Source organism: Pithys albifrons, chromosome 29, assembly GCF_047495875.1.
Source record: "Pithys albifrons albifrons isolate INPA30051 chromosome 29, PitAlb_v1, whole genome shotgun sequence".
NCBI classification, from domain to species: Eukaryota; Metazoa; Chordata; class Aves; order Passeriformes; family Thamnophilidae; genus Pithys; species Pithys albifrons.
This window is the reverse complement of record NC_092486.1, coordinates 2,010,278-2,141,716: the sequence shown is the minus strand read 5'-3', so window position 1 is coordinate 2,141,716 and position 131,439 is coordinate 2,010,278. Positions and strand designations below refer to the sequence as shown.

At 52.6% G+C, this 131,439-nt stretch overlaps 1 protein-coding gene across 2 annotated transcripts; it reads left to right on the top strand.

Moving 5' to 3' along the window:
• The first annotated feature begins 33,166 nt into the window (after positions 1-33,166).
• DPYSL2 (dihydropyrimidinase like 2) lies at positions 33,167-122,251 on the top strand. Of its 2 annotated transcripts, none has more exons than XM_071579030.1 (14): positions 33,167-33,768; positions 55,187-55,275; positions 56,428-56,612; positions 85,029-85,193; positions 86,010-86,071; positions 89,914-89,994; positions 91,991-92,059; positions 97,497-97,617; positions 103,622-103,778; positions 104,985-105,126; positions 105,307-105,477; positions 111,092-111,271; positions 117,774-117,939; positions 119,394-122,251. In XM_071579030.1, the coding sequence occupies exons 1-14, from the start codon at positions 33,418-33,420 to the stop codon at positions 119,483-119,485; spliced, it is 2,031 nt and encodes a 676-aa protein (XP_071435131.1). In that variant the 5' UTR covers positions 33,167-33,417; the 3' UTR covers positions 119,486-122,251. The 2 variants fall into 2 exon arrangements, with proteins under 2 accessions (XP_071435131.1, XP_071435132.1); XM_071579031.1 differs by lacking the exon at positions 33,167-33,768 and adding an exon at positions 50,677-51,079.
• Positions 122,252-131,439: the final 9,188 nt, after the last annotated feature.

Here is a 131,439-nt window from a genome sequence, read left to right as displayed (position 1 = left end):
CCCTCTCCAAGCCCGGTGTCCCCTCTCCATGCCCCGTGTCCCTTCCCCGTGCCCGGTGTCCCCTCTCCATGCCCTGTGTCCCCTCTCCATGCCCGGTGTCCCCTCTCCATGCCCCGTGTCCCTTCCCCGTGCCCGGTGTCCCCTCTCCAAGCCCGGTGTCCCCTCTCCATGCCCCGTTTCCCTTCCCCGTGCCCTGTGTCCCCTCTCCATGCCCGGTGTCCCCTCTCCATGCCCTGTGTCCCCTCTCCATGCCCAGTGTCCCCTCTCCATGCCCGGTGTCCCCTCTCCATGCCCTGTGTCCCTTCCCCGTGCCCGGTGTCCCCTCTCCATGCCCTGTGTCCCCTCTCCATGCCCTGTGTCCCTTCCCCATGCCCGGTGTCCCCTCTCCATGCCCGGTGTCCCCTCTCCATGCCCCGTGTCCCCTCTCCATGCCCGGTGTCCCCTCTCCATGCCCCGTGTCCCCTCCCCATGCCCGGTGTCCCCTCTCCTTTCCCAGTGTCCCCTCTCCATGCCCGGTGTCCCCTCTCCATGCCCGGTGTCCCCTCTCCATGCCCCGTGTCCCCTCCCCATGCCCGGTGTGCCCTCTCCAAGCCCGGTGTCCCCTCTCCATGCCCGGTGTCCCTTCCCCGTGCCCGGTGTCCCCTCTCCATGCCCGGTGTCCCCTCTCCATGCCTAGTGTCCCCTCTCCTTGCCCGGTGTCCTTTCTCCATGCCCGGTGTCCCTTCCCCGTGCCCGGTGCCCCCTCTCCATGCCCGGTGCCCCCTCTCCATGCCCTGTGTCCCTTCCCCATGCCCCGTGTCCCCTCTCCATGCCCTGTGTCCCTTCCCCATGCCCGGTGTCCCTTCCCCGTGCCCGGTGTCCCCTCTCCATGCCCCGTGTCCCCTCTCCATGCCCTGTGTCCCCTCTCCATGCCCCGTGTCCCCTCTCCGTGCCCGGTGTCCCTCCTCCATCCACAAAGATGTGACATTAGTGAGAGGGGTTTGGATTTCAGGTTCCCTGCCCTGAGTTTGGAGTTTCTGAGGAGCTGCTGGAAATCCTCACGCTGGGGGAGACACGAGGAAGTGGCACCGAAATCACCACCAGCGTTTGGGATTAAACGGTGGGAGAAGAGTGAAGAGCAGGACAAAGGCCCGGCAGGAGGGATTGTCCTCCCAGGCTGTGTCTGTTGGAAAGCTCTGCCTGGATTGATGCTGCAAACCTGGGGAGTCCTTTTTGCCCCAAAGCCCTTGTGTGTTGTTCTTGCTGTGCACACCTAGTTAAGCATCTAATTTGCATGTATAATTGACATGCCCACTGCAAGCCAAGCCACACAGGCTGTGCAGCTTCACCCTTTTCTTGCCAGTTTATTTTCCTGTCTGCCCCTTCTGGTGAATTGGACCTTTTTATTTTTATTTTTTTTTAAGAAATGTGGTTTACTTTGAATTCCTTCTCCAAGTGTTAAGGACTTTATTTTTAAATTGGGCTCGAAATAGGAATTGTGGATTTGTTTTCCAGGATGAGCATTTAAAGCAGCAGCTGCCACTGACTTAATAGTGGCTGTAGGAAAGTCTTTGAGACTCAGATCTCTGTAAAAGGGAAATATTAATCAGTCAGAGGGAGGTGTTAATGATGCCAGTTCAAAGCTCAGGATTTCTGTAATACTTTTGTTTAATGATCTCAAATACCAAAGATACATTTTCCAGCCTCTCACCAGTGTGGATAATTTTGGTGTCAGGCAGTTGGGTGCTGATTGTGCCCTCTGACCTGTGCAGCTTTGATTAGGTTGGAATTATATTCTTTTAAAGTCTCTCTTGGCTTACAAGACCTGATTTAATGACCCATGAAGCAATTACTGACTTTATATTCCCACACAAGAACAAATTTGTGTGGAGCCCCCTGATTTGTGATGGGCTGGTTTTGTGGGCTCAGTGAAATAACAAGCCTGATGCTCTTTAATCTTAAATTACTGAACTGGATGTGTCAGCAATGCTGAGTCAGTGGGTATGTTTTTATCTCTGTTTTTTTGGTAGATAAAATGTAATTTGATTAATTGATATCCAGCACAACACTGTGTTTGTCCAGTGGGATGAGGCAACAGGAATCCTGTGGAAACCACGAGGGTCAGGATGAGAAAATTCATGATGTGGAGCCTCCCTGGGCCTGTGTTCAGGTCTGGGGGTAGCAGTTTATTGGTGTGAACCAAACTGGCACCGTGTCAGATCCTGCCATGCAGAACTGTGGAATTCTGGAGCCCTTGGACACCTTCTGGGTGATTCCAGGTGGGATGAGTGATGCTGTGACACTGGGATCCTTCCTCTCCCAGAGCACTCAGAGCCTGGTGCACAATCTGTTCCCTCCTGCTTTTATCAGCAAGGAAATGTGGCTGTTCTCCAGGTGTGATCCAGTGCCTTCCCAGTCCTGTCCTGGTGTGATCCAGTGCCCTCCCAGTCCTGTCCTGGTGTGATCCAGTGCCCTCCCAGCCCTGTCCTGGTGTGATCCAGTGCCCTCCCAGCCCTGTCCTGGTGTGATCCAGTGCCCTCCCATCCCTGTCCTGGTGTGATCCAGTGCCCTCCCAGCCCTGTCCAGGTGTGATCCAGTGCCCTCCCAGTCCTGTCCTGGTGTGATCCAGTGCCCTCCCATCCCTGTCCTGGTGTGATCCAGTGCCCTCCCAGCCCTGTCCTGGTGTGATCCAGTGCCCTCCCAGTCCTGTCCTGGTGTGATCCAGTGCCCTCCCAGCCCTGTCCAGGGACACTCCAGTGCCCTCCCAGCCCTGTCCTGGTGTGATCCAGTGCCCTCCCAGCCCTGTCCTGGTGTGATCCAGTGCCCTCCCAGTCCTGTCCAGGTGTGATCCAGTGCCCTCCCAGCCCTGTCCTGGTGTGAACCAGTGCCCTCCCAGCCCTGTCCTTGTGTGATCCAGTGCCCTCCCAGCCCTGTCCAGGGACACTCCCAGTGCCCTCCCAGCCCTGTCCAGGGACACTCCAGTGCCCTCCCAGCCCTGTCCTTGTGTGATCCAGTGCCCTCCCAGCCCTGTCCTGGTGTGATCCAGTGCCCTCCCAGCCCTGTCCAGGGACACTCCAGTGCCCTCCCAGTCCTGTCCAGGGGCACTCCAGTGCCCTCCCAGCCCTGTCCTTGTGTGATCCAGTGCCCTCCCACCCCTGTCCTGGTGTGATCCAGTGCCCTCCGAGTCCTGTCCTGGTGTGATCCAGTGCCCTCCCAGTCCTGTCCTGGTGTGATCCAGTGCCCTCCCAGCCCTGTCCTGGTGTGATCCAGTGCCCTCCCAGCCCTGTCCAGGTGTGATCCAGTGCCCTCCCAGTCCTGTCCAGGTGTGATCCAGTGCCCTCCCAGCCCTGTCCTGGTGTGAACCAGTGCCCTCCCAGCCCTGTCCTTGTGTGATCCAGTGCCCTCCCAGCCCTGTCCTGGTGTGATCCAGTGCCCTCCCAGCCCTGTCCAGGGACACTCCAGTGCCCTCCCAGTCCTGTCCAGGGGCACTCCAGTGCCCTCCCAGCCCTGTCCTTGTGTGATCCAGTGCCCTCCCACCCCTGTCCTGGTGTGATCCAGTGCCCTCCGAGTCCTGTCCTGGTGTGATCCAGTGCCCTCCCAGCCCTGTCCTTGTGTGATCCAGTGCCCTCCCAGTCCTGTCCAGGGGCACTCCAGTGCCCTCCCAGTCCTGTCCTGGTGTGATCCAGTGCCCTCCCAGTCCTGTCCAGGGACACTCCAGTGCCCTCCCAGTCCTGTCCTGGTGTGATCCAGTGCCCTCCCAGCCCTGTCCTGGTGTGATCCAGTGCTCTCCCAGCCCTGTCCAGGTGTGATCCAGTGCCTTCCCAGCCCTGTCCAGGGACATTCCAGTGCCCTCCCATCCCTGTCCTGGTGTGATCCAGTGCCCTCCCAGCCCTGTCCAGGGACACTCCAGTGCCCTCCCAGTCCTGTCCTGGTGTGATCCAGTGCCCTCCCAGTCCTGTCCTGGTGTGATCCAGTGCCCTCCCATCCCTGTCCTGGTGTGATCCAGTGCCCTCCCAGCCCTGTCCAGGTGTGATCCAGTGCCCTCCCAGTCCTGTCCTGGTGTGATCCAGTGCCCTCCCATCCCTGTCCTGGTGTGATCCAGTGCCCTCCCAGTCCTGTCCTGGTGTGATCCAGTGCCCTCCCAGCCCTGTCCAGGGACACTCCAGTGCCCTCCCAGCCCTGTCCTTGTGTGATCCAGTGCCCTCCCAGCCCTGTCCAGGGACACTCCAGTGCCCGCCCAGCCCTGTCCAGGGACACTCCAGTGCCCTCCCAGCCCTGTCCAGGGACACTCCAGTGCCCTCCCAGCCCTGTCCAGGGACACTCCAGTGCCCGCCCAGCCCTGTCCAGGGACATTCCAGTGCCCTCCCAGCCCTGTCCATGCAGTGCCCTTCCAGCCCTGTCCAGGGACACTCCAGTGCCCTCCCAGCCCTGTCCATGCAGTGCCCTCCCAGCCCTGTCCAGGGACATTCCAGTGCCCTCCCAGCCCTGTCCATGCAGTGCCCTCCCAGCCCTGTCCAGGGGCACTCCAGTGCCCTCCCATTCCCTGTCCAGGGACACTCCAGTGCCCTCCCAGCCCTGTCCATGCAGTGCCCTCCCAGCCCTGTCCAGGGGCACTCCCAGTGCCCTCCCAGCCCTGTCCAGGGACACTCCAGTGCCCTCCCAGCCCTGTCCAGGCAGTGCCCTCCCAGCCCTGTCCAGGGGCACTCCCAGTGCCCTCCCAGCCCTGTCCAGGGACACTCCAGTGCCCTCCCAGCCCTGTCCAGGCAGTGCCTTCCCAGCCCTGTCATGGAGAGCAATAAAAACCTCCCTGGTGAGCCTGGAATTGTTTCCTCCCTGCAGTGAGCCAGGAATGTGATGGTGACCTCCAGAGCTTGGGCAGAGCCATCAGAATATTGAATGGATGGAATAATTAAAACCTGCTGAAGGCTTTTCTCCAACACACCACTGAATATCTCCATATTTTGACTTCAGGGCAAATGGGCCTTGATTAATGTCCATGTGCCCTGTGCTGGCACCTTGGAACTCCCATTATATTCCATTCTATTCAACCAGCAGCTGCTTTTCCCTTTTCCTGAAGTGAGTTTCTGGGTGGGTGTTGGCCAAGCTGCTCAGAGCTGGCCAAAGGAGTTTGATTTCCATCCTCCCTGCCTGGCTTTGCCACAGCCTGGCACACCAGGGAGAGCTGCCCGTGCAGAGAAGCTGAACTCTCCCCTGTGCTGGGTCCAAACCTGCTCTCTGGAGGCTGTGACATCGTTGTGCTGGCAGAGGTGACCCTGTGACAGTGTCTGGAGATGGTCCCTGCAAGGGTCCTGCAGGAGCAGTGGGTGCTTTGCACTGTCCTTGCATCTGTCAGACAGGATTGGTCCAAAGTACGAGGAGGAGATGCTGAAGCTGCTGCTCCATTTCCTCCTAGGAGGGTCCCCTCTCCATGCCCAATGTCCCCTCAGAGAGAGAGCAGGGACAGCCACAATGATGTGAAATGAGTCAGGAGGGATTGGATTTCAGGTTCCCTGCCCTGAGTTTGGAGTTTCTGAGGAGCTGCTGGAAATCCTTGCCCTGGGGGAGACACGAGGAAGTGGCACTGAAATCACCACCAGCATTTGGGATTAAAAAGTGGGAGAAGTGTGAAAAGAAGGAAAAAAAGGCCCAGCAGAAGGGATTGTCCTCCCAGACTGTGTCTCTTGGAAGGCTCTGCCCCCAGATCCCACCCCAGTGATCCCAGTCTGTGCTGCTCCTGTCCTGCCCTGGGAGCTGCTCCTTCAGCAGAGGCATTTCTGTGGAATGTCTGCATGAAACACAAGCAGCTCCACCTCAGCAGCTGCTGATAAATGACCTGGCTCAGGTTCCTCATGCACAGACCTTCTTTTGTGGGCCCTGAGTGCTGCCCAGGCCTTGGCCAGCTCTCTGGCCCTCTGGGGATGGCAACTTGAGCTCTTCCCTGGCACGATTGGGGGCTGCCATGGCCGTGTCTTTTGGCACAGATCCTGATCCAGAGCCAGGCTGAGTCCCTGCAGTGTCCTCTGCAGGCTTTGGGCTGAGGGACAGAGCTGTGGGGGCTCAGCTGAAGGCTCTTCCTTCTGTCCCTTGCCAATGATCCACATTCCCAGCCTGGAGCAGGATTTGGAGCTCTGAGGCTGCACTGAGTCCAGCTCTGCCTCCAGATGCTCTGGGCTGTGCTGCAATGAAGACCCGAAGGTGCCCAGCCCTGCAGTTTGTTCTGAGCCAGCCCCAAAACTGTGCTGGGGGTGCAGGAGATGCAGGAGATGCTGTGGGGCTGCAGGGGATGCACTGGGGGTGCAGGAGATGCTCTGGGGGTTCAGGAGATGTGCTGGGGAGGCAGGAGATGCTCTGGGGGTGCAGGGGATGCTGTGGACATGCAGGGGATGCTCTGGGGATGCAGGGGATGCAGAAGATGCTGTGGGGCTGCAGGGGCTGCTCTGGGGATGCAGGTGATGCTGTGGGGACGCAGGAGATGTGCTGGGGATGCAGGAGATGCTGTGGGGCTGCAGGGGATGCTCTGGGGATGCAGGTGATGCTGTGGGGGTGCAGGGGAACCTCTGGGGCTGCAGGGGATGCTCTGGGGCTGCAGGGGATGCTCTGGGGCTGCAGGGGATGCTCTGGGGATGCTGGGGATGTGCTGGGGCTGCAGGGGATGCTCTGGGGATGCAGGTGATGCTGTGGGGCTGCAGGGGATGTGCTGGGGCTGCAGGGGATGCTCTGGGGATGCAGGGGATGCTGTGGGGCTGCAGGGGATGCTCTGGGGATGCAGGGGATGTGCTGGGGATGCAGGGGATGTGCTGGGGATGCAGGGGATGCTCTGGGGGTTCAGAAGGTGCTGTGGGGATGCAGGGGATGCTGTGGGGATGCAGGGGATGCTCTGGGGGTTCAGAAGGTGCTGTGGGGATGCAGGAGATGATGCTCTGGGGGGTGCAGGAGCTGCAGGAGATGCTCTGGGGATACAGGAGATGCTCTGGGAGGAGAGGGATGGAGATTCCTTGCCCCAAAGCACCCGTTTGCCTTTTGTTCCTGAAGCCTCCACTCTCTGGCAGCTGCTCACAGGGGTTTGTCCCCACCCCACGTGTATCCTGACAGAGAATTAACCAAGAGCTGCTGCAACCCTTCCTGACAAAGCAGCAACTTCCCTGGAAAACCACATTTTCTCTCCTCCCAGCTTGATTTTTAAAACATAAATCCATCAGGGGACACTGATTTTTTTGTCCTATGACCTTTGCATGTGCTGGTCCTGTGTGACATCAGAAGGACCCCCAACCTCTGGCTCGTGGCCAGAGCACATTGTCAATTTAAAAAGTGGGTTTTTATTAAAAAATCACCTGTAAGTTGGGTAAAATTGGCACTATTTTCTCACAGCTGCAGAGACACTTTGCTGTTCCTGTTTGGAAGGAAGTTTGCAATTCTGGTGGTTTTTTTTTTTAATCTCCTGAGGGAGGGATACTTTGAAATAAAGGAAAATTTCCCTCAGAGCACAGATTATGGTGGGCTTCACTTTGAGGGGAAATCCCAGGAGATCTGGCTCGAGATGAAGGGGAATAAAAGGAGTAAAATCTGTCTCTCTTTGAATGGTCCTAAGAGGAAGGTGTGATGCACATTTGCAGCATTAGGCACACACAGGGAAATAAGGAGCAGGATTATCCCAAGATGCTCCTGTAAAGCAGCTGCCCAGCCTGGTGTTGTGCTCATCAAGCCCCACTGAGTCTCTCTGTGTGTGTTTTCTCCTCTCCAAACACAGCAGGGTGGGACAACACAGATTTTCACAAGGCAGTTTGTGCATAAGTTGAATATAGAGCTTTTAACAGCTGTCTCTGTGCTGAGCTGGAGTCTCTCCCAGATGGATAATTTTGGATTAATCTCTGGAGAAAGAAATGGCCAGCCCAGGTGGAGGTGGAAGGGAAGGTCCCTCTCCATCTCCATCTTCAGGCACTGGGAGGCTCCAGGTAGGTCATCCCAAAGCTTCTCTTCTCCTGGCTGAACAACCCCAGATCTCCAGCCTTTCCTTCCACCAGAGCTGCTCCAGCCTTCTAATAAGAGGATGAGTAAATAAAGATAAAAGAAATACCTTCTTCCTTTCCCTGGTTCCCATCTCATGTTTCCTTACCATGGAACTTCTCCCTGTTCCCATGTGCCAGGAAATTGGGAAAAAAAGCAATACCTTCTTCCTTTCCCTGGTTCCCATCTCTTGTTTCCTTGCCATGGGACTTCTCCCTGTGCCAGGAGATGGCTGCACATCTTGCTGGGGGTGGGCACAGTCACAGTCCAGGCCTCTGTGAGGTGTCTCAAGTTGGGAATCTCAATTGCTGAGCCCTCTTGGCATCCTTGCTGTAAACACTGGAGGGTTTTCCTGGCAGGGTGGGGGTGTTGGTTTAAAAGTAAACCTGCAAGAGAAACAAACCCAAAACAGAAGAGATTCTAAGTCAGAGTTACAATTTAATACCAATATTGCAATCAATGCAGTGGCACAAAGAGCAATTGGGTTTAACCCCCAAGCCCAGCAGTCTAACCCAGCCCCCTGGGGCACAAACACAGGGGGGTTTGGTGGCCCCTGTGCTGAGCCCCACGTGGTTCCCCCGAGGCCAAAGGCAAAGGAGGGGACAAAGCTGTTGGTGCAGATGATGGCAGAGTCTGGGGGAGAGTGGGGGGCTCCTCCTGTGCAGGGTCTGCTCCTGCTCTGGATGCCAGGAGTGGTGCCAGAGGTGCCCAAAGGCCAAGATTGTCTCCCCTCAGGTTTGGGTGGGAGCCCCCAGTGCCTCCCCCAGGGCAGGGAGTTCCACCCTGGGGAATCTGACTCTGGCACTCAGGGGGGATTTTGGACTCGTTGCTGGCCCCTGAGCAGAGCTGAGCCCTCAGGTGGGTGTGGAGGTGCCAAGGAGTCCCTGCAGGGCAGTTCTCCCAGCTCCTCTGCCAGGCTTCTTTCCCAGCCAGCTCCCAGCCTGAGGGCTCAGCTGTGCCCTGGGCAGCTGCTGCCAATGGGCCCTTGGGAACAGTTGCTGGGCAATGGCCCAGAGGGTTTGGAATGCCCAGCTTTGGTCACCCCCACACTGGGACAAACTGGGCCCACCTGCTCAACTGGGACATCATCCTGGTGCCTCCTCTGGGCTTGCTCCAATCCCTGCTGCTCCCCTTGGCCATGGAGAGGCCTCCAAACTCTTCCCTCAGCTCTCAAGAAAAGTTTCCAAGCACCTTTGAGTCCTGCCCACAGAGCTGTCCCCGGGCAGGGTGTGGCAGCCCCTGGGCAGCACCCCCAGGGCAGGGGCAGCAGTTCAGCTGTGCTGCCCTCCAGGCTGTGGGATGGGATGTCCTGGCACTTCCAAAGGGTTCTGTGTGTCCAGGAGGGTGTCCTGCAGCCCTGAGGAAAATCACATTGCATGTGCTCATTGTGCATGTCCCTGATTGCCCTTGTTAATGAGTTTTTAGTGCACTGAACCCTACTTAATACATTGCTTAATAAAATGAGAGTAATTAATCAATTGTCCAAGAGGGCTCAGCTCATGATTGTTCTTGCACACTTATCACACTGGGCATGGTCCTTCCCCACCCTCCTCAGCACCACAAACCAGCCCTTCCTGGTGGCATCCCAGGCACAAGGAGGGTCCTCTCTGCTCCAGGGGAGCTGGAGTTGGGTGGCACTCTGTGGCTGCTGCCCCTGCTCTGTCCCTGCTGTGTGGACAAACACTGGACCATGTGCCAGCTGTCCCTTGCCAGCTGCTCCTGAGCAGGGACCACAGACATGCCAGCTGGGCAGAGCAGCTTCCATGGAATGGTTTGGGTTGGAAGGGACCTTAAATCACTTCATTCCACCCCCTACCATGGACAGGGACACCTCCCACCAGCCCAGGTTGCTCCAGCCTGGCCTTGGGCACTGCCAGGGCTGGGGCAACCACAGCCTGGGCCAGTATCTCCCCACCATTCCACATGTCCACTCTGACTGGGGGCAAATCCTCACCCAGCTGAGCTCTGCTGAGCTGCCTGTGCTGCCAGGTCCATGGTCACACTTCCTTTGTACTCCAGGTGTGAAGTGCCAGCCCCTGCTCTGGGGGTGACAGTGCCCACTGTTGGGCTGAGTCTGCTCCAAACCCATCACCTAAAACTGTAATTTCCTTCAATCCCTGAAACTGCCACTTCTGACAGAGCTCCAGGGCCTTCTGCTGGTCCCACCTGGCTCTTTCCTTGGACTCTCCTGCTGCTGGGCTGTCCTGGGCAGATGCCAAGTCTCTCCTCCTACTGAAGCCCAACGAAGCTTCCAACCTTCTCACGTGTTCCCTCTTGAACTCAAGAGCTGCTCCTCCTCTCCTGTGGCATCACAGCAGTGAAACACTTGAAGTCATCCTGAAAAGGAACTCCTGTAAATGGCCACACTTTGCTATTTCCTCCCCAGAGCTCAGGAGAAAAGTATCTTCTTTTATCTTAGAACTAACAAAAAGAGCTGGTGCTCCTGCAGGAGTCCAGCTGTGAGGAAAAAAGAATTTCCTCCACCTCAGTGACAGATGTTGTTTCACTTCTAGTGGGAGAAAAAAGGAGAAATCCTGAACAACTCTGTGAATTCACCCAAGGCCTCTGCACTCCTTGGAAGGTGTTGCCAAAACTCTGCTGAGCTCCCCAGTGAACAGCTTTGCCTGGGATCCTTCTGGATGCCAAAAATATGTAGGATTCTTTCTTTTAGGAGAAGATAAAACAGTCCCTGCGTGGCCATTTAACCTCAAAACTCCAGAGGCAGGAGGGGACTAAGCCTTGGACAGAGTAAAGGAATAGAAGGGACTTAAATATTTAGAGTTGCACTGAAAAAACCTCACCCTGATTTAGGCAAAGCTCATCCCAGACTATTCCAGTTCCTCCAGCCATGCCTGGATACCTCTGAATACATCAGGGGCAGGCCCTGCCAGAACAGTCCCTGCAGACTGTGAGTCCCTGGGCTGTGCCCTCCTTGCCCTGCCCACCCTCACAGGCAGGGCAGGACCCTGGGCAGGAGGTGGGCACTGAATTCCACAAACCAAACTGTCCTTCAGCCCTGAATAAACACAAATAAACCCAAGAGGAGCCCAACCCCAGCCACGAGTCTGCTGGAGGGGAGAGGAGCTGAGCAAACTGCTGCAAACAGCCCCACATTCCAGACAGGGTGGAGCCCAGTGCCACTTTGGAAATACCAGGTCTGACAGCCCTGCAGGGCACAGGCTCCTGCCAGGCTGTTGTTTGGCTTGTGAGTTCTGCTCCAGCAAACTCAGGCAGCTGATCCTGGCACCAAGAGCTGGGAGCAGCCCAGAGCTCCACAGCCCTGGGAGCATCCTGAGGGCAGAGGGACAGCACAGAAACCCATGGCCAGGTGCCCTCTGTCCCAGCTGAGCAGGTGGGCCCAGTTTGTCCCAGTGTGGGGGTGCCCAAAGCTGGGCATTCCAAACCCTCTGGGCCATTGTCCAGCAACTGTTCCCAAGGGCCCATTGGCAGCAGCTGCCCAGGGCACAGCTGAGCCCTCAGGCTGGGAGCTGGCTGGGAAAGAAGCCTGGCAGAGGAGCTGGGAGAACTGCCCTGCAGGGACTCCTTGGCACCTCCACACCCACCTGAGGGCTCAGCTCTGCTCAGGGGCCAGCAACGAGTCCAAAATCCCCCCTGAGTGCCAGAGTCAGATCCCCCAGGGTGGAACTCCCTGCCCTGGGGGAGGCACTGGGGGCTCCCACCCCAACCTGAGGGGAGACAATCTTGCCCTTTGGGCACCTCTGGCACCACTCCTGGCATCCAGAGCAGGAGCAGACCCTGCACAGGAGGAGCCCCCCACTCTCCCCCAGACTCTGCCATCATCTGCACCAACAGCTTTGTCCCCTCCTTTGCCTTTGGCCTCGGGGGAACCACGTGGGGCTCAGCACAGGGGCCACCAAACCCCCCTGTGTTTGTGCCCCAGGGGGCTGGGTTAGACTGCTGGGCTTGGGGGTTAAACCCAATTGCTCTTTGTGCCATTGCATTGATTGCAATATTGGTATTAAATTGTAACTCTGACTTAGAATCTCTCTTTGGTGGGTTTGTTTCTCCTGCAGGTTTTTCCTTTAAACCAGCGCAGATGATCAAAGAGATGGAGCAGCTCCTACAAGGGAAGGTTGAAAGTGTTGGGATTGTTGAGCCTGGAGAAGAGAAGCTTCAGGGTTACCCAATTGCACCTTCCAGTGCCTGAAGGAGCCAACAGGAAAGATGGAAAGAGGTTGTTTCTAAAGTCCTGGAGTGACAGGAAAAAGGGGTGTGGCTTCAGACTCAGAGAGAATTTGGATGGGATGTTGGGAAGGACTCATTTCTTGGGAGGGTGGGCACGCCCTGGCACAGGGGAATGGCTTCAAACTGCCAGAGGGCAGGGATAGGTGGGATATTGGGAAGGAATTCCTCCCTGGGAGGGTGGGGAGGGGCTGGGATGGAATTCCCAGAGAAGCTGCGGCTGCCCCATCCCTGGGAGTGCCCAAGGCCAGGCTGGAGTGACCTGGGACAGTGGGAGGTGTCCCTGGGACAGTGGGAGGTGTCCCTGGGACAGTGGGAGGTGTCCCTGCCCAGGGCAGGGGTGGCACTGGATGGGCTTTAAGGTCCCTTCCAACCCAAACCATTCCCTGATTCCATGTGCTGGTTTAGATGGGATATTGGGAAGGGATTCTTGGCTGTGAGGGTGGAGAGGAGCTGGGATGGAATTCCCAGACAAACTGTGGCTGCTCCATCCCTGGGAGTGCCCAAGGCCAGGCTGGAGCGACCTGGGACAGTGGGAGGTGTCCCTGCCCAGGGCAGGGGGTGGCACTGGATGAGCTTTAAGGTCCCTCCCAACCCAAACCATTCCATGATTTAGCAAATAGAAACAATTCCATAGTCCAGGCTTGGAATGAAGTGTTGCCAAACTGAGTTGGGGTTGGAGGTTCTGGCAGGGTCTGTGCAATGGGAGGCACCAGAGTGAGAGAAGACCCCAAAAAAGCCACCCCAAGCCACATCCTCCCAACTCCAGTGCACGGCAGAGCCCTGGCTGATGCACCACAGCCCAGACTGGGACCTGCACCCCAAGTCCTCTTGGCTGTGTGTCAGCAGTTGGGTTGTCAGTCTGTGGTCAGCCTGGAATATTTGGGACAACTGGGACCACTTCTGTTCCCTGCCAAGGAACCTGCAGGTGATTTCCACCTGCAGGGTGGCACAGGGGGCTGTGCCCCTCGTGGGCATCAGTGCCCTGCCTTGGACACCCTTGGACAATGCAGTGGTGGGAGGAAATTCTGCTGTGAGGGTGATGGAACAAGGGGAGAAAATGGTGCCTGGTTTTGGCCTCTCATCAAGGTGTGTGAACTACAGAATGGAGCATTTCCCCACCATTTCCCCACCATTTTCCCAGTACTTTCCCTGCATTTCCCCAGCACTTCCCCAGCATTTCCCCACCATTTCCCCACCATTTCCCCACCATTTCCCCACCATTTCCCCTGCATTTCCCCTGCATTTCCCCACCATTTCCCCACCATTTCCCCACCATTTCCCCTGCATTTCCCCACCATTTCCCCTGCATTTCCCCTGCATTTCCCCACCATTTCCCCTGCATTTCCCCAGCATTTTCCCAGCATTTCCCCACCATTTCCCCAGCATTTCCCCACCATTTCCCCTGCATTTCCCCAGCATTTTCCCAGCATTTCCCCACCATTTCCCCACCATTTCCCCACCATTTCCCCACCATTTCCCAGCATTTCCCACCATTTCTCCACCATTTCCCCACCATTTCCCCACCATTTCCCCACCATTCCCCCACCATTTCCCCTGCATTTCCCCACCATTTCCCCACCATTTCCCACCATTTCCCCACCATTTCCCCAGCATTTCCCCAGCATTTCCCCAGCATTTCCCCACCATTTCCCCACCATTTCCCCACCATTTCCCCACCATTTCCCCACCATTTTCCCAGCATTTTCCCAGTGAGTGTGGGAACTGCTGCCAGCTTGGAGCAGGGCCTTGGTGGGGTAAGGAGAGGCAGGAAAGATGGACACAGCAATTAAGATGAAGGCAAAATCCACTGAGAAATTGGCTGTTTTCCCTTTCCTTAGGCCTGACAAAAGGTTTCATTTATATTCCTTCCCTGCATTAAACCTCAGCATGGCCAAGTGCCTGGAAATCCATCTCTGGGTGCTGCAAGTCACGTTTATTTTAATGTGTTTTCTTTTGGGAGGTTCCCAGTGAGTTTTGCTGTTGGTTCTGCTCTGTCAGGTCCCTGCAATGTGGTGTTTGCAAGAAACCTGACTGGAAGTGCAATTAAAATTCCTGGTGCTTTTTCTTTTTTTCCTTTCTGACACTCCTGTGTGAGGAGGGGATTGTTTCTGTCTGGAAGATCCAATTAAGCCTCAAGACTTAGAGATGGCCTTTGCAATTCAATATAGGTGGAGCAGGAGAGCTGCCTGATATCTCATTTATTTCACATTCTTCAAGGATTTGCACTTGATGTGACAATTAGAAACAGCATAAACATAGATAGGAATGATTTTTTTTTTTAAGAGTCACATTGGTTCCAACTGCTGAGAATGTTTCATGCACTTTCCAAAATTGGGATTAACCAAATCTCACTTGTTCTCTGCACAGAATAGTGCTGAGACCTTTCTCAGGGTGTACTGACTTTTCAGTGGGCTCTGATTCAATTCTCCCAGACAGTGCTGAAAAAATTAAATCAGATGTTATTTTTAACTGTGTAATAGTGGATGCAGAAAATAGCTAATTTTTAGGAGCTGGAGGATGGTTAAACAGTAAGTTGTTTTCATTGGATTTGGCTTCATTGTCTTCAGATTTATGCACTGACACATCAAAGTTTTCCTCGGTGTGTCTGTTTATCCAGGGCTGAATCTCTGTGTGTAAATGTTGGTCTGTATCTGTTGGGGAGTGTTCAGAAACCTTAACTGAGCTGCTGTGCCAAACACCCCCAGCCCCTGCCTGGCACCTGGGTGGCCTTCAAATCTGACAAGGTTTGTGGAGTGGGTTGGAAATCCTGCAGTTGGTTCCCTCTCTGTAAAATGTGCCCAGCAGGATTTCATAGAATCACAGAATGATAGAATGGATTGGGTTGGAAAAGACTTCTGAGATAATCAAGTCCAACCCTTGATCCAACCCTACTGTGATCACCAGCCCAGGGCACCAAGTGCCCTGGGCTGGTGATCACAGTAGGGTTGGATCAAGACATGGTGGATTCTCACAGTAGGGTTGGATCAAGACATGGTGGATTCTCATTCAGTGCCACATCCACAGAATCACAGAATGGATTGGGTTGGAAAAGCCCTCCAAGATCATCAAGTCCAACCCTTGGTCCAACTCCAGTCCCTTTACCAGATCATGGCACTCAGTGCCACGGCCAAGCTCAGTTTCAAACCCTTCAGGGATGGGGAATCCACCCCCTCTCTGGGCAGCCCATTCCAATCCCTGAGCACTCTCTCTGCAAAGAATTTCTTTCTGCTCTCCAACTTCAATTTCCCCTGGCAGAGCTTGAGCCCATCGTGCCCCCTTGTCCTATTGCTGAGTGTCTGGGAGAAGAGACCAACCCCCAGCTGGCCACAACTTCCCTTCAGGGAGTTCCAGACAGTGCTGAGGTCACCTCTGAGCCTCCTCTTCTCCAGGCTGAACACCCCCAGCTCCCTCAGCCTCTCCCCACAGCACTTGTGCTCCAGTCCCTTCTCCAGCCTCGTTGCTCTTCTCACTTGGGTTGGAAGAGACCTCCGAGATCATCAAGTCCAACTCTTGATCCAACCCCACTGTGATCGCTCTGGCACTCTGTGCCCTGGGCTGGTGATCCCAGTGGGGTTGGATCAAGACATGGTGGATTCTCACTCAGTGCCACATCCACAGAATCACAGAATGGATTGGGTTGGAAAAGCCCTCTGAGATCATCAAGTCCAACCCTTGGTCCAACTCCAGTCCCTTTACCAGATCATGGCACTCAGTGCCACGGCCAAGCTCAGTTTCAAACCCTCCAGGGATGGGGAATCCACCCCCTCTCTGGGCAGCCCATTCCAATCCCTGAGCACTCTCTCTGGAAAATTTATTAATTTCTTTTTATGTTTCATTCTGCAGGACTTTCTGATTGTCTTCAGTTTTCTACCTTGGAAACCAAACTAAACAACTAAAAGAATTTGAGCTACTGACAAGTGGCAGAGACTGGCATGGATAAACATTGAACTTAAGCTGTCAGAAATATCAGCACACTAAATCTGCATTTTACTACAGTCACAAGGACTTCTAAAATCCATAAAAATGAAAAAATAAAAAAATCAAAACTCCTTCCTGCATCAGCAGCTCTGGGCACACACAGCACCAGTGATGTCCCAGTGTCAGTTCTGTCAGCTCTGGGCACAAACAGCACCAGTGATGCCCCAGTGCCAGTTCTGTCAGCTCTGGGCACACACAGACCAGTGATGCCCCAGTGCCAGTTGTGTCACCTTTGGGCACTCACAGCACCAGTGATGCCACAGTGCCAGTTGTGTCACCTTTGGGCACAAACACACCAGTGATGCCCCAGTGCCAGTTCTGTCACCTGTGGGCACACCCAGCACCAGTGATGCCCCAGTGCCAGTTGTGTCAGCTCTGGGCACACCCAGCACCAGTGATGCCCCAGTGCCAGTTGTGTCAGCTCTGGGCACACTCAGCACCAGTGATGCCCCAGTGCCAGTTGTGTCACTTTTGGGCACACCCAGACCAGTGATGCCCCAGTGCCAGTTGTGTCAGCTCTGGGCACACACTGACCAGTGATGCCCCAGTGCCAGTTGTGTCACTTTTGGGCACACACAGCACCAGTGATGCCCCAGTGCCAGTTGTGTCAGCTCTGGGCACACACAGCACCAGTGATGCCCCAGTGCCAGTTGTGTCACCTTTGGGCCCAAACGCACCAGTGATGCCCCAGTGCCAGTTCTGTCACCTGTGGGCACACCCAGCACCACTGATGCCCCAGTGCCAGTTGTGTCAGCTCTGGGCACACCCAGCACCACTGATGCCCCAGTGCCAGTTGTGTCAGCTCTGGGCACACCCAGCACCACTGATGCCCCAGTGCCAGTTGTGTCAGCTCTGGGCACACCCAGCACCACTGATGCCCCAGTGCCAGTTGTGTCACCTTTGGGCACACCCAGCACCAGTGATGCCCCAGTGCCAGTTGTGTCACCTTTGGGCACACCCAGCCCCAGTGATGCCCCAGTGCCAGTTGTGTCACCTTTGGGCACACCCAGCACCAGTGATGCCCCAGTGCCAGTTGTGTCAGCTCTGGGCACACACAGACCAGTGATGCCCCAGTGCCAGTTGTGTCAGCTCTGGGCACACCCAGCCCCAGCGATGCCCCAGTGCCAGCTGTGTCAGCTCTGGGCACACCCAGCACCACTGATGCCCCAGTGCCAGTTGTGTCACTTTTGGGCACACCCAGCACCACTGATGCCCCAGAGCCAATGACTGCCAGCAGAGCTGGTTCCAACTCCAGCTCCATGGGACTTAGGCTGAGCTTACTTTGCTCCAAAACCTGCTTTGTGGCTTAACTAACGCAGCACGTGCCCTGTATGGGCCATTGACTTGAGTTGGACTCGATGATCCTTGTGGGTCCTTCCAACCCAGAATAGTTTGGGGTTCTGGGGTTCTGCTGCTGGTTTTGGTGTTCCTCCCCAAGCTTCACATCAAACTCCACAAATGATGCACACCCAGGACATTTCCCTGTTTTAAAATTCATTTAAAATCCTTCCAAGTCCAGCTGCCTGGGAGCAGAAATCTGGGAGCAGCAGGAAAAGCAGGAGCAATGCAAGGCAAAGGCAGGTTTGGGCAGAGCTTGGTGAGGGGTAACCAAGGCAACGAGGCCTCTCCTGCAGTCAGGGCTTGCTGCATCCCCCAGTCTGTGCAGGGAACTGGGGAAGACCAGGGGAGAGGGAGGAGGCAGACAAAGGGATCAGGCAGAGGGAATCCTCCCAAGGTGGCAGCAGGACCACATGGCCATGGATGGGAGACCAAGAAAGGAAAACAGAGGTTGCAAGGACAATTTCCTGGTGAAAGTGGCCCCAGCCTGCTCTGCTGTGAAGCTCTGGCAGAACTCAGACTGAAACTGTTGTAATAAGAGGGAGGCAAATGCAGCCCCAAAGCCTTCAGTGAATGGGGAAATTCCTCTGGGTCTGATTTAATGGCTCGATTTGACATGGGGATAAACGGGAGGGGGACACAGGGAGGGTCTGAAGCCACTTTTGTGCTCCCATCAGCTGGGAAGAGCCCCAGGGTTCACAGGTATTGTGGCTGCTTTCATTACACACCCTGGGAGGCCCTGCAGCTCGTGGGGTCTTTGTTTTCACTTAATATTCCTCTAACAGCCCTTCTGAAGTGATTTTAGGCCTTTTGGGAAGTGTCTGTGGTGCAGGGAGAGGGTCTTGGTTGGGTGCAGCCCCTCAGACCTTGGCTGGGGGCTGGTTGGTGTGCCAGGCAGTGCTCCTGGCTCAGCATTCCCCAGGGCTGTTCCAGGGTTGGGTCTGCACAGTTGGATCTGCCCAGGTGTCCCAGTTCAGCAGATGGGCCCAGTTTGTCCCAGTGTGGGGGTGACCAAAGCTGGGCATTCCAAACCCTCTGGGCCATTGCCCAGCAACTGTTCCCAAGGGCCCATTGGCAGCAGCTGCCCAGGGCACAGCTGAGCCCTCAGGCTGGGAGCTGGCTGGGAAAGAAACCTGGCAGAGGAGCTGGGAGAACTGCCCTGCAGGGACTCCTTGGCACCTCCACACCCACCTGAGGGCTCAGCTCTGCTCAGGGGCCAGCAACGAGTCCAAAATCCCCCCGGACTGCCAGAGTCAGATCTGGTGGTTGTCAGGCACAGACAGCCCTGGAGGATGTCAGGCAGAGCCCTGGTGGGTGTCAGGCACCCCCCTGTTGGGTGTCAGGCACAGCAGAGCCATGGTGGGTGCCAGGCACAGCCCTGGTGGGTGTCAGGCACAGCCCTGGGGTGTGTCAGGCACAGACAGCCCTGGTGGGTGTCAGGCACAGACAGCCCTGGTGGGTGCCAGGCACAGCCCTGGTGGGTGTCAGGCACAGCAGAGCCCTGGTGGGTGTCAGGCAGAGCCCTGGTGGGTGTCAGGCACCCCCCTGGTGGGTGTCAGGCACAGCAGAGTCATGGTGGGTGCCAGGCACAGCCCTGGTGGGTGTCAGGCACAGCCTGGTGGGTGTCAGGCACAGCAGAGCCATGGTGGGTGCCAGGCACAGCCCTGGGGGTGTCAGGCACAGCCCTGGGGTGTGTCAGGCACAGACAGCCCTGGTGGGTGTCAGGCACAGCCCTGGTGGGTGCCCTGCTGTGTGCCCGGGCTCTGCTGCCCTCTCAAGTGCAGCCTTCCCTTCTGCTGCCATTGCTATAGTAACTTTGTGCCTCCTGACTCTGCTGTGAATGGCAGTGGCAGAGGCTCTGCGGCTCCAGCTGATGTCCTGCTGCTCCAAACATCCTCCTTTCCCTGTTAACCCCTGAGTGAACGGGGCTTTTTAGCCTGGGCTTCCTTTGTGAGCCTGAGCTGCCTCCCTTTTGTCTCTGAGCTCTCAGCAACGAGCCATTTGTGCCCTGCACACACAGAGGGGACCCTGAGAGCTCCTCCTGCTGTGCCCAGTGCTGGCCCCTCAGTTTGGGAAGGACATTGAGGGGCTGCAGCAATTCCAGAGAAGAGCAACGAGGCTGGAGAAGGGCCTGGAGCCCCAGCCCTGTGGGGAGAGGCTGAGGGAGCTGGGGATGATCAGCCTGGAGAAGAGGAGGCTCAGGAGGGACCTCAGAACTCCCCACAACTCCCTGACAGGAGGTTGGACCCAGGGGGGGTTGGGCTCTTCTCCCACACAACCAGCAATGGCACAAGAGGGCACGGCCTTAAGCTGTGCCAGGGCAGGTTTGGGCTGGATATCAGGACTGAGACACTGCTGAGACATCTCAGTGTTGCTGGATTTTAATGTTAGGCTGAGAAGAACCTTCAAGCAGAAACACCCTGGGCAGGTTTTTGTGCTGCTCAGGTCCTTCCTTTTGCTGGCCCAGTTTGCCACCCTCAGCAGGGCACAGTGCCCAGCAGGAGAGCTCCGAGGAGCCTTCACTGGGCACTCCCCCATGGCCCAAAAATCATTTGTCATCTCTGCAAATCTGCTCTCATTACATTTCAAACAGCCAGGGCAGACAAAGGCAGCATTCTTGGCCTTGCTGTGCACAGGGGAAATGAGGCAGAGAAATTCAAATTCCCCCCAAAGCAAAGCTCAGCAGCAGCAGCAGCCTCTGGCATGGGGAGACTGGTCCAGGCTCCTGTTGGTGGGCACTGAGATCCTCTGTCTGAGCATCCTCCTGTCTGAGCATCCTGCCTGAGCATCCTCCTGCTTGACCATCCTCCTGCCTGAGCATTCTGCTGCCTGATCATCCTCCTCCCTGATCATCCTCCTGCCTGATCATCTTCCTTCCTGATCATCCTCCTGCCTCACCATCCTCCTGCCTCACCATCCTCCTGCCTCACCATCCTCCTGCCTGAGCATTCTGCTGCCTGAGCATCCTCCTCCTTGGCCATCCTCCTGCCTGATCATCCTCCTTCCTGATCATCCTCCTGCCTCACCATCCTCCTGCCTGAGCATCCTCCAGCCTCACCATCCTCCTCCCTCACCATCCTCCTCCCTCACCATCCTCCTGCCTGAGCATTCTGCTGCCTGAGCATCCTCCTCCTTGGCCATCCTCCTGCCTGATCATCCTCCTTCCTGATCATCCTCCTGCCTCACCATCCTCCTGCCTGAGCATCCTCCAGCCTCACCATCCTCCTCCCTCACCATCCTCCTCCCTCACCATCCTCCTGCCTCACCATCCTCCAGCCTCACCATCCTCCTCCCTCACCATCCTCCTCCCTCACCATCCTCCTCCCTCACCATCCTCCTCCCTCACCATCCTCCTGCCTCACCATCCTCCTGCCTCACCATCCTCCTGCCTCACCATCCTCCTCCCTCACTATCCTCCTGCCTGAGCATTCTGCTGCCTGAGCATCCTCCTCCTTGGCCATCCTCCTGCCTGATCATCCTCCTGCCTGATCATCCTCCTTCCTGATCATCCTCCTGCCTCACCATCCTCCTGCCTGAGCATCCTCCAGCCTCACCATCCTCCTCCCTCACCATCCTTCTGCCTCACCATCCTCCTGCCTAAGCATCCTCCTCCCTCACCATCCTCCTGCCTCACCATCCTCCTGCCTGTTCATCCTCTGCCTGATCATCCTCTGCCTGATCATCCTCCTGCCTGATCATCCTGCCCACCACTGCTCTGCCCTCACAGTTCTCAGCCCTTATTTATGGGCAGGAATAACAGCAGGAGGAAGGAAAGGGACTCAAAGCAGTCCCAGCCCTCTCTGTGCTGCAGAGCCCATTAAGGTTGGGCCACTGCAGTTGCTGCTGACATGAACTGATGTCCTCATGTTGCACTTATTAAATAAATCTAATCTTATTAAACTGCATTACAAGCTTTTATTTCATAAATCTGGGTGCCTCCCAGAGCAGCCAGAGAGTTAACTCCTGCCTGGGCTCTGCCTTCCCTCCCTGTGGCCCTGCAGAAGGTGCTCCTGGCACAGCCAACACCCTGCAATGCCACTGCAGCTCAGGGCACCTGGCAGGGGGCACAGGGCAGGTGGGAACAGCTACTTGAACACCCCACAAACTCAGTGCTGGGGTTTCAAAAGTTGCATTCCCTCCAATGTGTGCATTAGACACAGAGGGGTTGGTTTGAAATCACCTGTTCCAGTTGAGCAGGTGGGCCCAGTTTGTCCCAGTGTGGGGGTGCCCAAAGCTGGGCATTCCAAACCCTCTGGGCCAGTGCCCAGCAACTGTTCCCAAGGGCCCATTGGCAGCAGCTGCCCAGGGCACAGCTGAGCCCTCAGGCTGGGAGCTGGCTGGGAAAGAAGCCTGGCAGAGGAGCTGGGAGAACTGCCCTGCAGGGACTCCTTGGCACCTCCACACCCACCTGAGGGCTCAGCTCTGCTCAGGGGCCAGCAACGAGTCCAAAATCCCCCCTGAGTGCCAGAGTCAGATCCCCCAGGGTGGAACTCCCTGCCCTGGGGGAGGCACTGGGGGCTCCCACCCAAACCTGAGGGGAGACAATCTTGGCCTTTGGCCACCTCTGGCACCACTCCTGGCATCCAGAGGAGGAGCAGACCCTGAACAGGAGGAGCCCCCCACTCTCCACCAGACTCTGCCATCATCTGCACCAACAGCTTTGTCCCCTCCTTTGCCTTTGGCCTCGGGGGAACCACGTGGGGCTCAGCACAGGGGCCACCAAACCCCCCTGTGTTTGTGCCCCAGGGGGCTGGGTTAGACTGCTGGGCTTGGGGGTTAAACCCAATTGCTCTTTGTGCCATTGCATTGATTGGAATATTGGTATTAACTTGTAACTCTGATTTAGAATCTCTTTGGTGTTGGGTTCGTTTCTCCTGCAGGTTTCCCTTGAAACCAACACACTTTATCAGTGGACTCAGGACATTTTCTCTCTGCTCAGGTTGAGTCAATCAGTCATTGTGTGCACACAAACATGGCCAGCAGAGCTGGTTTTCAATGCCTACCTGTTCAGACAGGTGCCCTGGGTTTAAAATAGGCTCTAAAGCCAACACCAGGCATGAGGTGAAGCTGCTTAATGCAGCTTAGGGCTAAGATGCTTTTGTGCTATGAACTGGCAGAGGTTTGAGCTGATAAACACCCACCAGCAGAAGCAGCACCTCCTGTACTCACCTGGGAATTCCCTGCAGCTTCCCTGGGTGTGCCTTCCCTCTCCTGCCATTCCCTGCAGCATCCCTGGCTGTGCCCTCCCTCCTTGGCATTCCCTACAGCACCCCTGGGTGTGCCCTCCCTCCCTCCTTTGGCATTCCCTGCAGCACCCCTGGCTGTGCCCTCCCTCCCTTGGCATTCCCTGCAGCATCCCTGGCTGTGCCCTCCCTCCCTTGGCATTCCCTGCAGCACCCCTGGATGTGCCCTCCCTCCCTTGGCATTCCCTGCAGCATCCCTGGCTGTGCCCTCCCTCCCTCCTTTGGCATTCCCTGCAGCACCCCTGGCTGTGCCCTCCCTCCCTTGGCATTCCCTGCAGCACCCCTGGATGTGCCCTCCCTCCTTTGGCATTCCCTGCAGCACCCCTGGCTGTGCCCTCCCTCCCTTGGCATTCCCTGCAGCACCCCTGGATGTGCCCTCCCTCCTTTGGCATTCCCTGCAGCATCCCTGGCTGTGCCCTCCCTCCCTTGGCACCTGTGGGTCTCTGATCGTCTGCAGTGAAATCTCTGATGAGGGATGGGGCAGAATTTCTGTGTGTGTGATGATGGTTCTCTCCCAGTTCCAATCTCAGTGTTCATTCAACCTCTGCCTCTGGAGGGAGGCACTGTGGGGCATGTCCAAGAGATTATTACTATTATTATTATTATTATTATTATTATTATTATTATTATTATTGTTGTTGTTGTTGTTGTTGTTGTTGTCATTATTGTTGTTATTGTTATTATTGTTATTGTTATTATTATTGTTATTGATGTTACTCTTCTTCATTGATGTTACTCTTCTTTCTTCTTCTTCTTCTTCTTCTTTTCTTCTTCTTGTTCTTCTTCTTCTTCTTTTCTTCTTCTTGTTCTTCTTCTTCTTGTTCTTCTTCTTCTTCTTCTTGTTATTATTATTATTATTATTGTTGTTGTTGTTATTATTATTGTTATAATTATTGAGCATTTCCCTGTCCAGAACTGGAGAGGCAGTTCCACTTCAGGGGAAGTTCTGTAAGAATTTCCAGCAGGGAGCAGGGACAGGAAGGGAAGGTGAGGCTGGATTTCATCTTTGATCCACATTGGCAAATTAATCCAAATAATATTTGTTTCTCAGGAGTCTGGGCTGTTCTCCTGTTGAGGTTACTGCTAATTCCTATTTTAGTGCTCTTGTGTCCTGTCTCAAAGGAACCCAGAGAGCTGCAACACTCACCCACAGGCCATGCTGTGCTTTATAACCCTTGCTATTATTTTTGTCATCATTATTTAGGAACTAACAGTGCTCAGAGGGCGTGTGGGGCCACGTGGATCACAGCTCTGGAGTCCTTGCAGTGGGGAGATCTTATCTGGGCAGATGGAGAGCAGTGAAGAGATCACAGTGACAGGATCTAAACTGATATTCTCTCATTTTTGGCCAGAGCTCCCTGGCTTGGAAGGTCTGTTCTCAAACTGTGTTGTAATAATAAAGATTTTTGTTATCACTTTGGGTCCTTTGGGGGAAATGCTGGCCAAATTTGAGATAATTCCAGGGCACAAATCAAGAGGGGTTTCCCATCAAGCCCCGGGTCCACATGGATAGTGCTGAGCCAGGAGCTGCCAGACTGAGAGAGGAGTTCAGAGGAAATGTTAATATTTAATGATGCCCTTTTGTGGTTGGATGGCTGAGTTCTCTTAATGGCACTGTCTGGAAGAAACAGCTCCTCAGCCCTCAGCTGAAATCCATCTTTTCTGGGGCTTCCAAATGTCACTTAGAGACCTGATGGAAATCAGGAGTTTTGCTGGAAGTTTTGTCTTAAATCCCAAACAGCTCAGAGTGATTCCTGTTGCTTCTGCCCATGATTATCACCCTCGGAATAGCTGAGAAAAAATCTGATTTCAGGGCAGGCTGGTGCCTTTCACGGGAGAGATTTGGATGGCAGAAGGCTCTGAGCTCCCTCTGGAAGTCCACAGGAGTTTGTGCCTCATTTCCATTTGTGCCTCTGGAAAATCCTCTTGGAGCTGACTAAATATTTGTACTCCAGGCTGTGGGCACGGTGGCACAATGTGGCTTTCAAACCATCTGTTTTCATGGACTAAAAGCCATTGGCACCAAACCTGGATTGGCAGAAATTCGCCAGGGCCAGTTTACATTAGCTGAGGTTGCTGAGGACAAAACCATAAAGGAAAAGTGAGGCAGAGGATAAATAGGAATTAAAGGGAGCATGGAAATAAATGAGCTTTGTTGCAGCATTTGAATGGACTTTGCTCATTTATCAAAGGACTTTCTTCTGGCCTTTAATGTTTCTGAAATAATGTGTCTCGTCTTCGAGTGCCCAACGCCAAGAGAAGCTGTCAGTCCCTCCAGCAATTATCATATCCCAGAGGGAATTTGCTTAATGATTGCTCTGTAGACAGCTTGGCTTTCAGTTTTTGTGCTCTGCCAGAACAATTCCAGCCCAGCGAAGCATTGGAGGGTTTGGGTTGATTCTTAATGTGCAAAGAATATTCTGGAAATTCTGGAGTTATTTATTGCCATCTCTTGATACTGAGCCTGCACCTTGGGAAATTAAAATTACAGGGAGCAGAAGTAGGTAAAGGAACACCCAGAGAGGGGAAGGTGGTGGTCAGGCAGGGAAATTCAGACCATTGCATGGTCAACAACAGGACAAGGGGGCACGATGGGCTCAAGTTCTGCCAGGGGAAATTTAAGGTGGATATCAGGAAAAAATTCTTTGCAGAGAGAGTGCTCAGGGATTGGAATGGGCTGCCCAGAGAGGGGGTGGATTCCCCATCCCTGGAGGGTTTGAACCTGAGCTTGGCCGTGGCACTGAGTGCCATGATCTGGTAAAGGGACTGGAGTTGGACCAAGGGTTGGACTTGATGATCTTGCAGGGCTTTTCCAACCCAATCCATTCTGTGATTCTGTGGATGTGGCACTGAGTGAGAATCCACCATGTCTTGATCCAACCCCACTGTGATCATCAGCCCAGGGCACTCCGTGGGGTTGGATCAAAGGTTGGACTTGATGATCTGGGAGGGCTTTTCCAACCCAATCCATTCTATGATTCTATGTGTGACAAGTTGGTATTTTTAAGGTGAGAGTAACTCTGTGAGTGGTGCTGGAGGGCAGAGCTCAGCACAGGCTGGGCCAGGCCCCTGCTCTGAGCACCCCTGAAATGGGGGGTTGTTTTGTAGCCAAGCTTTGTTCAGCTTCTTTTTGAAAATCACAGAATGGTTTGTGTTGAGAGGTCAAATCCATCCAGTCCCACCCCTCAGCCATGGGCAGGGACACCTTCCCCTCTCCCAGGTGTCTCCAACCTGGCCTTGGACACTGTCCCAGTTGAGCAGGTGGGCCCAGTTTGTCCCAGTGTGGGTGTGCCCAAAGCTGGGCATTCCAAACCCTCTGGGCCATTGCCCAGCAACTGTTCCCAAGGGCCCATTGGCAGCAGCTGCCCAGGGCACAGCTGAGCCCTCAGGCTGGGAGCTGGCTGGGAAAGAAGCCTGGCAGAGGAGCTGGGAGAACTGCCCTGCAGGGACTCCTTGGCACCTCCACACCCACCTGAGGGCTCAGCTCTGCTCAGGGGCCACCGAGTCCAAAATCCCCCCTGAGTGCCAGAGTCAGATCCCCCAGGGTGGAACTCCCTGCCCTGGGGGAGGCAATGGGGGCTCCCACCCCAACCTGAGGGGAGACAATCTTGCCCTTTGGGCACCTCTGGCACCACTCCTGGCATCCAGAGCAGGAGCAGACCCTGCACAGGAGGAGCCCCCCACTCTCCACCTGACTCTGCCATCATCTGCACCAACAGCTTTGTCCCCTCCTTTGCCTTTGGCCTCGGGGGAACCACGTGGGGCTCAGCACAGGGGCCACCAAACCCCCCTGTGTTTGTGCCCCAGGGGGCTGGGTTAGACTGCTGGGCTTGGGGGTTAAACCCAATTGCTCTTTGGGCCACTGCATTGATTGCAATATTGGTATTAAGTTGTAACTCTGACTTGGAATCTCTTTTGTGATGAGTTTGTTTCTCCTGCAGGTTCACCTTTAAACCAGCACAGGCACTTTCAGGGCTGGGACAGCCACAGCTTCTCTGGGCAACCTGTGCCAGGGCCTGCCCACCCTCCCAGGGAAGAATTTCTGCCCAAAATCCACCCTGCCCCTCTGGCAGTGGGAAGCCTTTCCCCTCTCCTGGCCCTACCTGCTCTTGTCCAAGGTGAGTTGGGATGTTTTGTCTGGGTGGGACAGATCAGAAACCAGCAGAGCCATTGATGTTCCACAGGGCAGTGCCAATTCCTGTGCTCCTGAGTTTCTCCAGGCAGGGCACAGGTGCCGGGGCACTTTGGCACAGGGAGAGCATCACTGTGTAAGTGGAGCCCCAATTTCCCCCTTGTCTGATGAGGAGCCAACCCCACTCCACATCTCTGTGCTCACTCTCCCTTCAGAGCAGCATCAAGTCCTTTTTGCAGAGGGATCCTGTGAAATCCTTGTGCCCTTTGTGCCATCCTTCCCTCCTTGGCTTTGCTGAGGCAAATGCCCAGGCAGGGATTGCCTTTTTCCAGGGAGTGCTGAGGGCAGGGAGTGCTTCTGGCACTGAGGACTTTTGTGCAGTGACATGAAAGACTCTTCAATTAGGGCAGTTCTGCCACTCTGCAGTTTCAGGCAGGCTGTGCAGACTCTCTATTCATCACTTTACCTTTTTGTGGTGCTCTTACTGCTGGGAGTCACTTCCCAGAGGTGTCCAGAGTAGGAAGATGTTAAAAAAAAATCATTATGTGATTTTTTTCTCCCCTTTGTTCATTTTATTCTACAGTGTGTGGATAATATCAACTAATTTTCATGTATGGCTAAATAATTTATCTGCAAATAAATGTCCAAGTTATTCTACCCTGCATGTCACTATAACTGATATTGCAAGGACTAATTAATACTCATTACAGGCTCAGAATACAAAGCTGCTGCCTGGAGACCAAATGCTGCCAGTGGGGCTCCAACTGCCCTGACTCATTTCTCAGGTGGTGTGTTGGTCCTTTGTAGGACCAAGAATTAGCTGTTTTCTGAGGAATTTGCATCATGATCCCGAGTTTATGAAATTCAGATGAGGGTCAGTCTCATTTCCAAAGCACTTTGTGTGGTTCTCAAGGAAAATAGACACCCCCTGGGAATGTTAAACACAGGGATTATCAAATCCCAGGGATTTTTCAGCACAATTTGGTTATTTCTATGCTTAGAGCTTGGGCATATCCAGTTGCTGGTTTAATATATTGCCACTGTAAATTCAAACTGAAAGATAACTTATTTTATGATAACAAAGTCAATGGGAATCAGTTGGATCTGACTGGGAATTCTGGAATCTCCAACAAGATCAGTGAGTCAGATATTGCAGAGCTCGATGGGACTCACAGGGACACAAAGTTTCTCTGCCTAGTCCCAAACTCGGAGGGATTTGGGAGCTCTGAGTTCTCAGTGCACTGACTGGTGCAGCTTTGCTCAGGATTACACCCTTTGTGGAGGAAATTATAGAGCTGTGGAGTCTTGTAGACATTTGGAAACGTTGCAGTTCAAGGGTAACAGAAGGAGTAAAATTCACTCCACCTCCATTTCTCAAGGGCTGATACTTGAGTTTCACAGGTGGAAATAAAAACTTTAAAAATTACTTTATTTTTTTTTCAGTTTGCATGAAAGAACCACAAAGACAGAGAGACTATTATGGCACTAATATTTTTTTAATTATTCTTTTTTTTCAGTGTACATGAAAGAACCACAAAGACAGAGAGAATATTATGGCACTAATATTTTTTTAATTATTCTTTTTTTTCAGTGTACATGAAAGAACCACAAAGACAGAGAGAATATTATGGCACTAATACTTTTTAAATTATTTTTTTTCATTGTCCATGAAAGGATCACAGAGTATTATACAGACACCCTGTGAAATATCCAAAAAGGAGAATATCTTTTGCAGTTCAGTGATTCTTTTGGGCTGCTTGAATTTCCTTATGGGTGTCAGATCACCTTTGCTTTGGTACACGAGGCCAGGCAGAGACTGCACAGATCAGCCTGTGCTGAGATGCCTCTGACAGACTCCCCGTGAGCACAACTGGAAACACAAACCCCAAATCGTGTCAGACACTGCTCGGTGTGTCCTCAAGAGTCTGTGGAAAGGCAAAACACTTGGACAGGGATGTTCAGAGCATGATTTTGTCCACGTTTTGAGGGGTTATTGTAAAAGAGTCACATCTGTCTGCCAGGAAACTTCAGCTTTTGGAGTGACCCCTCTGAGGTGGGAGGTGTTTGGAGGGTCAGTCCTTCCTGCAGGGTTTGTTCTGCTCTGGGTCCCCTCAGAGATCATTCCCTCCTGTCCGTGGCCATCTGAGCATCTCCAGAGACGTGCCAAGAGCTGGATGGGGATCCTTTCATGCCAGCCCTGGAAGCACTGCCTGCATTTCAGGGAAGGGCAGAAGGGAAGGGCAGGAGGGCTCTGCAGAGGGATCTGGAGAGACTCGAGGGATGGGCTGATTGCAATGGGATGGAGTTCACCAAGGCCAAGTGCAGGTCCTGCCCTTTGGCCACCCCAAGCCCTGCAGCGCTCCAGGCTGGGCACAGAGTGGCTGGAGAGCAGCCAGGCAGAGGGACCTGGGGGGACTGAGGGACAGGAAGCTCAACAGGAGCCACCAGTGTGCCCAGGTGGCCAAGAAGGCCAAGGGGATCCTGGCCTGGATCCAAACTAGCGTGGCCAGCAGGCCCAGGGCAGTGACCCTTCCCCTGGACTCTGCCTTGGGGAGGCCACACCTTGAGTGTTGTGTTCAGTTCTGGGCCCCTCAGTTGAGGCAAGAGATTGAGGGGCTGGAGCGGGGCCAGAGAAGAGCAACGAGGCTGGAGAAGGGACTGGATGTGGCACTGAGTGTCCTCTGAAACACCTCCAGGGACAGAGAATCCACCATGTCTTGATCCAACCCCACTGTGATCACCAGCCCAGGGCACAGAGTGCCAGAGTGATCCCAGTGGGGTTGGATCAAGGGTTGGATTTGATGATCTCAGAGGTCTCTTCCAACCCAAGTGAGAAGAGCAACAAGGCTGGAGAAGGGACTGGAGCACAAGTGCTGTGGGGAGAGGCTGAGGGAGCTGGGGGTGTTCAGCCTGGAGAAGAGGAGGCTCAGAGGTGACCTCAGCACTGTCTGGAACTCCCTGAAGGGAAGTTGTGGCCAGCTGGGGGTTGGTCTCTTCTCCCAGGCACTCAGTAATAGGACAAGGGGGCACGATGGGCTCAAGCTCTGCCAGGGGAAATTGAAGTTGGAGAGCAGAAAGAAATTCTTTGCAGAGAGAGTGCTCAGGGATTGGAATGGGCTGCCCAGAGAGGGGGTGGATTCCCCATCCCTGGAGGGTTTGAACCTGAGCTTGGCCGTGGCACTGAGTGCCATGATCTGGTAAAGGGACTGGAGTTGGACCAAGGGTTGGACTTGATGATCTGGGAGGGCTTTTCCAACCCAATCCATTCTATGATTCTATGATTCTATGATTCTATGTGGCACAATCCCTGCCAGGTTTGCTGTGCCAGAGCCCCTCTCAGCACCACCACAGCTCCTCCTCAGCACTGCGGGGCAATTAATGTTGATAACCCCCCAGAACAGCACTTGGGTGTACCTGCAGAGCATCTGTTGGCCCCAAGCCCCAGGCAGCACCTGAGCTCAGCGTGGCTGCAGATCCAGGGGGCTGGTCCCGGGAGGGGAAGGAGGTGGGGCCGATCCCCTGGAGAGCTTCGGGTTCCTCCCTCCTTCATTAGTTCCCAGAGCACATCCCGGTCCTCCTTCAGGGCCAAGCTGCGGGCTCGGCCCTTCCCTTTTAGTCTGGACTCTTTTATCACTGCTCGGTGCATTTATTACAGGGTTTCTCTTTAGCTGTGACCTTGGCTTTGGTGCTTCTCCAAGCCTTGGTACAAAGCCCTGGGTTTGGGTGTGGTTTGAAGGAAGACAAGGCCCTGAGATTGCTTTTTAAATATATTTATTGCTTTTAAAATATATTTATTTATATATTTATATTTATAAAATATTTCTATTTTATATTTTAAAATACATTTATTTAAAATATATTTATTTCTATATTTATATTTTTAAAATATTTATATTTTATTTTTTAAAATATATTTAAGATATATTTATGTATATATATTTTAAAAACATTTCTATTCCATATTTTTGAATATATTTTAAATATATTTATTTTTAGAATATATTTATTTCTATACTCATATTTTCAATATAATATTTATATCTAATATTTTTAAAATATTTTTATTTTATATTTTTAAAGTCTTTATATTTTATATTTTAGATATATTTTAAATATATTTATTTCTATATATTTAAAAAATATTTATATTTTATATCCTTAAATATATTTTAAATATAGTTATTTTTTAAAATATATTTATTTATTTATATATTTATATATTTAAATATTTATCTTTTCTATTTTTAAATATATTTAAAATATATTTATTTTCAAAGTTTGTTTGTTTGTTTGTTTGTGAGTATTTATTTGTCTATGTGTGCATTTATTTATTTATTTATTTGTGTGTATTTATTTATCTATGTGTGTATGTATGTATGTATGTATTTATTTATTTATTTATTTATTTGATGCTTTTAGTGGCTTTGGGTTATTTTTGGATCTTGCAAAGGTGTTCGGTGGCCATTTGGACACAGATGCGTCTCAATTAACAATTAATGTATTCGTGTGCGAAGATGCAGATCAATGAATAATGCAGAGCAATAACCGCCTTGGCCGTGGGGCTTCGCCTGCACGAATATTCCATATGGATTAGGCTGCAGGCGCAGCTCGCCCGTCAATAGCGGGTGCCAGGTGGGGCCGGGCACGCCGAGCCCCCCGTGTGCTGCCCCTCTGCCCCCGGGGTGGGGATGGCTCTGGTGCTCCAGCCCGAGGGTGCCTCAGGGCACGGGGGGCTCTGCCCAAACAGCCCCTGCCTGGGGAGTGCCCAGCCCTGCCCAGCCCGGAGCGGCTCCTCTGGGGACAAACTCCCAAGGAGGGTGCCAGGCAGGAGGAGCGGGCGGCGGGTTTGGAGTTGGTGCTGAAGGGACAGCGCCGGTGGCGGGGCCGGGCTCCGCCGGGGGGCTCCGATTCCTCTCGCCCCCCATCTCATCTCTGCTTCTTCCCTCATCCCCCCTTTGGCCCCCATTTCCTCTCTCCATCCATCTCCCCTTTGTCCCCCATCTCCCTTCGGCTCCATCTTCCCTCTGCCCTATCTCCCTTCGCCCCCCATCTCCCCCCATCTCTCCTCTCTACCCCTCTCCCCCGATATCCCCATTGTCTCCCATCCCCTCTCCATCCCCCTGTCCCCTCTCCATCCCCCATGTCCCCTCTCCATCCCCCTGTCCCCTCTCCACCCCCCATGTCCCCTCTCCATCCCCATGTCCCCTCTCCATCCCCATGTCCCCTCTCCATCCCCCTGTCCCCTCTCCATCCCCATGTCCCCTCTCCATCCCCATGTCCCTTCTCCATCCCCCATGTCCCCTCTCCATCCCCCTGTCCCCTCTCCATCTCCATGTCCCTTCTCCATCCCCCTGTCCCCTCTCCATCCCCATGTCCCCTCTCCATCCCCCTGTCCCCTCTCCATCCCCCTGTCCCCTCTCCATCCCCCATGTCCCTCTCCATGCCCCGTGTCCCTCTCCATCCCCCTGTCCCCTCTCCCAGTGCAGGGTCACTGCCACCGCTGCCAGGGGCACACGGGGCTGCTCTGTGCGCTCCTGCAGGAGAGTGCCCTGGGCCGGAGCCGCCCTGAGTGGGTGCCCCGATCCCCGCGGGGGCACTCGGGGGGCACTCCTAGCACTGCAGAGGCTCCATTCACTCGCCAGGTCCCTCATTTGCGCTCCCGGAGGTAGGCGCCGGCTGCCGGCTCGTTCCCACACCCCTCTGCCATCTGTCCCTCTGTGCCATCCCGTCTGCAGTGCCATCCATCAGCCCTTTTCCCCCCGGGATGGTCCGCACGGGCGATGCCCATGGGCTGAGTCAGCCCCGCAGCCGCTGCCCCGCCGCTCCCGCCGCTCCCGCCCTCCGGCGCCGGGAAAAGGGAGGAACAATGGGATTGCCGAGCACTGCGGGCTGGGGCGGTGGGAGGAGGCAGGAGGGAGAGCCCCTCTCTGCCCTGCCCTGCCCTGCCCTGCCCTGCCCTGCCCTGCCCTGCCCTGCCCTGCCTTGCCCGGGGGGACGGAGCGGGCGCCGCTGCCCACCCTGGACCGGGAGCCGCACGCCGGGGAAGGGGAGGGGGAGAGGGTGGGTGCGATGGGCGCTGTTGCTCCAACCTGATCGAGTCCATTTGCCAATTCACCGCTCGCATCACTTCCGGAGCAGTCCCCAGTTTCTGCTGCAGAGTGAGCATTTTTCTATTATTTTTTTATTTTTTTTTCCCCCCTCTCTCTCTCTCTCTGTATCTCCTTTTCCCTCCCTCCCCATCTGGATGCTGGGAACTTGAAACCTCCTCCCTCGACTGCAGCAGGATCTGCCCCATCCTTTGCTCAACTTTGCGCTGCCTCCGAGAGCGCCGGGCTGGCGGTGCCCATGGGGGCAGGGGCCGTGCGGGGCACAGCCCTCCGCAGCTGAGGCTGCCGTGGCTTTAGGACCCAGAGCCAGCGCTCGCCTTTGCTCCCACCCCTCCTCTCCCCTCGTGTGTGCTCGTGTGTGCGTGTGAAGGACCCTCCTGGTCACCGCTGTTGTTGTCTCCCCTCACTCAGCAGGGAGCCCACCCGAGCCATGGCCGAGAGGAAGCAGAACGGGCGGCAGGGCGAGGAAGAAGAGGTGCCAGCCTTCTTCAAAAACCTGGGCTCGGGCAGCCCCAAGCCCCGGCAGAAATTCTGTGGCATGTTCTGCCCGGTGGAAGGTTCCCTGGAGAACAAGACCATCGACTTCGACTCTCTCTCGGTGGGCCGAGGATGCAACAAAGTGGTGGCAAAGCAGAAGGATGTTGCCCACCTGGGTCCGGATGCCCCGGCCGTGTATTCCCGGCAGAGCGGGAAGGGAGGGGAACCATCTGTTGATTTCGGGAGAAAGGTGGAGATCAGGAGTGCCACGGGGAAGGAGGCGCTGCAGAACCTGAACGACAAGGTGGGTGCCCATAAATCTGTGTGTGTGTGTGAGGTGAACTCGAGCACACCACGGGCTGCAGAGGGCATGGATCCTTCCATACCCAGTTTTATGCCACGGGGCAGGCTGTGTCGGGCATGGATCCTTTCAAACTCAGCTTTTATGCCACAGGGCAGGCTGTGTTGGGCATGGATACTTCTATACCCAGTTTTATGCCACCTGCAGCCCCGGGGCAGGCTGTGTGGGGCATGGATCCTTCCATACCCAGTTTTATGCCATGGGGCAGGCTGTGTGGGGCATGGATCCTTCCATACCCAGTTTTATGCCATGGGGCAGGCTGTGTGGGGCATGGATCCTTCCATACCCAGTTTTATGCCATGGGGCAGGCTGTGTGGGGCATGGATCCTTCCATACCCAGTTTTATGCCACCTGCAGCCCCGGGGCAGGCTGTGTGGGGCATGGATCCTTCCGTACCCAGTTTTATGCCTCCTGCAGCCCCGGGCATTCTGTGTGTTCCTCTGGAAGCAGCACCCCCGGCAGAGCCCTCTGCCCAGCCCTGCAGAGCTGCCCATGTGCTCCCTGCAGGTGCCCGCGTGTGCGCAGGGAGGGCAGAGAGAGGGAGGGAGGAGGGCAGAGGGAGGGAGGAAGGAGCCCCCGTGCCCACCAACACCCTTCCTTTCCCTCCCCGCCCTCCTGGCTGGGCACAGCCAGCCACTTCCCTGGTTTTTAGGCGATTCCTCCGGGAAATGCCCCACCCAGGCAGCGAATGCAGCGAACGGACGATTGTTTAGCGATAGAGCATCCCTGAGCCTGCAGCTCCCCGCTGAAATCCCTGCAGGATCCTTCCCGGGAAAACTCCTGCCCTCCTGCAGGGGTGCCCCTGGCAGCTGGATTTACACCGATTTTAGGCAGGGCCTCTGGCTACAGTGGCAATTTTTGCCTCTGGGACTTTCACAGGGATGTGGCGTTCTCCTAAAAACCCGCGGAACTCCTCCCAGGTTTTTAAGACTCGTGAAGGGATTTTCTCCCTCTCTGCATGTGGCAGGGTGTAATAAAGCCCATCCTCTTCCTGACTCAAACCCCACTGGGCCCAGAGGTCTGGCTGCCCAGGCCCACTTGGTTTCCTCAGTAAATAGATTCAAACGAGCTTTATTGAGGGCTGAGCCATGCAATGCTCAGTGCACTCCTCTGACAATGCTGCCTCCTCTGCAGAGGCTGCAAGAGCAGCAATGAATGAAAGAGGCACCACCAGCAAACTGAGGCACTCCTGGCTCTGGGCAGCAGCTTCTCCAGGGGGTTTAGAGCAGCCCTTTCTGCTGGAATCTGTTTCTAGGATGTGCCTCCTGCTTTTTAACATGGGTCTGGATTGCATATCCAGGGCAGAAATCTGCCTGGAATTCAGAATATGGGTTTGTTCTCTGCTTTTAGAAACATGAAGCATCACTAGAAGGTATAAAAACATAAAATGGGGGCTCACCCTGCCCAAACCAGACCCTGCTGCAGAAAGCCAAGGGCTCCATCCAGCCCCAGTTACACACCTGAGCTGCTCTTGTGGCCCAGCTTTGCTCAAGTCCTGCCTAAGTCAGGAGGGGCACGTGCTCCTCGCTGCTCCAAGCCCAGTCCTCCAATCCCAGACCAAAGTTTGTCACCCCAAATGCCTGAGGTTTGCTTTGACCATGTTGGGGTGCCTGCTAATGGAGTGGCTTTCCATGATTAATTAGTCTTGTTGGACTAATCAAGGTGCATCTCAAGAATAAAGGGGGTTTCCATTTTGGGGAGTCAAAGGTTCTGCAATTCAAGACACTTCGAGAACTGATTTTGGACAATTTGATGTCCTGCAGGACACATGTACAAACAGGAGGGATATTAATTCTGAAAAAGTCCATTATTTTCTCATTAAGTGGTACCAGGATAATAAAAACTTTAAGTGCAACATTGTGAAAAATCAGAACCCACACAGAACATCAACAACATTTTTTAAAGTGTGTTTTTTGGTAATATATTTAAGGATTATTGTATAAATGTTACCTGAGGGTATCAAATAAGGGGATGGTACAAAACATGTGAGTTGTTTCTCATCAGTGCAGTCTTTGGGGAGGATGGCACTTCATTGCAGGAATGTTTTGGCTCTGCTTTGCCACCTGATGCACCCAGAGCTTGAGTTCCCAGCAGGTAAAATTGGCTTTGTGGGTTTAAAAGAGTCTCATCCTCTCTGGCACTTATAGAGGGATCTCGTGTAATCTCCACTGAAATAATTAACAAAGCAAGATGGACAGGCTGGTTCTCATTTTTTCCTGGGGTCTTAACTGTCAAGAGGATAAAAAAGGGAGTGTAATTATTCCACATTAAATAGCAATATATTGTCCTGCAGGCCAAGAGAAGGGGTGTCCTGAGCAGGCCATTCTGGGGGCATTGTGTGGGCATTGTGTGGGCATTGTGTGGGCATTCTGGGGGCATTCTGTGGGCATTGTGTGGGCATTGTGTGGGCATTGTGTGGGCATTGTGTGGGTATTCTGGGGGCATTCTGGGGCATTGTGTGGGCATTGTGTGGGCATTGTGTGGGCATTGTGTGGGCATTGTGTGGGCATTCTGGGGGCATTGTGTGGGCATTCTGGGGCATTGTGTGGGCATTGTGTGGGCATTGTGTGGGCATTGTGTGGGCATTCTGGGGGCATTGTGTGGGCATTGTGTGGGCATTGTGTGGGCATTCTGAGGGCATTCTGGGGCATTCTGGGGCATTCTGGGGGCATTGTGTGGGCATTGTGTGGGTATTCTGGGGGCATTGTGTGGGCATTCTGGGGGCATTGTGTGGGCATTCTGAGGGCATTCTGGGGGCATTGTGTGGGCATTGTGTGGGCATTCTGGGGGCATTCTGGGGGCATTGTGTGGGCATTGTGTGGGCATTCTGGGGGCATTGTGGGGGCATTGTGTGGGCATTCTGGGGGCATTGTGTGGGCATTGTGTGGGCATTGTGTGGGCATTGTGTGGGCATTCTGGGGCATTCTGGGGGCATTGTGTGGGCATTCTGAGGGCATTCTGGGGCATTCTGGGGGCATTGTGGGGGCATTGTGTGGGCATTCTGAGGGCATTGTGTGGGCATTCTGGGGGCATTGTGTGGGCATTGTGTGGGCATTCTGGGGCATTCTGGGGGCATTGTGTGGGTATTCTGGGGGCATTCTGGGGCATTCTGGGGCATTCTGGGGGCATTGTGTGGGCATTGTGTGGGCATTCTGGGGCATTCTGGGGGCATTGTGTGGGTATTCTGGGGGCATTCTGGGGCATTCTGGGGGCATTCTGGGGGCATTGTGTGGGCATTGTGTGGGCATTCTGGGGGCATTGTGTGGGCATTCTGGGGGGCATTGTGTGGGCATTGTGTGGGCATTCTGGGGCATTCTGGGGGCATTCTGGGGCATTCTGGGGGATTCTGGGGGCATTGTGTGGGCATTCTGGGGGCATTCTGGGGGCATTGTGTGGGCATTGTGTGGGCATTCTGGGGCATTCTGGGGGCATTCTGGGGCATTCTGGGGGATTCTGGGGGCATTGTGTGGGCATTCTGGGGGCATTGTGTGGGCATTCTGAGGCATTCTGGGGGCATTGTGTGGGCATTGTGTGGGCATTGTGTGGGCATTGTGTGGGCATTCTGGGGGCATTGTGTGGGCATTGTGTGGGCATTGTGTGGGCATTCTGGGGGGCATTGTGTGGGCATTCTGGGGGGCATTGTGTGGGCATTCTGGGGGCATTCTGGGGGCAGTTTGGGGGCATTATCAAGTGCTGCCTCCTCATTCAGGGCTAAGACCCTCTCTGGAGGCACCAGGAGGGCTCAGGCTCAGCTGAAGCAGCTCAGGCTCTGCAGACAGAGAGACCCATTCAACAGGTCCTGCAGCTGAAAGGAGAACCCACTCTGCTGCTTCCACCCACTGTGCTTCTCCTTCCCACCTCAACTTTGGTCCTTCCCACCCAGACTTTGGGTTCTTCCCACCCAAACATTGGCTTCTCTCCTGTTCCCACTGCTGCTGGCAGGTTCTGGAGCCTCTGGCTCAGAGTCTGAGCCCTCCTTACAGCTCCAAGGGCTGACCTCAGCACTGAAACACATCAAGGATGTCACATCCAAACCTGGGAATCCTCGAAGGAAACAACAAACACTTGGCCTTGGTTCTCCTGGCCTGGCTCTCAGAGGTGAATCCATCTGAGGTTTGGGAACCCTTGGCCATTTCTTTCTTGGGCTGAGTCATTTCTCTGAGTGTTTCCCAGATCTCCCATGGGTGTGATTCCACATTTTGGGGACAGGGACAGTCTTCTAGGGACTGTCTTAAGTTCTGGAGCCTCTGGCTCAGAGTCTGAGCCCCCCTTAGAGCTCCAAGGCCTGACCTCAGCTCTGAAACACATCAAGGATGTCACATCCAAACCTGGGAATCCTCGAAGGAAGAAACAAACACTTGGCCTTGGTTCTCCTGGCCTGGCTCTCAGAGGTGAATCCATCTCAGGTTTGGGAACCCTTGGCCATTTCTTTCTTGAGCTGGGTCATTTCTCTGAGTGTTTCCCAGATTTCCCATGGATGTGATTCCACATTTTGGGGACAGGGACAGACTTTTAGGGACTGTCTTAAGTTCTGGAGCCTCTGGCTCAGAGTCTGAGCCCCCCTTAGAGCTCCAAGGCCTGACCTCAGCTCTGAAACACATCAAGGATGTCAAATCCAACCTTGGGATTCCTCAAAGGAAGCAACAAACTGACTCTCAGAGGTGAATCCATCTCAGGTTTGGGAACCCTTGGCCATTCCTTTCTTGAGCTGGGTCATTTCTCTGAGTGTTTCCCAGATTTCCCATGGGTGTGATTGTTATTCCTTCTGTCTTGCTCACCACATTTTGGGGACAGGGACAGTCCTTTAGGGAGTGTCTAAAGGACTTTTAGGGACACTCCCTATAAGACTGTCTGTAGAGAGAAACAAGGTTTGGTTGCAAGAGGGATCACAGGCCTGGGGCTTTAATCTGGTTTTCCTCGAGAGCCTGAGGAGGTGCTGAGACACTTCAAGACAAACACAAACTCTGGGATCCCAAATTTCTTCCTTTGCCATCCTCAGGTGGTTCCCCCATGAATCTCTCCATCCTTTTTTGGATCCCTCACCAACAGTTCATGGACTTTTGGGGAGAGCAGAGCACTGTGTGTGAACTGCTGGTCTAAACCACCAAAGCCTCTTGTAATAAGTAACAATAATGAATAAACAGAGAGTAGGAAAATGTTTTTATTTTAGAGCTGACAAGAGAGGACTTGCTTGCAAAACACTGTCATGAAGCTTGGGACATGACTGGACTTTTTCCTGAAACCTCAAAGCTCTCAGGATCATAGTTGTTCATTCCTGGAGAGAAATAATGAATAACAGGATGTTGTTGAGAGCTCAAATAATCACAGACTCTGGAACATTAATGGAACTGTTGTGTAAAACAAAGGAGCTGTTCCAGACAGCTGGAAATGCAGTTCTGAGTTTAATTTGTTACAATGCCTGCAATTTCTCTAGCCTTGTTTCAACAATCATTGCTTGCAAAACAATCCTACAGGGGGATGACTTGCATGTCCCTCCAGTGGGTCAGGGCAGTTTGTCTGACCCCAAAACCAGCAGAGAGAAACAAACAGTGATGGGCACAAGTGCCAAAGTCCTCTCAGCTTCTTCTGTCCCTCTCAAAGCCATCAAGCTGCACAGCTGCTGTTCCACACACCCAGTGGGGGGGTTGTATCCAGAATTTACCATGGGGGGGGGTTGTATCCAGAATTTACCATGGGGGGGGTTTACATGGGGGGGTGGGTGGGGTTGTATCCAGAATTTACCATGGAGGGGTTTTACATCCAGAATTTACCAGGGGGGGGTTTGCATCCAGATTTTGCCATGGGGTGGTTTTACATCCAGAATTTACCAGGGGTGGGTTTGCATCAAGAATTTACCATGGAGTGGGTTTGTATCCAGAATTTCCCATGGGGTGGGTTTGTATCCAGAATTTACCATGGGGAGGTTTTATATCCAGAATATACCATGGGGAAGTTTTACATCCAGAATTCACCATGGGGTGGGTTTGTGTCCAGAATTCACCATGGGGTTGGTTTGTATCCAGAATTTACCATGGGGGGTGGTTTTATATCCAGAATTTCCCATGGGGTGGGTTTGTATCCAGAATTTACCATGGGGTGGGTTTGTATCCAGAATTTACCATGGGGGGTGGGTTTGTATCCAGAATTTACCGGGGGGGGGGGGGTTTACATCCAAAATTCACCATGGGGTGGGTTTGTGTCCAGAATTCACCATGGGGTTGGTTTGTATCCACTATTTCCCATGGGGTGGTTTTACATCCAGAATTTACCATGGGGTGGTTTTGTATCCAGAATTAGCCATGGGGTGGTTTTACAACCAGAATTTCCCATGGGGGGGTTTGTATCCAGAATTTCCCATGGGGTGGGTTTGTATCCAGAATTCACCATGGGGTTGGTTTGTATCCACTATTTCCCATGGGGTGGTTTTGTATCCAGAACTTCCCATGGGGTGGTTTTACATCCAGAATTTACCATGGGGTGAGTTTGCATCCAGAATTTACCATGGGGAAGTTTTATATCCAGAATTTACCATGGAGGGGTTTTACATCCAGAATTTACCAGGGGTGGTTTTACATCCAGATTTTGCCATGGGGTGGTTTTATATCCAAAATTTACCATGGGGTGGGTTTACATCCAGAATTCACCATGGGGTGGGTTTGTATCCAGAATTCACCATGGGGGGGTTTTACATCCAGAATTTACCATGGAGGGGTTTGCACCCAGAATTCACCATGGGGTGGGTTTATATCCAGAATTTCCCATGGGGTGGTTTTACATCCAGAATTTACCATGGGGGGCTTTTACATCCAGAATTTCCCATGGGGTGGGTTTGTATCCAGAATTTCCCATGGGGTGGTTTTGTATCCAGAATTTGCCATGGGGGGGGGAAGGAATTGTGTCCAGAATTTACCATGGGGGGGGGGGGGGGTTACATCCAGAATTTACCATGGGGGGGGGTTTACATACAGAATTTCCCATGGGGGGGGGTTGTATCCAGAATTTCCCATGGGGTGGTTTTACATCCAGAATTTACCGGGGGGGGTGGTTACATCCAGAATTTACCAGGGGTGGGTTTGCATCAAGAATTTACCATGGAGTGGGTTTGTATCCAGAATTTACCATGGGGGGTTTTACATCCAGAATTAACGATGGGGTGGTTTTGTATCCAGAATTTATCATGGGATGGTTCTATAACCAGAATTTCCCATGGGGGGGTTTTACATCCAGAATTTCCCACGGAGTGGGTTTGTATCCAGAATTCACCATGGGGGGGGTTTACATCCAGAATTTACCATGGGGGAGGAAGGAATTGTGTCCAGAATTTCCCATGGGGTGGTTTTACATCCAGAATTCACCATGGGTGGGTTTGCACCCAGAATTCACCATGGGGTGGGTTTGTGTCCAGAATTTACCATGGGGGGTTTTACATCCAGAATTTACCATGGGAGGGTTTTACATCCAGAATTTCCCATGGTGTTGGTTTGTATCCAGAATTTCCCATGGGGTGGTTTTACATCCAGAATTTACCATGGGGTGAGTTTGCATCCAGAATTTACCATGGGGAAGTTTTATATCCAGAATTTACCATGGAGGGGGTTTACATCCAGAATTTACCAGGGGTGGTTTTACATCCAGATTTTGCCATGGGGTGGTTTTATATCCAAAGTTTACCATGGGGTGGGTTTGCATCCAGAATTTACCATGGAGTGGGTTTGTATCCAGAATTCACCATGGGGTGGGTTTACATCCAGAATTTCCCATGGGGGGGTTGTATCCAGAATTCACCATGGAGGGGGGGGTTTACATCCAGAATTTGCCATGGATGGGGGTGGGGGTGGGGGTGGGGGTGTTGTGTTTGTATCCAGACTTTACCATGGGGGGGTTTTACATCCATAATTTACCAAGGGGGGGGTTACATCCAGAATTAACCATGGGGTGGTTTTGTATCCAGAATTTATCATGGGATGGTTTTACATCCAGAATTTCCCATGGGGGGGTGGTTACATCCAGACTTTACCATGGGGGTGGTTTTACATCCAGAATTTACCATGGAGTAGTTTTACATCCAGAATTTCCCGGGGGGGGGGGGGGGGTTTACATCCAGAATTTACCATGGGGAGGTTTTACATCCAGAATTTCCCATGGGGTGGGTTTGTATCCAGAATTTACCATGGGGTGGGTTTGTATCCAGAATTTACCATGGGAGGGTTTTACATCCAGAATTTGCCATGGGGGGCTTTTACATCCAGAATTTACCATGGGGGGGGGAAGGAATTGTGTCCAGAATTTGCCATGGGGTGGTTTTACATCCAGAATTTACCATGGGGTGGTTTTACATCCAGAATTTGCCATGGGGTGGTTTTGTATCCAGAATTTACCAATCCCACACTTCCATGCAGGGCTTTGATCCAGAGCCAATGAATTATTTGGGGTAAAGGCTGGAGGGGACAAATCAAACACGAGGGGCCAGAGCTCCCTGCCCAGTTTTGATGCCAGGGCACAGACACAGCTCCTGGCTGTGCCACCCTTTGGCAGAGCCTTGGCCAGCATTTGACAGGAGCCATCTGTTTTTAGCAGGTGCTGAGCAGACATTTAGGTCTGCCTGAAGTTTCTCACCTGCAGGACCGTGTCTGGCTCCCCATATCACCCATCTGTCCTCTGGCACATTAAATCTGATTTATCTGCTGGGATGTTGGGAAGTTGGGGAATGACACAGCAAAGCTCATGAGAAGTTGGTGTGTGTGTTTCCTGCATCTTTTAGCCTGAAAAGGGACAGAATCCGGGGCAGCACTGCAGGAAACCTCCCAAACCCCAACCCCTTTGCACTTCTGTGTCAATATTAATGTCCTGCTGTGTTGTCACCTCCCAGAGAGCAGGAAAGAATCCCAGGGGGAAAAAATCTGCAGTCAGAATTTCATTTTCTCACTCAGCACTGATTGTTCTGTACATCAGAGTGGGCAAAGCTGGAACAATGGGCACAGCAGTTGCTGAGAGCCTGATGCTTTCCCTGTGGGTTTATGGGAAGGAGAAGGGATTCTAATCCCAGAATGCCAGAACAGTGAGGGTTGGAAGGGTCATCATCTAATCCAACCCCTGAAAAATGGCGAGAAACAGTGAAAAATGGGATGAAGTTCAACAAGGCCAAGTGCAGGTCCTGCCCTTTGGCCACCCCAAGCCCTGCAGAGCTCCAGGCTGGGCACAGAGTGGCTGGAGAGCAGCCAGGCAGAGGGACCTGGGGGGACTGAGGGACAGGAAGCTCAACAGGAGCCACCAGTGTGCCCAGGTGGCCAAGAAGGCCAAGGGGATCCTGGCCTGGATCCAAACTAGCGTGGCCAGCAGGCCCAGGGCAGTGACCCTTCCCCTGGACTCTGCCTTGGGGAGGCCACACCTTGAGTGTTGTGTTCAGTTCTGGGCCCCTCAGTTGAGGAAAGAGATTGAGGGGCTGGAGCGGGGCCAGAGAAGAGCAACGAGGCTGGAGAAGGGACTGGATGTGGCACTGAGTGTCCTCTGAAACACCTCCAGGGACAGACAATCCACCATGTCTTGATCCAACCCCACTGGGATCACCAGCCCAGGGCAGTCTGTGCCCTGGGCTGGTGATCCCAGTGGGGTTGGATCAAGGGTTGGACTTGATGATCTCAGAGGTCTCTTGGAACCCAAGTGAGAAGAGCAACGAGGCTGGAGAAGGGACTGGAGCCCCAGCCCTGTGGGGAGAGGCTGAGGGAGCTGGGGGTGTTCAGCCTGGAGAAGAGGAGGCTCAGGGGGGACCTCAGCACTGTCTGGAACTGCCTGACAGGAGGTTGGACCCAGGGGGGGTTGGGCTCTTCTCCCACACAACCAGCAATGGCACAAGAGGGCACAGCCTTAAGCTGTGCCAGGGCAGGTTTGGGATGGATCTTGGGAGGGAATTCTTTGCAGAGAGGGTGGTCAGGCCTTGGAATGTTCTGCCCAGAGAGAGGGTGGATTCTCCATCCCTGGAGGTGTTTAAAGTGAGACTGGATGTGGCACTGAGTGTCCTCTTAAACACCTCCAGGGACAGAGAATCCACCATGTCTTGATCCAACCCTACTGGGATCACCAGCCAAGGGCCCTGGACTGGTGATCCCAGTAGGGTTGGATCAAGGGGTGGGCTGGATGATCTCAGAAGTCTCTTCCAACCCAACTGATTCTGTGATTCTATGGAAATCACTGAAAACAGGCATTTCTCACCCTTCCCCATGGTTCCCATGGGCATGGAGGTGCCAGAGCAGGAAAGGGGAGGCAGGACAGGGATGCCCAAATGTCTTTGTTCCAGAACTTTCGGTGTTACAGTGCAGGGCATGATGTGGCTGGGAGGGGTTCAGAGAGGACAGAACATTGTGCTGTGAATTGAACAAGCCATGACAGAGCAACCCCTGTCCAGGAGCCTGAGGAGTCTCATCCCTGATGATCTGATGCTTTGCCCTGTGGGTTTTTGGGAAGGAGAAGGGATTCTAATCCCAGAATCCCAGAACAGTGAGGGTTGGAAGGGTCATCATCTAGTCCAACCTTAAAATAACAGGAAACAGTGAAAATCACTGAAAAAAGGCATTTCTCAGCCCTCTTCATGGTTGCCATGGGCATGGAGATGCCAGAGCAGGAAAGGGGAGGCAGGACAGGGATGCCCAAATGGACTTTATTCCAGAATTTCTGGGTTTGCAGTGCAGGGCAGGGCATGATGTGGCTGGGAGAGGACAGAACATTGTGCTGTGAATTGAACAAGCCATGACAGAGCAATCCCTGTCCAGGAGCCTGAGAAGGGCTGGATCATCCCTGATTATCTGATGGTTTGCCCTGTGAGTTTTTGGGAAGGAGAAGGGATTCTAACCCCAGAATCTCAGAACAGTTGAGATTGGAAGGGTCATCATCAAGTCCAACCCCTGAATAATGGCAAGGAACAGTGAAAATCACTGAAAACTGGCATTTCTCAGCCCTCCCCATGGTTGCCATGGGTATGGAAGTGCCAGAGCAGGAAAGGGGAGGCAGGACAGGGATGCCCAAATGGACTTTATTCCAGAACTGGGATCACAGTGCAGGGCAGGGCATGATGTGGCTGGGAGTGGTTCAGAGAGGACAGAACATTGTGCTGTGAATTGAACAAGCCATGACAGAGCAATCCCTGTCCAGGAGCCTGAGGAGGCTCATCCCTGATTATCTGATGGGGAGTGAACTCTGGAGCAGCAGCTCCAGCTTGTTTAAGGACAATTCAGAAATTTCCTCTAAGAAACACACCATGACAGCAACAGCCTTTTTAAAAGGTTCTTTCTGAGCCTCCTGAAGGTTTCCTGGGATTGTAAAAGGAACAAAATCAATTGGTATATTAATTTTAATCTGCAGAGTGAATGGACATTTTTATTGACCTGTTTGTGTGGCCAGAAAGGGAACATGTCCTTGGTAACCTACAACAGTCTCTGTTCTCAAACAATTCAGCTGTTTCTCTGAGAACTCCTGTGATTTTTACCTCCTCATAGGGGCATTTCCATATCATGACACACTGAATTTTCTCATGTAAGAGAATAAAACACAAGATGCTCCTTGGAAGGTATAATTCCCCTTGTAATTTAATTTAGAATAATTAATAATGGGCAATTCTTTCACCATCTTTTGGGAAGGGCAGATGTAACTCCTGCCCTGTATCAACCTGGATTTGATCCTCCCAACACTCCCAAAGGTGCAGGAGGTTCCTGGATCTGGGGGAAAATTCCTCTCAAGTCATTGAGACTCTGCAGAAATTGGTGTGGGGAGAATCATGACAGAAAATTGGGGCCTGATGGGTGAAACCCTGAGCTCTTCTGGCCCAGTCCTGCTGCCTCTGATCACAGCAACAGGATCCTCACTGAGCTTGGGAATTCTCCCCCAGGGAATGGGATTATTTCCATCTGACAAAGCCTAAAGGGAACTCCAAAGCCAGAATTTCAGCCACTTCAGGAATGCTTCAAATCCATCTCTGATCCCTCCTTTCATTGCACTTCCAAACGTATTTTTCCATTGGCAAGTTGGTTTTTTTTTTTTTTAATTTCAGGGCAAAACATCCTTGTGGATAAACCTTTAAGAATTCAGAAAGAGGAAAAGCAATTGGATGGTGCAGAAATTCTGTGGGGTTTGTTGCTAAAATTCCACAGGGGGAGAAACCCTTTTAATAATTTTTTTTCCCAACCATCCAGCAGCTCCCCAGTGGGAATAAAAACTCTTTGCCAAAGTGTTTTATGGGACTTCACAGAATCTGTGAGTGAAGATTCAGAGCTGCTGTAAATTGATTTCCATGATTTATTTTAGCATAGATTATCACTGCACAGACATATTCTCATATTCTTGTGCCATTTCCCTTTCCAGACCTTTCCAGAAGATAAATTCAGACAAAATTTGAACATGAAATAAGGGGGGTTTTTTTGCTGCAAAGAACCTCACAAGATGTGGCTGGTGCCAATCCTGGCCCAAGAATGGGCACCTGAGAGGGGTTCAATTCTCTTAACAAAAGACCCTGACATTTCATAGAGAATTATTTTTATTTATTCAGTTTACAGAGGGAATTTATGCATAAATTAGAGCTTTGCCAGAGGAATGAATCCCACAATCATGGAATGGTTTGGGTTGGAAAGGACCTTAAAGCTCATCTGGTTCCAACCTCTGCCCCAGGCAGGGACACCTTCCATGGCCCAGGTTGGTCCATCAGAACCACCCAAAAAGAGCAGGACACACCTCAGTAATTCCAGATTCTGTTCCCTACTTGTTCTCATCCCAATGCTGCCCTTTGGCTCTTCCCTTTCCCTCCTGATCCCCTCCCCTCATGTGTGTTTATTCAGCAGGGAATATCCATCCACTCCTCACCTCTCAGCAAGGCTAAACAAGCCAGTTTGCAACTACATTTATTTTACATCATGTATTTTATATCCACTCCTCACCTCTCAGCAAGGCCAGTTTGCAACTACCTTCATTTTACATCATGTATTTTGACAACTTTTTAGCTGAAAGAAAAGAACCTTGGGCCATATTGGTGTGATGGAGCTCCAAGACACACCTGGGAGCTGAGTTTGATCCCAAATCACCTGAAGGTTTTAGAAACCTGGTGCTGTGTAGATGTTGCATGTTGAACAACTGTGTTTTCCAGCCCTTTAATCTCCTCCTTTATTTTATTCTGTGCTACTCAGGTTCTTGATGGGAAGGAAAAGTCACCTGAGTGTCACCTGGAGATTGGTTGTACTTTCTCACCTTGTCCCTTCAGGATTGGAGTTATGGAATGTCTCAGTATGGAATTTCTGGGTGTGGAATACTCAGCCTTTGAGTTCTGCTGGTCTAAATTTAACCCCTGTGCCCTGAGGAGCCTTTTTAAAGCAAAAAAAAGTGTTTGAAATTGCTGGTTTTGAGATGGGCTTGAGGTGTTTCAGTGTGCTGAGAACATCAAGCCCCTCAAAGTGCCCCACCAGTGGAGAAAAGCCCTGTGGGAGGTGGAGGGATGGTTGGCTGTGCCCATGTTTGTGGTTTATCCTCACGTTGGTGCTGCCAGGGCAGGATCTTGAACTGGCTGCTGCATTTGGCACCTCTGATGTGCTGCCCAAGGGCCTTGGTGCCACCTCTCAACCCCTTGGGCTTCCCCTCTGGGAGCTGAAGGCACTTTCTTACCTCCAACCAAAGGCACAAAACCACTCAGACATGAAACTGAGGAGCAAAACTGGCATGAAAGAGGGAAAAAGGAACAGTTTGAGTCTAAATTTAGAGACCTGATGCAGATTCTTGTGCAAAAACCTGCTGAGGTTTCACGACTTCTCCCAGCACGGATCAGAGGGGCAGGACAACTCATTTAGGATTGTCTGTTCTAATCATTAAATCAAAATAAAGCCCTACAGGCCAACAAATTAAATGTTTTGCCACTGTCATAATGAGCCACTTTTTCATTTGCTGCTAATTGGATATTAACTGATTGGCATATCAGCTCCTTAATGTTGCCTGATGTCCTGCCCACAGCCAGGAAAAGCTCCTTTACTCTTTTCCTTTTAACTCCCTGTGAATGGAAGGATGTAGAAGGCCCTGACAGGCACCTGTTTGAACAGATGTTGTCTCTAAAGTGATTTATTTCTATCACAGACCAAAGGTTTCATTTCCTCACATGTTGGGTATGTAAAGATCATCACATTCTGTGACAGGAGGAACTTGCAGTTTGCAGGATGTGAAATTGCCTCAGGATTGAGGGAAGAAGGTAAGTCTTTGGTCCTTAACCTTCAAGCAGAAGTGGATTTGTGCTATTTCTGAGCTCTCCAAAAGGTGTGTTGGACCTTTCCCCAGCACAGCTGAAGTCAGAGGAACCTGCCCTGCTCACAAAGCTCTACTCTCTTCCCTGCACTGCAAATAAGGAGGAAAATATTTATGCCATTTAATGCACTTCTTTCCTTGAAGTACCATTTTATGGAGTTCAGGGACTGAGAAATTTAAGATCCAAGTGTGACTGAAACATGGAACACGGAGTTGGCAGCACTGGAATAGTAAGGATTGGACCAGAGAGGAACCCACACTTGGGTGTGGAGCTCTGAGCCCACATTGCCCTGGCACTAAAACTTCAGGTTAGTGACCACAGGGGTGTGTGGGGGGTGAATCCTGGTTGGATTTTCTGGACAAGCTGTGGGAAAAGGCAGACTGGGCAACCAAAGGGCCGGGAGTGGCTCCAAACCTTGTTTTTCCCCCCAGTTTTCTCGTAGGGAGCAGCTTCAAACCTTCGTTTCCCTCCTCCAGTTTCCTAATTGGGAGGGCAGAAAGGGCAGGGTGGGACAAAGAAGATGGAGAGCAGCGTGTTCCCCACGGGGCATCCTCTGCTGCTCCCGGGGGTCTCACAGCCCCGGCAGGGGATGGATGGGGTGTCCACATCTCCCGGGATGGGGGGTTACTCCCCCTCCTCCCGGGGGTGTCGCATCCCCGGCGGGTTTGGATGGGGTGTCCGCATCCCCCGGGATGGAATGTCCGCATCCCCCGGGATGGAATGTCCGCATCCCACGGGATGGGGGTCACTCCCCCTCCTCCCGGGGGTCTCACAGCCCCGGCGGGGGATGGATGGGGTGTCTGGATCTCCCGGGATGGGGGGTTACTCCCCCTCCTCCCGGGGGTGTGGCATCCCCGGCGGGTTTGGATGGGGTGTCTGCATCCCCCGGGATGGAATGTCCGCATCCCCCGGGATGGAATGTCCGCATCCCACGGGATGGGGGTCACTTCCCCTCTTCCCGGGGGTGTCACAGCTCCAGAGGGGGATGGATTCGGTGTCCGCATTCCCCGGGAGGGTGTCCGCATGTCCCGAGATGGGGGTCACGCCCCCTCCTCCCTGGGGTCTCACACCCTCGGCGGGGGATGGATGGGGGTGTCCGCATCACCCGGGATAGGGGTCACTTCCCCTCCTCCCGGGGGTCTCTCGTTCCCCGTAGGGGATGGATGGGGTGTCTGCAGCCCCTGGGATGGAGTGTCCGCATCCCACGGGATGGGGGTCACTTCCCCTCCTCCCGGGGGTCTCACATCCCCGGTGGGGGATGGATGGGGTGTCCACATCTCCTGGGATGGGGGGTCACTTCCCCTCCTCCCGGGGTTCTCGCATCCCCGGCGGGTTTGGATTCGGTGTCTGCATCCCCCGGGATGGAGTGTCCGCATGCCACGGGATGGGGGTCACTCCCTCTCCCCCCGGGGGTCTCACAGCCCCGGCGGGGGATGGATGGGGTGTCTGGATCTCCCGGGATGGGGGGTTACTCCCCCTCCTCCCGGGGGTGTCACAGCTCCAGAGGGGGATGGATTCGGTGTCCGCATTCCCCGGGAGGGTGTCCGCATGTCCCGAGATGGGGGTCACGCCCCCTCCTCCCTGGGGTCTCACACCCTCAGCGGAGGATGGATGGGGGTGTCCGCATCTCCCGGGATGGGGGTCACTTCCCCTCCTCCCGGGGGATGGATGGGGGTGTCCGCATCCCACGGGATGGGGGTCACTCCCCCTCCTCCCGGGGGTCTCATATCCCCGGTAGGGGATGGATGGGAGTGTCCGCATCCCACGGGATGGGGGTCACTCCCCCTGCTCCCGGGGGTCTCGCATCCCCGGTGGGGGATGGATGGGAGTGTCCGCATCCCACGGGATGGGGGTCACTCCCCCTCCTCCCGGGGGTCTCATATCCCCGGTAGGGATGGGTGGGGTGTCCGCATCTCCCGGGATGGGGATCACTCCCCCTGCTCCCGGGGGTCTCACAGGCCCCCCGGAGGGTATGGATGGGGTGTCCGCACCTCCCGGGATGGGGGTCACTCCCCCTGCTCCCGGGGGTCTCGCATCCCCGGCGGGGGATGGATGATGGGTGATGGGTGGGCAGCCGTCCCTCTGCGCCGCGCGGCTGCGCTGCCCCGCCCTGCCCTCCCAGCGCAGCAGTTCCGCTCCCCGGGAGCTTCCCCGCAGGGCGGCGGCTCGGTGGCAGCGGGAGGATGCGTATCCCGCTCCGCGTATCTCGATTTATCCCGGTGTATCCCGATTTATCCCGGTGTATCCCGATTTATCTCGGTGTATCCCGACTTACCCCCGTCTGTCCCCTCCACGCCCCCCCCGCTCCGCCGCCGGCAGCCCCTCCCACTCCCTCATTTGCATACAGGAGCGTCTTCCGATTTCCCATTGGAGGGCGGGCGGTGTCATTTGCATACAGGCGGGCGCTCAGCCAATGGTGCGGCGAGTTGGGTGGGGGCGTGGCCCGGGAGCGCGGGAGCCTCTCCCGCGGGGGCGGGGCCGGACCGGGCTGGGCTGGGCTGGGCTTGGCTTTGCCTGGTTGGGTTGGGCTTTGCCTGGTTGGGTTGGGCTTTGCCGGGCTGGGTTGGGCTTTGCCGGGCTGGGTTGGGCTTTGCCGGGCTGGGCTGGGCTCTGCCGGGGCTGGGCCGAGCTCCGGGCACAGGGAAGAAAGGGATCCGCGCAGGGCTGGCCGCGTCTCCCGCTCCTGCCATTGCGGACAGCGCTGTTCGCCTCCCCGCGCCGCCCCCGCTCCCCTTCCCCGGATCGCAGCGATTTGGCCTCGAGGGATTTATTTTTAATCCTGTTTTATTTTTTTTTAATTTTTTTTGTTTTAATTACGCCGGTGGAGGGGAGGTGGCGGAGCAGTTGCTGCGCGGGAGACAATAGCGGTGCAGCAGCCGCCGCGCCTCTCCTTGAAACAAAAAATAATTCCCATTATCGCGTAAATCCCCCGCGGGGTGATTTGCCGAGATGTCTTATCAGGGCAAGAAGAACATTCCGCGGATCACGGTGAGTGGAATAGCGGCGGGGAAGGGGGAGGGGAGCGCGGGGCTGGAGCCCTTTGTGTGCCGGAGCGATGCGGGGCTGGGGCAGGATAATGGGATCAGGGATAATGCGGCGCTTCCTGCGCTGCAGCGCCGGGGGGGCGGCCCGGGGGATGCTGAGCCCCGGCCCAGGGGATGCTGAGCCCCGGCCGGAGGGCTCGGGGGGCTCAGGGGACCGGCCCCGAGGATGCTGAACCCCGGCCGGGGGACTCGGGGGATTCAGGGGACCGGCCCCGAGGATGCTGAGCCCCAGCCCGGGGGGCTCGGTGGGCTCGGAGGGACCGGCCCGGGGGTTGCTGAGCCCCAGCCCGGGGATGCTGAGCCCCAGCCCGGGGGGTTACTGAGCCCCAGCCATGGGGATGCTGAGCCCCGACCGGGGGTTGCTGAGCCCCAGCGCGGGGGTTGCTGAGCACCAGCCCGGGAATGCTGAGCCCCAGCCCGGGGGATGCTGAGCCCCGACCGGGGGGTGCTGAGACCCAGCGCGGGGGGTGCTGAGCCCCAGCCCGGGGGTTGCTGAGCCCCGACTGGGGGTGCTGAACCCCAGCCCGGGGGATGCTGAGCCCCAGCCCGGGGGATGCTGAGCCCCGACTGGGGGTGCTGAGCCCCAGCCCCGGGGGATGCTGAGCCCCAGCCTGGGGGATGCTGAGCCCCAGCCATGGGGATGCTGAGCCCCGACTGGGGGAGCTGAACCCCAGCCCGGGGGATGCTGAGCCCCAGCCCGGGGGTGGCTCCAGCGGCTCCCCCCTTGGGACCCCGGCCCCGGGTGGGCACCAGGGACCCCTGGGCGGGGGGCTCGGTGTCCTTGGGCTGTGCCCGGGGGCTCTCTGTGCCGCCGGGGGGCTCTCCCAGCCCTCGGTGTATTCTCCTGGAAGGGTCACCCATCCCTCGGGGTATTCCCGGGGTTGGCTCCCCACCCTCGGTGTGTGCCCAGGGTGGACTCGGTGTCCGGGTTGGTGCCCCGGGGGTTCCGTCCAGGGTCCAAGAAGCTTCTGGCAAGACGCAGGTTCCGGAGCGATCCTGGGGGAGCAGCGACGGAGCCGTTATATAAAACACCAACCCCTCCCTCGCTTTCCTTGTTGGGGGAGCCGATTTAGGGCAGGTATTGCAGATCCAAGGGTACCAACTTGGGGTTACATAAGATATTCCCATCTAACGGGCTGCTGGAGCCGCTTGTTTTTATGGACACGGGAGTTTTTCAGCCCTGGCAGCGGCTCCTCGCCCATCCCCACGGACACACCCATGCTCGTCCTCCCTCCCCATCCTCGTCCTCCCTCCCCATCCTCGTCCTCCCTCCCCATCCTCGTCCTCCCTCCCCATCCTCGTTCTCCCTCCCCATCATCGTTCGCCCTCCCCATCCTCGTCCTCCTTCCCCATCCTTGTTCTCCCTCCCCATCCTCATCCTTCCCCATCTTCATTCTCCCTCCCCATCCTCATCCTCCCTCCCCATCCTCTCCCTCCCCATCCTCGTCCTCCCTCCTCATCCTCGTCCTCCCTCCCCATCCTCATCCTCCCTCCCCATCCTCTTCCTCCCCATCCTCGTTCTCCCTCCTCATCCTCATCCTCCCTCCCCATCCTCTTCCTCCCCATCCTCGTCCTCCTTGCCCATCCTCGTCCTGCCTCCCCATCCTCATCCTCCTCTCCATCCTCGTTCTCCTTCCCCATCCTCTTCCTTCCCATCTTCGTTCTCCCTCCCCATCCTCATCCTCCCCATCCTCGTCCTCCTTCCCCATCCTCGTTCTCCCTCCCCATCCTCATCCTCCCTCCCCATCCTCGTTCTCTTTCCCCATCCTCGGGGGCAGGAAAGGGAACTCTCAAATCAGGCTTTGACGTGTCATATTTGGGCAATTCCAGTGGTGAAGAAACGCAGGGGATGCACAAAAATGTGATAAATGGAGCATCCTCTTTTTTTTCCCTTTTTTCTTTTTATTTTTTTCTTTGGGGGGGAAGGGAGGTGGTTTCCCTCCAGCAGCCAATTGTCAGGAGTTTAAAGAGCTGTTTAAAGGGAGATGGATGTTCTGCTAAACCCCTGGCAAGGGCCACATGACGCATTTTTCTTCTGGCTGAACGCTCTGATTTGTGTTGTGTGAGCCCAATCCCTCTGCAAAGGGACAGGGAAAACAAAAATCCCACTCTGCTCTTCCTAAAAACCTGGAATTAGCACTTAATGCTTGGAGGAGGATAATGGATGTGTGGCTGTCCTGGCTTTGCTGCATCCATGGCAGGGATTGAACAGCAGGTTCTCACACAAACTGCCTGTGCTTTTGTCTCCAAGATGAGCAGGAGGATCCCCCTGATTTCAGACTCTGCATCCTCAGCAGCAGCCCTGCTTATTAGCAGAAACCTCATTAATTAATACGCTCCAGGCTGCATTCTTGTGGCCACTATATATATATTTTATTTTATTTTTTTCCTTCTTCTTCCCTAATTGGTGCCCAGTGTCACAGCACTGGGGCTGTGGGTGACATCAGAGCCAAACTCACCCATTTTGGTGGCACTGGAGGTGGCACCAGCACTGCAGAGCTCCTGCCAATGGAAAATGGGAATGGCAACCATGTAGGACAGTTTGCTGGAGAGCCTGGAGTGGGAACACAAACGGGTTTTTGGTACCCCACGTGAATTTGGCATTTGCAGCAGCTCCTCAGTTGAAATCTTGGGGTTCCCTTTGTTTTTGGAGTCGGGAGGGTTATCCAGGGAAACTCTCCCTTGCAGCAGGAGAAGGACATAAAGGAGAGGGAAGGACTTAACCATCTCCTGGATGTTGAGCAGCTGGATAAAAGATGGATATAATGGTTTAAATCAGTAGCTGAGGCAACTCACGTGGCCCTTTTGGTGTTAGAAGAGCCATGGCAGTGGCACATCAGGTGCTGCAGCTCTTTGGAAAACTCCTGATTTTTCCTTCTCTTTGTCCAGTGGGGCTGAACCTCAAAAGAGGGGCCCAAAGCACCTGCCTTAGGGATATTTTCTCTGAGTTGAAGTTAAATTCCTGCTTCCCAGCCCTTGGTCAGGTCAGCCTTTGGTTCCCCCAGCCTTTGGCTGTGCTGGGAGCGCTTTGTTCTCTCCCAGAGGCGTTTTGGGGAGGAGCAAAAACCAATCCCAGAAAGTCCAAGTGCAGATCTGGGGGGGGCCAAGGTGTGGTTTGAACCAACCACATGTGAGTGCTTTGCTTGGAGGATTCATGTGCCTTCAAAATGCCTCTGCAATGGAGGGAATGAAGGAAGCAGGGGGTGTAGGAGCCACTTTTCACTCCCCACCCAGAGCTCTTCAGGGTTTCCCTCTTGTTGGTGGCTACTGCAAAAAAAAAAAAAAAAACAAAAAAAACCAAAACAAAACCGTTTGGTTTTGACCTAAAATGTGGCAGAGGTGAGATGTACCCTGTGCTGTGGAAAAAAAAATCATGTTGCCTGAGAGCTGCCTCCTTCTAATTACCCTCCTGCTCCTGCCAAACTGTCTTCTAATTGGAGGAAGTCTTAATAAGCATTTTGTAAATCCTTCTCATAAACTTAATGTGTTAAAAGGTGCTCCCTTCCCTCTGGTTGTGCAGAGCTCTGGAAAGGCTCTGGGAGCATCCCCTGCACCAAAACAGCACGAAATTGGAGCGAGGGACTTTGTTTGTGTTGTGTAACCCCTGGCAACAGACTTTTGGGCCATTTCCCTGACAGCAGTTGACTCATTGAGCCAAGTAGTGACTCTGCCGTGTGGGTGCATAGATAGGAAATTCTGCATCAAAAATAGAGATGTGGCTCTTGTGTTATTTGGGATAACTGAGGGATTATTTAATGCTGCTGCTGCTGCTGCTGCAGGGGGTGGTGCCAAGCTGCAGGTTGGTGGGAAGCTGCCAAGTGGCCAAACCCTCTTTCTTATTTTTTTTTTTTGATCATGAACATGATGAAAGGCCGTGCAGATGAAATCAAACCTTTTATCTTTGCAGCTGCCCCGTGTTTTGGCGTGTGCTGGTGAATAATGCAGAGCTCGGTGCCTTCTCTCTCCTCTTTTATCTCTGAAGTGACACTGCAGACTGTCAGCCCCTCTCTCTGAAATAATCCTGTCTTGTCTTGGGCTCCTTCTCTTGCAGAGTGATCGTCTCCTGATCAAAGGTGGTAAAATAGTGAATGACGACCAGTCTTTTTATGCAGACATTTACATGGAGGATGGGCTGATCAAGTAAGTGGAGCCTGATGCTGGGGGGGCTTGGGGGATGCACAGAAAGGCCCTGCAGACAGCAAGGAATGGCTCTGCTAAACTGCAGTGGGAAAAAAAAAGAGTATTTCACTCATATTCTGGTGTTTAATGAAAGGACTTTAAAATTAAAACCAAGGTGTGGAATTAAATAAGTAATTGGGGCCAAACCCCCCCCCCTGGCTCAAAGGAGGGACTTCCATGTGCTTCATTTTAGCCATGTGAGCAGCCCCATGCTGAGCTGAGACATGTGTTTGAAGTTATCTGAGTTGTAATGTTTGCCTGAGTTATGACTAAAGATATTTTGAATCCAGAGCTCAGTGTCCTGACACAGTTAATTCTGGTTTAGGAGGGGAGGCTGGACTTAAGTGACCTCTGGAAGTCTCTTGCAGAGCTGAATTCTGTGCTGCAAAGATCAATCCAAGCCCCTCCAAGTTAAAACTGAGCCTGTAGTTGAAGAGGTTCAGAGGCTCTTTCTGTGTTTTCAGTTTCTGGCATGTTAAATTTATTACAGATTTCTTTGGAAAATTACTCCTAGGGGAAAAAAAAAAAAGGGACAAGCCAGAGGTTACAAACAAGGAATTTTCCTGTTCTGCATAAACAGCCAGCACATGTGCTTTGTTAATTAAGGTTCACAGTTCCAGGAGCCAGCCAGGGACAGCTAATTAATTGCACAGGGTGGCATCCACTACTAAAAGCATGTGTGGAAGGGCTGGGCTGGGCTGGAGGCACCTTGGGGGGTCCCACCAGGAATTTGGACACCAGGATCTGCCTGGATTTATGTTGTGCATGAAAGGAAGGGAGACAAAATAGAAGCAAAGTGCTCTCAAAACATTGGTGAGATCTCAATGGCTGGGGGGGAGCTGGAATTGAGGGTTGAGCTGCCACTTGTGATAACCCAGAACTGGCACAGCCCCTTCCCCAGTGCCAGGGGGGCTCCTTTTGCTGCTGCCCTGCAGGGATTGCCCCCCTGCCCACTTGGAGGGGAGGGATGGGCTGCTCCGAGCTCTGGGTGCTGATCCCTTGCCCTGCTTGGTGTGGAAAACCAAACCTGCAGCAGGTCAGGTGGCACAGGGGGGGTGTCTGTTTACACCTGGTGGGGCCTGACCTGCTCTTGGCAACCTCTTTTTTGCCCAGGCAAATAGGGGAGAACCTGATTGTGCCAGGGGGAGTGAAGACCATCGAGGCCCACGGCAGGATGGTGATTCCTGGAGGGATTGATGTCCACACCAGGTTCCAGATGCCAGAGCAGGGCATGACATCTGCTGATGACTTTTTCCAAGGGACCAAGGCTGCCCTGGCTGGAGGCACCACCATGATCAGTAAGTGGTTGGTTTTCTCTCCCAGTAAGTGGTTGGTTTTCTCTCCCAGTAAGTGGCTGGTTTTCTCTCCCAGTAAGTGGCTGGTTTTCTCTCCCAGTAAGGGGTTGGTTTTCTCTCTCAGATAAGTCACAACTTTTGGAGCAGGTACCAGCCGTGGGTGGTGCTGAGCTCTGGGAAGAGCTTGTGTGGGGTGGGAATTGGGGTGGAAAGACAAGACAATGAGGCTCAGAGGAGACCTCATCACTCTCTACAACTACCTGAAAAGATGTAGCCAGGTGGGGGTTGGTCTCTTCTCTCAGGCAACAAACAATGGGACAAGAGGGCACAGCTTAAGCTCTGCCAGGAGAGGTTTAGGTTGGATCTTAGGAGGGAATTCTTTGCAGAGAGGGTGGTCAGGCCTTGGAATGGGCTGCCCAGAGAGAGGGGGTGGATTCTCCATCCCTGGAGGTGTTTCAGATGAGACTGGATGTGGCACTGAGTGAGAATCCACCACATCTTGATCCAACCCTACTGGGGGAATCCATCATGTCTTGATCCAACCCCAACAGTAGGGTTGGATCAAGGGTTGGGCTGGATGATCTCAGAGGTCTCTTCCAACCCAACTGATTCTCTGATCTGGTGATCACAGTAGGGTTGGATCAAGGGTTGGGCTGGATGATCTCAGAGGTCTCTTCCAACCCAACTGATTCTCTCTGATCTGGTGATCACAGTGGGGTTGGATCAAGGGTTGGGCTGGATGATTTCAGAGGTCTCTTCCAACCCAACTGATTCTCTGATCTGGTGATCCCAGTGGGGTTGGATCAAGGGTTGGGCTGGATGATCTCAGAGGTCTCTTCCAACCCAACTGATTCTCTGATTCTCTGACCCCAGGATGTGCCCACCTTGCCACTCATTTCACCCTGGCAGGGTTTGCTTTGCTGCTTGTGTGACTCCAGCAGCTTTTTGGGTCTGTTCCTGCTGCAAACCAGTGTCCCTGTGAGCTCTGGCTGCAGGAGGAGGAGCAGATTCTCCACATTCCTGTGCCTCAGTTCCATGGCCATGAGGAGGTGTCCATGTTCCCACCCAGGTTCTTGGTGCCAGAGCTCTGTGTGCCATTTATTTAAGGCTTTTCACATGCCCATTTCAGCCTTAGCACCAGATTTTTGTTGATGTGGTTCCTTTTGTGCTCATATCCTCTTTTGGAGGAAGAGAAGAATTGGGAAGTGAAAATAACCTCAAAATAAAAAGACAGACAGACAGACTGTTGTGCTGAGAGCAGGATTAGACATTCCTGGTGTTCCCTTCTGCCTTTAAAATGCCTCAGGAATCACTTCCAGGCTCTCTGTCCCTGCTTGGGGGTGGACTTGGATTGATGGATGTGGAGGTTGGGAATAGGAGCCAAAGGTCCAGGCACAGCCTGGCCTAGAACTTGGTTTAATGCTTCAAATAAATCATCTTAAAATGACCTGGACAATTATTTTTCATGGTGTTCCCACCTCAGAGGGGTTTGTGTTTCAAGAGAACCCCACACAGGGAATGTGACCTGGGGGTGTAGCTGGGGATGGTCTCACTGTGCTCATTAACAACCAGTTTTAATTCAAATCTTTGCTGTCAGTTTAAATGAGTGGCACTGAAATGGTATTTTCTTTTCAGAAAATTCAGCTTCACTTCATTGACTGGGTTTCCTTGGCTGTTCCTTTGTTATTAATACACCTGGTTCACACTTGAATTACCATTTTGTTCTCCCCTGTTAAGTTGAATTAGATCAAAATAACATTCTCTGTCTCCTGCCTCTGACCTTGCAGCAGAATTATTTCCCTCAGTGGCACTTCTGAAAAGCTTTCAAGCAGAAATTGCCTTGACAAAATTTTCTTTAGTTTTGGGTGCCCAATTTCACCTTTTCCAGTTTACCAATTTACCAATTTCTGAGCCTTGTGCTTCAGAAATACTTGGCCTGCCTGTATTTGCCAATAAATATATTGAATTTCTGGCTGAATACCCCTAAATATCTCACTAATGGTGCTTGTAACAAATCTCTGAGTTAGGGAGGTTGGAGGAGAATCCCCTTTTTTGAATATTTTCATTTGCCAGCTGTGAAAAACGAGCACAGTTTGGGCTTTGACCATGAAAAGGAGGTTGGTGACTAAACCTGCCCCTCCTGAGTGTCTCCCATTAAGGCTCCAAAACCCCAAATCCTCTCTGAACAAACCCCATTTCCCAAAGCTTTGCAGCAAAGACGTTAATTAGGCTGATTAGGATGATGAGGAGGCAATTCCGGTGGTGGGAATGGAGGAGTGGGAAGGAGGAGTGTGCTGGTTTAAAGGTGAACCAGCAGGGGAGATGAACTCACCACGAGAGAGATTATAAGTCAGAGCTAAAATTTAATAATAATATTACAATAAATACACTGACAGAAAGGGAAATTGCTTTCAACTCACAAACCCCAGCAGTATAACCCAGTGTCCTGGGGCACAAACCCAAGGGGGTTTGTTTGCCCTTGTGCTGAGACCCCTGTGGTTCCCCCAAGTCCAGAGCAAAAGGAAAAGAAAAACCTGTTGGTGCAGGTGAGGGCTGTGGTCTGGGCGAGAGCGGTGATCTCCTCCTGTCGAGGTCCTGCTGCTGCTCTGGATCCAACAAGAAGTTCCTGAGGTCTTCTTACCCACCACTTCTGTACCCTCAGGGAGCTCTCAGTCCCTCCCCCTGGGCAGGGACTCACACAATGGGTGATTAACTCTGGGAGCCAGGGAGTATCCCTGAACCGTTGATGGCCCATTGGCAGCTCCGCCCCCCCAGGCTGGGTGTGAAGGTGCCAATGGCTCCCTGGGCAGCTGCTGCAAATGACTCCCTGGGCAGCTGCTGCCAATGGTCCATTGTCCTTGGGGAATGAATAGAGGGGGTAGAATACACAGCTTTGATCACCCCACACAGGGTTAGCTGGTCCCTCCTGCTGAACTAGGACAAGGAGCAACGACCCAGTGAGGCTCCAAAGCTTCCGAGCCCCTGCCCTGGGGCAGCTCAGCACAATTCCAGCACTTCCAGGAGTTTTTCCAGGCAGAGCTGCCCTCCTGGACATGCCCTTGGGGGGTGGTCTGGGGGGGTTTTGCCCCAGCAGGTGGTTCCTGGCAGCGTTTTTTAATTCTTGTGATAAACAGGAGAGTTTAGAGCCCAGGATTCATCCCGTGGCAAAGCAGCTGCAGGCTGGCAGTGCCACTGCCCGAGCTCTGCCCTGCTGTGTGTGGAACTTTGCAGAGGGATCTGCCCCTCCCTGCTCATGTTTCTCACTATCCCTGGGCTTTTTGGGGGGAAAAAGGCACTTTTTTGGGTGTGAGATTCGTGGGAAAAAACCCACCCACATTTCTTGATTTGTGCTTTTAGCAAGCTCTGGGATTTCTTTACAAATACCTTTATTTGTAAAGACCTTTATTTATAAATACCTTTATTTGCAAATACCTTTATTTCTAAATATTTATTTATAAATACCTTTATTTGCAAGGACCTTTATTTATTAATACCTTTATTTATAAATATTTATTTACAAATACCTTTATTTACAAATACCTTTATTTAGAAATGCCTTTATTTACAAATACCTTTATTGACAAATACCTTTACTTATAAATACCTTTATTTATAAATACCTTTATTGATAAATACCTTTGTTGATAAATACCTTTATTTATAAATATTTATTTAAAAATACCTTTATTTACAAATACCTTTATTTATAAATACCTTTATTTTATTTACAAATACCTTTATTTATTAATACCTTTATTTATTAATGCCTTTATTTATAAATATTTATTTAAAAATACCTTTATTTAAAAATACCTTTATTTAAAAATACCTTTATTTATAAATATAAATTTATAAATAACATAAATAATATTATAAATTTTAATATTATAAATTTAAATTTTAAAATAATAAATTTATTTATAAATATTTATTTACAAACACCTTTATTTACAAATAACTTTATTTACAAACACCTTTATTTACAAATACCTTTATTTATAAATACCTTTATTTACAAATACCTTTATTTATAAATATTAATTAAAAATACCTTTATTTACAAATACCTTTATTTATAAATATTAATTAAAAATACCTTTATTTATAAATACCTTTATTTACAAATACCCTTATTTATTAATACCTTTATTTATTAATATTTATTTACAAATACCTTGATTTATAAATACCTTTAATTATAAATATTTATTTACAAACCCCTTTATTTACAATACCTTTATTTACAAACCCCTTTATTTACAAACCCCTTTATTTACAAACACCTTTCTCCCCCTGTCATACCCAGCCCTCCTTTGGGGCTCAGGCAGCCTCATGTTTCAGTTTCTCTCACCTTTTCCTTCAGGCTCTTCCCTTTGCAATCACCTCAGAAATATTTATTTTACCTGCAGCTTTCAGGGAATTTAAGAGCACCAGGGATGTCTCTGTGGCACCACTGGGGGTTTATCCTGGTGGGAACCAGACCTGGCTCCAACCCAGCACTTCCCAGCTGGGCTGAGGAACAGCCACTGGGGAGGTGATCCAGAGCTTTTGGGCTCCCCAGGGCATTGGAACAGGTACTGGGGGGGCTGATGCCCAATTTTGGGGCTCCCCTGGGTTAAGGAACAGGCACTGGGGAGGCTGATGCCCAATTTTGGGGCTCCCCACGTTTGAGGAACAGGCACTGGGGAGGCTGATACCCAATTTTGGGCACCCCTGATTTGAGGAACAGGCACTGGAGGGGCTGATGCCCAATTTTTGGGCTCCCCTGATTTGGGGAACAGGCACTGTGGGGGCTGATCCAAAGTTTTTTGGGCTCCCCAGGGCATTGGAACAGGCACTGGGGGGGCTGATGCCCAATTTTGGGGCTCCTCAGGTTTGAGGAACAGGCACTGGGGGGGCTGATGCCCAATTTTAGGACTCCCCTGATTTGGGGAACAGGCACTGGGGGGGCTGATGCCCAATTTTGGGCTCCCCAGGACAGAGGAACAGGCACTGGGGGGGCTGATGCCCAATTTTGGGCTCCCCAGGGCATTGGAACAGGCACTGGGGGGGGCTGATGCCCAATTTTTGGGCTCCCCACGTTTGAGGAACAGGCACTGGAGGGGCTGATGCCCAATTTTGGGGCTCCCCTGGGTTAAGGAACAGGCACTGGGGAGGCTGATGCCCAATTTTGGGGCTCCCCTGATTTGAGGAACAGGCACTGGGGAGGCTGATACCCAATTTTGGGCACCCCTGATTTGAGGAACAGGCACTGGGGGGGCTGATCCAAAGTTTTTTGGGCTCCCCAGGGCATTGGAACAGGCACTGGGGGGGCTGATCCAGAGTTTTTTGGGCTACCCAGGACAGAGGAACAGGCACTGGGGGGGCTGATGCCCAATTTTGGGGCTTCCCAGGACAGAGGAACAGGCACTGGGGGGGCTGATGCCCAATTTTTGGGCTTCCCAGGGCTCTGCAGCCTTTGCTTTCCTGAGCCCTCCTTGTGCTGGCTCCGGAATTCCGGCTGATTTCCCTGCTGGCTCTGCCTCCCCCCAGCCCATGTGAGCAGGAATTCCAGCTATGATCCCTCTGGCTCTGCCCTGGCCGGTGCCAAAGGCAAAGCTCCAGCTGACTGTGCTGCTGGGGGAACAAACAAGAGCTGCTTTGGCTGCTCTCAGATGGGATGGGGTTGTTTCTCTTAGATGGCACAACTGGCACGAGCCTTTCTCTGTGCCCACCCTCAAACAGCAGCTCTGTGGGGCTGGCACTGAGGGGCATCAGCCCTGTGGGTCTGAGGAGAGCCCTGCTCTGGAAAAAAACTTGGATTCTCTCCCTTCCCAAATGTCAGAATGCAGTGTTTGGGCATGAAGTTGAAAGGAGGATTCCAGAATGATCCACAGAAGGGTTTGAAGGAGAGAGGAGAGTCAGACGTGCTCCAGCCCCTCCCTAAACTCCCCTGTATTCCTTGGAAAGAGAACAGTCCCTCCAGAGTTTCGGGAAAAGGGCTCTGAAGTTGCTTTTTACAAGAGGTTCTTTCTCATCCCAGCAGTTTTTGTGAGCTGAAAATGGCATTTTTCACAGAATTCTGAGTTGGAAGGGACCCATAAGGGTCACTGAATCCCAACAGGATACCCTGGTTTTGAGCCCCTCTTTTCCCAACTGGAAATAATTTAATTCCCAGGATCCAGAACAGCCCCTGGAGCTGGTGGAGAAGGAGGAATCCCTGTCAGGAACAGGGTGGCCTCTCCAAGCCCTGTGATGGTTCAGTCCCTTATTAACTGTGATGGGTGAAATCCCCACTGAAATGGGAGGGACAACTCCCTGGGATTTGAGCAGAGCCAGGATTGCCTTGCTCTGCTCCCAGCCCTTCACAGGGATGGAATTATCTCTGTATTTACTGTCTCTCTGATCCTCCAGCCTGTTTAATATCCCAGGGAGAGCTGCACCATCCCACACACAGCCCAGCCCTCCTCCCAGGCTCTGCCTCCTCCTGGGGATCTGCTGGCCTTGGGTGAAATCTCTTGCTGACATTGCCCTGTGTTGACTCAGTCAACCACTGTTATAATCAGAGAGAGAAATTACAGTGAGAGAAATTACAGCTTTTTCTGCCTTGGTGACTTGAGAAGCAGCTGCCTTTTGAACTTGCCTGGCAGTTATCCTAAAAACATGGAGATGGGCACTGGGGATCTGAGCCTGGGGATCTTGGGAGGTTCAGGAAATTAAGGGGAACCTCATATGGGTCTCCTTCAGCTTCCTAATTCCTCACCCTGCTCTTAAAGAGCTCGAGGTTTGGAGCAGGTTTGGAGCTGCTCAGCTCAAAGAAATTCATAGTGAGGTGCCACCAGGTCTCTCCCAGGTCATCCTGGAGGTCACCATCTTGCTGGAAGGGAATGTTTCCAGTGGAAGGGAATGTTTCCCGTGGAAGGGAATGTTTCCAGGCTGGAATGTCTCCTCAGCTCATGGTTTCTGAGCACAACCTGAAAGGATGGAGCTGCCCCAAAGGAGACCAAAGTCTGTGGCAGAGGGAGCTTAGAGTGGGTTTAGAAAGGGCAGGGCTGTGGGGTGATGTTTAGACCCACCAGGGAAGATGAGATCACAGAATCATAGAATGGATTGGGTTGGAAAAGCCCTCCCAGATCATCAAGTCCAACCCTTGGTCCAACTCCAGTCCCTTTACCAGATCATGGCACTCAGTGCCACGGCCAAGCTCAGGTTCAAACCCTCCAGGGATGGGGAATCCACCCCCTCTCTGGGCAGCCCATTCCAATCCCTGAGCACTCTCTCTGCAAAGAATTTCTTTCTGCTCTCCAACTTCAATTTCCCCTGGCAGAGCTTGAGCCCATCGTGCCCCCTTGTCCTATTGCTGAGTGCCTGGGAGAAGAGACCAACCCCCAGCTGGCCACAACTTCCCTTCAGGGAGTTCCAGACAGTGCTGAGGTCACCTCTGAGCCTCCTCTTCTCCAGGCTGAACACCCCCAGCTCCCTCAGCCTCTCCCCACAGCCTCGTTGCTCTTCTCTTCTCAGTTGGGTTGGAAGAGACCTCTGAGATCATCAAATCCAACCCTTGATCCAACCCCACTGTGATCACCAGCCCAGGGCACTCAGTGCCCTGGGCTGGTGATCACAGTGGGGTTGGATCAAGACATGTTGAATCAAGACATGGTGGATTCTCTGTCCCTGGAGATGTTTCAGAGGACACTCAGTGCCACATCCAGTCCCTTCTCCAGCCTCGTTGCTCTTCTCTGGCCCCGCTCCAGCCCCTCAATCTCTTGCCTCAACTGAGGGGCCCAGAACTGAACACAACACTCAAGGTGTGGCCTCACATCTTATTCTACCTCACTCCCTGTGCTTTTGCTTTTTATTATCAGTGTTAGTTTTGTCCTGGTAGGGAGCAAGAGGAGCTGGTGAGCAGAGGAGGAGGAGGAGGAGGAGGAGGAGGAGGAGAAGGAGGAGGAGGAGGAGAAGGAGGAGGAGGAGGAGGAGGAGCAGGAGCAGGAGGGAGGCAGAGGCACAGGAGGAGGTGACAGCAGTGGTCACACAGGGACTTGTGGCTGAGCTGGAATTACAAACCCAGACATTTTGCATCCCAGGGCAGTGCCCACAGAGCTGCAGTGTCTCCCCAAGCCTCTGGCTGTGTGGACACAGCCCTGCATTGTTCCCCAGGCACCAGCCCCAGATTTGTTTCTCTTTGCACCCAGAGATGAAAGAGGAACTGTGTGGCTGGGCCAGCCCTGGCTCTGGGCTCTTTGGCTTCCTGGCAGTGCTGCTGCTGCAGCAAAGAACTGCCTCATTCTCTGCAAACACAGTGAAAATGTCCACTTGCTGGTGGAAAAGATGGTTGGGGATTTCTCTGGGTGGGGTTTTCTGGGACCGTGTAGTTCAACTGGCACTGCCAGGGGTGCAGCATCCCAGCCCTGTGGCCCTTCCTGAGCTCCCCTGGGTGCTTTTACACCCCCCACTCCAGCCTGGGCACTGATTCCCTGGAATCTCTTCCCATCACTTGTCCCAGGTTCCTGCTGGTGTGTTTGTTGCCTTCATTCAGAGCAGGATTGAAATCCTTAATGAGAGAGCAGAGCTGGGCAGTGCCCTGGGGGCAACTCCTCTCCCTGAGCCTTTAACCCCTCCAAGTCCATCGGGCACAGCCCATAAGGGCACAGCCTGCCCTGCCCTGGCACCCCAGCCCTGCTGCTGGGCATCCTCTGGCCACACCAACCCCCTGCAGCGTTCCAGGCTGGGCACAGAGTTCCCAAAGCACAGCCCAGGGAGGGATGTGGTGCTTTGTGTCCCCAAATTTGGGGGTTTTGGTGGCTCTGGGAGGATCCTACCCTGCCTGAGAGTGCTGGTGAACAGGGCTGTGTCCAGCTGGTCCCCAGTGGTGTCCCCAGGGCTCAGTGTTGGGCCCAGTCCTGTTTAACATCTTTATTGATGGTTTAGATGAGGGGATTGAGTCCATCCTCAGCAAATTTGCTGCTGACCCCAAGTTGGGAGGGAGTGTCGACCTGCTGGAAGGCAGGAGGGCTCTGCAGAGGGATCTGGAGAGACTTGAGGGATGGGCTGATTGCAATGGGATGGAGTTCACCAAGGCCAAGTGCAGGTCCTGCCCTTTGGCCACCCCAAGCCCTGCAGCGCTCCAGGCTGGGCACAGAGTGGCTGGAGAGCAGCCAGGCAGAGGGACCTGAGGGGACTGAGGGACAGGAAGCTCAACAGGAGCCACCAGTGTGCCCAGGTGGCCAAGAAGGCCAAGGGGATCCTGGCCTGGATCCAAACTAGCGTGGCCAGCAGGCCCAGGGCAGTGACCCTTCCCCTGGACTCTGCCTTGGGGAGGCCACACCTTGAGTGTTGTGTTCAGTTCTGGGCCCCTCAGTTGAGGCAAGAGATTGAGGGGCTGGAGCGGGGCCAGAGAAGAGCAACGAGGCTGGAGAAGGGAGTGGAGCACAAGTGCTGTGGGGAGAGGCTGAGGGAGCTGGGGGTGTTCAGCCTGGAGAAGAGGAGGCTCAGAGGTGACCTCAGCACTGTCTGGAACTGCCTGAAGGGAAGTTGTGGCCAGGTGGGGGTTGGTCTCTTCTCCCAGGCACTCAGCAATAGGACAAGGGGGCACGATGGGCTCAAGCTCTGCCAGGGGAAATTGAAGTTGGAGAGCAGAAAGAAATTCTTTGCAGAGAGAGTGCTCAGGGATTGGAATGGGCTGCCCAGAGAGGGGGTGGATTCCCCATCCCTGGAGGTGTTTAAGGTGAGACTGGATGTGGCACAGAGTGCCCTGGGCTGGTGATCCCAGTGGGGTTGGCTCAAGGGTTGGGCTTGATGATCTCGGAGGTCTTTTCCAACCCAATCCTTTCTATCATTCTGTGATTCTGTGATTCTTCTGGTGGAATCTGCCAAGCCCTTGGTGCCCCTTTGCAGAGGGCACAGGGGGAGGCAGCTGGGCAGCCCTGGGGTGTGTTGGGGGTATGTGCTGGGGGTTTTGTCCCCCCTCTTTGGGCAGGGCTCTTGTTTGTCATCTCTGAGCTGAGAGAAGAGGCTCCTGTGAGGAGCAGGAGCACACAGGGGCTCCAGGAGCTGTGCCTTGGTGTGGTGTGTCCAACCCTGGCTGTCCCAAGCAGTGCTGAGAGGTGAAATTCTGCTTTTAGGAGTCCTGTGGAACCATCCAGCTTGGTTTGCTCCTGAGACAGTTGGATTTTCCCCTCCTTTCCCACGTGCTGCTGTCCCCAGAGCAGCTCTGGGTTCCCACCTTGCTGCTCTCCCATCCTCCTGCCTCTTGCTGGTTTTCAGGGAGCAGCTGAGGGGACCTTACTGGGTTTATTTTACCCTGTCCTGCTCTGGACCTGCTCCATCCCATCCCTGCAGAGGAAAGAGAGGCTGGAGAATATTCCACATGTTTGGTGAGCACAGGAGTGTGGAAATGCAGCAGCACTGACAGTTCAGGCATCTTCCTGCAGATGGGACTGACCTGGATTTTTCCAGGCATCCAAAAAGAGGGATTTGGCTCTGGCTCAGCAGAAACACCCAGTGATGTCTGTTTATGCAATAGCACTTAATACCTCTTATTCCATGTAATGCTGGGGATCTGCAGTGCTGCTTTCCCACTGCCTGGAGAGGAGTTTGTGTTCCCTCCTTTCTTCCTGCTTTTAAGTGCTTTTCTTACAGAATTACAGGATGGTTTGGGTTGGGAGGGACCTTAAAGCCCATCCAGTGCCATGGGACACCTCCCACTGTCTCAGGGTGCTCCAACCTCTCCTTGGACACTCCCAGGGATGGAGCAGCCACAGCTTCTCTGGGAATTCCAGCCCAGCCCCTCCCCACCCTCCCAGCCAAGAATTTCTTCCCAATATCCCATCTAAACCAGCACATGGAATCATGGAATGGTTTGGGTTGGAAGAGACCTTGAAGCCCACTGAGTGCCAACCCTGCCATGGGACACCTCCCACTGTCCAGCCTGGCCTTGGACACTCCCAGGGATGGGGCAGCCACAGCTTCTCTGGGAATTCCAGCCCAGCTCCTGCCCAGGGAAGAATTTCTTCCCAGTATCCCATCTAAACCAGCACATGGAATCAGGGAATGGTTTGGGTTGGAAGAGACTTTCAAGATCATCCAGTGCCACCCCTGCCCTGGGCAGGGACACCTCCCACTGTCCCAGGGACACCTCCCACTGTCCCAGGGTGCTCCAGCCTGGCCTTGGACACTCCCAGGGATGGGGCAGCCACAGCTTCTCTGCCCAACCTGTGCCAGGGCCTGCCCACCCTCCCAGTGAAGAATTTCTTCCTAATATCTCCTCTCAACCTTTCCTCCTCCAGCTTAACTCCATCCCCCCTGTCCCATAACCACATGTCCTTGTGGAAAGTCCCAGAAGTCGTTGCATTCCTGTGTCCCATCCCCGAGTCTCAGGCCTTAGAGATGGCACAGAGGAGGAGCAAAGAGCCAGCAGATCCCTCAGGGTTGTGTCTTTTACAGCCCCTTCCATTGATGGAAAATGGGTGTGAGAGTTTGGAGGGTGCAGCTGGAAAAGGTGGGTCCTCCAGGTAAAGCCTGTCTGCTGTAGAGGGGAAAAAAAGGCTTAAAAATAAAATACAGTGACCCACCTGCCTTGATATAACCCCATTAAGTGCCTGGGATGGGTTTTCAGAGCATGGGTGTTAAACCTTGCTGGATAAACTGCCTTAATCACCTTCAAGTCGAGACAAGGTCTTAAAGGAAACAGCAGGAAATGGTGCCTTGGGCTCTTTCCTTGGCCTGTTTTTCTGGGCAGGGATTTTTTCTTTTTTGCCTTCCTACTGGTGTCCAATTCCTTGGCTGCTTTTCCCTTTTCCCCTGAACTTGACTCAGCAGAAACCACCCTGGGCAGGGAGGACTTTTTCCCTTCCCACTTTGTGTGGCAGGGGAAGGAAAGAGAAGCAAAAGCTGCATCTCCCTGCAGGATTTGCTCCTTGGGCTGGATTTGGGAATGTTGTGAGTGCAGTTTGGTGTCTCCCATCAGCAGAGTGTTTTTCCCTCTCCAGTTCACACATCCCATCTGTTCCTTAGGAACTGGATTTTTTTTTTTTTGTTTTAATCTCTCTGCTGAGAGGGAGAGATGTCTGAGGAATACCAATGAGCTGCTCCTGCCTGGCACACTTTAATCCCAGGACCTGCCAGTTGTTCCCAGCTTGGAGCTGTTCCTGCAGCTTCCCACTCCCCTGGAATCCCTGAGCATTCCCAAGGAATGCAGAGATGGGCACTGAGGAGTTTCTGGGAAAACTCTTCCCTTGACCTGGTACCCTTCAGGGAGTGTTGGCACTGCCCCTGGGACAATGGAATGTCATTTAATTCCTCCGTGCTGGGTGCCCACAATTTGGTGGATTTGTTGCTGGGGGGGTTGTGGCTTTAAATCAAATTATTTTAAGCCCACCTAGAGCCTCAAAGTATAAGTCAAAAATTATTGTTTTTATGCATTATGATTATTTCCTATTTGGGTGGGTGCCACCAAGCAATGAGATACTCCCTGTCCATCCCAGCCAGGGTCTGCACAGATGCAAAGAGCTTTTCACATCCTGGATCCTTTTTTTAATTAAAAAAATAGATTTATCATGCACATGTCACTTGGAAAATGATTTTCAAAGCCCATCAGAAAGGTTCATTCTTTTGGAAGTTCCCCTTTCAGCCACTTCTCAGGCATCTTTGTTCCTGCAGCACTCCCTGTGTGCAGGGGGGATATTTTGGGAATCTGGGGGACTCTTGAGTGTTTTCCATCTGAATGGAATTCCCTGGCACAGCCTGCAGAGGCAGCAGGAGCTGAGCAAGGACTCCCTGGAGAACCATCCCATGCTTTGTGCAGGGGAGAGGGGAGTTCCCAAAGCACAGCCCAGGGAGGGATGTGGTGTTTTGTGTCCCCAAATTTGGGGTTCTTGGTGGCTCTGGGAGGATCCCACCCTGCCTGAGAGTGCTGGTGAATGGAGCTGCATCCAGCTGGTCCCCAGTGGTGTCCCCAGGGGTCAGTGTTGGGGCCAGTCCTGTTTAACATCTTTATTGATGGTTTAGATGAGGGGATTGAGTCCATCCTCAGCAAATTTGCTGCTGACACCAAGTTGGGAGGGAGTGTCGAGCTGCTGGAAGGCAGGAGGGCTCTGCAGAGGGATCTGGATGGACTTGAGGGATGGGCTGATTGCAATGGGATGGAGTTCACCAAGGCCAAGTGCAGGTCCTGCCCTTTGGCCACCCCAAGCCCTGCAGCGCTCCAGGCTGGGCACAGAGTGGCTGGAGAGCAGCCAGGCAGAGGGACCTGGGGGGACTGAGGGACAGGAAGCTCAACAGGAGCCACCAGTGTGCCCAGGTGGCCAAGAAGGCCAAGGGGATCCTGGCCTGGATCCAAACTAGCGTGGCCAGCAGGCCCAGGGCAGTGACCCTTCCCCTGGACTCTGCCTTGGGGAGGCCACACCTTGAGTGTTGTGTTCAGTTCTGGGCCCCTCAGTTGAGGCAAGAGATTGAGGGGCTGGAGCGGGGCCAGAGAAGAGCAACGAGGCTGGAGAAGGGACTGGATGTGGCACTGAGTGTCCTCTGAAACACCTCCAGGGACAGAGAATCCAACATGTCTTGATCCAACCCCACTGTGATCACCAGCCCAGGGCACAGAGTGCCAGAGTGATCCCAGTGGGGTTGGATCAAGGGTTGGATTTGATGATCTCAGAGGTCTCTTGGAACCCAAGTGAGAAGAGCAACGAGGCTGGAGAAGGGACTGGAGCACAAGTGCTGTGGGGAGAGGCTGAGGGAGCTGGGGGTGTTCAGCCTGGAGAAGAGGAGGCTCAGAGGTGACCTCAGCACTGTCTGGAACTGCCTGAAGGGAAGTTGTGGCCAGCTGGGGGTTGGTCTCTTCTCCCAGGCACTCAGCAATAGGACAAGGGGGCACGATGGGCTCAAGCTCTGCCAGGGGAAATTGAAGTTGGAGAGCAGAAAGAAATTCTTTGCAGAGAGAGTGCTCAGGGATTGGAATGGGCTGCCCAGAGAGGGGGTGGATTCCCCATCCCTGGAGGGTTTGAACCTGAGCTTGGCCGTGGCACTGAGTGCCATGATCTGGTAAAGGGACTGGAGTTGGACAAGGGTTGGACTGGATGATCTCGGAGGGCTTTTCCAACCCAATCCATTCTAGGATTCAGTAGCTGGGGACTGTCACAGCATTGTCTGTTTAAATATCCCAATATTGCTTCAAAAATCTCATTCCAGAGTGGGTGTCACTTCATGGTAATTCCCAACAGACTTTTCTTCACTGCAGATAAGATTTCTCAGGATTGGTATCAGTTCAGCTGCTGGTGGAGCACAAAGTACTTTTCATCATGTGCAGAGACTTCCCCACTGTGAAATCAGAAAGTTTTGTGAAGTCTTTGAGCACAGCAGGAGGTGGAGAAAAAGGAGATGTGCAGGTTGTTCTTTTCAGTAGAATTGGGCCATGGTACCAAGAGCAGAGTTTGCTTCTCTTGCTGTACAAACCCTCTGGAATAAAGGGGGAGGTGGCAGCTCTGTGGGATGAATCCATCAGGTTTCCTGCATGGATCCAGGGGCAGTTCTGGCTCATCATGGAGTGGTTTGGGTTGGAAGGGACCTTAAAATCATCTCATTCCACCCCCTGCCCTGGGCAGGGACACCTCCCACTGTCCCAGGGGGCTCCAGCCTGGCCTTGGACACTCCCAGGGATGGAGCAGCCACAGCTTCTCTGGGAATTCCACCCCATCCCTCCCCACCCTCCCAGAGAAGAATTTCTTCTCAATGTCATGTCTGATATTGGTAGAATATCAGAAATTAGCCTATCAGAAGTTAAGCTGAGGTGTGGAATGCAACAGTTGGCCCTAAAAGCTTAGTGCAGTTTTAAATAAAAAAACAAAAGCAAAAATCAAAGTCAGCTCCTGCCTGTAGGAATTCCCCAAACCAGTTTGTCATGGAGGGCCTGGGCTGGAAGAGCCACAGGCTGAGGGTCTGTCTTGGGGTTGGCAGGGCAGGTGATCTTTTAATTCATCAAACATGGTGCTTTGTGCCCCAAATTGGGGATTCTTCCTGGATCTGGGAAGGCACCAGGACAGGCTTGGGATTCTTCCTGGGTCTGGGAAGGCACCAGGACAGGCTTGGGATTCTTCCTGGGTCTGGGAAGGCACCAGGACAGGCTTGGGATTCTTCCTGGGTCTGGGAAGGCACCAGGACAGGCTGGGCTGGCTGGAACCTGGAGGAGGAGGTTGAGCAGCTGGGACTGTCACAGGAGTCTCTGTTTAACCCAAGGATAATCTCTTTAGGACCTCCTGCAGGTTAACAATTAGTGAGCTAATTTGCAGGCAACACCAGCCTTAAAAAGTTGGTAGAAGACCAGCAGATGTTCAGAAAATTGTTGTGTGTGGGGTGAATGTGCTGCTTGATCTCTGGATCAAATAGGAGGCAGGTTCTGCTGCCCCTGCACATCCCATCCCATCCCACCCCATCCCATCCCATCCCATCCCATCCCACCCCACCCCATCCCATCCCACCCCATCCCATCCCATCCCATCCCACCCCATCCCATCCCATCCCACCCCACCCCATCCCATCCCATCCCACCCCATCCCACCCCACCCCACCCCACCCCACCCCATCCCACCCACCCCACCCCACCCCATCCCATCCTACCCCACCCCACCCCATCCCACCCCACCCCACCCCACCCCATCCCACCCCACCCCACCCCACCCCACCCCATCCCACCCCATCCCATCCCATCCCACCCCACCCCATCCCACCCACCCCACCCCACCCCATCCCACCCCACCCCATCCCACCCCATCCCACCCCACCCCACCCCACCCCATCCCACCCCATCCCATCCCACCCCATCCCATCCCATCCCATCCCATCCCACCCATCCCACCCCATCCCATCCCATCCCACCCCATCCCACCCCATCCCATCCCACCCCACCCCACCCCACCCCACCCCACCCCACCCCACCCCATCCCACCCCATCCCATCCCACCCCACCCCATCCCATCCCATCCCATCCCATCCCATCCCATCCCATCCATCCCACCCCACCCCATCCCACCCCACCCCACCCCATCCCATCCCACCCATCCCACCCCACCCCACCCCATCCCATCCCACCCCACCCCACCCCACCCCACCCCACCCCATCCCATCCCATCCCACCCCACCCCACCCCACCCCACCCCATCCCATCCCATCCCACCCCATCCCACCACGATGTTCTCCAGGACATGCTAGTCTGATCCCTCCCTGCTGCCTTGGCTGTTTGACCCTTGAGGTGTCCCCAGAAGTGGTGGGATTGGTGACTGGTGACAGCCTTTTCCTCCCAGCAAGGTGTCACCTCATCACAGCCACGAGCAGAGAAGTGTCTGCTCCTTGTCCAGCAAAGGGAGATGTTTATGTGGCAAATACACAGAGGGAAAGAGCAGCTTCACCAAGCAGGATTTTTTTTAACCCTTTCCCTCACAAAATTAAAAAATTTAATTATTAATTAATTATTCAAAAAATTAAAAAGTGATTGCTTAGGACCAGAACTCTTTTGGGGGGAAAAAACCTGATTTTGCTAATCCTGAGAACACAAAACCTTCTCTGAACCAGGACAGATTTCCTTTGTACAAACTGGCATCCTGCAGTTGAGTTCATCTCCAACCCCCCCTGAGACAACTGGGGGCCATGAAAGGAAGCTGAGAAGGCAAAAAAACTTGGTGATAATGATGATGTTGCAGCTCCCTGGGGAGTGGAAAAAGCCTGGAGGGGCAGGATCCAAATCCACTGACCTGAGAGGGACACGTGAGCCTTTGTGCTTGTTCCTGATCTGTTGTCCTGTGGTTCCTGATCCTCTGTCCTGTTGTTCCTGATCCTCTGTCCTGTTGTTCCTCATCCTCTGTCCTGTTGTTCCTCATCCTCTGTCCTGTTGTTCCTCATCCTCTGCCCTGTTGTTCCTGATCCTCTGCCCTGTTGTTCCTCATCCTCTGTCCTGTTCTTCCTGATCCTTTGCCTTGTTGTTCCTGATCCTCTGTCCTGTTGTTCCTCATCCTTTGCCCTGTTGTTCCTCATCCTCTGTCCTGTTGTTCCTCATCCTCTGTCCTGTTGTTCCTCATCCTCTGTCCTGTTGTTCCTGATCCTTTGTCCTGTTGTTCCTCATCCTCTGTCCTGTTGTTCCTCATCCTTTGCCCTGTTGTTCCTCATCCTCTGTCCTGTTGTTCCTGATCCTTTGCCCTGTTGTTCCTCATCCTTTGCCCTGTTGTTCCTGATCCTCTGTCCTGTTGTTCCTGATCCTTTCTCCTGTTGTTCCTCATCCTTTGTCCTGTTGTTTCTCATCCTTTGTCCTGTTGTTTCTCATCCTTTGTCCTGTTGTTCCTGATCCTTTGCCTTGTTGTTCCTGATCCTCTGTCCTGTTGTTCCTGATCCTTTGTCCTTTTTCTCATCCTTTGTCCTGTTGTTTCTCATCCTCTGTCCTGTTCTTCCTGATCCTCTGCCCTGTTGTTCCTGATCCTTTGCCCTGTTGTTCCTGATCCTTTGTCCTTTCTCATCCTTTGTCCTGTTGTTCCTGATCCTTTGTCCTGTTGTTCCTGATCCTTTGTCCTGTTGTTCCTGATCCTTTGTCCTTTCTCATCCTTTGTCCTGTTGTTCCTGATCCTTTGTCCTGTTGTTCCTGATCCTTTGCCCTGTTGTTCCTGATCCTTTGTCCTTTCTCTTCCTTTGTCCTGTTGTTCCTGATCCTTTGCCCTGTTGTTTCTCGTCCTGCTCTTGCCCCTTGGATGTGCTGCTGGTTTGGTTGTGTTTTGTCTTCCCATGGCTACAAACCAAAGGTTTTCTCCATCCCAGTCCCTCAAGGTTTTACAGACCATTTTATGTGGAAGGCTTTGATGTCCTCTCTGCTTTTTTTCACGGGCTTCAAGTGTGGAGTGTGACTAAAGGAAAGAATAAATCTTGGAATCACTTAAGAATCCCTTTTGAACTTGTCTCTCCTCCTCCTCCTCTGCCTTGGTGACCTCCTGAGGTCCAAGCAGAGCTTGGATGGACAACAAACCTGTGCTGGGAGGAGATGGAGCCTTTTCTTCATCTCTGACCTTAAAACTTTGTCATTCCAGCTGTTGGAGAGGGTTATGAATTATTGTTTGGACACACAGCCCCCTGTTCTTTGGATCTGTGTCCAGCTGGCCTGAAATTATTCATTGGATTTTGGCTGCAATCAGCAAAAAGGACAAGTGAAATCTCTGCATGACATCAGGGAGGGAATGAGGGAACATTGCAGGCTGGAAATGTAATCAGCACAGAGATGTCTTCATTCCTCTGAGCCTGGTCCAGCTCCTGAGGCCAATAAACTGCCCCAAACTGACAGAAAACAACCTGTGATGTCATTTGGGCTGCCTTTGCTGTTAGTTTGGCAGACAGAGAACAGGCCTGGGGTGGCTCTGGTGGCACCAAAAGGCTCCTCTGGGCAGGGAACAAACATCTTTTCTTGGGGGAAAAGAGCAATAAAATAACATGGGGATAAATTCCCACCTGAGTTTTGGAGCCAGAGTTAGAAACAATCCTTCTCATCCCCTTCCAGTGCAGCAGTTCAGGGACAAGGAGCAGTTGCCTTCAGAGTGGTCTTGGTGCTGCCCTTCCTTGTGAGGGATCCAACCCAGGAACTGGGATGGAATCACAACATGGGAGGTGTGAACCTCTCTTAGATTCCTTGATTTGGGGTTTTGGAGCAAGGAGGAAGTGCTGAGGTCTCTCTGTGTCTTGGGTGAGCTGCAGGTTGGGTTTCAGTCCTTGAATCAGAATTTTTGTTACTGGAAGGTTTGACTTTGGAACATCTTCTGGAGCAGCTTTGGGCAGCTCAGGGTCACAACACCCACATATCAGGAGAAGGGATTGGGATAATTTACCAGCTGAAAACTGGAAGTCTCTGCCTGAGCCAGAATGTTAAAAAGAACCCTTAATTTGACTTCTCATCCCCTTCCAGTGCAGCAGTTCAGGGACATGGAGCAGTTGCCTTCAGAGTGGTCTTGGTGTTGCCCTTCCTTGTGAGGGATCCAACCCAGGACCTGAGAGCAGGAACTGGGATGAAACCAGAACATGGGAGGGGTGAGGCTTGAGATTTGGGATTTTGGAGCAAGGAGGAAGTGCTGAGGTCTCTCTGTGTCCTGGATGAGCTGCAGGTTGGGTTTCAGTCCTTGAATCAGAATTTTTGTTGCTGAAGGTTTGACTTTGGAACCTCTTTTGGAGCAGCTTTGGGCAGCTCAGGGTCAGGATAAAAGAGTCAGGATATCCACATATCAGGAGAAGGGATTGGGATAATTTACCAGCTGAGAACTGGAAGTCTCTGCATGAGCCAGAGTGTTAAAAAGAACCCTTAATTTGACTTCTCATCCCCTTCCAGTGCAGCAGTTCAGGGACATGGAGCAGTTGCCTTCAGAGTGGTCTTGGTGCTGCCCTTCCTTGTGAGGGATCCAACCCAGGAACTGGGATGGAATCACAACATGGGAGGTGTGAACCTCTCTTAGATTCCTTGATTTGGGATTCTGGAGCAAGGAGGAAGTGCTGAGGTCTCTCTGTGTCCTGGATGGTGCAGGACCACTGAGCTGGTACTTCAATCAGAATTTTTGTTACTGGAAGGTTTGACTTTGGAACATCTTCTGGAGCAGCTTTGGGCAGCTCAGGGGCACAACACCCACATATCAGGAGAAGGGATTGGGATAATTTTCCAGCTGAGAACTGGAAGTCTCTGCACGAGCCACAGTGTTAAAAAGAACCCTTAATTTGACTTCTCATCACCTTCCAGTGCAGCAGTTCAGGGACATGGAGCAGTTGCCTTCAGAGTGGTCTTGGTGCTGCCCTTCCTTGTGAGGGATCCAACCCAGGAACTGGGATGGAATCACAACATGGGAGGTGTGAACCTCTCTTGGATTCCTTGATTTGGGATTCTGGAGCAAGGAGGAAGTGCTGAGGTCTCTCTGTGTCCTGGATGAGCTGCAGGTTGGGTTTCAGTCCTTGAATCAGAATTTTTGTTGCTGGAGGTTTGACTTTGGAACATCTTCTGGAGCAGCTTTGGGCAGCTCAGGGTCAGGATAAAAGAGTCAGGATATCCACATATCAGGAGAAGGGATTGGGATAATTTTCCAGCTGAAAACTGGAAGTCTCTGCCTGAGCCAGAGTGTTAAAAAGAACCCTTAATTTGACTTCTCATCACCTTCCAGTGCAGCAGTTCAGCGACATGGAGCAGTTGCCTTCAGAGTGGTCTTGGTGTTGCCCTTCCTTGTCATGGATCCAACCCAGGACCTGAGAGCAGGAACTGGGATGGAATCACAACATGGGAGGTGGGAGGCTCCCTGGAGTTCCTTGATTTGGGATTCTGGAGCAAGGAGGAAGTGCTGAGGTCTCTCTGTGTCCTGGGTGAGCTGCAGGTTGGGTTTCAGTCCTTGAATCAGAATTTTTGTTGCTGGAGGTTTGACTTTGGAACCTCTTTTGGAGCAGCTTTGGGCAGCTCAGGGTCACAACACCCACATATCAGGAGAAGGGATTGGGATAATTTACCAGCTGAAAACTGGAAGTCTCTGCATGAGCCGGAATGTTAAAAAGAACCCTTAATTTGACTTCTCATCCCCTTCCAGTGCAGCAGTTCAGGGACATGGAGCAGTTGCCTTCAGAGTGGTCTTGGTGCTGCCCTTCCTTGTGAGGGATCCAACCCAGGAACTGAGAGCAGGAACTGGGATGAAACCAGAACATGGGAGGGGTGAGGCTTGAGATTTGGGATTTTGGAGCAAGGAGGAAGTGCTGAGGTCTCTCTGTGTCCTGGATGAGCTGCAGGTTGGGTTTCAGTCCTTAAATCAGAATTTTTGTTGCTGGAGGTTTGACTTTGGAACCTCTTTTGGAGCAGCTTTGGGCAGCTCAGGGTCACAACACCCACATATCAGGAGAAGGGATTGGGATAATTTTCCAGCTGAAAACTGGAAGTCTCTGCCTGAAATAAGGTCTGTGATCATGGGAGAACCTTCTTGGGTCACTCAAGGGCCTGATTCCCATGCACTGGTTTTACTCCACTTGCTTTCCCAGCACTTCTCCCAGTTCCCACCAGTTCCCAGGAGGTTCTGCAGCCCCACAACAGCTCCAGCCTGTTGAGCACAGGGAGCTGTGCAATTAGCAGGGCTGACTTTAATTACAAGCCCTCCATAAAATGGCTTGTGAGGGAATGCACAGCTCGATAAATTCAGCAGATTTCATCACATGCAGTTGCTGGGGGGATTAAGTGGCTTTAAACAGGCAGATGTTTGTGGTGATCAAGCTGATATTTCAATTTTTAGGGAGGGGAAATCTGCCTGCTCACAGTTAAGCTTAAATGTTGAGGATTTTCACCTTATAAACTCCTCTTAAACAAAAAAAAAAACAAAACCAAACACATTTGAGGCTTGTAGGAGCAGGAAATAATGAGTAAAACTCCAGTTTAAAATGGCAACTGGAACCCTGAAGAAATGGTTTTATTGCAGACACAATTTTGGTAACATCTGACCCCAATTCACATTTTTATTGTCCACATCAAGTCGTTTTTCTCCTTCCTGCTGCTGTTACGAGCTGAAGCCCAGGAAAAATTTCATGCATGCTTTGGGTGACACTTAATTAAAGCAGTTGAAAACAAACAACAAAAAAAAAAAAAAATAAATCCTTTCCAGGAGAAAGCTTGGAAGCAAAGACTATAAATAGAAACTCCAGGAAGGGGCTGTTCAAGCCAAGGCCTGTTCAAATGAGGGCAGGATGCAAAAAAAAAGAGAAAAAAATGCAGATGCCACAATAGCAGGAAACTATAAAAGCCATTAATCCCCACCCAGGAGCACATCCATCCAAAAATAAAGGGAGTTTTGTTTTCAAGGCAAGGCAAAGAGCTGCATTCAGCCCCCCCCCACTGAAGCAATAACTTCTGCTGGGGTCAGAAATATAAAGGCACTGCTCTAAAAGTGGGTGGTTTTTTGAGAGATTTCCAAGTGCCAGGAAGAGATTTAGGTGGGATTTTTTTTTGCTTTCAGACCATCCTGGGTTAATTCCCAAACCTTCTGTGACCATCTCAGGGATCTCCCTGCTCCAGGAAAGCTCTGAAGGACCAGGAAGCCCCAATGGATGTGGGAAAAGGGGTCAGGAAGTGATGGAATATTTGATAAAGCTGAAATTGGCCTCATTTTGAGGGGGGGGTTTGGGACACCCTGAGTGGTTTCCAAGTCTGGGAGCAGCTGAATGAAGACAGAGATGTTTAAAGCCCCCCTTGCTATGGTTGAACTTGTAGGTGGTTCTTTATAGAGGCAGGAGTTGGGTTTGATATCCAAGTGAGTCTCTTCCAGCTCAGGATATTCCAGGATTTTGTGAGTTCTCTAAAAAAGCAGGAGGAGTGATCTGAGCTTCTTCATTCCTCGTGTGCCTTTAAATGGAATCATCCAGACTCTTGACTCTGGTTGGGTGTTAATGTATGATAATAATGCTGATTTTTTTGGAAGTAAAAGCACTTTATAAAGTGATGCCATCACTTCCCCACCCCACTCAGATTTTCCAAGCTTATGGTTCAAACAACACTCCTTTTTTTTTTTCCCCATCTCCTTGGAACATTCCCTTGAAATCCATTCCCCTGATTTTTTGCTCTCCCATTTCCTGGGGGTGGTGGGAATCCATCCCCACCAGAATCCAACCCCTTGGGAAGCAGAACATTCCAGGGGGGTGGGTGGCAGTCCTGGGGCAGGAGAACCCCAGGGACCCTCAGCTTGTGTTCTTGTCTGCCTTTAATCCTGTTGATCCAGTGAGGAGCAGCAGGAAAACAGCCCTGGCTGGTGGGAGGGTGGGTGGGAGCTCCAATCCTGGGAAGGAGGAGCAGATGCAGCTCCTTGGGAGAGCAAAACCAGGCATGGGGGAGCCCCAGACCTTTGCATTTTGGATCCTGCAGCTCAGAAGGTTAAAGAAACAAACCTGCAGGATGTTTTCTGCTCCTGGCTGAGAACCCACTAACCTTGGCTTGGCCATGGGACTTGCTGAGAGTGTAAATTCCATCAAGAGAAACACAGGATTAGGCCTGAGTTTCCCTCTGATTCAGGGAGCTACTACAAGGCCCACAAGGTCTTTAATTCCTTTGAAGATTTCCCTGCTGATGAAGTGATACTTAAATGATCTTTTGCTTTTCTTTTTTTTTTTCTTCCTTTTTTGTTTTGTTTCTTTTTTTGGAGCTGCCCTTGAGTTCAGAGTTGAGCTGGCACTTCCTGCTCAGCCCCAGGCCAGGAAAACATCTGGGCTGTGGTGGGGTGGGGACCAAAGGGTGACAACAGCCCAGCAGTGTCCCAGCACTTTGCCTTGAGTGTGTCCTGAGGCCACTGCAGGGACTGGACAGTCCTGGGTCCTGAGGTCAGGCAAGGGAAGGTGGGACCATGAGATGGGATCCCCAGGGAGCAGCAGCTCAGCTCAGCACTGCTGGTCACATGGGAGTCCTCCTGGGAAATCTCCATGAGATGGACTTGCTGGGAGCTCTGGTGGGTCAGAAGACCTTGTGTCATCCTGGGAACCTCAGGCTGTGGGAATGCAGCAGGATGGGGCTTTCATCTGCTGCTTTGTACAGCTCTGAGGCACAGGGGCCTCAAAGGAAAAGGTTTTTGTTTTACTCCCAGCTCTTGAGCTGTGCCTGAGACTGGCAGAACCTTCCCTGAGCTCCATATGGTCCATTCTTGTCCATGCAGAAGCAATTCCTGTCCATTCCTGTCCATGCAGAAGCACCTGCAGTGCTCAGTTCTTTTAACAGCAGCAGAAGAATCAGCCTTGACTCTTCTTTCAAAGATTGACTCTTCCCTTTTCCAGGATTGACTCTTCCCCTTTCCAGGATTGACTCTTCTCCTTTCCAGGGTTTAGGCTCATTCTTGCTGGTTTGGTCTCTCAGAACCCCCAAAGCTTTGCTGTGACCTTGCAAGGTGCTTGGTCCCTTCTGTTGTAGCAAGGGATGGAAAAATGGAGGAGACTTTGGCCTTGTGTCTGAAGGACCTGCAGACACATCATACCCACCCTGCCCATGTCTCACCTGCCTCTGCCCCACCTGTGCTCAGCTCCATCCTGCCCCAGGGTGCTGGGTCAGGCACAGCCTCACCTCCAGCACCCAGACACCTCTGCAGGGGTGTCCCTGTCCTGTCCCACACTGTGCTCTGCTCTGTCTTGCCCCTGAGTCTCTTTGCACTGGTTTAACCCCAGCTTTTGAAGGCTCTTGTCTTACCTGGCACACTCAGACCTCCTCCTTGCTGCCCTCTCCCACATGGATGGAGTGCAGTGATCCTGACACCTGCTGAGCTGGTTATAAGGTGAATCAGCAGGAGGAACAATCCACCACAAGAGAGATTCTAAGTCAGAGTTACAATTTAATACCAATATTGCAATCAATGCAATGGCCCAAAGAGCAATTGGGTTTAACCCCCAAGCCCAGCAGTCTAACCCAGCCCCCTGGGGCACAAACACAGGGGGGTTTGGTGGCCCCTGTGCTGAGCCCCACGTGGTTCCCCCGAGGCCAAAGGCAAAGGAGGGGACAAAGCTGTTGGTGCAGATGATGGCAGAGTCTGGGGGAGAGTGGGGGGCTCCTCCTGTGCAGGGTCTGCTCCTGCTCTGGATGCCAGGAGTGGTGCCAGAGGTGCCCAAAGGCCAAGATTGTCTCCCCTCAGGTTTGGGTGGGAGTCCCCAGTGCCTCCCCCAGGGCAGGGAGTTCCAGCCTGGGGGATCTGACTCTGGCACTCAGGGGGGATTTTGGACTCGTTGCTGGCCCCTGAGCAGAGCTGAGCCCTCAGGTGGGTGTGGAGGTGCCAAGGAGTCCCTGCAGGGCAGTTCTCCCAGCTCCTCTGCCAGGCTTCTTTCCCAGCCAGCTCCCAGCCTGAGGGCTCAGCTGTGCCCTGGGCAGCTGCTGCCAATGGGCCCTTGGGAACAGTTGCTGGGCAATGGCCCAGAGGGTTTGGAATGCCCAGCTTTGGGCACCCCCACACTGGGACAAACTGGGCCCACCTGCTCAACTGGGACAGTTGCCTGGCAGAAAAGTGCAGTGGCCTCAACCTGTGTTGTGTTTTGGTGGAGCTGTTGAGAAGCTGCTGTGAGGTGTGTCAGCCCCACAGCTTCCCCGTGGGATATTCCTGAGCTCTGGAGCTGCCCAGATCCACCAGCACCTCCATCCTTGTCCCTTATTGTAACCAGCTGTGTTCTGCCTTTGTCAAAGATCTGATGGAGTTCCCTCACCCTTCCCACTCCCTCCACAGCCTCCCATGAGTCATAGTTGGGCAGTGCATGAAATGAGGTGCTGCTGGAGCTCTGATCCCAGACACCAGAGTTATTCTTGGGGGCTCCAGAGTCATTGCTGGAGACTCCACAGTCATCCCTGGGCTGTGAACTCTGTTAACCCCTTGGTGCCCTCAGGAGGATTTCCCAATGCCCACAGCCCATCCATCATCCTGGGGCTGCCAGAGCTCTTGGGGCACCTTTTGCCTCGAGTCCAGAGGGTTTCTTACTGTGATGTGTCAGAGATTAAAGAGGCTTTTTTTGGCTTTTTAACTGGGCAGTGGGCTGGGGAAGACAGTGCTTGTGTTAAGGCCATTGGTGCAAACCTGGGGTTCCTCTGCATCCCACTGGAAAAGCAAAGGGAATGTTATTTTTTCCTTGTTGTTCATTCTCCTTAAGCCAAAGATTAACTTTGGCAGGGTGACAAGGGGCTGTCCTGTCCAAGAAACTGTTCAGGCTGGAAGTGAACAGAAGGTTTCTGACCACTGGGGAGATCATGGAACAGAAATTGGAGGATTTTTTTCAAACAACAGGTCAGGTGATTGTCTGGTTATGCATATTTGGGTTGCATTTCCCAATGGGGGTGAAAAGCACATCCTTGATGTGCTGCCAGACAACAGGCAAGTGTCAGAACCTTCAGTCTTAGCACAGATTTCTCTGATGGGCAGAGACCACTCCTGAAGCCCTGAGCTGATCAAAGCTGCATCACTCAATGTGTGTTCATGGTGTCCTCCCCTTGGCAGGTCCCTGTGGTGCTCTGAGGGCCACCACAGACCTTCTGGGAATGCAGAAATCACAGACTCACAGACTATGCTGAGTTGGGAGGGACCCCCAAGGATCATCGAGTCCAACTCTTCAGTCAGTGGCCCACAGAGGGGATTGAACCCCTGACCTTGGCATTATTACAACCAAATTTAACCAACTGAGCTGATCTCAGGGTCTCTTCCTCCCATGAAGATATTCAGGACTCACAACCTTCTCTCCTGACCTTCCTTCTCTTCCCCCCTCAAAGATATTCAGGACTCTCAACCTTCTCTTCCTCCCTTCCTTCTCTTCCCCACATGAAGATATTCAGAACTCACAACCTTCTCTCCCTCCCTTCCTTCTCAGAATTCCAGACTATTCTGAGTTGGGAGGACCCCCAAGGATCATCGAGTCCAACTCTTCAGTCAATGGCCCACAGAGGGGATTGAACCCCTGACCTTGGCATTATTAGAGCCAAGTTTTAACCAACTGAGCTAAATACTCCAACCTGCCTCCTTTGCAGAAGGAATGGGGTGGGCAGAGTTTGGCAGAAGGGATGATTTTGGCTTTCTAAGGTGTTTGTTTGCACAGCTCAAACATCTGAGGTGGCCTCACAGCCCTGGAGCTCGTGGTTGTTGAGGAGCACTGGGCTGGTTTTGCAGCAGGCTGAGGGCTCCTGGTGTAAATCCAGTTCTTCAGGCAGTGCAAAACCAGTAAATCTTGGCTGTTGTGTCTGTGTGGGGGTGAAGCAAAGCTTTGTTCTTCCCTGAGAGCCAGGAGGACCCACAGCCTGTGTCTGTCCCCAGCTGGGATTCAGAGCCAGCTGATGCCAGCCCTGATACCCACCATGAAGTTAAAAATAAACCCCTGGAGTTTCTCTGCTGATAATTAAAGCAACTCTTCATTTTTCTGTGTGTGTTGATGTAGAACCAGGCCAGGTCCTCTCCAGCAGTGACCCCTGAAGGCTTTTCCTGCTCTCACAGCAGCACTTCAGTGTCGGAGATGCTGAGCTGCTTCTTTCATTCCACTGTGTCTGGTGAAGATCTTAGAGATCCCCTGTGGCCAAATCAAACCCCAGAACACTAAACCTTCAGCTCCAGGTCTCTTTGAGGCTGCTCTGCATCTGCAGCTGCCTCTGAGCCCAGTTCCTGCTGGCCCTGATGTGTTGGGTTGGAGCAAAGATCAACCTGAGCAGAAGCAGAGGCAGCAGGACCTTCTTGTTGTCAGGACATGACTGTTGGTCCTGCTTTTTCTAGTCCTCACTTGGCTCTGGGAGGTGTTCCTGGTTGGGTTGTGCATAAACAGGATGTAGTAACAGCTCTTTCCTTCAGCTCCTTCTCCATCCTTCTCCTGGCTGCATTCTCTGTCAGAAATGTCAAACTCAAATGTTTTTAGGGGAGAGGGGATGGATGCCTTGGTTTTGTGCCAAAGCCATGGACATCCTGGGCACCCAGGGATTGTTCAGCCTGGAGAAGAGGAGGCTCAGAGGTGACCTCAGCACTGTCTGGAACTGCCTGAAGGGAAGTTCTGGCCAGCTGGGGGTTGGTCTCTTCTCCCAGGCACTCAGCAATAGGACAAGGGGGCACGATGGGCTCAAGCTCTGCCAGGGGAAACTGAAGTTGGAGAGCAGAAAGAAATTCTTTGCAGAGAGAGTGCTCAGGGATTGGAATGGGCTGCCCAGAGAGGGGGTGGATTCCCCATCCCTGGAGGGTTTGAACCTGAGCTTGGCCGTGGCACTGAGTGCCATGATCTGGTAAAGGGACTGGAGTTGGACCAAGGGTTGGACTTGATGATCTCAAAGGGCTTTTCCAACCCAATCCATTCTGTGATTCTGTGGATGTGGCACTGAGGGAGAATCCACCACATCTTGATCCAACCCCACTGTGAGAATCCACCATGTCTTGATCCAACCCCACTGTGATCACCAGCCCTGAGTGCCCTGGGCTGATGATCACAGTGGGGTTGGATCAAGGGTTGGACTTGATGATCTCAGAGGTCTTTTCCAACCCAGTCCATTCTGTGATTCTGTGGATGTGGCACTGAGGGAGAATCCACCACGTCTTGATCCAACCCCACTGGGAGAATCCACCACGTCTTGATCCAACCCCACTGTGAGAATCCACCACATCTTGTTCCAGCCCTACTGGGAGAATCCACCATGTCTTGATCCAACCCCACTGGGATCACCAGCCCAGGGCACGGAGTGCCAGAGTGATCCCAGTGGGGTTGGATCAAAGGTTGGACTTGATGATCTCGGAGGTCTTTGCCAGCCCAGTCCATTCTGTGATTCTGTGATTCTGTGGTCATTCTCCTGCCTGCTTTCCCTCAGTCAGAAATGTCAAACATTTTTAGGGGAGAGGGGATGGATGTCTTGTTTCTGTGCCATCCTCTGCAAAGCCATGGACCTCCTGGGCACCCAGGAAAGCTTCTGGGCCAGCCATTGACCAGTGCTTTGGTTGTCTTTGCCAGTTGACCACGTGGTGCCTGAGCCAGGGACCAGTTTGCTGACAGCCTTTGACCAGTGGAGAGAATGGGCAGACAGCAAATCCTGCTGTGACTACTCCCTGCACGTGGACATCACTGAGTGGCACAAAGGGGTCCAGGAGGAGATGGAAGCTCTGGTTAAAGATCATGGTAAGCTCAGGGAAGCCTTTTCCCCCTCCTTGCTTTGTTTTCTTGGGAAGTATTTCATTCTTACACCCCAGGGAAGGTGTTGGGGGCCCATTGTGGCTCCTGGGGAAGGTCTGGGCAGTTGGTGGGGCAGGGGAAGGGGCACTCTGGGGGCACTGCAGGGTGCCAGCTGATTTTCCAGAGGTGCTTTCCTTGCCTCTGCCGGACAGAGCAGCACCTCTGCCCAGTGCAGTTCATTAGTGCAGAGGTGATAATTGCAGCCTTTAAACCCTTGGAAACAAGGGAAGTACCAGGCCCAGAGGGAACAATCCAACTCTGGCTGCTAAAATTGCAAAGCAGAATAAAATGACCTCATAGCTTTTCCCCCTCTCTAATTTCCTTGGCATTGCATCCTTAGGCTGGAGTAATTTTCCCTCCTGTTTGTAGTTTAAAACCCCAACATTTCACATCCTCACTGAGTGCTTTCCACATGTGTTGTGTTGGAGTTTTTACTGGTTCTGGAGGCAGGAGAGGCAAAGTTGACTTGGGAGCCCTCCCTGTGCTGGGGCAGCACAAACCTTTGGCACAGCCACAGCTTTCCCTTTCCACAGGCTGAGATTTTTCCTCACCCTTTTTCAGTGCTGCCCCCACAGGAATATTCTCATTTCAGGGGTTCAGTTGTCCCTATGGAAGGGTGTGCTGGGACCTGCTCTGTGTGCACACAATTCCCAGAGTTTTCCAAGCCATTTCTCTGGCTCTTCCCACCCTGCTGGGGGGTTGATGGAGGGGCTGTGGACTGTGGAGCTTTCCCTGTGTCTCACTCTGCTCTGTTCCTCCCAGGGGTGAACTCCTTCTTGGTCTACATGGCTTTCAAAGATCGTTTCCAGCTCAATGATTCTCAGGTAAAAAGGTTTTTCTTCTCTCCCTGCAAGTGTTTAATTCAGTGTACTGAGACCTGACATTCTTTTCTGCTTCCAATCTTTGTAACAGAACCTGAGATTTGCACCAGTACCCAGAGCTCTGGCTGGAAGATTATAGATTTAATTAAATATGAAACCCAAGAAAAAGCAAACCCTGAAAGGCTTGGCTTGGGACAAAGCAATAGCAAACCCTTCATTTTGGGAGCTCTGAGGTTGGAGTTCAGCCCCTGTGGGGTGGGAGAAGTGGCACTTTTATGAATTTCTGCTTTCTGCCCCTGCACAGGGAGATCTCTGGGTTCATTTTTCTGGTTATAACCTGAAACTCAGCCTGTCCTGAGATGGTTTCTTAAAAAGGAATTTATTTCCCTGCTGTTTTCTGTTCTCCTGGGTGCATTAAACTGTTGAGAGGGGCAGTTGATCTTCCCAAAGGTGTGGGAGGAAGGAATGCCTGGGAGTTGTTGGGAGCAGTGTGGGAGGTGCTGCTGTGTCACAATTATCTCTGATGACTCTGCAAACATCTTAATGAGGCCAGTTTTGGGTTCCTGACCTTGGACCTCTCCAGGGGGGTTGCTGGAGTGGGAACTCACACAGCAGATATTGGATTTTCCTGGAGGACCAGCACACACACTCCAATTTAGGGGGTGTTTTCCATGCCAGGCACCTGTAAATGAAGGTGTGAGACTGGTACAACTCCCTGAATTCTTGAAGTTCCTCCAACTGTGAGTTTATGCTGCTTTTATTTCCTCCTCCAGTGTGGCAAATATTCCAAACCCACCAAAAAACCTTCTTTGCCACACCAGTAACATCCAACTGCACAGATGAGAAAATCCAGTGAGAGACACCAAAACAGGTCCTGTCTCTCCTGCCAACCACATCTGATGTGCCTCAGGGCATCCCTTCCTCTGCCATTCTGCCAACCCCTGCCTGCTTATCACTCTCCACAACTCCCTGACAGGAGGTTGGACCCAGGGGGGGTTTGGGCTCTTCTCCCACACAACCAGCAATGGCACAAGAGGGCACGGCCTTAAGCTGTGCCAGGGCAGGTTTGGGTTGGATCTTGGCAGGAAATTCTTTGCAGAGAGGGTGGTCAGGCCTTGGAATGGGCTGCCCAGAGAGGGGGTGGATTCCCCATCCCTGGAGGTGTTTAAGGTGAGACTGGATGGGGCACTGAGTGAGAATCCACCATGTCTTGATCCAACCCTACTGTGATCACCAGCCCAGGGCACGGAGTGCCCTGGGCTGGTGATCACAGTGGGATTGGATCAAGGGTTGGGTTTGGTGATCTCTGAGGTCTCTTCCAACCCAACTGATTCTCTGATCTGGTGGTCACAGTGGGATTGGATCAAGGGTTGGGTTTGGTGATCTCTGAGGTCTCTTCCAACCCAACTGATTCTCTGATCTGGTGATCACAGTGGGGTTGGATCAAGGGTTGGGTTTGGTGATCTCTGAGGTCTCTTCCAACCCAACTGATTCTCTGATCTGGTGATCACAGTGGGGTTGGATCAAGGGTTGGGTTTGGTGATCTCTGAGGTCTCTTCCAACCCAACTGGTTCTCTGATCTGGTGGTCACAGTGGGATTGGATCAAGGGTTGGGTTTGGTGATCTCTGAGGTCTCTTCCAACCCAACTGATTCTCTGATCTGGTGATCACAGTGGGGTTGGATCAAGGGTTGGGTTTGGTGATCTCTGAGGTCTCTTCCAACCCAACTGATTCTCTGATCTGGTGATCACAGTGGGATTGGATCAAGGGTTGGGTTTGGTGATGTCTGAGGTCTCTTCCAACCCAACTGATTCTCTGATCTGGTGATCACAGTGGGATTGGATCAAGGGTTGGGTTTGGTGATCTCAGAGGTCTCTTCCAACCCAACTGATTCTCTGATCTGGTGATCACAGTGGGGTTGGATCAAGGGTTGGGTTTGGTGATCTCTGAGGTCTCTTCCAACCCAACTGATTCTCTGATCTGGTGATCACAGTGGGGTTGGATCAAGGGTTGGGCTTGGTGATCTCAGATGTCTCTTCCAACCCAACTGTGAGAAACAAAGTCTCGACCTAGTAGGTTTTTAATTAAAATTTATTGTATGATAAAAACAATTTCAGCATCCTGGGTGGGATGGACACAAACATTGCTCACCATTGCTCCCCAAACACAGTGTAATTCTTAACATTTATTTAGTCTCTACATACATATTCATTTCACTCATGCATCAACATTTTAAGTACATTGTTAAGCAGTTTAACATCTACTATTATAGCTCAGTCACTCTTACAACCCTTGTGATAACCCCACCATAAATTCTGTTCCCCTTAGATGTGGGAAGGTTTGAACTCTTTAATCTTCCAGGTACAACTCATGTAGTCCTTGACAAAGTTATAGAATCATAGAATGGATTGGGTTGGAAAAGCCCTCTGAGATCATCAAGTCCAACCCTTGGGCCAACTCCAGTCCCTTTACCAGATCATGGCACTCAGTGCCACGGCCAAGCTCAGGTGAAAAACCTCCAGGGATGGGGAATCCACCCCCTCTTTGGGCAGCCCATTCCAATCCCTGAGCACTCTCTCTGCAAAGAATTTCTTTCTGCTCTCCAACTTCAGTTTCCCCTGGCAGAGCTTGAGCCCATCGTGCCCCCTTGTCCTATTGCTGAGTGCCTGGGAGAAGAGACCAACCCCCACCTGGCCACAACTTCCCTTCAGGGAGTTCCAGACAGTGCTGAGGTCACCTCTGAGCCTCCTCTTCTCCAGGCTGAACACCCCCAGCTCCCTCAGCCTCTCCCCACAGCACTTGTGCTCCAGTCCCTTCTCCAGCCTCGTTGCTCTTCTCACTTGGGTAGGAAGAGACCTCTGAGATCATCAAGCCCAACCCTTGATCCAACCCCACTGGGATCACTCTGACACTCTGTGCCCTGGGCTGGTGATCACAGTGGGGTTGGATCAAGACATGGTGGATTCTCTGTCCCTGGAGGTGTTTCAGAGGACACTCAGAGCCACATCCAGTCCCTTCTCCAGCCTCGTTGCTCTTCTCTGGCCCCGCTCCAGCCCCTCAATCTCTTGCCTCAACTGAGGGGCCCAGAACTGAACACAACACTCAAGGTGTGGCCTCCCCAAGGCAGAGTCCAGGGGAAGGGTCACTGCCCTGGCCCTGCTGGCCACGCTAGTTTGGATCCAGGCCAGGATCCCCTTGGCCTTCTTGGCCACCTGGGCACACTGGTGGCTCCTGTTGAGCTTCCTGTCCCTCAGTCCCCCCAGGTCCCTCTGCCTGGCTGCTCTCCAGCCACTCTGTGCCCAGCCTGGAGCTCTGCAGGGCTTGGGGTGGCCAAAGGGCAGGACCTGCACTTGGCCTTGTTGAACTCCATCCCATTGCAATCAGCCCATCCCTCAAGTCCATCCAGATCCCTCTGCAGAGCCCTCCTGCCTTCCAGCAGGTCGACACTCCCTCCCAACTTGGTGTCAGCAGCAAATTTGCTGGTGATGGACTCAATCCCCTCATCTAAACCATCAATAATGTTAAACAGGACTGGGCCCAACACTGACCCCTGGGGAACACCACTAGTGACTGGCCACCAGCTGGAGATAAAGTGATTTAACACTATTTTGTTTATCTCTCCATGTGGGTGTCAGTTGGAATTTTTGTTTAATTGCTTGGCCATATTTTTTTCTCATGTCACTCCAGGAGCTCAACAACCCCTTCATTTTTCCTGACACGAATCACACTCAGACTTGTCACACAAGTGATTCTCTCTCTGATTCTGTGCTGGGGGGTGTGGGGCACAGCCCTGCCTTGCCCAGGAGGGTGCCCATGGCATGATGTGTGTTGTGTGTGTGCCCCAGATCTACGAGGTGCTGAGCGTGATCCGCGACATCGGCGCCACCGCCCAAGTGCACGCCGAGAACGGGGACATCATCGCCGAGGTATGGCTGGGCTGGCAGGGCCTCCATCCCACCTCCTGCCCCTCAAACAGTGTCCCCAGAGCCGTGGCAGGGAGGTGGGCAGAGCTGGGCAGTGGTTTGATGCCCTTTGGCACTGATAAAACGGGTTTTGTGGCAGTTTTTGGGTTGTGGGGAGACAGGACATCTCTGCCTTTCTCCCCACAGGGGGCTGGTGTTTCTCCCCATGTTTCTCCCCATAAGTGTCTGAGTGGTTTTGCCCTGAAGTGTCTGCTGTTTCTCCCCATAAGTGTCTTGAATTTTTCCCCATAAGTGTCTGATCTTTCTCCCCACAAGTGTCTGATGTTTCTCCCCATAATTGTCTTGAGTTTCTCCCCACAAGTGTCTGGGTGTTTCTCCCCACAAGGGTCAGAGTGTTTCTCCCCATAAGTGTCTGAGTTTTTCCCCACAAGGATCAGGTGTTTCTCCCCACAAGTGTCTGATATATCTCCCCATAAGTGTCTGAGTTTCTCTCCACAAGGGACTGGTGTTTCTCCCCATAAATGTCTTGAGATTTCCCCCACAAGTGTCTGAGTTTCTCCCCACAAGGGGCTGGTGTTTTTCCCCATAAGTGTCTGATGTTTCTCCCAATAACTGTCTGTGTTTCTCCCCACAAGTGTCTGGGTGTTTCTCCCCACAAGGGTCAGAGTGTTTCTCCCCACAAGTGTCTGAGTTTTTCCCCACAGGATCAGGTGTTTCTCCCCACAAGTGTCTGATACATCTCTCCATAATTACCTGAGTTTCTCCCCACAAGGGGCTGGTGTTTCTCCCCATAAGTGTCTGAGTTTTTCCCCACAAGTGTCTTGAGTTTTTCCCCATAAGTGTCTGGTGTTTCTCCCCACAAGTGTCTGAGTTTTTCCCCACAAGGATCAGGTGTTTTTCCCCATAAGTGTCTGATGTCTCTCCCTACAACTGTCTGTGTGTTTTTCCCCATAAGTGTCTGATGTCTCTCCCCACAAGTGTCTGGTGTTTCTGCCCATAACTATCTCTGTGTTTCTCCCCATAAGTGTCTGATTTTTCCCCACAAGGATCAGGTGTTTCTCCCCATAAGTGTCTGAGTTTTTCCCCCCAACCATCAGGTGTTTCTCCCCACAAGGATCAGATGTTTCTCCCCACAAGTGTCTGTGTGTTTCTCCCCATAAGTGTCTGATTTTTCCCCACAAGGATCAGGTGTTTCTCCCCATAAGTGTCTGAGTTTTTCCCCCCAACCATCAGGTGTTTCTCCCCACAAGGATCAGGTGTTTCTCCCCACAACGACCAGGTGTTTCTCCCCATAAGTGTCTGATTTTTCCCCACAAGGATCAGGTGTTTCTCCCCATAAGTGTCTGAGTTTTTCCCCCCAACCATCAGGTGTTTCTCCCCCCCAAGGCTCTGGGTGTGACTGTCACTGTGTGCACTAAAATGCTGTACAGTAAATAAGAAGAGGGGCAGTGGGAAGGGACAGAACATCCTTCAGTCCCTGGGGTGCTGATGTTTGGGATCTGTCCAGCCTTTAAACAGCAGCAGAGTAGAAATGTTAGCAATATATTTGGTTTGATCTGATCTCCAGCTCCTTTTCTACACCTTCATACACCATGCAGAGCCTTCTGTGTTGTCTCACCAGGAAAGAGCCCACCTGAGTCTCTGAGCTCAGTTATCTGCAGTGCAGGAGGATTTTTCCCTGAGATACCATTTTGCCACATCTTAGAGATGATTTTATAGCCACAAATGAGCACTGAAAGATGAAGGGCTCTGAACCCAGTGTGAGGCAAATCCAAATAAAAGCTTTCCTGGACCTCCTGTGAACAAATCAGTGAGGGGTTGGTGAGCTCTGGTTATTCTCAGCAAGGCAAGTTGGACAGAGCTCTGTTGGCAGAGCCTTTCTGTGAAGCCCCATGTGATTTTTACCCAGCACAGATGCTCAGGATCTTTGTCCTCCTTTCCACCAGCTGAAACTGCCTGTTGTCTGAAATCTTTTCCCTGCCTTTTCTCTCTGCTTTAGGAGCAGCAAAGGATCCTGGAGCTGGGGATCACAGGTCCTGAAGGGCACGTGTTGAGCAGACCTGAAGAGGTGAGGACTTCTCTGCCTTTATTCCTCCAAATTAGGACATCTCTGCATTGCCATCAAGGGTGAATGTGGCTGGGAACAGGATTTCATCCTGACTGGGAATGTTGTTGCTGCAGAGGGTGAGGGAAAGGTGAAGACACTTCCAGGGATTAAGCTGGAAAAAGCTCTTCTCTTTCTGTTGATTATTGGAAATAATTTGTAAAGGTTTTGGTCTCACTTCAGGTACCTCCAGTGAGGGGAGGTGTGTTTGAACCACACATGAACCCTTGTGCTGGTTTAAAGGTAAAACAAACCCAACACCAAAGAGATTCTAAGTCAGAGTTCCAATTTAATACCAATATTGCAATCAATGCAGTGGCACAAAGAGCAATTGGGTTTAACCCCCAAGCCCAGCAGTCTAACCCAGCCCCCTGGGGCACAAACACAGGGGGGTTTGGTGGCCCCTGTGCTGAGCCCCACGTGGTTCCCCCGAGGCCAAAGGCAAAGGAGGGGACAAAGCTGTTGGTGCAGATGATGGCAGAGTCTGGGGGAGAGTGGGGGGCTCCTCCTGTGCAGGGTCTGCTCCTGCTCTGGATGCCAGGAGTGGTGCCAGAGGTGCCCAAAGGCCAAGATTGTCTCCCCTGAGGTTTGGGTGGGAGCCCCCAGTGCCTCCCCCAGGGCAGGGAGTTCCACCCTGGGGGATCTGACTCTGGCACTCAGGGGGGATTTTGGACTCGTTGCTGGCCCCTGAGCAGAGCTGAGCCCTCAGGTGGGTGTGGAGGTGCCAAGGAGTCCCTGCAGGGCAGTTCTCCCAGCTCCTCTGCCAGGCTTCTTTCCCAGCCAGCTCCCAGCCTGAGGGCTCAGCTGTGCCCTGGGCAGCTGCTGCCAATGGGCCCTTGGGAACAGTTGCTGGGCAATGGCCCAGAGGGTTTGGAATGCCCAGCTTTGGGCACCCCTACACTGGGACAAACTGGGCCCACCTGCTCAATGGGGACAACCCTCCAGACAGAGGGAGCTGCTGGTACTTGGCACACCTTCAGTTCAGTTTGACAGCCCAGACTGGAGTCCTGCACTGGTTGGTGCAGAAAATGTTGAACCTGAAGCACTTGTAGAGCACATTTTACCTGATTCACCAATTCTTTGGTTCAGCTGCTGCACAGGAACACTTTAAAATGGAATCCCTGTGTTCTGATTGAGGGTGTTGGGTTTTAGGCAGCTAAACCCTGAAGTTTTTGTGTTTTTCCATCATTCTGAATGCATAAAGCCTTCTGAATTTGGGGTTATGTGGGCAAGATTCTGCCACTGACCTCTCTGGTTCCAATTTCTTGGGCTTCTCTCTTGGTCTTTATTTTATCAGATTTCCAGTGAATCAGCAGGATTTTTAGTACCTGCCCAAATCCTGTCTCAGGCACTTGCAGAGCTTCCATCACTGTAATACTTGATCCCATCACTGTAATATTTGATCCCATCACTGTAATATTTGATCCCATCACTGTAATATTTGATCCCATCACTTTAATACTTGATCCCATCACTGTAATATTTGATTCCATCACTGTAATATTTGATCCCATCACTGTAATATTTGATCCCATCACTTTAATATTTGATATTTCAGTGAAATTTTACCAGTGGTGGAATTTTTTTTTTTTTTTACACCAAGGGATTAAGGGGTTTGCTGAAGGCACAGAAAGGATGTCCCAGAGAGGGGAGATAAAACTCAGGTCTCAGCCCACTGCTTTATCAGAGTTAACCTTCATATTTCCCCATTGATTTCTGCATTGATCCCTCACTGATTCTCACTGACAAGCACCCCAATCCCTCCAAGCCTTTGAGATAAATCTCAAGGGTGTGAAAGAGCCTTAAAGCTTTGCCTTTGAGGTCAGTTCCCCTTTCCTTCTCCCTTCCCAGCCTTTCAGTGGCTCTGAGCTGGACTCCTCACCCTGGCATTCTGAGTTCCATGTGTTCTGTACAAGGAGTTCTTTCTGGTGCTCCAAGTTTTTCCTGGGGCTTTGCTGCTGCCAGATGTGGCTGTGAGATCATCCCCACGTGCCCCTCATGCTCCATTTCCTGCCCTTGCTTCACACCAGCAGCATCCAGAGGCTTTTCAGCAGGAATATAAATCACTGGGGAGGAAAAATGCACCATTTGGACAGTGAATGGATCCTCACAGAATTCATGTGGGGCTCCAGGAGCTGGGATTTTCCTTCCTGAGTTTGTGATTGAACACTTGGCACTGAGCTTTCCATTCACCCACCCCTGGAGGGTTTTTTTCTTTTATAATCCATTTTTTGGCTTAGGAACAGATGCTGATCTGACACTTGGGGCTCATCTGGGGGGCACCCCTAAACTCGTGTTGGTTTCCTGCTTTAATCTGGACATTCAACCAGCCAAGGCTTGTCTGGCTGCTCCTTGTGGAGCTCATCCTTGTGGAGCAGCAGCTTTCAGGTGTGAGCAGGACTGTCCTCCCCCAGCACAGCTGCCCCAGCTGAGCAGCAGCAGAGCCTCTCCCTGCTGTCCCTCAGAGCAGCTGAGCTCAGCTGGGCTCTGCCCAGAGCTGGGAAAGAGCATCTGGAGCCAAAATTCCCCTCCTTGGAAGTCATAGGAAACAGAGCAGGAAACGATGTCAGCTGGTTCCCTCCCTCCCTCCCTCTCTGTGCTTCTGAAAACACCCAACTCCCTCCAGGCTGGTGGCCACATTCCAAGGGTGGCAGCACATCCCTCATTCCTGGTGACTTCAGCAGGAGGAGATGTTTGTTGTGTCCCTCTGGGGTGCTGTTGGCACCAGAATTGGCTTTTCATGCCCATCCTGAGGACTCCCTGATGGTTGTCATCAAACTGAAGAGCTGCTTAATTCAGACCTCCCTCCACACCAAACCAGCAGGAGTTGCTGAGCAAGTCTGAAGTATTTATGAAATCAAAACTCCCCCTCATTTCAGCGAGAATGACACCAGAGTGAGTGACATCCAGAGTCTGGCCATGTGTGTTTGTGTCTTGGAGCTTCCACATCTGAATTCCTGGGCTGGCAGGAGGTAGGAAGGAATGAAGGAAGGCTTGAATTTCCTTGGGCTCAGCTCCCAAGGTGACAGTGCTCAGCCCCCAAGCAGAGCCTGAATTAAGACCCCACCATCCCAAATTCACTTTCTGCAAAACTCACAGCTCAGTTCATTCTCTGATGACTTTTCAGAACCATCCTTTTTTTTTTTTTTAGTTTTTATTTTAGCCACAAAAACGCTGCAAGCACAACCAGGCCAAGTGCTCCAGGAAATGTCTGTCTTTCTTTTTCTTTTTTTTTTCCCAATCCAAGAGAACTGCTGTGTTAGGGCTTCCAGTGCATCCTGGTAATTGCAAACATTCCCCTTTGGACTAGTCCTTGGGTTATTGTTATGTGCCTGTCACCATGGCATCTGGGCACAAGGCAGGAATTCAGCAGCCTTGTTCTCTTCTGGGCACAAAATACTCTCCTGCTGCTTTGCAGTTGCTCAAATGCCCTTTGGCCAAAAGTCTGGGGTTGTTTGTTGGTTTATTCCTGCTTTGCATGTGGGGGAAACTGAGGCACTGAGTGGAAATAGGACTTCCAGAGCTGCTTTAATGGGGGGTTTGGTGACAGATGCCATGCCCTGGGTGCTCTGCCCTGTCTGAGTGCCCTCCTTGTCTCTCAGAAGGGACAACTGTGCTTTTCTTGGCTCTGCTTTCAGCCCCTGAGTCACATCCCCTGGAACAAACTCCCTCCCTCCCACCCTTTCCATTGGCAGCTGGGGCAGAAAACACCCCCTTGTGTCCCCTCCCTGCCTGGGGGTCGGTGCCACCCCCTGGCATGGGCACAGGCTGGGGCTGTCACCCTCTGGGCACCACCAGGATGGCTCTGGGGGTGGTGGTTTGCTTTTAGAAGCTCCCAGTTGTTGTCCTGGGGGGTTTTTGGGTGCCAATGGTGGCTTTGGCAGTGTGAGCAGAGCTGTGCTGGACACCTGGAGATCAGTCTGGCCAGCACAAAGTCCCCTGAGCTGGTGGTTCTTTTCCAGGGGGGTTCTTTTCCTCCCAAGTCACAGAATTGTGGTATGGGTTGGGTTGGAAGGCACCTTAAAGCTCATCCAGTGCCACCCCTGCCATGGGCAGGGACATCTTCCACCAGCCCAGGTTGCCCCAAGTCCCATCCAACCTGGCCTGGGACACTTCCAGGGATGGGGAACCCACAACCTGTTCTGATTCTGGGACTGATGATGGTGATTTGCCCCACCAGAGTGCACTGGGAGTCTCCTAAACTGGGACCAGGGGGTGGATTGCTCTGGGTTTGTTCCCTCTGTTGGGCATTGCAGGCTCTGCTCTCCATGGCAGTGGACACTGTGGGCATCCCCCTGCTGTTCAATCCCTCCTCTGGATCCTTTGTTTGGGATTGTGATCCCTAAAAACCTGCTGATGGTGCTGAGGCTGCAGGTCCAGAGTGACCCTCAGCTTTTGCAGAGTTCAGTCTCTGAGAAGAGCTTGATTTGTGGGGTGGTTCCCACTCTGGCACAGCCCAGGGCAGAGGCTGAAGTGGAGGGGACCCCTCAGGAGGTTTGTTTGCCAACGTGGTCACCAGAGGATGTGGGGCAGTGTCTCCTTCTGTGGGGCTGGGACAGGAGGAGTTCTGTTGAGTCAGCTTTGAGTTGCTTATTTTTGTCTGGGTTAAAGAAGGGCTTTAATCATTCTGACCTTGAGCACCTGGAGTGTTGATTTAGTTGGGACTTACCCTTCTGGCAGAGAAGCTGGAGCAGCCTGGGAGGGAAGGTGGTAATGAGAGGGGATGCAGCTTCTTTAATTGCTGTGATTACACTAAATTACAATGGGCAGAGCTGCAGAGGTGGGAGGTGCCTGTGTGTGATCACAGATCACAGAATCCCAGACTATTCTGAGCTGGAAGGGACCCACAAGGGTCATTGAGTCCAACTCTTCAGTCAGTGGCCCACACAGGGGATTGAACCCATGACCTTGGTATTATTGCAACCAAGTTTAACCAACTGAGCTGATCTCAGGGTCTCTTCCTCCCATGAAGATATTCAGAACTCACAACCTTCTCTCCCTCCCTTCCTTCTCAGAATCCCAGACTATCCTGAGTTGGAAGGACCCCCAAGGGTCATCGAGTCCAACTCTTCAGTCAATGGCCCACACAGGGGATTGAACCCATGACCTTGGTATTATTGCAACCAAGTTCTAACCAACTGAGCTGATCTCAGGGTCTCTTCCTCCCATGAAGATATTCAGAACTCACAACCTTCTCTCCCTCCCTTCCTTCTCAGAATCCCAGACTGTTCTGAGTTGGAAGGACCCCCAAGGGTCATTGAGTCCAACTCTTCAGTCAGTGACCCACACAGGGGATTGAACCCCTGACCTTGGCATTATTACAACCAAGTTCTAACCAACTGAGCTGTGCCATGGGGGCTGTGACCCTCTGGGGTGTCCCTAACGTGCCTTTGTTCCCCAGGTGGAGGCAGAGGCTGTCAACAGGGCCATCACCATTGCCAACCAGACCAACTGTCCCCTGTACATCACCAAGGTGATGAGCAAAAGCGCCGCCGATGTCATTGCTCAGGCCAGGAAAAAGGGTGAGTTATTTCCCTCTGAGCTCATGCTCTCAGCTCCCTGCCAACATCAGCTGCAGCCCCACAGGAAAAGTTCCTTTTTCCAGTGTTACCAGCCAGGCTCTGCTCTAAAAGGTCCCAAGCAACTGCTGCTGTCTCGTCTCCCACAGACAAGTATTCAGTGGCCCTGTCAGAGCCAGGAGCTGTTCCTGCTGTTCATCCTCAGCCTCTCTGTTCACACTCATCCTCCCACACTGAGCCAGCCCATGCTGTTTGCATTGAGTGAATCCCCTTGGAGACTGCAATTCCAGCTGCTGTGGTTTTCCCTTGGTGCTTTATGCTGATCTCCCTGGGGTCAGAAATGATTCCAGGAGCCCTGACAGAGCTCTTGACTCACAAGCCCTGGTGGCTTTAGCTGGAGCAGCCACAGAGGTCTCCTTGCTTTGGGACAGACACTCCTCATGTGCTGTTCACTCACAGCCTGCCATCCAAAGAGGAAATTGGGACAGCAGGGTGGCTTGGGCTGGGAGTTGCAATCCCCTGGGCTCACTTTGCTGCAAGAAGCACCTCTCAGATGTGCTGTGGGTGCTGCTGCCAATGTGTCTCCTGTCTGGCCAAGGTCTGGGAGGGGGCTGAGCTGCTCTGGGTGCTGCAGGAGCCCTGCCCTGCTGCCTTGCCCTCAAGGAGTGAGGGTTCCCCCAATGAGTGTCTGTCTGTGCTTTATCCTGTGACTAAACCCTTCATTTCTATTTAAAGCAGCTCTGGGTGGGTGAGTAATTAGGAGGGATGATTTGCCCCCTTCTTCCCTCCCAAGGCTTGGATTTAATTTGCTGCAGTCCCAATAAGCCTGGCTGGATACACAAATGACATCACTTTCCATCTGGGGCTTTGGTGTGAGAAGAGCAGATTTCCTACTGCAGCAAAGAGATTTGTGTCTGAGCATTTTGGTCCTGGCATTCCTGTTAGATGAGTTGTGGTGAGGAGGATGGATTCCCAAGGCATCTCTTTGCCCTCATGGCCTGGAAGCAGCTCGAGGTTTTTGGGATAAACCTTCCCCTCCCAGTTCCATTGGTGTGGATTGTGCTGAAGGAGGTTGTGTTGACACAGCAAAGGGGCTGAGTGTTGATCAGCCTGGAAGAAACAACTGGATGTCATTGTGCACCTGAATGCTGAGAGCCAGGAGAGCATCCCTTCCCTGTTCCAGAGAAAACACTGGAATTTGGGGGAGCATCCCTTCCCTGTTCCAGAGAAAACACTGGAATTTGGGGGAGCATCCCTTCCCTGTTCCAGAGAAAACACTGGAATTTGGGGGAGCATCCCTTCCCTGTTCCAGAGAAAACACTGGAATTTGGGGGAGCATCCCTTCCCTGTTCCAGAGAAAACATTGGAATTTGGGGAAGCATCCCTTCCCTGTTCCAGAGAAAACACTGGAGTTTGGGGAAGCATCCCTTCCCTGTTCCAGATAAAACACTGGAGGAATTTGGGGGAGCATCCCTTCCCTTCTCCAGAGAAAACACTTGAGTTTGGGGGAGCATCCCTTCCCTGTTTCAGATAAAACACTGGAGTTTGGGGGAGCATCCCTTCCCTTCTCCATATAAAACACTGGGAGCATCCCTTCCCTTTTCCAGATAAAACTGTTTTTTGGGGGAGCATCCCTTCCCTTCTCCAGATAAAACACTGGAGTTTGGGGGAGCATCCCTTCCCTGTTTGATATAAAACTCTGGAGTTGGGGAAGCATCCCTTCCCTATTCCAGATAAAACACTGGAGTTTGGGGGAGCATCCCTTCCCTGTTCCAGAGAAAACAGTGGAATTTGGGGGAGCATCCCTTCCCTGTTCCAGAGAAAACACTGGAGGAATTTGGGGGAGCATCCCTTCCCTTCTCCAGATAAAACTCTGGAGACAGTTGGGGAGCATCCCTTCCCTGTTCCATATAAAACTCTGGAGTTGGGGAAGCATCCCTTCCCTATTCCAGATAAAACACTGGTGAGCATCATTCCCTGTTCCAGAGAAAACACTGGAATTTGGGGGAGCATCCCTTCCCTTTTCCAGATAAGACACTGGAGACACTTGGGGAGCATCCCTTCCCTGTTCCAGATAAAACACTGGAGGCATTTGGGGGAGCATCCCTTCCCTTTTCCAGATAAAACACTGGAGTTTGGGGGACCATCCCTTCCCTGTTCCAGATAAAACACTGGGAGCATCATTCCCTGTTCCAGATAAAACACTGGGGAGCATCCCTTCCCTTTTCCAGATAAAACTCTGGAGACAGTTGGGGAGCATCCCTTCCCTGTTCCATATAAAACTCTGGAGTTTGGGGGAGCATCCCTTCCCTTTTGCAGAGAAAACACTGGAGACACGTGGGGAGCATCCCTTCCCTTCTCCAGAGAAAACACTGGAGTTTGGGGGAGCATCCCTTCCCTGTTCCAGAGAAAACACTGAGGAGCATCCCTTCCCTTTTCCAGATAAAACACTGGAGTTTGGGGAGCATCCCTTCCCTTCTCCAGATAAAACACTGGATTTTGGGGAAGCATCCCTTCTCTTTTCCAGATAAAACACTGGAGTTTGGGGGAGCATCCCTTCCCTGTTCCAGATAAAACACTGGAGTTTGGGGAGCATCCCTTCCCTTCTCCGGATAAAATACTGGAGTTTGGGGAAGCATCCCTTCTCTTTTCCAGATAAAACACTGGAGTTTGGGGGAGCATCCCTTCCCTGTTCCAGATAAAACACTGGGGAGCATCCCTTCCCTTTTCCAGATAAAACAGTGGAGTTTGGGGGAGCATCCCTTCTCTGTTCCAGATAAAACAGTGGAGTTTGGGGGAGCATCCCTTCCCTGTTCCAAATAAAACTCTGGAGCCATTTGAAGTTGTTCTCCTGCCTGGGAAGGCTGCTGGGATTGTCCCACAGGAAGGATCCCCAGGCCTCACTTCCCTTGGACTCCTGAGCTGGACCACACAGTTCTTGTTCAAATTGCATTTTGTCCTTATAAGGAGAATTTGGGGTGTGGATGGGACACCATTCTCTGTTCCTTTAGTGCAGTAATTCAGTTGAAATGCTGGGCAGGAGCTCAGGAGGGCCACACACACCAGCCCTGCCCTCCCAAACAGCACAGGAAACACAACTGAAAACTGTCCAAGGCAAAACCAAACCCGAGTGGATTTGCTGAATGGAAAAGAGCTCGTGTTATTTAAAGCCAGATGTTCCCAGTGGTGTTTGTGTGGAGGAGAATCCCTGCAGGCCCTTTTGCTGGAAAATCTGGAAGCTGCAAACAGAACAATCCCACCAATGTCCTGGCCCACAACAGGCTCCTGTTAATAACCAGCGTGTGCTTTGCTTTATTCTGATTTCAGAGCCCTGTTGGTGCCCAGGGGTGGCAGAACCTCCTCCTGTGCTGCTGGAAACCCTCTGGCAAAGGCTGGCCTGCCCCTCCTGGGCACTGGGAGCAGCTTGATGCCAGTTCAGCATCATTTTCCCTGAGCCAATGGGCTCTTTCCAGCTCTGTCTTGAGACCCCACAGACAGAACAGGAGCTCTGACAATACAGTGAAATAAATCCCTCCTGGTGCCACTCTGCTGCCCAGCTCTGGGCCTGCCTTTGCCCATCTGCCCTGAAGGGCAGGGTTGGGGTCTCCACTGCCCACATCCTTGGCAGGCAGATACAGGATCAGGTGCCTGTGCTCAGGGGGCAGGGGGTGGGCACAGGGCAGGTCCTTGGGGGCTGCCAGGCTGTGCTCAGGGGGCAGGAGGTGGGCACAGAGCAGGTCCTGGGAGCTGCCAGTCTGTGCTCAGGGGGCAAAGGGGTGGGCACAGCTTTGGGAAGGGTTCATTTGTGGGGCAGCTCCTTCCCAGCCTGTGCTCAGGTGGCAGGGGGTGGGCACAGAGCAGATCCTGGGGGCTGCCAGCTGTGCTCAAGGGGCAGGGGGTGGGCACAGGGCAGATCCTTGGGGCTGCCAGTCTGTGCTCAGGGGACAGGGGGTGGGCACAGCTTTGGGAAGGGTTCATTTGTGGGGCAGCTCCTTCCCAGCCTGTGCTCAGGTGGCAGGGGGTGGGCACAGGACAGGTCCTGGGGGCTGCCAGGCTGTGCTCAAGAGGGCAGGTGGGTGGGCACAGAGCAGGTCCTGAGGGCTGCCAGCTGTGCTCAGGGAGCAGGGAGGTGGGCACAGAGCAGCTTTGGGCAGGGTGGCATTTGGGGAGCAGGTCCTGGGGGCTGCCAGCTGTGCTCAGGGGGCAGGGGGTGGGCACAGAGCAGGTCCTGGGGGCTGCCATCCTGTGCTCAGGGGGCAGGGGGTGGGCACAGAGCAGATCCTGGAGGCTGCCAGCTGTGCTCAGGGGGCAGGGGGTGGGCACAGAGCAGATCCTGGAGGCTGCCATCCTGTGCTCAGGGGGCAGGGACGTGGGCACAGAGCAGCTTTGGGCAGGGTGGCATTTGGGGAGCAGGTCCTGGGGGCTGCCAGCTGTGCTCAGGGGGCAGGGGGTGGGCACAGAGCAGATGCTGGGGGCTGCCAGGCTGTGCTCAGCGGGCAGGGGGTGGGCACAGACCAGATCCTGGAGGCTGCCATCCTGTGCTCAGGGGGCAGGGGGTGGGCACAGAGCAGATCCTGGAGGCTGCCATCCTGTGCTCGGGGAGCAGGGGGTGGGCACAGACCAGATCCTGGGGGCTGCCAGGCTGTGCTCAGGGGGCAGGGAGGCGGGCACAGACCAGATCCTGGGGGCTGCCAGGCTGTGCTCAGGGGGCAGGGAGGCGGGCACAGAGCAGATCCTGGGGGCTGCCAGCTGTGCTCAGGGAGCAGGGGGTGGGCACAGAGCAGATCCTGGAGGCTGCCATCCTGTGCTCAGGGGGCAGGGGGTGGGCACAGCTTGGGAAGGGTTCATTTAGGGAGCAGCTCCTTCCCAGCCTGTGCTGCCTCTGAAGCTGCAGCCTTTGCCTGTGCTTGGTGTGCAGTTGGTGCATTCCAGAGGATCCTTCTTGTGGTTCCAGGAATGTTGATGAGCAGGAAGGGGGCACTGCTGGGGAGGGCACCGGGCACAGTTTCCTTTCCCAGTTGTGCCACTGTGGGGGAATCACTCAGTTCCCTGAGCAGCATCTGGGAACCAGGAACAGCAGGATCTCCCCTGGGATGGGCTCTCTCAGTCCACAGCAAACCTTCCTGAGAGGAGTTTTCTCCCACCTGATCTATGCACAGATCTGCTCCCAGAAACCCAGCCTTGATAAGAGGTCTTTTATTAATTAATTAATTTATGTACAGACCCTGCTCCCAGAAACCCAGCCTTGTTAAGAGGGCTTTAATTAATTTATTAATTTATGTACAGCCCCTGCTCCCAAAAACCCAGCCTTAATAAGAGGTCTTTTATTAATTAATTAATTTATGTACAGACCCTGCTCCCAGAAGCCCAACCTTGTTAAGAGGTCTTTTCTTAATTTTATTAATTATGTACAGACCCTGCTCCCAGAAACCAAGCCTTGATCAGAGGTCTTTTATTAATTAATTAATTAATGTACAGACCCTGCTCCCAGAAGCCCAACCTTGTTAAGAGGTCTTTTATTAATTAATTAATTTATGTACAGACCCTGCTCCCAGAAACCCAGCCTTGTTAAGAGGTCTTTTATTAATTTATTAATTTTGTTAATTTATAAAAGTGTTGCAGGAATATTTTTTCATTCTTCTATGTGTCCTCTAGATCAGACTGAATCTCCTCATGCCCTTAACAGCTCCCTTCAGCCTCTTCCATAATGTTCTTGGTCCAGGATAGATAATTAATTAATTAATCAATCAATCAATTAATACAGGCAATAAGATGAACCTTTAACCCTTTCAAGCCCAATGAATCAATACCAGCCCCATTAAGGGATTGTGCCCATTTTGCTGCCCCAGGCTCTGACCAGCAGCAGGATCTTTATTATTCCCTCCAACCTGGCAGTGTGTGATGGTGGCACAGCTTATCCACCTTGGCCTTTCTCAGAAGGATGCTTTGGATCCAGGCTGGAGATGCCCATTGCTTGGTGCCCATTGTGTGTGTCCCTGTCCTGTAGGCACTGTGGTGTATGGAGAGCCCATCACAGCCAGCCTGGGCACTGATGGATCCCATTACTGGAGCAAGAACTGGGCAAAGGCAGCGGCTTTTGTTACATCCCCACCACTGAGTCCTGACCCAACCACTCCTGATTTTCTCAACTCGCTGCTGTCCTGGTGAGTAGAGCTCTGTGTTCATCCAACTGTGAGACAAGAGGGGCTGGAGGGGGGCCAGAGAAGAGCAACAAGGCTGGAGAAGGGACTGGATGTGGCACTGAGTGTCCTCTGAAACACCTCCAGGGACAGAGAATCCACCATGTCTTGATCCAACCCCACTGTGATCACCAGCCCAGGGCATGGAGTGCCAGAGTGATCCCAGTGGGGTTGGATCAAGGGTTGGGCTTGATGATCTCAGAGGTCTCTTCCAACCCAACTGAGAAGAGCAACGAGGCTGGAGAAGGGACTGGATGTGGCACTGAGTGTCCTCTTAAACACCTCCAGGGACAGAGAATCCAACATGTCTTGATCCAACGCTACTGTGATCACCAGCCCAGGGCACTGGTGATCACAGTGGGGTTGGATCAAGGGTTGGATTTGATGATCTCAGAGGTCTCTTCCAAACCAACTGAGAAGAGCAATGAGGCTGGAGAAGGGACTGGAGCACAAGTGCTGTGGGGAGAGGCTGAGGGAGCTGGGGGTGTTCAGCCTGGAGAAGAGGAGGCTCAGAGGTGACCTCAGCACTGTCTGGAACTGCCTGAAGGGAAGTTGTGGCCAGGTGGGGGTTGGTCTCTTCTCCCAGGCACTCAGCAATAGGACAAGGGGGCACGATGGGCTCAAGCTCTGCCAGGGGAAATTGAAGTTGGAGAGCAGAAAGAAATTCTTTGCAGAGAGAGTGCTCAGGGATTGGAATGGGCTGCCCAGAGAGGGGGTGGATTCCCCATCCCTGGAGGGTTTCAACCTGAGCTTGGCCGTGGCACTGAGTGCCATGATCTGGTAAAGGGCCTGGAGTTGGACCAAGGGTTGGACTTGATGATTTCGGGGGGCTTTTCCAACCCAACCCATTCTGTGATTCTGTGGATGTGGCACTGAGTGAGAATCCACCACGTCTTGATCCAACCCCACTGTGAGAATCCATCATGTCTTGATCCAACCCCACTGTGATCACCAGCCCAGGGCACTCCGTGCCCTGGGCTGGTGATCACAGTGGGGTTGGATCAAGGGTTGGACTTGATGATCTCTGAGGTCTTTTCCAACCCAGTCCATTCTGTGATTCTATGAAGAGGGTCATAAAGACTGTTTTTGCCAGCAAGCACAGAGCTGTTTTACCTTCAGGAGGAAACCTGTGATAATAAAAACACCTTAAATACCTGTTGTCTTTCCCAGTGGAGACCTCCAAGTGACTGGCAGTGCCCACTGCACCTTCAACACTGCTCAGAAGGCTGTTGGGAAGGACAACTTCACCCTGATCCCTGAAGGAACCAATGGCACTGAAGAGAGGATGTCCATCATCTGGGATAAGGCTGTGGTATGTCACACATGTCCCAGGTTTGGGTTTCAGCTCTACATTTAGAGGTGGAAGAGCTGCAGGGGTTTGTTATTATCTCCCCCAGATACTCATTGCAGTCTGTCCACTTGAGTTTTTGCCCCTTTTTTTTGGAATGGTCCTCACCTTGCTCATGCAGTGGCTCCTCTGCTCTTCCCCCAGGTGACTGGCAAGATGGATGAGAACCAGTTTGTGGCTGTGACCAGCACAAATGCAGCCAAAATCTTCAACCTGTACCCACGGAAGGGTCGCATCGCCGTGGGCTCCGACGCCGACCTCGTCATCTGGGACCCTGACAGTGTCAAGACAATCTCTGCCAAGACCCACAACATAGTAAGGATATTTCCTACACTCTCCTGCTCCTTTCCTCCTCTTCCTCAGTGCCAGGCTGTGCTGCCAAGAACTGGAGTTTGTGGCAGCTCAGGGATTGTCCTCTCTGTGCCCCACACCCTCTGTGGTCTCACAGTTGTGTGAGCAGAATGAGGGCAAAGCTGGAAGCACATGGACAACCAGAGATCAGAGAATCAGTTGGGTTGGAAGAGACCTTTGGGATGATCAAACCCAACCCTTGATCCAACCCCACTGTGATCACCAGCCCAGGGCACAGAGTGCCCTGGGCTGGTGATCACAGTGAGGTTGGGTCAAGACATGGTGGATTCTCTCTCAGTGCCCCATCCAGTCTCATCTTAAAAACCTCCAGGGATGGAGAATCCACCCCCTCTCTGGGCAGCCCATTCCAAGGCCTGACCACCCTCTCTGCAAAGAATTCCCTCCTAAGATCCAACCCAAACCTGCCCTGGCACAGCTTAAGGCTGTGCCCTCTTGTGCCATTGCTGGTTGTGTGGGAGAAGAGCCCAAACCCCCTGGGTCCAACCTCCTGTCAGAGAGTTGTGGAGAGTGTTGAGGTCCCCCCTGATCCTCCTCTTCTTAGGTGCCCTGGGAGAACAGCAAAGCACAGAGGGTGGGGACAAGGCAGGGAAACATGCCCAGCTCCAAGCAGACTTTTCCCAAGGACCTGCCCAGCTCCTGCCCTGGAGGTGGAACTGCTTATGAACCAGAGAATCATAGAATCAGTTGGGTTGGAAGAGACCTCTGAGATCATCCAGCCCAACCCTTAATCCAACCCCACTGTGATCACCAGCCCAGGGCACCAAGTGCCACATCCAGTCTCACCTTAAACACCTCCAGGAATGGAGAATCCACCCCCTCTCTGGGCAGCCCATTCCAAGGCCTGACCACCCTCTCTGCAAAGAATTCCCTCCTAAGATCCAACCCAAACCTGCCCTGGCACAGCTTAAGCCCCTCTTGTCCTACTGTTGGTTGTGTGGGAGAAGAGACCAACCCCCACCTGGCTCTTTGCCCCCAGAGTAAAGACTTGTCTGCCCCCTCTGGGTGTTGGGTACTTGGATCTGAGCACACAGAAAGCTCTTTAAATCTTCTAAAATATCCAAAAGCCCCTTATGACAGTGTGTTGTTTATGCCCTCATAGCAGTGGGAAAGGGAATTTTTGCCTTTTCTAAAAAAAATCTCTCTTTTCTAGTTGGGGTCTGTGAAGCTTTGTGAGCTCATGGACACCTTTCCTGGAGATCTGTCCCAGATCCAGGGCCTGAGTGGATTTACACCATCTGTGGAGTCATAATAATGATTTTATAAGTGATCAACCCCATGTTAATTGGCACAGGGAGCTACAAGGCAGCACCCAAACTGACCAGACCTTCCCCTTGCTTCTTCTGCAGCTTTGTGGTGGCACTGAAAGGCCCTGCTTGCTGTCCCACACCTTGACCTGAATCCTGCAGTGGCAAAGCTGTCCCAGGCTGTGGGAATCTGCAGAGTATTCCCAGTGCAAAGGGCTGGGGGGAGTCTCCCCGTGACATTGGACTCCTGGCTCAGAGAAAGCAGCCACTGTTTGCATGTTGACAACTTGTTTCCCTGCTGGCCATGAACCTATGGAATGTTTCCCTGGAAAAAAACTCCTTGTTCTTTTTTTTTTCCCCCATGTGAATGCTTTCATTCACTCCAGAGCTGAAGGAGCAAAAGTTTCTTCCACGCTTGGATCCCTGGGCACATTCACAAAGAAACAGTTTGGGGTTTTTTTAAAGGTTTGGTTCAGTTCCCTGTGACTTAACTGAGTGTCAGAATTGGTCACAGATGGCCTGGCTTCATCCTGCCTCTGCTTAGACTTCTCGCAGAGGAATTCCAGGGGTCTGGGCACTTCAATCACCTTGGAGGTGCTTCCAGACTCCTTCCAGTCTGGAGAGGAATGATTAGAGGAGGGAGTCACTGCTTTTAGGTGCCAAATTTCGTGGTCTCAGCCTGGGTTTGTGCTCATGAATGGCTCAGAGAGCTGGAAGTATCTTGGTGGGATGGAGTGCTGGAAAACCATTGCTATTTAACAGCTGTTCTCTTTAGGAAGTGGCTTGAGCTCTTCAGGTGTCCTAACACAGAACTCAGAGCCTTTCTCCTTTGTGGAGATGCCTCAGTGCAGTCAGGTTGGACTCTGTGGGTTTGATGTCACAGACTTTCTCCTTTGTGGAGATGCCTCAGTGCAGTCAGGTTGGACTCTGTGGGTTTGATGTCACAGACTTTCTCCTTTGTGGAGATGCCCCAGTGCAGTCAGGTCAGGTTTGGCTCTCTGGGTTTGATGTCAGAGATTTTCTCTTTTGCAGAGATGCCCCAGTGCAGTCAGGTTTGATTCTGTGGGTTTGATGTCAAAGATTTTCTCCTTTGTGGACATGCCCCAGTTCAGTCAGGTTGGACTCTGTGGGTTTGATGTCAGAGATTTTCTCCTTTGTGGAGATGCCCCAGTGCACCAGGTCAGGTTGGACTCTCTGGGTCCAGAGAAGAGCAACGAGGCTGGAGAAGGGACTGGAGCACAAGTGCTGTGGGGAGAGGCTGAGGGAGCTGGGGGGGTTCAGCCTGGAGAAGAGGAGGCTCAGAGGTGACCTCAGCACTGTCTGGAACTGCCTGAAGGGAAGTTGTGGCCAGGTGGGGGTTGGTCTCTTCTCCCAGGCACTCAGCAATAGGACAAGGGGGCACGATGGGCTCAAGCTCTGCCAGGGGAAATTGAAGTTGGAGAGCAGAAAGAAATTCTTTGCAGAGAGAGTGCTCAGGGATTGGAATGGGCTGCCCAGAGAGGGGGTGGATTCCCCATCCCTGGAGGGTTTGAAACTGAGCTTGGCCGTGGCACTGAGTGCCATGATCTGGTAAAGGGACTGGAGTTGGACCAAGGGTTGGACTTGATGATCTGGGAGGGCTTTTCCAACCCAATCCATTCTATCATTCTGTGGATGTGGCACTGAGTGAGAATCCACCACGTCTTGATCCAACCCCACTGTGATCACGGAGTGCCCTGGGCTGGTGATCACAGTGGGGTTGGATCAAGGGTTGGACTTGATGATCTTGGAGGTCTTTTCCAACCCCAACCATTCTATGTTTCTATGTGGGTCTGGGTGAGACTGAAGGAGAACCAGCTCCATTTGGAAACACTTTTGTCTGCAGATCCTCCAAAACTCTGCCAACATGTGAGAGCCTCAGCACTGGGTGATCAGCTCTGGCCAAAGGCTGTGCCAACAGCATGGGGGATAAAGGGCTCTCCTTTCCAAGAGCAGGAAGGGCTCCCTGAGAAATCACAGCTCTTTTGTTACAAATCCAACTCTTCTCCCCCTTACTGCCTCACCTCTTGTATCTGGCATCACCCCTGCAGGATCTGCAGAGGCTCAACTTGGACATCAGGAGGAATTTCTACCTGAAAAGGGTTGTTAAACATTGGAAGGGGCTGCCCAAGGAGGTGGTGGAGTCCCCAGCTCTGGAGGTGTCCAAGGAAGGGCTGGATGTGGCACTGAGTGCTCTGGGCTGGGGACAAGGTGGGGTTGGACTCGGTGACCTTGGAGATCTTTTCCAACCTTAATAACTCTCCATTTTTGTGTCTCTCACAAGGCTTTTTGTTAGAGGAGTAGCTGGTACAAGTGATGCCTTTGGAGTCCAGACATCCTGGGCTGGTCAGGGATGGAACAAAAGGCCCTTTGACAGCGAGGCTGGTGCTGTGGCACAGGGAGCCCCAAGGATTATGTGGCATTGCAGGATTGTTACTTTTTTTAATGTTCAAGCAACTTACAGGCATTTTCCAAGTATTCACACTGCTCTTGACACTCTCTGGCAACAAAGCCCTGGGAGCTGGAGGGGGAGATGGTGTTGTTCTTGGAACCAGCCTAATCCATAAGCTCCTAACCAAGCCTCCTCCTCTGCCACCACAAGAGTTTCAGCCTGGCCCTGGTTCAGGCTTGGTTTAACCACTGCCCTGGCTCATTGTAAAGCTGCAGTCAGGCCTGCCCATACTTATAACACACTTCAAGGGCAAACTCCATCATTAACTCAGTAAAAAAGACCTGGATTTGACCCAGCTGGTCACCAGAGTAAGTCCCCAAATAACATGGTTGCAGTGAATCCCATTCCAGGAGCTCCAAGGGTGGGACATTTCCAGTGATTCCTTTCAAACTTGCCTTTTTTCCTTGGTGTAATGTTTCCAATCCTGTTAATGGAGGATGAGCAATCCCATTAGAGCAAAACAAGATTGTCCTGGTCCCTCACCCATCAAACCAAACACTGATTTGAAATACAGATTTTCAGAATTGTCACTGGTTTTAATACACAGCTTTGCTAAAGCTCTTTTTGGCTCTTAAATCTCCCACAGTTCACAAGACAGAGGTGCCTAAATGTGTTTTAACTCTGAGATACTCCCATTTGAAGCTGATTTTTCTCTGGAAGTGTCCAAGGCCAGTCTGGACAGGGCTTGGAGCACTCTGGGCTGGTGGGAGGTGTCTCTGCCCAGGGCAGGGGGTGGCACTGGGTGGGCTTTAAGAGGTCCCTTCCAACCCAAACTTGGAGAAGGGCCTGGAGCCCCAGCCCTGTGGGGAGAGGCTGAGGGAGCTGGGGGTGTTCAGCCTGGAGAAGAGGAGGCTCAGGGGGGACCTCAACACTCCCCACAACTCCCTGACAGGAGGTTGGACCCAGGGGGGGTTGGGCTCTTCTCCCACACAACCAGCAATGACACAAGAGGGCACGGCCTTAAGCTGTGCCAGGGCAGGTTTGGGTTGGATCTTGGGAGGGAATTCTTTGCAGAGAGGGTGGTCAGGCCTTGGAATGGGCTGCCCAGAGAGGGGGTGGATTCTCCATCCCTGGAGGTGTTTAAGGTGAGACTGGATGTGGCACTGAGTGAGAATCCACCATGTCTTGATCCAACCCCACTGGGATCACTCTGGCACTCTGTGCCCTGGGCTGGTGATCACAGTGGGGTTGGATCAAGACATGGTGGATTCTCTGCCCCTGGAGGTGTTTAAGAGGACACTCAGTGCCACATCCAGTCCCTTCTCCAGCCTCGTTGCTCTTCTCTGGCCCCGCTCCAGCCCCTCAATCTCTTGCCTCAACTGAGGGGCCCAGAACTGAACACAACACTCAAGGTGTGGCCTCCCCAAGGCAGAGTCCAGGGGAAGGGTCACTGCCCTGGGCCTGCTGGCCACGCTAGTTTGGATCCAGGCCAGGATCCCCTTGGCCTTCTTGGCCACCTGGGCACACTGGTGGCTCCTGTTGAGCTTCCTGTCCCTCAGACCCCCAGGTCCCTCTGCCTGGCTGCTCTCCAGCCACTCTGTGCCCAGCCTGGAGCGCTGCAGGGCTTGGGGTGGCTTCTCCTTTCCTTCTGTCAGTGAGGGGTGGATAAGGTAACTATTCCTCCATGGGATGTTTTGGTTCTCTTCAAGAGCTATATACTGGTATAAAAAGGCAGGCAAACCATTCCTAATTTTGATATGCTCTAAGAAAGAAAATATAAAATACTTTTAGTGACTGGTTCAGAATCTTCTGCACTCTCTGAGGATTTGCACAGATATTTGACATAATAATGAAAATGAGGCTTTTGCACAACTGCCACAATCTGTGATTCTGTGTGTTGCAGTCCCTGGAGTACAACATCTTCGAGGGCATGGAGTGCCGTGGGTCCCCCCTGGTGGTGATCAGCCAGGGCAAGATCGTGCTGGAGGACGGGAACCTGCACGTCACCGAGGGCTCCGGGCGCTACATCCCCAGGAAACCCTTCCCAGACTTCGTGTACAAGCGCATCAAAGCCCGCAGCAGGGTGAGTGCCCATGGTGGGTGGCACATCTGTGCCCTCTGCCCACCCCTGGGGGCTCGGGGGGATGCAAAACACGCCGTCCCTGCACCAGGGGGTGTGCCCTGGGCAGCAGCCACATCTTGTGCTCTTGCAGTTTTGTCACCTGTATTGGGCAGTTGGACTATTCTGAATTGAGTCCCATCCAACTCAGAATAGTCTGGGATTCTGTGACTCTGGATTGGGCAGTTGGCATTTTGCCCATGTTCTCCCCCAGCTGGCAAAATGCCAACTGCCCAATACAGACTCACAGACTATTCTGAGCTGGAAGGACCCCCAAGGATCATCGTCCAACTCTTCAGTCAATGACCCACACAGGGGATTGAACCCCTGACCTTGGCATTGTTACAGCCAAATTTTAACCAACTGAGCTGATCTCAGGGTCTCTTCCTCCCATGAAGATATTCAGGACTCCCAACCTTCTCTCCCTCCCTTCCTTCTCAGAATCCCAGACTATTTTGAGTTGGAAGGACCCCCAAGGATCATTAAGTCCAACTCTTCAGTCAGTGGCCCACAGAGAGGATTGAACCCCTGACCTTGGGCATTATTGCAACCAAATTTAACCAACTGAGCTGATCTCAGGGCCTCTTCCTCCCATAAAGATATTCCGGACTCACAACCTTCTCTCCGTCCCTCCCCTCCTTGTCTTCCCCCAGCAAAGATATTCAGGACTCACAACCTTCTCTCCCTCCCTCCCCTCCTTCTCTTCCTCCCATGAAGATATTCAGGACTCACAACCTTCTCTCCCTCCCTTCGTTCTCTTCCCTCTATGAAGATATTCAGGACTCACAACCTTCTCTCCCTCCCTTCGTTCTCTTCCCCCCATGAAGATATTCAGGACTCACAACCTTCTCTCAATCCCCTCCTTCTCTTCCTCCCACGAAGATATTCAGGACTCACAACCTTCTCTCCCTCCCTTCCTTCTCAGAATCCCAGACTGTTCTGAGTTGGAAGGACCCAGAAGGATCATCGAGTCCAACTGTTCAGTCAATGGCCCACACAGGGGATTGAACCCCTGACCTTGGGCATTATTACAGCCAAATTTAACCAACTGAGCTGATCTCAGGGTCTGTTCCTCCCATGAAGATATTCAGGACTCACAACCTTCTCTCCCTCCCTCCCTCCCTCCCTCCCTCCCTCCCTCCCTCCCTCCCTCCCTCCCTCCCTCCCTTCCTCCCCTCCTTCTCTTTCCCCCATGAAGATATTCAGGACTCACAACCTTCTCTCCCTCCCTTCCTTCTCTCCCTCTATGAAGATATTCAGGACTCACAACCTTCTCTCTGTCCCCTCCTCTTCCCTCTATGAAGATATTCAGGACTCACAACCTTCTCTCTGTCCCCTCCTTCTCTTCCCTCCATAAAGATATTCAGGACTCCCAACCTTCTCTCTCTCCCTTCCTTCTCAGAATTCCAGACTATTCTGAGTTGGAAGGACCCCCAAGGATCATCGAGTCCAACTCATCAGTCAATGGCCCACACAGGGGATTGAACCCCTGACCTTGGGCATTATTACAGCCAAGTTTAACCAACTGAGCTGATCTCAGGTCAAAGTCTCCCTCCCCCTGCTGAGAAAAGGGAGAAAGGAAAAAAAACCTAGAACCTCAAAACAAGTTTATATATTTATACAGAAAGGAGAAACTGAAAAGCAAACTACAATGTAACACACACTTACACAAATTAGGTATAACAACAATTTTCTGCCTCCCACCAAAACCAGATTTCATTACTTTAAATTCATAAAGCACCTCAAAAGACACTCAGCAAAGCAAAAGAAAGAGAGTAACAATAAAATGTTCCTACTTCCCTGAACTAAAACAAAATGTGAAGTAGCAGCAGCAGCAGCAAGAAAACATTGTTGATGTTGTTGTTCTGGATGTACCAAAACAATGCTCCCAGGAAGCCTATAAATATATATAATTATATATAAATATAAATATAAATATTTATTTATTTTCTATTTATATATAATTATATATTTTTATATATTTATATATATATTTTATATATATTCTAAATCCCACCCATGGTCAGTTTTCATAAGTTTATAACAGTGTCTATAAACTTTATCACAGCTTCTAATTGGAAGTTACTCACTGTCCAGATGTACTTTTTGTTTCATGAGAAATTATCTGTTTTATTCCCATCGCTTGTTTCTCTTAAATCCTTTCTTATCTCTCTTTATTTTACTTATCTTGGCAGTTTTCTCTCAGTTTTAATTCATTTTCACTGTTGTCATCTGTACAAGGAGGTACCACTGTACCCGAGGCCTGAAACCTTCATAATTCAAGAAATAGAATCATAGAATCATAGAATCAGTTGGGTTGGAAAAGCCCTCTGAGATCATCGAGTCCAACCCTTGGTCCAACTCCAGTCCCTTTACCAGATCATGGCACTCAGTGCCACGGCCAAGCTCAGGTTCAAACCCTCCAGGGATGGGGAATCCACCCCCTCTCTGGGCAGCCCATTCCAATCCCTGAGCACTCTCTCTGCAAAGAATTTCTTTCTGCTCTCCAACTTCAATTTCCCCTGGCAGAGCTTGAGCCCATCGTGCCCCCTTGTCCTATTGCTGAGTGCCTGGGAGAAGAGACCAACCCCCACCTGGCCACAACTTCCCTTCAGGGAGTTCCAGACAGTGCTGAGGTCACCTCTGAGCCTCCTCTTCTCCAGGCTGAACACCCCCAGCTCCCTCAGCCTCTCCCCACAGCACTTGTGCTCCAGTCCCTTCTCCAGCCTCGTTGCTCTTCTCACTTGGGTCGGAAGAGACCTCTGAGATCATCAAATCCAACCCTTGATCCAACCCCACTGGGATCACTCTGGCACTCTGTGCCCTGGGCTGGTGATCCCAGTGGGGTTGGATCAAGACATGGTGGATTCTCTGTCCCTGGAGGTGTTTCAGAGGACACTCAGTGCCACATCCAGTCCCTTCTCCAGCCTCGTTGCTCTTCTCTGGCCCCGCTCCAGCCCCTCAATCTCTTGCCTCAACTGAGGGGCCCAGAACTGAACACAACACTCAAGGTGTGGCCTCCCCAAGGCAGAGTCCAGGGGAAGGGTCACTGCCCTGGGCCTGCTGGCCACGCTAGTTTGGATCCAGGCCAGGATCCCATTGGCCTTCTTGGCCACCTGGGCACACTGGTGGCTCCTGTTGAGCTTCCTGTCCCTCAGTCCCCCCAGGTCCCTCTGCCTGGCTGCTCTCCAGCCACTCTGTGCCCAGCCTGGAGCGCTGCCGGGCTTGGGGTGGCCAAAGGGCAGGACCTGCACTTGGCCTTGGTGAACTCCATCCCATTGCAATCAGCCCATCCCTCAAGTCTCTCCAGATCCCTCTGCAGAGCCCTCCTGCCCTCCAGCAGCTCGACACTCCCTCCCAATTTGGTGTCAGCAGCAAATTTGCTGAGGATGGACTCAATCCCCTCATCTAAACCATCAATAAAGATGTTAAACAGGACTGGCCCCAACACAGACCCCTGGGGACACCACTGGTGACCAGCTGGACACAGCCCTGTTCACCAGCACTCTCTGGGCCCGACCCTCCAGCCAGCTCTTAATCTTCATAATTTCTCAGAGTTTTGCTGTTCACCTGAGTCATTGCAGGAAAGTGCTTTGGGTTGAGCTTGGATCTGGTGCAAATTTTGTTCTTATTAACAGTCAATAAAATAAAATAGTATAATATTAATTACCATCATCAGGGCTAGGCTTGGCAAATGAATATTTGAGTTTGTAATAATATTTAAATAATATTTTAATTCTTCTCTGTCCTGGGGCACCCAGACAGAGCATGTACCCAGAATCCCTCCAGCTTGTAAATATGTAAATAACATGTAAATAAAATGTAAATAACCTGCCACAGGGGGACCAAGAGAAATTATCAATAGCATTTCTGTATCAAACCTTCCAGCAACAATTTAGACTTCTGATTTATTGCTTCAGATCCACCCTGCTGCTTTCCCTTCTGTCAGGTGGGATCAGATGCTCTTGTCTGCTGACTGGTGAGTCACAGGCACAGCCCCCTGACTGCTTAAAAGGGAGAATTTTCAATTTTGAAGAGGCTGAAGCTGTTGGGAAGTGATTCTGTAAAATACCCCCATGTCAGTCTTTTGATGTGTCTGACAGGGGAGATGCCTGAGCTCAACTCCAGATCAGCTGCTGAGAATTTGAGAGGTTTCTTTCTAGGTGAAATCTGAGTTCTGAGCAGAAATGACTCTGATGTTTGACGTGTTGCCCTCTCCTGGACAGAGCCAGAGCTGTGTTGGTTCTGCAGCCCAAGGGGGATCTTCCCATTCCTTGCAAGTCACCCTTCCTTGATTGTTCTTAGTCCCCAAAATTCCAACCTCCCATAAATTAGCAGAGTGGAGAGCAGATCCCGGACTATTCCTGCTGTGTTCTGCTCTCCCACAGAAATACAAGTCTGGCCTTTAAATCCAGTTGGGCATCTCAGCTGGAATAATTGCATTTAATCCCATCTAAAGCTCTGGGGCTGGTGATGGGCAGTCCTGCTTGGCATCCCTGGGCAGTCCAGCCTGACATCCCTGGGCAGTCCAGCTTGGCATCCCTGGGCAGTCCAGCCTGGCTTTCCTGGGCTCCCCTGGGCAGTCCAGCCTGGCTCCCCTGGGCAGTCCTGCCTGGCATCCCTGGCATCCCTGGGCAGTCCTGGGCAGTCCAGCTTGGCATCCCTGGGAATTCCTGCCTGGTTCCGCTGGGCAGTCCAGCCTGGCATCCCTGGGCAATCCAGCCTGGCTCCCCTGGGCAGTCCAGCCTGGCATCCCTGGGCAGTCCTGCCTGGCATCCCTGGGCAGTTCATCCTGACATCCCTGGGCTCCCCTGGGCAGTCCAGCCTGGCATCCCTGGGCAGTCCAGCCTGGTTCCCCTGGGCAGTCCTGCCTGGCTCCCCAGGGCAGTCCTGCCTGGCATCCCTGGGCAGTCCAGCCTGGTTCCCCTGGGCAGTCCTGCCTGGCTCCCCTGGGCAGTCCTGCCTGGCATCCCTGGGCAGTCCAGCCTGGTTCCCCTGGGCAGTCCAGCCTGGTTCCCCTGGGCAGTCCTGCCTGGCTCCCCTGGGCAGTCCAGCCTGGTTCCCCTGGGCAGTCCAGCCTGGCATCCCTGGGCAGTCCAGCCTGGCATCCCTGGGCAGTCGTGCTTGGCATCCCTGGGCAGTCCATGTTTTACACAGATATAGATATAAAATAGATACAGGTCTAAGATAAATACAGATATAAAATAGAGATAGAAATAAAATAGATACAGATAAAAATTAAATATGGTTATAAAATAGATATAGATATAGAGATATAAAATAGGTAGAGATATAAAATAGATACAGATATAAAATAGATACAGATATAAAATACAGAGATATAAAATAGGTATGGATATAAAATAGATGCAGATATAAAGTACAGGGAATAAAATATAGATCTAAAAAAGGTACAGATATAAAATATAGAGATATAAAATAGATATGGATATAAAATAGATACAGATATAAAATGTATATATATATAGAGAGAGAGAGATAGATATAAAACAAATATAGCTAGAGTGCACATTTTGCATAAGAAATAGGTGCAGGTATAAAATAGATAAATACACAATGGGTGTGTCCTGGAACTGGCCCAGAGGGAGCAGCCCCAGGGTCAGAGTGGAGCAGATTCCTTGAGCATCCAAACCCCCTTCCCATCCACCAGCCTTGCCATGCCTGGCACTGGCTCAGCACCATCTGGGCAGCTGTGGGCTGTGCCCCGAGGGCTGTGCTGTGCCCTGAGGGCTGTGCTGTGCCCCAAGGGCTGTGCCCCAAGGGCTGTGCTGTGCCCTGAGGGCTGTGCCCCAAGGGCTGTGCTGTGCCCTGAGGGCTGTGCTGTGCCCTGAGGGCTGTGCCCCAAGGGCTGTGCTGTGCCCTGAGGGCTGTGCCCCAAGGGCTGTGCTGTGCCCTGAGGGCTGTGCTGTGCCCTGAGGGCTGTGCCCCAAGGGCTGTGCTGTGCCCTGAGAGCTGTGCCCCAAGGGCTGTGCTGTGCCCTGAGGGCTGTGCTGTCCCCTGAGGGCTGTGCCCCAAGGGCTGTGCTGTGCCCTGAGGGCTGTGCTGTGCCCTGAGGGCTGTGCCCCAAGGGCTGTGCTGTGCCCTGAGAGCTGTGCCGTGCCCCAAGGGCTGTGCCGTGCCCCAAGGGCTGTGCTGTGCCCTGAGGGCTGTGCCGGGCCCTGAGGGCTGTGCTGGGCCCTGAGGGCTGTGCTGGGCCCTGAGGGCAGGGCCCTGAGGGCTGTGCCATGCCCCAAGGGCTGTGCCCCCAAGGGCTGTGCCCCAAGGGCTGTGCCCTGCCCTGAGGGCTGATCCGTGCCCTGAGGGCTGTGCCCTGAGGGCTGTGCCCTGCCCCGAGGGCTGTGCCCTGAGGGCTGTGCCCTGAGGGCTGTGCCGTGCCCCAAGGACTGTGCCGTGCCCCAAGGGCTGTGCCCTGCCCTGAGGGCTGTGCCCCGCTCTGTCTCCACAGCTGGCCGAGCTCAGGGGTGTCCCCCGCGGGCTCTACGACGGCCCCGTGTGCGAAGTGTCGGTGACGCCCAAGACGGTCACGCCGGCGTCGTCGGCCAAGACCTCTCCTGCCAAGCAGCAGGCACCGCCCGTGAGGAACCTGCACCAATCTGGCTTCAGCTTGTCTGGTATGGCACTGGGCACCGGGGCACTGCTGGGAAACGGGGCTGGGGCATGTGGAGTTGGTGCTGCTGCAGTAGGGAGGCATCGGGGGAGGCTGGGGGGGGTTGGGTGGGAGGTGTTGTCCCTTCAGGGAGGAAGAAGAGCAGAGCAGGAGCTGCCATGGAGTCCTGCTCCTTCTCATGCCATAGAGTCCTGCTCCTTCTCATGCCATGGGGTTCTGCTCCTTCTCATGCCATGGAGTCCCTCTCATGCCATAGAGTCCCGCTCCTTCTCATGCCATAGAGTCCCACTCCTTCTCATGCCATGGAGTCCTGCTCCTTCTCATGCCATGGAGTCCTGCTCCTTCTCATGCCATGGCATGAATGCTGAGCACCCCAGCCTGTGCTGGGCTCAGTCCTCAGCTGGATGTCTGGAGAGGGCACATCATGGTTTGAGTTGGAAGGGACCTTAAAGCCCATCCAGTGCCACCCCTGCCCTGGGCAGGGACACCTCCCACTGTCCCAGGTTGGTCCAACCTGACCTTGGACACTCCCAGAGATGGGGCAGCCACAGCTTCTCTGGGAATTCCATCCCAGCCTCTCCCCACCCTCCCAGCCAACAATCCCTTCCCAATATCCCACCTCACCCCACTCCCTGCCAGTTGAAATCCATCCCAGTGCCAGTTGAACCCCAAGTCTTTCAACTGCCTCTGGGCTGGAGCTGAGGAGGGGCTGAGACCCCCAGAGCTGCTGGTGGGATGGAGCTGGAGCTGCCAGGGATGGGCAGGAGCCCTGGAATGGGCTGGGATGGAGGGACCTTGAAGGTCACCCAGTACCACCCCTGCCCTGGGCAGGGACACCTCCCACTGTCCCAGGGGGCTCCAGCCTGGCCTTGGACACTCCCAGGGATGGGGCAGCCACAGCTTCTCTGGGAATTCCATCCCAGCCCTTCACCACACTCACAGGAAGGAATTTCTTCCCGATATGCCACCTAACCCTGCCCTCCTTCAGCTTAAGGCCACTGTCACTCCATGCCCTCGTGTTTAAAAGTGAGAATTTTCTATTTTGAAGAGCTTGGCAACATCTGTTTTTAAGATGGCACCAACTCGAGCAGAGCTTTGCCAGCTGGGACCAGCCCAGATGGGGCAGCTTGGATTGCTCAGCTGCTGCTCCAGTGCCAGAAGGGCACAATCAAAGGGAGAAGAAGGGCAGAGCATTGAGCCAACTCTTCCCTGAGCAGGGCTGGGAAGTTCAGGAGTTCAGGGATGAGATGTTTTCAATCCAGCAGAGTTTGGGCACTGGGGACCAGTAAAAGCTTTTCCTCCAAATGCCACACAACCATAAAAAAGCCATCTAAGCTCAACAAGTCCAACCATAACCCAGGACCACACCATGCCCCCAGGTGCCACATCCCCAGGGGTTTTGAGCCCTCCCAGAGTTGGTGACTCCCCTCTCTGTCTCTGTCTCTGTCTCTCCCCCAGGGGCACAGATCGACGACAACATCCCGCGCCGCACGACCCAGCGCATCGTGGCACCGCCGGGGGGCCGTGCCAACATCACCAGCTTGGGCTAAGGACCCTCCCCTCCTGTGCCCACCAGGCAAACCAGGGGGCCAGGGCACCCTGGAGACCCTCCTTGATTCTTTTAGAGCCTGTGACAGTTACTGCGGGCAACAGCGGGAGGGGCTGAAGCAAAAGCGCCTCTTTCAGCCCCCCCAGGTCCCTCCTCATCCTCACCAACCCCTCTCACTTTCCCCCTTACACATTTAAAGAAAAAAAAAACCCTGTTTTGGCACCTCTGACATGCAAGAGTAAATGTAAAGAGGGTATTTGAGATATGTGGCCTCTGTCCCATTCAGCATCTTTCTTTTAATAAAGGAAGGATAAAGTGAATTTCCCGGGAGCTGCCTTTAAGACAAACACACACACACACAAAAAAGAGTAATAAATAAATAATAAATGTAAAAAAAGCTTTTTTTTTTTTTAAATGTCAAGCAGAAGAGTAGTTCAAGGGTTTTAAACTGGATATTCTGTAGGGTTCTGTGCTCCAGCAGGAGAGTTAGGCACACAAAGCCCAGGCTGTGCCCAGCTGTTCCCCAGCACCACCTCTGAGCTCCCTGAGAGCTGTTGCTGCCAGGAGAGAGGAACAGGAGCCAGGAATTCCCAGAGAACATCCCCCCCAGCCACTGGGTGAGCCACAGTCCTGGGGGACTTGAGTTCTCTTGGCTTCCTTTGTTTCCTTGATTTCTTTTCCTTCTGGATTTTGCTGCAACTTCAGTCCTCGAGGTCGCTTTTCTGGGGTTTTTTTTTTAATGTTTGTGTGTGTGTGTTTTTGATATATTTGTATCATTGTGTTTACAAAGCCTTATCTGAGAACTGGGAATAACGTCCCTGTTCTTCCCAAACCTCATCCAAGTCCCAGACTCCTGCCAGTGTCACTGCCACTGCCACCCTGGCCCTCCAGGTGTCCCTTGGTTGCATCATTCCAGTCATCACCACGGAGCTGCAGTAGGTGATGGAGCAGGTCCATGAGCTCTGATCTTCACCTCAGCCCACCAGGCCTTGAGCTGGTGCAAACAGAGGAGCTGGACAACCCCTGAGTTGCTGGGATGGAGCATCTTGAGAGGTTTTTAGTAGTTAAGTTTGTGTTTTGTTCCTGGATCCCAAGAAGGGGGATGTGGGCAAGGAGCAACATTCAGTGGCTGAAGAGTTCCTGGAGCAGAAACCCCTCCCTGGCCATGGGGAGAGGTTATTTTAAGCTTTGGGAGAGTTATCAGTGGTCAGGGAGTGTTTCCTGAGCATCTGTGGCCATTCCAGTCGTGGCCCAGAGGCCCAGCTGTTGGCACTGGGAGTCCTGGAGCAGCTCAGTGGGCACAGCTGAGAATCCCCTGGGCATGGGGGGAGTGTCCCAGCCTGGCATTCCTGCAGGAATCTGGGCACATATCCAGGGGAAGGCCTGGCCCTTCCCCACCCTTCCTCAGATTCCTGGGGTCTGGGAAACCATCAGTGGTCCTTCAATGACTGGAGGAGCCCCAGCTTTTGGGGCAGGCAGGGCATGTGGGCATTGAACCCTCTCTGAATGGCACTGAAGGTCTTTCAGCCCTGGGACTGGAGGCTTCTTGTTTCCAGGACATGATTTCAGACTCCCACTCCTCCTCAGCTGGAGGGTTGGCCATTCCCAAGCACTTGGCTCTGAGCACAGGGAGCTTTGCCACCCACGTTACCTCCACTCTCTGCCCGCCCTGGCACTTGGCTGCATCTTCTGCTTTCTCTCTTTGTGCTTTGCCACCTGACATTGTTTGGTTTATTTTCCATAGCTGTGAGTGTTTTCTTAAATGGTGTTTACAGGTTCTTTTGGGACAAAAAAAAAAAAAAAGCTCTATATGAAGGGGTTTGAGAAACAAACAGCAAGTTTGTTGTTCTGAGGTATCAGTGCTGGGATCTGGAAAGGATCTGGTACCCAAACCCTCCCAGCTGCACCACCTGATTCCTTTAGGCCCCTTTGAACACAAAAGTTAAGAAAAACTTTGCCATTTTGCATTTAGGTTCAACTCTTGGGTCTTTTTAGTTTTGCATAAAGAGGTTTTTTTTTTGCACTTTGTTTGTTAAGTAATCCGTGAACTTTAATATATATTGCAGCTATTTTTTTTTTTAATTTTCTTTTTATCACCTGTATGTTAAACTCAATTTGAAGGAGTTGGGGAGAAAACAAGAGAAGAATTTCAATTCTACGAAACACTTGCGGCTCTTCAGTATTCACTTGAGTCTTCCTTTTGTTGGTTTTTTTTTTTCCTTCACTGACTCATGATGACAGTTTAGTTTTGATTTGACCTTCAAAAGGAAAGGAAACCACACAAAAAAAAAGACAAAAAAAAAAAAGAGATTTTTGCAGGCTATGTAAGCATGTTTTTTTTCCTGTGACAGCTCGTCTGCTTTGTGTCTGTTTGATGAATGTCATATGTAAATGCTTAAAGAAAAAAAAAAAGAAGACAATGACTTAATTAATTAATTAATTAACCGCAGTGACTTGAAGCTCTAAAAATAAAACTAAAAAACAAACAAAATAAATAAAAAAAAGGTAGGATTTCATACTAGCTGGATTTAACCCTTGGATTTGTGATTGTGAACCATGAGTGGAGGAGCTGTAAGTGCTAAAGCTGATCATGTGTGTAGACAAAGAGAATTTCTGCTATTTGACCATTGTCTCAATGGCAAAGACCCCCCACCCCACCCCACCCCACCCCACCCCCAAGTCTTGTGTTCTGTTCCCCAACAACTCTGTGTTACATGACCATGGGAGCTCCTAATAAAGACAAAATGATGTTGTTTCAGGAGGTGCATTTCTGTCTCCACGTGGTGGGTGTTGTGTGTCACCTTGGATGGTCCTTCCCAGCCAGGCTGAGCCCAGAATTTGGGGGGAGATGGGCAGGGCAGAGCTGAGGAGAAGGCCCCGTGGTCCTTGGAAGGTGGGGATGGTCAGGGTGGGATACAGAGACATTTCCTGGGGAGAACAACGAGCTGTGACTCGGGGCAGGTGGTTTAGAACAGCATTTGGCAAAGCAGAGACCTCTGCCCAGAGAGGGGGTAGATTCCCCATCCCTGGAGGGTTTGAAACTGAGCTTGGCCGTGGCACTGAGTGCCATGATCTGGTAAAGGGACTGGAGTTGGACCAAGGGATGGACTTGATGGTCTCGGAGAGCTTTCCAACCCAATCCATTCTGTGATTCTGTGGATGTGGCACTGAGGGAGAATCCAGCACGTCTTGATCCAACTCCACTGTGATCACCAGCCCAGGGCACAGAGTGCCAGAGTGATCCCAGTGGGGTTGGATCAAGGGTTGGACTTGATGATCTCAGAGGGCTTTTCCAACCCAATGCATTCTAGGATTCTGTGGATGTGGCACTGAGGGAGAATCCACCATATCTTGATCCAACCCCACTGCGAGAATCCACCATGTCTTGATCCAACCCCATTGTGATCACCAGCCCAGGGCACTTGGTGATCCCAGTGGGGTTGGATCAAGGGTTGGACTTGATGATCTCACAGGTCTCTTCCAACCCAAGTGAGAAGAGCAACGAGGCTGGAGAAGGGACTGGAGCACAAGTGCTGTGGGGAGAGGCTGAGGGAGCTGGGGGTGTTCAGCCTGGAGAAGAGGAGGCTCAGAGGTGACCTCAGCACTGTCTGGAAGTCCCTGAAGGGAAGTTGTGGCCAGGTGGGGGTTGGTCTCTTCTCCCAGGCACTCAGCAATAGGACAAGGGGGCACGATGGGCTCAAGCTCTGCCAGGGGAAATTGAAGTTGGAGAGCAGAAAGAAATTCTTTGCAGAGAGAGTGCTCAGGGATTGGAATGGGCTGCCCAGAGAGGGGGTGGATTCCCCATCCCTGGAGGGTTTGAACCTGAGCTTGGCCGTGGCACTGAGTGCCATGATCTGGTAAAGGGACTGGAGATGGCCCCAGGGCTGGACTTGATGATCTTGGAGGTCTTTTCCAACACAATCCGTTCTATGATTTGCCTGAAGAATCAAAGGTCACTGTGGAATGTGAACAAAAGGCCCTGGAACTGCTGGCACAGCCCTCAGCCCTCCAGGGGGTCTGCTTGAACCCTCCTAGAGCCAAGGAACAGGGGGCAGAAAGCACAGCTGGAAATGGGAGCCACAGGCAGGGATGGAATGGGGAGGGTCAGAGCTGGTTGGGGAAACACCAGTGGCACTTTGGGTGGTAGTGGTTGGGTTTTACTGGGAAAGCACCAGTGAATTTTGGGTGTTGGTCATTGGGTTTTATTGGAGAAACATGAGTGTGACTTGGGGTGATGGTGCTGGGTTTTGGGAAAACACCAGTACAATTTTTGGTGGTGGTGGTTGGGTTTTACTGGAGAGACACCAGTGGGACTTCAGGTGTTGGTCATTGGGTTTTACTGGGACACCACAAGTGGGACTTTGGGTGTTGGTCACTGGGTTTTACTGGGAAAACACCAGTGCAGTTCTGGGTGGTGGTTGGGTTTTAATGGAGAAAGACCAGTGGAACTTGGGGTGGTGGTGGTGGTGGGTTTTACTGGGAAAACACCAGTGGGATCTTGGGTGGTGATGGTTGGGTTTTACTGGGGAAACACCAGTGGGATCTTGGGTGGTGATGGTTGGGTTTTACTGGAGAACCACCCATGGACTTTGAGGGGTGGTGGTTGGGGTTTACTGGGAAAACACCAGTGAGACTTTGGGTGGTGATGGTTGGGTGTTACTGGAGAAACACCAGTGGGACTTCAGGTGTTGGTCATTGGGTTTTACTGGGACACCACAAGTGGGACTTTGGGTGTTGGTCACTGGGTTTTACTGGGAAAACACCAGTGCAGTTCTGGGTGGTGGTTGGGTTTTACTGGAGAAAGACCAGTGGAACTTGGGGTGATGGTGTTGGGGTTTACTGGGAAAACACCAGTGGGACTTTGAGGGGTGGTGGTTGGGTTTGGTGGAGAAACACCAGTGGGACATGGAGGGGTGGTGGTTGGGACTTACTGGGAAAACACCAGTGGGACTTTGGGGGTGCTGGTTGGGTTTTACTGAAGAAACACCAGTGGAACCTTTGGTGTTCGTGGTTTGGTTTTACTGGAGAAACACCAGTGGAACCTTTGGTGTTCATGGTTTGGTTTTACTGGAGAAACACCAATGGGACTCTCCAGCTGTCCTGGACCCCTGTAGGCTCTGGAAGTGCTCTGAGGTCCCTCTCTTGAGGAGAGGCACTGGTTATCTATCCAATTAACGAGGGAATCCTGGCTCTGACACCAATGACATGCAGTTATTTGCCTTCTGGTCCCTTAAATTGGATAGTGGCATAAATGCAATCAGATCCCACCAGGAGTATTTAGGATTTATTGGCTTATCCCAACAGTAATAACACAGTGAAAGACACACTGAGCCTCAAGCACATCTGCAGAGCCTCCACTTGGCTTTATTGTATTATTAATTTCTTCCTCCAGCATCTAATTGGAAAGAAAGAAAACTCCTTGGAGCAAACAGATTCCAGGGCCCAGTGAAGCTGTTGGAACAGGCACAGTGTGGAGGGGTTTGAGGTCAGGAAGAAGCAGCAGCAGCCAGGTCTAGAATCACAGAATCATAGAATGGATTGGGTTGGAAAAGACCTCCAAGATCATCAAGTCCAACCCTTGGGCCAACTCCAGTCCCTTTACCAGATCATGGCACTCAGTGCCACGGCCAAGCTCAGTTTCAAACCCTCCAGGGATGGGGAATCCACCCCCTCTCTGGGCAGCCCATTCCAATCCCTGAGCACTCTCTCTGCAAAGAATTTCTTTCTGCTCTCCAACTTCAATTTCCCCTGGCAGAGCTTGAGCCCATCGTGCCCCCTTGTCCTATTGCTGAGTGCCTGGGAGAAGAGACCAACCCCCAGCTGGCCACAACTTCCCTTCAGGCAGTTCCAGACAGTGCTGGGGTCACCTCTGAGCCTCCTCTTCTCCAGGCTGAACACCCCCAGCTCCCTCAGCCTCTCCCCACAGCACTTGTGCTCCAGTCCCTTCTCCAGCCTCGTTGCTCTTCTCTGGCCCCGCTCCAGCCCCTCAATCTCTTTCCTCAACTGAGGGGCCCAGAACTGAACACAACACTCAAGGTGTGGCCTCCCCAAGGCAGAGTCCAGGGGAAGGGTCACTGCCCTGGGCCTGCTGGCCACGCTAGTTTGGATCCAGGCCAGGATCCCCTTGGCCTTCTTGGCCACCTGGGCACACTGGTGGCTCCTGTTGAGCTTCGTGTCCCTCAGTCCCCCCAGGTCCCTCTGCCTGGCTGCTCTCCAGCCACTCTGTGCCCAGCCTGGAGCTCTGCAGGGCTTGGGGTGGCCAAAGGGCAGGACCTGCACTTGGCCTTGGTGAACTCCATCCCATTGCAATCAGCCCATCCCTCAAGTCTCTCCAGATCCCTCTGCAGAGCCCTCCTGCCTTCCAGCAGGTCGACACTCCCTCCCAACTTGGTGTCAGCAGCAAATTTGCTGAGGATGGACTCAATCCCCTCATCTAAACCACCAATAAAGATGTTAAACAGGACTGGCCCCAACACAGACCCCTGGGGACACCACAATAAATCCAGAGAGGGACTCTGGACAAGGGATGGAAGGACCAGACAAGGGGGAATGACTTCCCAGTGCCAGAGGGCAGAGTTAGGTGGGATATTGGGGAGAAATCCAAGGCCAGGTTGGATCTGGCACTGGACACTCCCAGGGATGGGGCAGCCAAACCTTCTCTGGGAATTCCTTCCCCATCCTCACAGGGAAGAATCCCTTCCCAAACCCCCACCCAACCCACCTCAGGCATCCTCCCTGTCTGAATTCACCTCCCACAGATGAACTTCAACTTCATTTGTGCAGCTTGGTCTCCACCAGTGCCTAAAACAGAGAGCAGAACCTCCCAGTGCCACCTGGGGCTTCCTAACTGGGAGCTGCTGAGGTACCCCAGGGATGGGTGAGATCCTTCCAACAGCTCACACAGTGTGGGAAACTCTCTCAGTTTTCAGCCCACACAGTCACACAATGGGGTTTTTTGGTTGGTTTTTTTTTTTTGGAAAATGATAATCTGAATTTCTAACAGAGCTCTGGTGTTTTTATCGAAGTCCAAATAGTCATTCCTGCCCCAAAGGTTTTTCTGCTCCTTCAATCCAGCAGGGATTTGCTTCTCTCCTCCAGAGTAACTCAATTCCAGAGGAGGGCACCAGATCCCTGTGTCTAAGCTGTGTTTTCTTATTTTCCTGAGGTTCTCTCTCCCTCCTGTCCCCATCACTTCCTCCCCAAACCATCGAGGCCTTGGCATTTGTACACCCATCATGTTTATAAAACCAAAACCTGACATATTTTCCTTTGTCCTTCATTAGACAAATGCTGCCTCATACTCATCTGAAATAATCTTCTTTTTCCCAATCACAACTGCCTGTAAGTGTAACAGGAAATCACCTGGTTTCCACTTCATTTTGAAATTTTGTGCCCAGAATTCAGCCCCAAAGCTGGAGTTTTACTCAAGAGTTTCTGAATTCCCCACCAGAGGCACCTCATGGGATTTTCTGCAGATTCTTGCAAGACTTCTGTACCAAAACAGCCAAAGCCTGAGGAAAACTCTCCCCTCCTGACATCAGCCAGGCAGGAAAATGTCCTGCTTTTTTATTCATAAATCAATCTGTAGATTTTCCTCCTGCAGGACAAAGACAAACAGACCATGGGAGAGGTTGGGAGGTGGATGTCACCTTGGTGGCACAATGTGTGGCACAGGGAGGAGAAGCCAAGTCAAGCAGCAGCTGAGCTGGAGTGGGACCCTCAATCTCTGCCACACTCGGGCTCCTGCCCCCAAATTCCTGGAATGGCTCATTCTGGGTGATACCTGAAGGAACAGGCACATCATGGATGGGATTTCTCCTTCCTTTCTGGGCCATTTCATGTTGCTCTTTGCTCCGAGAAAGGGAAGTCCCAGAGGACCAGCCCAGCTGGACACAAATCCTCTGTGGATTGAGCAAAGCTCTCCAGAAGCCCCTGTGCTTTGCTGCCCTCTGCTCTCCTGCCCTCCCCAAAGCCTGGCTGGTGGTGGCAGGATCAAGCTCTCCCAGGCTCTGGGCCAGTTCTCTCATTAACTCCAATCCCAGAGTTTTGCTTTAATCCGGTTTATTTTGTCCTTTCCTCCAGAAAGCCTCTCTGCTGGGTGAGGAAGGCTGAGAGGGCTCCACTCTGACAAGGCTTAGCAGTCAATTTAAGGCCTCCTGAGATCTGATATTTTAAGAAACACACTGAAAAATCTGTTCTTCTCCCAGCCCAGCCCAGGGAAAGGAGCTTGGAGGGACCAGCATTCATTTTCCAACCCCTGCAAACCTCCCTCCTACAGTTGGATCCACATGCAGAGACCCAACTGGGGCTGGAAGGTTCCTTGTGCCCATCTCCAGGTGTGTCCCCTCCCTCATGGCAGGGAAATGTTTGGATTGGCAGCTCCCAACAGCCAAAGTCACCCCAACCATGCCCTGCCCCAGCAGCCCCAGCAGTGGTGCCAATGGCTTTGCCTCCTGTCACAGAACCACAGAATGACAGAATGGATTGGGTTGGAAAAGCCCTCCCAGATCATCAAGTCCAACCCTTGGGCCAACTCCAGTCCCTTTACCAGATCATGGCACTCAGTGCCACGGCCAAGCTCAGGTTCAAACCCTCCAGGGATGGGGAATCCACCCCCTCTCTGGGCAGCCCATTCCAATCCCTGAGCACTCTCTCTGCAAAGAATTTCTTTCTGCTCTCCGACTTCAATTTCCCCTGGCAGAGCTTGAGCCCATCGTGCCCCCTTGTCCTATTGCTGAGTGCCTGGGAGAAGAGACCAACCCCCACCTGGCCACAACTTCCCTTCAGGCAGTTCCAGACAGTGCTGAGGTCACCTCTGAGCCTCCTCTTCTCCAGGCTCAACACCCCCAGCTCCCTCAGCCTCTCCCCACAGCACTTGTGCTCCAGTCCCTTCTCCAGCCTTGTTGCTCTTCTCACTTGGGTTGGAAGAGACTTCTGAGATCATCAAATCCAACCCTTGATCCAACCCCACTGGGATCCCTCTGGCACTCTGTGCCCTGGGCTGGTGATCACAGTGGGGTTGGATCAAGACATGGTGGATTCTCTGTCCCTGGAGGTGTTTCAGAGGACACTCAGTGCCACATCCAGTCCCTTCTCCAGCCTCGTTGCTCTTCTCTGGCCCCGCTCCAGCCCCTCAATCTCTTGCCTCAACTGAGGGGCCCAGAACTGAACACAACACTCAAGGTGTGGCCTCCCCAAGGCAGAGTCCAGGGGAAGGGTCACTGCCCTGGGCCTGCTGGCCACGCTAGTTTGGATCCAGGCCAGGATCCCCTTGGCCTTCTTGGCCACCTGGGCACACTGGTGGCTCCTGTTGGGCTTCCTGTCCCTCAGTCCCCCCAGGTCCCTTTCTGGTTTGGCTTGGAAGGGACCTCAAAGATCATCCAATTCCACCCCCTGCCATGGGCAGGGACACCTCCCACTGGACCAGGTGCCTCCAACCTTGGGCACTGCCAGGGGTGGGGCAGCCACAACTTCCCTGGGAATCCCATCCTAGCCCCTGCCCACCCTGTCAGTGCCCCCAAGGTCATGCCCATGCAGATGGACATCCTCCACCCTTCCAGGGTGCCCAGGAGGACTTGGTTTGTTTGCAGTGGGCTGGTTTTATTGCCCCTGAACTCATCAATCTCTCCCAAAATAACCCTGAGTGCACATGGGCACAAAGGCACGTGCCAGCCTGGCATGGGCAGGACTCTGCACCCCCAGTGGGCACTTTGGTCCTGGCACAGAGGGAGGGTTTCTGGGTGCAAACCCAATGCCAGGAAAGCACAGGTGGGGAGAGTTCATGTGCCAGGGGGAGGGAAAGGATCTCTCTTGCCTGAGCTGCCACTGATTTACTGTGAGCAGAGTTTTAATCAAGCCCTTGCACCTTTAAGCCCTAAGTTATTACAGGACAGCCCTTTTGAGGACTTGCTGACACTCTGAGCTTTTGTGATTATTAATCCAAAAATTTGGTCTTGGAGGAGGATTTTGGGGGGGTTGTGGGTTTGGGGGATTTGGGGTTTTTTTGTTTTTCTTTTTCTTTTTTTTTTTCTGGCACCACTAAACTGCCCAATAATATCAGATGGTGGAGAACAATGTGAATCCCCCACCAAGAGCTATAAATAACAGCTATAAACGTGCCTCCTAAAGCCTAAATCACCTCAAGGGTTGTGTTCTCCCTCCCTCCTGTTCAAATCCAACTTTATTTGTCCAGTTCCTCACCCTGAGCTGCTGTGTGGGAACCTGGGGTGGGATCTCTGCACAGGCTGGAGCTCTGCAGGGACATTTCCACCAGAGCAGACCCAAGGCAGAGCTGCAGGGACACCTCCCACCCTCATTCCACAGCTGGACCCCTTGGAATGTGTCCCCAAAGACACCTCTCAGTTCACCCTCTGACTCTGCTCCACAAAACACAACCCATGGTGGGCTGGAGTTGCACCCCAGGAAAAGGTCCAAGGCATGACAAGGTTCCTTTTCTGCCCTGAATGATGGATCAATTCTGTGAAGATCCTGGAGGGAGGGAACAATTCTTGGTTAGGCTTTAAAGGAAGGACAGACAGAAGGTGGAAGAGAAGCAAAACATGAGCTGAGCAGTGACAATGGAGGGGAAAGTTCCTTCCCAGCATCCCAAAATAACCCTGTGGGACAGCCAGAAGCACAGAGAGACTGTCCTGGTGCAGAGTGTTGTTTCAAGGGGCATGAACCAGTCCAGGAGGGGAGCAGGACACAGAGGGTGCCTGCTGGGTGTGGCATGTGGCACACAGGACCATGGCAAGGTGTGCTGGGTTAAAGGTGAACCTGCAGGAGAAATGAACCCACCACAAGAGAGATTCTAAGGCAGGGTTACAATTTAATACCAATATTGCAATCAATGCAGTGGCACAAAGAGCAATTGGGTTTAACCCCCAAGCCCAGCAGTCTAACCCAGCCCCCTGGGGCACAAACACAGGGGGGTTTGGTGGCCCCTGTGCTGAGCCCCACGTGGTTCCCCCGAGGCCAAAGGCAAAGGAGGGGACAAAGCTGTTGGTGCAGATGATGGCAGAGTCTGGTGGAGAGTGGGGGGCTCCTCCTGGCCAGGGTTTGCTCTTCTATTCATTTCTCATGAACTGTTCCCAAGGGCCCATTGGCAGCAGCTGCCCAGGGCACAGCTGAGCCCTCAGGCTGGGAGCTGGCTGGGAAAGAAGCCTGGCAGAGGAGCTGGGAGAACTGCCCTGCAGGGACTCCTTGGCACCTCCACACCCACCTGAGGGCTCAGCTCTGCTCAGGGGCCAGCAACGAGTCCAAAATCCCCCCTGAGTGCCAGAGTCAGATCCCCCAGGCTGGAACTCCCTGCCCTGGGGGAGGCACTGGGGGCTCCCACCCAAACCTGAGGGGAGACAATCTTGGCCTTTGGCCACCTCTGGCACCACTCCTGGCATCCAGAGCAGGAGCAGACCCTGCACAGGAGGAGCCCCCCACTCTCCACCAGACTCTGCCATCATCTGCACCAACAGCTTTGTCCCCTCCTTTGCCTTTGGCCTCGGGGGAACCACGTGGGGCTCAGCACAGGGGCCACCAAACCCCCCTGTGTTTGTGCCCCAGGGGGCTGGGTTAGACTGCTGGGCTTGGGGGTTAAACCCAATTGCTCTTTGTGCCACTGCACTGATTGCAATATTGGTATTAAATTGTAATTCTGATTTATAATCCCTTTTGTGTTGGGCTTATTTCTCCTGCTGGTTCACCTTTAAACCAGCTCTGTGGGTTTGAGCAGCTGCTCAGTGTGACAGATTTTGTGTTGTCTCAATCCTTGGCCCAAGAGGGAGAAGCTCAGCCCTGTTGAATCCTGGTTTATTTTAGCAGAGCCACTCTGGACTCAGACTCTGGTCCCAGGGACTCTCTCTGTGGTCACAATGTTCCTGTGTGCCCATGCCAGGTTTGGGGGTGAGGTTTAAAGGTACAAATCCTCCTTGGCATGGAAAGAGAATGAACTTCATGGGC

Bases quoted from the DNA above. Each gene is read 5' to 3' on its own strand.
- DPYSL2 (XM_071579030.1), top strand. From the start codon at position 33,418: ATGGCCGAGAGGAAGCAGAACGGGCGGCAGGGCGAGGAAGAAGAGGTG. The intron at 103,779-104,984 runs GTGAGTAGAGCT...TGTCTTTCCCAG, and splicing joins CTCAACTCGCTGCTGTCCTG to TGGAGACCTCCAAGTGACTG. The intron at 111,272-117,773 runs GTGAGTGCCCAT...CTGTCTCCACAG, and splicing joins GCATCAAAGCCCGCAGCAGG to CTGGCCGAGCTCAGGGGTGT.